The following is a 143,804-nucleotide window of genomic DNA, read 5'->3' as shown; positions in this document are numbered from 1 at the left end:
ATCCTCCGATAACAAAGAGAAAGAAGCTTTCTGAGAAACTTCTTTGTGTTCTGTGAAATCATCTCACAGAGTTACAGCTTTCCCCTCAAGAAGCCTTTCGCTAAGACAGTTCTTGTGGAATTGGCAAAGTGATATTTGGGAGCCCCTAGAGGGCTATGGTGAAAAAGGAAATATCCTCAGATGAAATCTGGAAAGAAGCTTTCTGAGAAACTGCTTAGTGTTCTGTGAATTCATCTCACAGAGTTACATCTGTGTTTCATAGATCTCTTTGCTAGCCTTATTTCTGTGGAATCTGAGAACAGATATTTCGGATCCCTTTGAAGACTATAGGGCCAAAGGAAATATCCTCTGATAACAAAGAGAAAGAAGCTTTCTGAGAAACTTTATTGTGTTCTGTGAAATCATCTCACAGAGTTACAGCTTTCCCCTCAAGAAGCCTTTCGATAAGACAGTTCTTGTGGAATTGGCAAAGTGATATTTGGAAGCCCATAGAGGGCTATGGTGAAAAAGGAAATATCCTCAGATGAAATCTGGAAAGAAGCTTTCTGAGAAACTGCTTAGTGTTCTTTGAATTCATCTCACAGAGTTACATCTGTGTTTCGTAGATCTCTTTGCTAGCCTTATTTCTGTGGAATCTGAGAACAGATATTTCGGATCCCTTTGAAGACTACAGGGCCAAAGGAAATAGCCTCCAATAACAAAGAGAAAGAAGCTTTCTGAGAAACTTCTTTGTGTTCTGTGAAATCATCTCACAGAGTTACAGCTTTCCCCTGAAGAAGCCTTTCGCTAAGACAGTTCTTGTGGAATTGGCAAAGTCATATTTGGAAGCCCATAGAGGGTTATGGTGAAAAAGGAAATATCCTCAGATGAAATCTGGAAAGAAGCTTTCTGAGAAACTTCTTAGTGTTCTGTGAATTCATCTCACAGAGTTACATCTGTGTTTCGTAGATCTCTTTGCTAGCCTTATTTCTGTGGAATCTGAGAACAGATATTTCGGATCCCTTTGAAGACTATAGGGCCAAAGGAAATATCCTCCGATAACAAAGAGAAAGAAGCTTTCTGAGAAACTTCTTTGTGTTCTGTGAAATCATCTCACAGAGTTACAGCTTTCCCCTCAAGAAGCCTTGCGCTAAGACAGTTCTTGTGGAATTGGCAAAGTGATATTTGTAAGCCCATAGAGGGTTATGGTGAAAAAGGAAATATCCTCAGGTGAAATCTGGAAAGAAGCTTTCTGAGAAACTGCTTAGTGTTCTGTGAATTCATCTCACAGAGTTACATCTGTGTTTCGTGGATCTCTTTGCTAGCCTTATTTCTGTGGAATCTGAGAAGAGATATTTCGGATCCCTTTGAAGACTATAGGGCCAAAGGAAATATCCTCCGATAACAAAGAGAAAGAAGCTTTCTGAGAAACTTCTTTGTGTTCTGTGAAATCATCTCACGGAGTTACAGCTTTCCCCTCAAGAAGCCTTTCGCTAAGACAGTTTTGTGGAATTGGCAAAGTGATATTTGGAATCCCATTGAGGTCTATGGTGAAAAAGGAAATATGCTCAGATGAAATCTGGAAAGAAGCTTTCTGAGAAACTTCTTAGTGTTCTGTGAATTCATCTCACAGAGTTACATCTGTATTTCGTGGATCTCTTTGCTAGCCTTCTTTCTGTGGAACCTGAGAATAGATATTTCGGATCCCTTTGAAGACTATAGGGCCAAAGGAAATATCCTCCGATAACAAAGAGAAAGAAGCTTTCTGAGAAACTTCTTTGTGTTCTGTGAAATCATCTCACAGGGTTACAGCTTTCCCCTGAAGAAGTTTCGCTAAGAGTGTTCTTGTGGAATTGGCAAAATGATATTTGGAAGCCCATAGAGGGCTATGGTGAAAAAGGAAATATCCTCAGATGAAATCTGTAAAGAAGCTTTCTGAGAAACTGCTTAGTGTTCTGTAAATTCATCTCACAGAGTTACATCTGTATTTCGTGGATCTCTTTGCTAGCCTTTTTTCTGTGGAATCTGAGAACAGATATTTCGGATCCCTTTGAAGACTATAGGGCCAAAGGAAATATCCTCCGATAACAAAGAGAAAGAAGCTTTCTGAGAAACTTCTTTGTGTTCTGTGAAATCATCTCACAGAGTTACAGCTTTCCCCTCAAGAAGCCTTTCGTAAAGACAGTTCTTGTGGAATTGGCAAAGTGATATTTGGAAGCCCCTAGAGGGCTATGGTGAAAAAGGAAATATCCTCAGATGAAATCTGGAAAGAAGCTTTCTTAGAAACTGCTTAGTGTTCTGTGAATTCATCTCACAGAGTTACATCTGTGTTTCGTAGATCTCTTTGCTAGCCTTATTTCTGTGGAATCTGAGAACAGATATTTCGGATCCCTTTGAAGACTATAGGGCCAAAGGAAATATCCTCCGATAACAAAGAGAAAGAAGCTTTCTGAGAATCCTCTTTGTGTTCTGTGAAATCATCTCACTGAGTTACAGCTTTCCCCTCAAGAAGTCTTTCGCTAAGACAGTTCTTGTGGAATTGGGAAAGTGATATTTGGAAGCCCATAGAGGGCTATGGTGAAAAAGGAAATATCCTCAGATGAAATCTGGAAAGATATTTTCTGAGAAACTGCTCTGTGATGTGTGACTTCCACTCACAGAGTTACATCTGTATTTCGTGGATCTCTTTGCTAGCCTTATTTCTGTGGAATCTGAGAACAGATATTAAGGATCCCTTTGAAGACTATAGGGCCAAAGGAAATATCCTCCGATAACAAAGAGAAAGAAGCTTTCTGAGAAACTTCTTTGTGTTCTGTGAAATCATCTCACAGAGTTACAGCTTTCCCCTGAAGAAGCCTTTCGCTAAGACAGTTCTTGTGGAATTGGCAAAGTGATATTTGGAAGCCCATAGAGGGCTATGGTGAAAAAGGAAATATCCTCAGATGAAATCTGGAAAGAAGATTTCTGAGAAACTGCTTAGTGTTCTGTGAATTCATCTCACAGAGTTACATCTGTGTTTCGTAGATCTCTTTGCTAGCCTTATTTCTGTGGAATCTGAGAACAGATATTTCGGATCCCTTTGAAGACTATAGGGCCAAAGGAAATATCCTCCGATAACAAAGAGAAAGAAGCTTTCTGAGAAACTTCTTTGTGTTCTGTGAAGTCATCTCACAGGGTTGCAGCTTTCCCCTGAAGTAGCCTTTCGCTAAGACAGTTCTTGTGGAATTGGCAAAGTGATATTTGGAAGCCCATAGAGGGCTATTGTGAAAAAGGAAATATCCTCAGATGAAATCTGGAAAGAAGCTTTCTGAGAAACTGCTTAATGTTCTGTGAATTCATCTCACAGAGTTACATCTGTGTTTCGTAGATCTCTTTGCTGGCCTTATTTCTGTGGAATCTGAGAACAGATATTTCGGATCCCTTTGAAGACTATAGGGCCAAAGGAAATATCCTCCGATAACAAAGAGAAAGAAGCTTTCTGAGAAACTTCTTTGTGTTCTGTGAAATCATCTCACAGAGTTACTGCTTCCCCCGCAAGAAGCCTTTCGCTAAGACAGTTCTTGTGGAATTGGCAAAGTGATATTTGGAAGCCCATAGAGGGCTACGGTGAAAAAGGAAATATCCTCAGATGAAATCTGGAAAGAAGCTTTCTGAGAAACTGCTTAGTGTTCTGTAAATTCACCTCACAGAGTTACATCTGTGTTTCGTAGATCTCTTTGCTAGCCTTATTTCTGTGGAATCTGAGAACAGATATTTCCGATCCCTTTGAAGACTATAGGGCCAAAGGAAATATCCTCCGATAACAAAGAGAAAGAAGCTTTCTGAGAAACTTCTTTGTGTTTTGTGAAATCATCTCACAGAGTTACAGCTTTCCCGTCAAGAAGCCTTTCGCTAAGACAGTTCTTGTGGAATTGGCAAAGTGATATTTGGAAGCCCATAGAGGGCTCTGGTGAAAAAGGACATATCCTCAGATGAAATCTGGAGAGAAGCTTTCTGAGAAACTGCTTAGTGTTCTGTTAATTCATCTCACAGAGTTACATCTGTATTTCGTGGATCTCTTTGCTAGCCTTTTTTCTGTGGAATCTGAGAACAGATATTTCGGATCCCTTTGAAGACTATAGGGCCAGAGGAAATATCCTCCGATAAAAAAGAGAAAGAAGCTTTCTGAGAAACTTCTTTGTGTTCTGTGAAATCACCTCACAGAGATACAGCTTTCCCCTCAAGAAGCCTTTCGCTAAGACAGTTCTTGTGGAATAGGCAAAGTGATATTTGGAAGCCCATAGAGGGCTATGGTGAAAAAGGAAATATCCTCAGATGAAATCTGGAAAGAAGCTTTCTGAGAAACTGTTTAGTGTTCTGTGAATTCATCTCACAGAGTTACATCTGTGTTTCGTAGAACTCTTTGCTAGCCTTATTTCTGTGGAATCTGAGAGCAGATATTTCGGATCCCTTTGAAGACTATAGGGCCAAAGGAAATATCCTCCGATAACAAAGAGAAAGAATCTTTCTGAGAAACTTCTTTGTGTTCTGTGAAATCATCTCACAGAGTTACAGCTTTCCCCTCAAGAAGCCTTTCGCTAAGACAGTATTGTGGAATTGGCAAAGTGATATTTGGAAGCCCATTGAGGGCTATGGTGAAAAAGGAAATATGCTCAGATGAAATCTGGAAAGAAGCTTTCTGAGAAACTGCTTAGTGTTCGGTGAATTCATCTCACAGAGTTACATCTGTATTTCGTAGATCTCTTTGCTAGCCTTCTTTCTGTGGAATCTGAGAACAGATATTTCGGATCCCTTTGAAGACTATAGGGCCAAAGGAAATATCCTCCGATAACAAAGAGAAAGAAGCTTTCTGAGAAACTTCTTTGTGTTCTGTGAAATCATCTCACAGAGTTACAGCTTTCCCCTGAAGAAGCCTTTCGCTAAGAGAGTTCTTGTGGAATTGGCAAAATGATATTTGGAAGCCCATAGAGGGCTATGGTGAAAAAGGAAATATCCTCAGATGAAATGTGGAAAGAAGCTTTCTGAGAAACTGCATAGTGTTCTGTGAATTCATCTCACAGTGTTACATGTGTGTTTCCTAGATCTGTTTGCTAGCCGTATTTCTGTGGAATCTGAAAACAGATATTTCGGATCCCTTTGAAGACTATAGGGCCAAAGGAAATATCCTCCGATAACAAAGAGAAAGAAGCTTTCTGAGAAACTTCTTTGTGTTCTGTGAAATCATCTCACAGAGTTACAGCTTTCCCCTGAAGAAGCCTTTCGCTAAGACAGTTCTTGTGGAATTGGCAAAGTGATATTTGGAAGCCCATAGAGGGCTATGGTGAAAAAGGAAATATCCTCAGATGAAATCTGGAAAGAAGCTTTCTGAGAAACTGCTTAGTGTTCTGTGAATTCATCTCACCGAGTTACATCTGTATTTCGTGGATCTCTTTGCTAGCCTTATTTCTGTGGAATCTGAGAACAGATATATCGGATCCCTTTGAAGACTATAGGGCCAAAGGAAATATCCTCCGATAACAAAGAGAAAGAAGCTTTCTGAGAAACTTCTTTGTGTTCTGTGAAATCATCTCACAGAGTTACAGCTTTCCCCTCAAGAAGCCTTTCGCTAAGACAGTTCTTGTGGAATTGGCAAAGTGATATTTGGAAGCCCCTAGAGGGCTATGGTGAAAAAGGAAATATCCTCAGATGAAATCTGGAAAGAAGCTTTCTGAGAAACTGCTTAGTGTTCTCTGAATTCATCTCACAGAGTTACATCTGTGTTTCATAGATCTCTTTGCTAGCCTTATTTCTGTGGAATCTGAGAACAGATATTTCGGATCCCTTTGAAGCCTATAGGGCCAAAGGTAATATCCTCCGATAACAAAGAGAAAGAAGCTTTCTGAGAAACTTCTTTGTGTTCTGTGAAATCATCTCACAGAGTTACAGCTTTCCCCTCAAGAAGCCATTCGCTAAGACAGTTTTTGTGGAATTGGCAAAGTGATATTTGGAAGCCCATAGAGGGCTATGGTGAAAAAGGAAATATCCTCAGATGAAATCTGGAAAGAAGTTTTCTGAGAAACTGCTTAGTGTTCTGTGAATTCATCTCACAGAGTTACATCTGTATTTCGTGGATCTCTTTGCTAGCCTTATTTCTGTGGAATCTGAGAACAGATATTTCGGATCCCTTTGAAGACTAGAGGGCCAAAGGAAATATCCTCCGATAACAAAGAGAAAGAAGCTTTCTGAGAATCTTCTTTGTGTTCTGTGAAATCATCTCACAGAGTTACAGCTTTCCCCTCAAGAAGCCTTTCGCTAAGACAGTTCTTGTGGAATTGGCAAAGTGATATTTGGAAGCCCATAGAGGGCTATGGTGAAAAAGGAAACATCCTCAGATGAAATCTGGAAAGATATTTTCTGAGAAATTGCTCTGTGATGTGTCACTTCCACTCACAGAGTTACATCTGTATTTCGTGGATCTCTTTGCTAGCCTTCTTTCTGTGGAATCTGAGAACAGATATTTCGGATCCCTTTGAAGACTATAGGGCCAAAGGAAATATCCTCCGATAAAAAAGAGAAAGAAGCTTTCTGAGAAACATCTTTGTGTTCTGTGAAATCATCTCACAGAGTTACAGCTTTCCCCTCAAGAAGCCTTTCGCTAAGACAGTTCTCGTGGAATTGGCAAAGTGATATTTGGAAGCCCATAAAGGGCTATGGTGAAAAAGGAAATATCCTCAGATGAAATCTTGAAAGAAGCTTTTTGAGAAACTGCTTAGTGTTCTGTTAATTCTTCTCACAGAGTTACATCTGTATTTCGTGGATCTCTTTGCTAGCCTTCTTTCTGTGGAATCTGAGAACATATATTTCGGATCCCTTTGAAGACTATAGGGCCAAAGGAAATATTCTCCAATAATCAAGAGAAAGAAGCTTTCTGGGAAACTCCTTTGTGTTCTGTGAAATCATTTCACAGAGTTACAGCTTTCTCCTCAATAAGCCTTTCGCTAAGACACTTCTTGTGGAATTGGCAAAGTGATATTTTGAAACAGATAGAGGGCTATGGTGAAAAAGGAAATATCCTCAGATGAAATCTGGAAAGAAGCTTTCTGAGAAACTGCTCTGTGATGTGTCACTTCAACTCACAGAGTTACATCTGTATTTCGTGGATCTCTTTGCTAGCCTTCTTTCTGTGGAATCTGAGAACAGATATTTCGGATCCCTTTGAAGACTATAGGTCCAAAGGAAATATCCTCCGATAACAAAGAGAAAGAAGCTTTCTGAGAAACTTCTTTGTGTTCTGTGAAATCATCTCACAGAGTTACAGCTTTCCCCTCAAGAAGCCTTTCGCTAAGACAGTTCTTGTGGAATTGGCAAAGTGATATTTGGAAGCCCATAGAGGGCTATGGTGAAATGGGAAATATCCTCAGATGAAATCTGGAAAGAAGCTTTCTGAGAAACTGCTTAGTGTTCTGTGAATTCATCTCACAGAGTTATATGTGTGTTTCGTAGATCTCTTTGCTAGCCTTATTTCTGTGGAATCTGAGAACAGATATTTCGGATCCCTTTGAAGACTATAAGGCCAAAGGAAATATCCTCCGATAACAAAGAGAAAGAAGCTTTCTGAGAAACTTCATTGTGTTCTGTGAAATCATCTCTCAGAGTTACAGCTTTGTCCTCAAGAAGTCTTTCCCTAAGACAGTTCTTGTGGAATTGGCAAAGTGATATTTGGAAGCCCAGAGAGGGCTATGGTGAAAAAGGAAATATCCTCAGATGAAATCTGGAAAGAAGCTTTCTGAGAAACTACTTAGTGTTCTGTGAATTCATCTCACAGAGTTGCATCTGTGTTTCGTAGATCTCTTTGCGAGCCTTATTTCTGTGTAATCTGAGAGCAGATATTTTGGATCCCTTTGAAGACTATAGGGCCAAAGGAATTATCCTCCGATAACAAAGAGAAAGAAGCTTTCTGAGAAACTTCTTTTGTTCAGTGAAATCACCTCACAGAGTTACAGCTTTCCCCTCAAGAAGCCTTTCGCTAAGACAGTTCTTGTGGAATTGGCAAAGTGATATTTGGAAATCCATAGAGGGCTATGGTGAAAAAGGAAATGTCCTCAGATGAAATCTGGAAAGAAGCTTTCTGAGAAACTGCTTAGTGTTCTGTGAATTCATCTCATAGAGTTGCATCTGTGTTTCGTACATCTCTTTGCGAGCCTTATTTCTGTGGAATCTGAGAACAGATATTTCGGATCCCTTTGAAGACTATAGGGCCAAAGGAAATATCCTCCGATAACAAAGAGAAAGAAGCTTTCTGAGAAACTTCTTTTGTTCAGTGAAATCATCTCACAGAGTTACAGCTTTCCCCTCAAGAAGCCTTTCGCTAAGACAGTTCTTATGGAATTGGCAAAGTGATATTTGGAAGCCCATAGAGGGCTATGGTGAAAAAGGAAATATCCTCAGATGAAATCTGGAAAGAAGCTTTCTGAGAAACTGCTTATTTTTTTGTGAATTCATCTCACAGAGTTGCACCTTTGTTTCGTAGATCTCTTTGCGAGCCTTCTTTCTGTGGAATCTGAGAACAGATATTTCGGATCCCTTTGAAGACTATAGGGCCAAAGGAAATATCCTCCGATAACAAAGAGAAAGAAGCTTTCTGAGAAACTTCTTTGTGTTCTGTGAAATCATCTCACAAAGTTACAGCTTTCCCCTCAAGAAGCCTGTCGCTAAGACAGTTCTTGTGGAATAGGCAAAGTGATATTTGAAAGCCCATAGAGGGCTATGGTGAAAAAGGAAATATCCTCAGATGAAATCTGGAAAGAAGCTTTCTGAGAAACTTCTTAGTGTTCTGTGAATTCATCTCACAGAGTTATATCTGTATTTCGTGGATCTCTTTGCTAGCCTTCTTTCTGTGGAATCTGAGAACAGATATTTCTGATCCCTTTGAAGACTATAGGGCCAAAGGAAATATCCTCCGATAACAAAGAGAAAGAAGCTTTCTGAGAAATTTCTTTGTGTTCTGTGAAATCATCTCACAGAGTTACAGCTTTCCCCTCAAGAAGCCTTTCGCTAAGACAGTTCTTGTGGAATTGGCAAAGTGATATTTGAAAGCCCATAGAGGGCTATGGTGAAAAAGCAAATATCCTCAGATGAAATCTGGAAAGAAGCTTTCTGAGAAACTGCTTAGTGTTCTGTTAATTCATCTCACAGAGTTACATCTGTGTTTCGTAGATGTCTTTGCTAGCCTTATTTCTGTGGAATCTGAGAACAGATATTTTGGATCCCTTTGAAGACTATAGGGCCAAAGGAAATATCCTCCGATAACAAAGATAAAGAAGCTTTCTGAGAAACTTGTTTGTGTTTTGTGAAATCCTCTCACAGAGTTACAGCTTTCTCCTCAAGAAGCCTTTTGCTAAGACAGTTCTTGTGGAATTGGCAAAGTGATATTTGGAAGCCCATAGAGGGCTATGGTGAAAAAGGAAATATCCTCAGATGAAATCTGGAAAGAAGCTTTCTGAGAACCTGCTTAGTGTTCTGTGAATTCATCTCACAGAGTTACATCTGTATTTCGTGAATCTCTTTGCTAGCCTTATTTCTGTGTAATCTGAGAACAGATATTTCGGATCCCTTTGAAGACTACAGGGCCAAAGGAAATATCCTCCGATAACAAAGAGAAAGAATCTTTCTGAGAATCTTCTTTGTGTTCTGTGAAATCATCTCACCGAGTTATAGCTTTTCCCTGAAGAAGCCTTTCGCTAAGACAGTTCTTGTGGAATTGGCAAAGTAATAATTGGAAGCCCATAGAGGGCTATGGTGAAAAAGGAAATATCCTCAGATGAAATCTGGAAAGAAGCTTTCTGAGAAAATGCTTAGTGTTCTGTTAATTCATCTCACAGAGTTACATCTGTGTTTCGTAGATCTCTTTGCTAGCCTTATTTCTGTGGAATCTGAGAACAGATATTTCGGATCCCTTTGAAGACTATAGGGCCAAAGGAAATATCCTCCGATAACAAAGAGAAGGAAGCTTTCTGAGAAACTTCTTTGTGTTCTGTGAAATCATCTCACAGAGTTACAGATTTCCCCTCAAGAAGCCTTTCGCTAAGACAGTTCTTGTGGAATTGGCAAAGTGATATTTGGAAGCCCATAGAGGGCTATGGTGAAAAAGGAAATATCCTCAGATGAAATCTTGAAAGAAGCGTTCTGAGAAACTGCTTAGTGTTCTGTGAATTCATCTCACAGAGTTATATCTGTGTTTCGTAGATCTCTTTGCTAGCCTTATTTCTGTGGAATCTGAGAACAGATATTTCAGATCCCTTTGAAGACTATAGGGCCAAAGTAAATATCCTCCGATAACAAAGAGAAAGAAGCTTTCTGAGAAACTTCTTTTTGTTCTGTGAAATCATCTCACAGAGTTACAGCTTTCCCCTCAAGAAGCCTTTCGCTAAGACAGTTCTTGTGGAATTGGCAAAGTGATATTTGGAAGCCCTTAGAGGGCTACGGTGAAAAAGGAAATATCCTCAGGTGAAATCTGGAAGGAAGCTTTCTGAGAAACTGCTTAGTGTTCTGTGAATTCATCTCACAGAGTTACATCTTTGTTTCGTAGATCTCTTTGCTAGCCTTCTTTCTGTGGAATCTGAGAACAGATATTTTGGATCCCTTTGAAGACAATAGGGCCAAAGGAAATATCCTCCGTTAACAAAGAGAAAGAAGCTTTCTGAGAAACTTCTTTGTGTTCTGTGAAATCATCTCACAGAGTTACAGCTTTCCCCTCAAGAAGCCTTTCGCTATGACAGTTCTTGTGGAATTGGCAAAGTGATATTTGGAAGCCCATAGAGGGCTATGGTGAAAAAGGAAATATCCTCAGATGAAATCTGGAAAGAAGCTTTCTGAGAAACTGCTTAGTGTTCTGTGAATTCATCTCACAGAGTTACATCTGTGTTTCATAGATCTCTTTGCTAGCCTTATTTCTGTGGAATCTGAGAACAGATATTTTGGATCCCTTTGAAGACTATATGGCCAAAGGAAATATCCTCCGACAACAAAGAGAAAGAAGCTTTCTAAGAAATTTCTTTGTGTTCTGTGAAATCATCTCACAGAGTTACAGCTTTCCCCTCAAGAAGCCTTTCGCTAAGTCAGTTCTTGTGGAATTGGCAAAGTGATATTTGGAAGCCCTTAGAGGGCTATGGTGAAAAAGGAAATATCCTCAGATGAAATCTGGAAAGAAGCTTTCAGAGAACATGCTTAGTGTTCTGTGAATTCATCTCACAGAGTTACATCTGTATTTCGTGGATCTCTTTGCTAGCCTTCTTTCTGTGGAATCTGAGAACAGATATTTCGGATCCCTTTGAAGACTATAGGGCCAAAGTAAATATCCTCCGATAACAAAGAGAAAGAAGCTTTCTGAGAAACTTCTTTGTGTTCTGTGAAATCATCTCACAGAGTTACAGCTTTCCCCTCAAGAAGCCTTTCGCTAAGATAGTTCTTGTGGAATTGGCAAAGTGATATTTGGAAGCCCATAGAGGGCTATGGTGAAAAAGGAAATATCCTCAGATGAAATCTGGAAAGCAGCGTTCTGAGAAACTGCTTAGTGTTCTGTGAATTCATCTCACAGAGTTACATCTGTGTTTGGTGGATCTCTTTGCTAGCCTTATTTCTGTGGAATCTGAGAACAGATATTTCGGATCCCTTTGAAGACTATAGGGCCAAAGGAAATATCCTCCGATAACAAAGAGAAAGAAGCTTTCTGAAAAACTTCTTTGTGTTCTGTGAAATCACCTGACAGAGTTACGGCTTTCCCCTCAAGAAGCCTTTCGCTAAGACAGTTCTTGTGGAATTGGCAAAGTGATATTTGGAAGCCCATAGAGGGCTATGGTGAAAAAGGAAATATCCTCAGATGAAATCTGGAAAGAAGCTTTCTGAGAAACTGCTTAGTGTTCTGTTAATTCATCTCACAGAGTTACATCTGTGTTTCGTTGATCTCTTTGCTAGCCTTCTTTCTCTGGAATCTGAGAACAGATATTTCGGATCCCTTTAAAGACTATAGGGCCAAAGGAAATATCCTCCGGTAAAAAAGAGAAAGAATGTTTCTGGGAAACATCTTTGTGTTCTGTGAAATCATCTCAAAGAGTTACAGCTTTCCCCTCAAGAAGCCTTTCGCTAAGACCGTTCTTGTGGAATTGGAAAAGTGATATTTGGAAGCCCTTAGAGGGCTATGGTGAAAAAGGAAATATCCTCAGATGAAATCTGGAAAGAAGCTTTCTGAGAAACTGCTTAGTGTTCTGTTAATTCATCTCACAGAGTTACATCTGTATTTCGTGGATCTCTTTGCTAGCCTTGTTTCTGTGGAATCTGAGAACAGATATTTCGGATCCCTTTGAAGACTATAGGGCCAAAGGAAATATCCTCCGATAACAAAGAGAAAGAATCTTTCTGATAAGCTTCTTTGTGTTCTGTGAAATCATCTCACAGAGTTACTGCTTTCCCCTAAAGAAGCCTTTCGCTATGACAGTTCTTGTGGAACTGGCAAAGTGATATTTGGAAGCCCATAGAGGACTATGGTGAAAAAGGAAATATTCTCAGATGAAATCTGGAAAGAAGCTTTCTGAGAAACTGCTCTGTGATGTGTGACTTCCACTCTTAGAGTTACATCTGTATTTCGTGGGTCTCTTTGCTAGCCTTATTTCTGTGGAATCTGAGAACAGATATTTCGGATCCCTTTGAAAACTATAGGGCCAAAGGAAATATCCTCCGATAACAAAGAGAAAGAAGCTTTCTGAGAAACTTCTTTGTGTTCTGTGAAATCATCTCACAGAGTTACAGCTTTCCCCTCAAGAAGCCTTTCGCTAAGACAGTTCTCGTGGAATTGGCAAAGGGATATTTGGAAGCCCATAGAGGGCTATGGTGAAAAAAGAAATATCCTCAGATGAAATCTGGAAAGAAGCTTTCTGAGAATCTGATTAGTGTTCTGTTAATTGATCTCAAAGAGTTACATCTGAGTTTCGTGGATCTCTTTGCTAGCCTTCTTTCTGTGGAATCTGAGAACAGATATTTCGGATCCCTTTGAAGACTATAGGGCCAAAGGAAATATCCTCCGATAACAAAGAGAAAGAAGCTTTCGGAGAAACTTCTTTGTGTTCTGTGAAATCATCTCACAGAGTTACAGCTTTCCCCTCAAGAAGCCTTTCGCTAAGACAGTTCTTGTGGAATTGGCAAAGTGATATTTGAAAGCCCATAGAGGGCTATGGTGAAAAAGCAAATATCCTCAGATGAAATCTGGAAAGAAGCCTTCTGAGAAACCGCTTAGTGTTCTGTTAATTCATCTCACAGAGTTACATCTGTGTTTCCTATATCTCTTTGCTAGCCTTATTTCTGTGGAATCTGAAAACAGATATTTTGGATCCCTTTGAAGACTATAGGGCCAAAGGAAATATCCTCCGATAACAAAGAGAAAGAAGCTTTCTGAGAAACTTCTTTGTGTTCTGTGAAATCCTCTCACAGAGTTACAGCTTTCCCCTCAAGAAGCCTTTCACTAAGACAGTTCTTGTGGAATTGGCAAAGTGATATTTGGAAGCCCATAGGGGGCTATGGTGAAAAAGGAAATATCCTCAGATGAAATCTGGAAAGAAGATTTCTGAGAACCTGCTTAGTGTTCTGTGAATTCATCTCACAGAGTTACATCTGTATTTCGTGAATCTCTTTGCTAGCCTTCTTTCTGTGGAATCTGAGAACAGATATTTCGGATCCCTTTGATGACTATAGGGCCAAAGGAAATATCCTCCGATAACAAAGAGAATGAATCTTTCTGAGAAACTACTTTGTGTTCTGTGAAATCATCTCACAGAGTTACAGCTTTTCCCTGAAGAAGCCTTTCGCTAAGACAGTTCTTGTGGAATTGGCAAAGTGATATTTGGAAGCCCATAGAGGGCTATGGTGAAAAAGGAAATATCCTGAGATGAAATCTGGAAAGAAGCTTTCTGAGAAACTGCTTAGTGTTCTGTTAATTCATCTCACAGAGTTACATCTGTATTTCGTGGATCTCTTTGCTAGCCTTGTTTCTGTGGAATCTGAGAACAGATATTTCGGATCCCTTTGAAGAGTATAGGTCCAAAGGAAATATCCTCCGATAACAAAGAGAAAGAATCTTTCTGATAAACTTCTTTGTGTTCTGTGAAATCATCTCACAGAGTTACAGCTTTACCCTGAAGAAGCCTTTCGCTAAGACAGTTCTTGTGGAATTGGCAAAGTGGTATTTGGAAGCCCATAGAGGGCTATGGTGAAAAAGGAAATATCCTCAGATGAAATCTGGAAAGAAGCTTTCTGAGAAACTGCTCAGTGATGTGTGACTTCCACTCTCAGAGTTACATCTGTATTTCGTGGGTCTCTTTGCTAGCCTTATTTCTGTGGAATCTGAGAACAGATATTTCGGATCCCTTTGAAGACTATAGGGCCAAAGGAAATATCCTCAGATAACAAAGAGAAAGAAGATTTCTGAGAAACTTCTTTTTGTTCTGTGAAATCATCTCACAGAGTTACAGCTTTCCCCTCAAGAAGCCTTTCGCTAAGACAGTTCTCGTGGAAATGGCAAAGTGATATTTGGAAGCCCGTAGAGGGCTATGGTGAAAAAATAAATATCCTCAGATGAAATCTGGAAAGAAGCTTTCTGAGAAACTGCTTAGTGTTCGGTTAATTCATCTCACATAGTTACATCTGTATTTCGTGGATCTCTTTGCTAGCCTTCCTTCTGTGGAATCTGAGAACAGATATTTCGGATCCCTATGAAGACTATAGGGCCAAAGGAAATATCCTCCGACAGCAAAGAGAAAGAAGCTTTCTGAGAAACTTCTTTGTGTTCTGTGAAATCATCTGACAGAGTTACAGCTTTCCCCTGAAGAAGCCTTTCGCTAAGACAGTTCTTGTGGAATAGGCAAAGTGATATTTGGAAGCCCATAGAGGGCTATGGTGAAAAAGGAAATATCCTCAGATGAAATCTGGAAAGAAGCTTTCTGAGAAGCTGCTTAGTGTTCTGTGAATTCATCTCACAGAGTTACATCTGTGTTTCATAGATCTCTATGCTAGCCTTATTTCTGTGGAATCTGAGAACAGATATTTCGGATCCCTTTGAAGACTATAAGGCCAAAGGAAATATCCTCCGATAACAAAGAGAAAGAAGCTTTCTAAGAAATTTCTTTGTGTTCTGTGAAATCATCTCACAGAGTTACAGCTTTCCCCTCAAGAAGCCTTTCGCTAAGTCAGTTCTTGTGGAATTGGCAAAGTGATATTTGGAAGCCATTAGAGGGCTATGGTGAAAAAGGAAATATCCTCAGATGAAATCTGGAAAGAAGCTTTCAGAGAACATGCTTAGTGTTCTGTGAATTCATCTCACCGAGTTACATCTGTATTTCGTGGATCTCTTTGCTAGCCTTCTTTCTGTGGAATCTGAGAACAGATATTTCGGATCCCTTTGAAGACTATAGGGCCAAAGGAAATATCCTCCGACAACATAGAGAAAGAAGCTTTCTGAGAAACTTCTTTGTGTTCTGTGAAATCATCTCACAGAGTTACAGCTTTCCCCTCAAGAAGCCTTTCACTAAGACACTTCTTGTGGAATTGGCAAAGTGATATTTGGAAGCCCATAGAGGGCTATGGTGAAAAAGGAAATATCCTCAGATGAAATCTGGAAAGAAGCTTTCTGAGAAACTGCTTAGTGTTCTGTGAATTCATCTCACAGAGTTACATCTGTATTTCGTGGATCTCTTTGCTAGCCTTCTTTCTGTGGAATCTGAGAACAGATATTTCGGATCCCTTTGAAGACTATAGGTCCAAAGGAAATATCCTCCGATAACAAAGAGAAAGAAGCTTTCTGAGAAACTTCTTTGTGTTCTGTGAAATCATCTCACAGAGTTACAGCTTTCCCCTCAAGAAGCCTTTCGCTAAGACAGTTCTTGTGGAATTGGCAAAGTGATATTTGGAAGCCCATAGAGGGCTAGGTGAAATGGGAAATATCCTCAGATGAAATCTGGAAAGAAGCTTTCTGAGAAACTGCTTAGTGTTCTGTGAATTCATCTCACAGAGTTATATGTGTGTTTCGTAGATCTCTTTGCTAGCCTTATTTCTGTGGAATCTGAGAACAGATATTTCGGATCCCTTTGAAGACTATAAGGCCAAAGGAAATATCCTCCGATAACAAAGAGAAAGAAGCTTTCTGAGAAACTTCATTGTGTTCTGTGAAATCATCTCTCAGAGTTACAGCTTTCTCCTCAAGAAGTCTTTCCCTAAGACAGTTCTTGTGGAATTGGCAAAGTGATATTTGGAAGCCCAGAGAGGGCTATGGTGAAAAAGGAAATATCCTCAGATGAAATCTGGAAAGAAGCTTTCTGAGAAACTACTTAGTGTTCTGTGAATTCATCTCACAGAGTTGCATCTGTGTTTCGTAGATCTCTTTGCGAGCCTTATTTCTGTGGAATCTGAGAGCAGATATTTTGGATCCCTTTGAAGACTATAGGGCCAAAGGAAATATCCTCCGATAACAAAGAGAGAGAAGCTTTCTGAGAAACTTCTTTTGTTCAGTGAAATCACCTCACAGAGTTACAGCTTTCCCCTCAAGAAGCCTTTCGCTAAGACAGTTCTTGTGGAATTGGCAAAGTGATATTTGGAAATCCATAGAGGGCTATGGTGAAAAAGGAAATGTCCTCAGATGAAATCTGGAAAGAAGCTTTCTGAGAAACTGCTTAGTGTTCTGTGAATTCATCTCATAGAGTTGCATCTGTGTTTCGTACATCTCTTTGCGAGCCTTATTTCTGTGGAATCTGAGAACAGATATTTCGGATCCCTTTGAAGACTATAGGGCCAAAGGAAATATCCTCCGATAACAAAGAGAAAGAAGCTTTCTGAGAAACTTCTTTTGTTCAGTGAAATCATCTCACAGAGTTACAGCTTTCCCCTCAAGAAGCCTTTCGCTAAGACAGTTCTTATGGAATTGGCAAAGTGATATTTGGAAGCCCATAGAGGGCTATGGTGAAAAAGGAAATATCCTCAGATGAAATCTGGAAAGAAGCTTTCTGAGAAACTGCTTAGTGTTCTGTGAATTCATCTCACAGAGTTGCACCTTTGTTTCGTAGATCTCTTTGCGAGCCTTCTTTCTGTGGAATCTGAGAACAGATATTTCGGATCCCTTTGAAGACTATAGGGCCAAAGGAAATATCCTCCGATAACAAAGAGAAAGAAGCTTTCTGAGAAACTTCTTTGTGTTCTGTGAAATCATCTCACAAAGTTACAGCTTTCCCCTCAAGAAGCCTGTCGCTAAGACAGTTCTTGTGGAATAGGCAAAGTGATATTTGGAAGCCCATAGAGGGCTATGGTGAAAAAGGAAATATCCTCAGATGAAATCTGGAAAGAAGCTTTCTGAGAAACTTCTTAGTGTTCTGTGAATTCATCTCACAGAGTTATATCTGTATTTCGTGGATCTCTTTGCTAGCCTTCTTTCTGTGGAATCTGAGAACAGATATTTCTGATCCCTTTGAAGACTATAGGGCCAAAGGAAATATCCTCCGATAACAAAGAGAAAGAAGCTTTCTGAGAAATTTCTTTGTGTTCTGTGAAATCATCTCACAGAGTTACAGCTTTCCCCTCAAGAAGCCTTTCGCTAAGACAGTTCTTGTGGAATTGGCAAAGTGATATTTGAAAACCCATAGAGGGCTATGGTGAAAAAGCAAATATCCTCAGATGAAATCTGGAAAGAAGCTTTCTGAGAAACTGCTTAGTGTTCTGTTAATTCATCTCACAGAGTTACATCTGTGTTTCGTAGATCTCTTTGCTAGCCTTATTTCTGTGGAATCTGAGAACAGATATTTTGGATCCCTTTGAAGACTATAGGGCCAAAGGAAATATCCTCCGATAACAAAGATAAAGAAGCTTTCTGAGAAACTTGTTTGTGTTTTGTGAAATCCTCTCACAGAGTTACAGCTTTCTCCTCAAGAAGCCTTTTGCTAAGACAGTTCTTGTGGAATTGGCAAAGTGATATTTGGAAGCCCATAGAGGGCTATGGTGAAAAAGGAAATATCCTCAGATGAAATCTGGAAAGAAGCTTTCTGAGAACCTGCTTAGTGTTCTGTGAATTCATCTCACAGAGTTACATCTGTATTTCGTGAATCTCTTTGCTAGCCTTATTTCTGTGTAATCTGAGAACAGATATTTCGGATCCCTTTGAAGACTACAGGGCCAAAGGAAATATCCTCCGATAACAAAGAGAAAGAATCTTTCTGAGAATCTTCTTTGTGTTCTGTGAAATCATCTCACCGAGTTATAGCTTTTCCCTGAAGAAGCCTTTCGCTAAGACAGTTCTTGTGGAATTGGCAAAGTGATATTTGGAAGCCTATAGAGGGCTATGGTGAAAATGGAAATATCCTCAGATGAAATCTGGAAAGAAGCTTTCTGAGAAACTGCTTAGTGTTCTGTGAATTCATCTCACAGAGTTATATCTGTGTTTCGTAGATCTCTTTGCTAGCCTTATTTCTGTGGAATCTGAGAACAGATATTTCAGATCCCTTTGAAGACTATAGGGCCAAAGTAAATATCCTCCGATAACAAAGAGAAAGAAGCTTTCTGAGAAACTTCTTTTTGTTCTGTGAAATCATCTCACAGAGTTACAGCTTTCCCCTCAAGAAGCCTTTCGCTAAGACAGTTCTTGTGGAATTGGCAAAGTGATATTTGGAAGCCCTTAGAGGGCTACGGTGAAAAAGGAAATATCCTCAGGTGAAATCTGGAAGGAAGCTTTCTGAGAAACTGCTTAGTGTTCTGTGAATTCATCTCACAGAGTTACATCTTTGTTTCGTAGATCTCTTTGCTAGCCTTCTTTCTGTGGAATCTGAGAACAGATATTTTGGATCCCTTTGAAGACAATAGGGCCAAAGGAAATATCCTCCGTTAACAAAGAGAAAGAAGCTTTCTGAGAAACTTCTTTGTGTTCTGTGAAATCATCTCACAGAGTTACAGCTTTCCCCTCAAGAAGCCTTTCGCTATGACAGTTCTTGTGAAATTGGCAAAGTGATATTTGGAAGCCCATAGAGGGCTATGGTGAAAAAGGAAATATCCTCAGATGAAATCTGGAAAGAAGCTTTCTGAGAAACTGCTTAGTGTTCTGTGAATTCATCTCACAGAGTTACATCTGTGTTTCATAGATCTCTTTGCTAGCCTTATTTCTGTGGAATCTGAGAACAGATATTTCGGATCCCTTTGAAGACTATATGGCCAAAGGAAATATCCTCCGATAACAAAGAGAAAGAAGCTTTCTAAGAAATTTCTTTGTGTTCTGTGAAATCATCTCACAGAGTTACAGCTTTCCCCTCAAGAAGCCTTTCGCTAAGTCAGTTCTTGTGGAATTGGCAAAGTGATATTTGGAAGCCCTTAGAGGGCTATGGTGAAAAAGGAAATATCCTCAGATGAAATCTGGAAAGAAGCTTTCAGAGAACATGCTTAGTGTTCTGTGAATTCATCTCACAGAGTTCCATCTGTATTTCGTGGATCTCTTTGCTAGCCTTCTTTCTGTGGAATCTGAGAACAGATATTTCGGATCCCTTTGAAGACTATAGGGCCAAAGTAAATATCCTCCGATAACAAAGAGAAAGAAGCTTTCTGAGAAACTTCTTTGTGTTCTGTGAAATCATCTCACAGAGTTACACCTTTCCCCTCAAGAAGCCTTTCGCTAAGACAGTTCTTGTGGAATTGGCAAAGTGATATTTGGAAGCCCATAGAGGGCTATGGTGAAAAAGGAAATATCCTCAGATGAAATCTGGAAAGCAGCGTTCTGAGAAACTGCTTAGTGTTCTGTGAATACATCTCACAGAGTTACATCTGTGTTTGGTGGATCTCTTTGCTAGCCTTATTTCTGTGGAATCTGAGAACAGATATTTCGGATCCCTTTGAAGACTATAGGGCCAAAGGAAATATCCTCCGATAACAAAGAGAAAGAAGCTTTCTGAAAAACTTCTTTGTGTTCTGTGAAATCACCTGACAGAGTTACGGCTTTCCCCTCAAGAAGCCTTTCGCTAAGACAGTTCTTGTGGAATTGGCAAAGTGATATTTGGAAGCCCATAGAGGGCTATGGTGAAAAAGGAAATATCCTCAGAGGAAATCTGGAAAGAAGCTTTCTGAGAAACTGCTTAGTGTTCTGTTAATTCATCTCACAGAGGTTCATCTGTGTTTCCTTGATCTCTTTGCTAGCCTTCTTTCTCTGGAATCTGAGAACAGATATTTCGGATCCCTTTGAAGACTATAGGGCCAAAGGAAATATCCTCCGGTAAAAAAGAGAAAGAATGTTTCTGGGAAACATCTTTGTGTTCTGTGAAATCATCTCACAGAGTTACAGCTTTCCCCTCAAGAAGCCTTTCGCTAAGACCGTTCTTGTGGAATTGGAAAAGTGATATTTGGAAGCCCTTAGAGGGCTATGGTGAAAAAGGAAATATCCTCAGATGAAATCTGGAAAGAAGCTTTCTGAGAAACTGCTTAGTGTTCTGTTAATTCATCTCACAGAGTTACATCTGTATTTCGTGGATCTCTTTGCTAGCCTTGATTCTGTGGAATCTGAGAACAGATATTTCGGATCCCTTTGAAGACTATAGGGCCAAAGGAAATATCCTCCGATAACAAAGAGAAAGAATCTTTCTGATAAGCTTCTTTGTGTTCTGTGAAATCATCTCACAGAGTTACTGCTTTCCCCTAAAGAAGCCTTTCGCTATGACAGTTCTTGTGGAACTGGCAAAGTGATATTTGGAAGCCCATAGAGGACTATGGTGAAAAAGGAAATATCCTCAGATGAAATCTGGAAAGAAGCTTTCTGAGAAACTGCTCTGTGATGTGTGACTTCCACTCTTAGAGTTACATCTGTATTTCGTGGGTCTCTTTGCTAGCCTTATTTCTGTGGAATCTGAGAACAGATATTTCGGATCCCTTTGAAAACAATAGGGCCAAAGGAAATATCCTCCGATAACAAAGAGAAAGAAGCTTTCTGAGAAACTTCTTTGTGTTCTGTGAAATCATCTCACAGAGTTACAGCTTTCCCCTCAAGAAGCCTTTCGCTAAGACAGTTCTCGTGGAATTGGCAAAGTGATATTTGGAAGCCCATAGAGGGCTATGGTGAAAAAAGAAATATCCTCAGATGAAATCTGGAAAGAAGCTTTCTGAGAATCTGATTAGTGTTCTGTTAATTGATTTCAAAGAGTTACATCTGAGTTTCGTGGATCTCTTTGCTAGCCTTCTTTCTGTGGAATCTGAGAACAGATATTTCGGATCCCTTTGAAGACTATAGGGCCAAAGGAAATATCATCCGATAACAAAGCGAAAGAAGCTTTCTAAGAAACTTCTTTGTGTTCTGTGAAATCATCTCACAGAGTTACAGCTTTCCCCTCAAGAAGCCTTTCGCTAAGACAGTTCTTGTGGAATTGGCAAAGTGATAATTGGAAGCCCATAGAGGGCTATGGTGAAAAAGGAAATATCCTCAGATGAAATCTGGAAAGAAGCTTTCTGAGAAAATGCTTAGTGTTCTGTTAATTCATCTCACAGAGTTACATCTGTGTTTCGTAGATCTCTTTGCTAGCCTTATTTCTGTGGAATCTGAGAACAGATATTTCGGATCCCTTTGAAGACTATAGGGCCAAAGGAAATATCCTCCGATAACAAAGAGAAGGAAGCTTTCTGAGAAACTTCTTTGTGTTCTGTGAAATCATCTCACAGAGTTACAGATTTCCCCTCAAGAAGCCTTTCGCTAAGACAGTTCTTGTGGAATTGGCAAAGTGATATTTGGAAGCCCATAGAGGGCTATGGTGAAAAAGGAAATATCCTCAGATGAAATCTTGAAAGAAGCGTTCTGAGAAACTGCTTAGTGTTCTGTGAATTCATCTCACAGAGTTATATCTGTGTTTCGTAGATCTCTTTGCTAGCCTTATTTCTGTGGAATCTGAGAACAGATATTTCAGATCCCTTTGAAGACTATAGGGCCAAAGTAAATATCCTCCGATAACAAAGAGAAAGAAGCTTTCTGAGAAACTTCTTTTTGTTCTGTGAAATCATCTCACAGAGTTACAGCTTTCCCCTCAAGAAGCCTTTCGCTAAGACAGTTCTTGTGGAATTGGCAAAGTGATATTTGGAAGCCCTTAGAGGGCTACGGTGAAAAAGGAAATATCCTCAGGTGAAATCTGGAAGGAAGCTTTCTGAGAAACTGCTTAGTGTTCTGTGAATTCATCTCACAGAGTTACATCTTTGTTTCGTAGATCTCTTTGCTAGCCTTCTTTCTGTGGAATCTGAGAACAGATATTTTGGATCCCTTTGAAGACAATAGGGCCAAAGGAAATATCCTCCGTTAACAAAGAGAAAGAAGCTTTCTGAGAAACTTCTTTGTGTTCTGTGAAATCATCTCACAGAGTTACAGCTTTCCCCTCAAGAAGCCTTTCGCTATGACAGTTCTTGTGGAATTGGCAAAGTGATATTTGGAAGCCCATAGAGGGCTATGGTGAAAAAGGAAATATCCTCAGATTAAATCTGGAAAGAAGCTTTCTGAGAAACTGCTTAGTGTTCTGTGAATTCATCTCACAGAGTTACATCTGTGTTTCATAGATCTCTTTGCTAGCCTTATTTCTGTGGAATCTGAGAACAGATATTTCGGATCCCTTTGAAGACTATATGGCCAAAGGAAATATCCTCCGATAACAAAGAGAAAGAAGATTTCTAAGAAATTTCTTTGTGTTCTGTGAAATCATCTCACAGAGTTACAGATTTCCCCTCAAGAAGCCTTTCGCTAAGTCAGTTCTTGTGGAATTGGCAAAGTGATATTTGGAAGCCCTTAGAGGGCTATGGTGAAAAAGGAAATATCCTCAGATGAAATCTGGAAAGAAGCTTTCAGAGAACATGCTTAGTGTTCTGTGAATTCATCTCACAGAGTTACATCTGTATTTCGTGGATCTCTTTGCTAGCCTTCTTTCTGTGGAATCTGAGAACAGATATTTCGGATCCCTTTGAAGACTATAGGGCCAAAGTAAATATCCTCCGATAACAAAGAGAAAGAAGCTTTCTGAGAAACTTCTTTGTGTTCTGTGAAATCATCTCACAGAGTTACAGCTTTCCCCTCAAGAAGCCTTTCGCTAAGATAGTTCTTGTGGAATTGGCAAAGTGATATTTGGAAGCCCATAGAGGGCTATGGTGAAAAAGGAAATATCCTCAGATGAAATCTGGAAAGCAGCGTTCTGAGAAACTGCTTAGTGTTCTGTGAATTCATCTCACAGAGTTACATCTGTGTTTGGTGGATCTCTTTGCTAGCCTTATTTCTGTGGAATCTGAGAACAGATATTTCGGATCCCTTTGAAGACTATAGGGCCAAAGGAAATATCCTCCGATAACAAAGAGAAAGAAGCTTTCTGAAAAACTTCTTTGTGTTCTGTGAAATCACCTGACAGAGTTACGGCTTTCCCCTCAAGAAGCCTTTCGCTAAGACAGTTCTTGTGGAATTGGCAAAGTGATATTTGGAAGCCCATAGAGGGCTATGGTGAAAAAGGAAATATCCTCAGATGAAATCTGGAAAGAAGCTTTCTGAGAAACTGCTTAGTGTTCTGTTAATTCATCTCACAGAGTTACATCTGTGTTTCGTTGATCTCTTTGCTAGCCTTCTTTCTCTGGAATCTGAGAACAGATATTTCGGATCCCTTTGAAGACTATAGGGCCAAAGGAAATATCCTCCGGTAAAAAAGAGAAAGAATGTTTCTGGGAAACATCTTTGTGTTCTGTGAAATCATCTCACAGAGTTACAGCTTTCCCCTCAAGAAGCCTTTCGCTAAGACCGTTCTTGTGGAATTGGAAAAGTGATATTTGGAAGCCCTTAGAGGGCTATGGTGAAAAAGGAAATATCCTCAGATGAAATCTGGAAAGAAGCTTTCTGAGAAACTGCTTAGTGTTCTGTTAATTCATCTCACAGAGTTACATCTGTATTTCGTGGATCTCTTTGCTAGCCTTGTTTCTGTGGAATCTGAGAACAGATATTTCGGATCCCTTTGAAGACTATAGGGCCAAAGGAAATATCCTCCGATAACAAAGAGAAAGAATCTTTCTGATAAGCTTCTTTGTGTTCTGTGAAATCATCTCACAGAGTTACTGCTTTCCCCTAAAGAAGCCTTTCGCTATGACAGTTCTTGTGGAACTGGCAAAGTGATATTTGGAAGCCCATAGAGGACTATGGTGAAAAAGGAAATATCCTCAGATGAAATCTGGAAAGAAGCTTTCTGAGAAACTGCTCTGTGATGTGTGACTTCCACTCTTAGAGTTACATCTGTATTTCGTGGGTCTCTTTGCTAGCCTTATTTCTGTGGAATCTGAGAACAGATATTTCGGATCCCTTTGAAAACTATAGGGCCAAAGGAAATATCCTCCGATAACAAAGAGAAAGAAGCTTTCTGAGAAACTTCTTTGTGTTCTGTGAAATCATCTCACAGAGTTACAGCTTTCCCCTCAAGAAGCCTTTCGCTAAGACAGTTCTCGTGGAATTGGCAAAGGGATATTTGGAAGCCCATAGAGGGCTATGGTGAAAAAAGAAATATCCTCAGATGAAATCTGGAAAGAAGCTTTCTGAGAATCTGATTAGTGTTCTGTTAATTGATCTCAAAGAGTTACATCTGAGTTTCGTGGATCTCTTTGCTAGCCTTCTTTCTGTGGAATCTGAGAACAGATATTTCGGATCCCTTTGAAGACTATAGGGCCAAAGGAAATATCCTCCGATAACAAAGAGAAAGAAGCTTTCGGAGAAACTTCTTTGTGTTCTGTGAAATCATCTCACAGAGTTACAGCTTTCCCCTCAAGAAGCCTTTCGCTAAGACAGTTCTTGTGGAATTGGCAAAGTGATATTTGAAAGCCCATAGAGGGCTATGGTGAAAAAGCAAATATCCTCAGATGAAATCTGGAAAGAAGCCTTCTGAGAAACTGCTTAGTGTTCTGTTAATTCATCTCACAGAGTTACATCTGTGTTTCCTATATCTCTTTGCTAGCCTTATTTCTGTGGAATCTGAAAACAGATATTTTGGATCCCTTTGAAGACTATAGGGCCAAAGGAAATATCCTCCGATAACAAAGAGAAAGAAGCTTTCTGAGAAACTTCTTTGTGTTCTGTGAAATCCTCTCACAGAGTTACAGCTTTCCCCTCAAGAAGCCTTTCACTAAGACAGTTCTTGTGGAATTGGCAAAGTGATATTTGGAAGCCCATAGGGGGCTATGGTGAAAAAGGAAATATCCTCAGATGAAATCTGGAAAGAAGATTTCTGAGAACCTGCTTAGTGTTCTGTGAATTCATCTCACAGAGTTACATCTGTATTTCGTGAATCTCTTTGCTAGCCTTCTTTCTGTGGAATCTGAGAACAGATATTTCGGATCCCTTTGATGACTATAGGGCCAAAGGAAATATCCTCCGATAACAAAGAGAATGAATCTTTCTGAGAAACTACTTTGTGTTCTGTGAAATCATCTCACAGAGTTACAGCTTTTCCCTGAAGAAGCCTTTCGCTAAGACAGTTCTTGTGGAATTGGCAAAGTGATATTTGGAAGCCCATAGAGGGCTATGGTGAAAAAGGAAATATCCTGAGATGAAATCTGGAAAGAAGCTTTCTGAGAAACTGCTTAGTGTTCTGTTAATTCATCTCACAGAGTTACATCTGTATTTCGTGGATCTCTTTGCTAGCCTTGTTTCTGTGGAATCTGAGAACAGATATTTCGGATCCCTTTGAAGAGTATAGGTCCAAAGGAAATATCCTCCGATAACAAAGAGAAAGAATCTTTCTGATAAACTTCTTTGTGTTCTGTGAAATCATCTCACAGAGTTACAGCTTTACCCTGAAGAAGCCTTTCGCTAAGACAGTTCTTGTGGAATTGGCAAAGTGGTATTTGGAAGCCCATAGAGGGCTATGGTGAAAAAGGAAATATCCTCAGATGAAATCTGGAAAGAAGCTTTCTGAGAAACTGCTCTGTGATGTGTGACTTCCACTCTCAGAGTTACATCTGTATTTCGTGGGTCTCTTTGCTAGCCTTATTTCTGTGGAATCTGAGAACAGATATTTCGGATCCCTTTGAAGACTATAGGGCCAAAGGAAATATCCTCAGATAACAAAGAGAAAGAAGATTTCTGAGAAACTTCTTTTTGTTCTGTGAAATCATCTCACAGAGTTACAGCTTTCCCCTCAAGAAGCCTTTCGCTAAGACAGTTCTCGTGGAAATGGCAAAGTGATATTTGGAAGCCCGTAGAGGGCTATGGTGAAAAAATAAATATCCTCAGATGAAATCTGGAAAGAAGCTTTCTGAGAAACTGCTTAGTGTTCGGTTAATTCATCTCACATAGTTACATCTGTATTTCGTGGATCTCTTTGCTAGCCTTCCTTCTGTGGAATCTGAGAACAGATATTTCGGATCCCTATGAAGACTATAGGGCCAAAGGAAATATCCTCCGACAGCAAAGAGAAAGAAGCTTTCTGAGAAACTTCTTTGTGTTCTGTGAAATCATCTCACAGAGTTACAGCTTTCCCCTCAAGAAGCCTTTCGCTAAGATAGTTCTTGTGGAATTGGCAAAGTGATATTTGGAAGCCCATAGAGGGCTATGGTGAAAAAGGAAATATCCTCAGATGAAATCTGGAAAGCAGCGTTCTGAGAAACTGCTTAGTGTTCTGTGAATTCATCTCACAGAGTTACATCTGTGTTTGGTGGATCTCTTTGCTAGCCTTATTTCTGTGGAATCTGAGAACAGATATTTCGGATCCCTTTGAAGACTATAGGGCCAAAGGAAATATCCTCCGATAACAAAGAGAAAGAAGCTTTCTGAAAAACTTCTTTGTGTTCTGTGAAATCACCTGACAGAGTTACGGCTTTCCCCTCAAGAAGCCTTTCGCTAAGACAGTTCTTGTGGAATTGGCAAAGTGATATTTGGAAGCCCATAGAGGGCTATGGTGAAAAAGGAAATATCCTCAGATGAAATCTGGAAAGAAGCTTTCTGAGAAACTGCTTAGTGTTCTGTTAATTCATCTCACAGAGTTACATCTGTGTTTCGTTGATCTCTTTGCTAGCCTTCTTTCTCTGGAATCTGAGAACAGATATTTCGGATCCCTTTGAAGACTATAGGGCCAAAGGAAATATCCTCCGGTAAAAAAGAGAAAGAATGTTTCTGGGAAACATCTTTGTGTTCTGTGAATACATCTCACAGAGTTACAGCTTTCCCCTCAAGAAGCCTTTCGCTAAGACCGTTCTTGTGGAATTGGAAAAGTGATATTTGGAAGCCCTTAGAGGGCTATGGTGAAAAAGGAAATATCCTCAGATGAAATCTGGAAAGAAGCTTTCTGAGAAACTGCTTAGTGTTCTGTTAATTCATCTCACAGAGTTGCATCTGTATTTCGTGGATCTCTTTGCTAGCCTTGTTTCTGTGGAATCTGAGAACAGATATTTCGGATCCCTTTGAAGACTATAGGGCCAAAGGAAATATCCTCCGATAACAAAGAGAAAGAATCTTTCTGATAAGCTTCTTTGTGTTCTGTGAAATCATCTCACAGAGTTACTGCTTTCCCCTAAAGAAGCCTTTCGCTATGACAGTTCTTGTGGAACTGGCAAAGTGATATTAGGAAGCCCATAGAGGACTATGGTGAAAAAGGAAATATCCTCAGATGAAATCTGGAAAGAAGCTTTCTGAGAAACTGCTCTGTGATGTGTGACTTCCACTCTTAGAGTTACATCTGTATTTCGTGGGTCTCTTTGCTAGCCTTATTTCTGTGGAATCTGAGAACAGATATTTCGGATCCCTTTGAAAACTATAGGGCCAAAGGAAATATCCTCCGATAACAAAGAGAAAGAAGCTTTCTGAGAAACTTCTTTGTGTTCTGTGAAATCATCTCACAGAGTTACAGCTTTCCCCTCAAGAAGCCTTTCGCTAAGACAGTTCTCGTGGAATTGGCAAAGGGATATTTGGAAGCCCATAGAGGGCTATGGTGAAAAAAGAAATATCCTCAGATGAAATCTGGAAAGAAGCTTTCTGAGAATCTGATTAGTGTTCTGTTAATTGATCTCAAAGAGTTACATCTGAGTTTCGTGGATCTCTTTGCTAGCCTTCTTTCTGTGGAATCTGAGAACAGATATTTCGGATCCCTTTGAAGACTATAGGGCCAAAGGAAATATCCTCCGATAACAAAGAGAAAGAAGCTTTCGGAGAAACTTCTTTGTGTTCTGTGAAATCATCTCACAGAGTTACAGCTTTCCCCTCAAGAAGCCTTTCGCTAAGACAGTTCTTGTGGAATTGGCAAAGTGATATTTGAAAGCCCATAGAGGGCTATGGTGAAAAAGCAAATATCCTCAGATGAAATCTGGAAAGAAGCCTTCTGAGAAACTGCTTAGTGTTCTGTTAATTCACCTCACAGAGTTACATCTGTGTTTCCTATATCTCTTTGCTAGCCTTATTTCTGTGGAATCTGAAAACAGATATTTTGGATCCCTTTGAAGACTATAGGGCCAAAGGAAATATCCTCCGATAACAAAGAGAAAGAAGCTTTCTGAGAAACTTCTTTGTGTTCTGTGAAATCCTCTCACAGAGTTACAGCTTTCCCCTCAAGAAGCCTTTCACTAAGACAGTTCTTGTGGAATTGGCAAAGTGATATTTGGAAGCCCATAGGGGGCTATGGTGAAAAAGGAAATATCCTCAGATGAAATCTGGAAAGAAGATTTCTGAGAACCTGCTTAGTGTTCTGTGAATTCATCTCACAGAGTTACATCTGTATTTCGTGAATCTCTTTGCTAGCCTTCTTTCTGTGGAATCTGAGAACAGATATTTCGGATCCCTTTGATGACTATAGGGCCAAAGGAAATATCCTCTGATAACAAAGAGAATGAATCTTTCTGAGAAACTACTTTGTGTTCTGTGAAATCATCTCACAGAGTTACAGCTTTTCCCTGAAGAAGCCTTTCGCTAAGACAGTTCTTGTGGAATTGGCAAAGTGATATTTGGAAGCCCATAGAGGGCTATGGTGAAAAAGGAAATATCCTGAGATGAAATCTGGAAAGAAGCTTTCTGAGAAACTGCTTAGTGTTCTGTTAATTCATCTCACAGAGTTACATCTGTATTTCGTGGATCTCTTTGCTAGCCTTGTTTCTGTGGAATCTGAGAACAGATATTTCGGATCCCTTTGAAGAGTATAGGTCCAAAGGAAATATCCTCCGATAACAAAGAGAAAGAATCTTTCTGATAAACTTCTTTGTGTTCTGTGAAATCATCTCACAGAGTTACAGCTTTACCCTGAAGAAGCCTTTCGCTAAGACAGTTCTTGTGGAATTGGCAAAGTGGTATTTGGAAGCCCATAGAGGGCTATGGTGAAAAAGGAAATATCCTCAGATGAAATCTGGAAAGAAGCTTTCTGAGAAACTGCTCAGTGATGTGTGACTTCCACTCTCAGAGTTACATCTGTATTTCGTGGGTCTCTTTGCTAGCCTTATTTCTGTGGAATCTGAGAACAGATATTTCGGATCCCTTTGAAGACTATAGGGCCAAAGGAAATATCCTCAGATAACAAAGAGAAAGAAGATTTCTGAGAAACTTCTTTTTGTTCTGTGAAATCATCTCACAGAGTTACAGCTTTCCCCTCAAGAAGCCTTTCGCTAAGACAGTTCTCGTGGAAATGGCAAAGTGATATTTGGAAGCCCGTAGAGGGCTATGGTGAAAAAATAAATATCCTCAGATGAAATCTGGAAAGAAGCTTTCTGAGAAACTGCTTAGTGTTCGGTTAATTCATCTCACATAGTTACATCTGTATTTCGTGGATCTCTTTGCTAGCCTTCCTTCTGTGGAATCTGAGAACAGATATTTCGGATCCCTATGAAGACTATAGGGCCAAAGGAAATATCCTCCGACAGCAAAGAGAAAGAAGCTTTCTGAGAAACTTCTTTGTGTTCTGTGAAATCATCTGACAGAGTTACAGCTTTCCCCTGAAGAAGCCTTTCGCTAAGACAGTTCTTGTGGAATAGGCAAAGTGATATTTGGAAGCCCATAGAGGGCTATGGTGAAAAAGGAAATATCCTCAGATGAAATCTGGAAAGAAGCTTTCTGAGAAGCTGCTTAGTGTTCTGTGAATTCATCTCACAGAGTTACATCTGTGTTTCATAGATCTCTATGCTAGCCTTATTTCTGTGGAATCTGAGAACAGATATTTCGGATCCCTTTGAAGACTATAGGGCCAAAGGAAATATCCTCCGATAACAAAGAGAAAGAAGCTTTCTAAGAAATTTCTTTGTGTTCTGTGAAATCATCTCACAGAGTTACAGCTTTCCCCTCAAGAAGCCTTTCGCTAAGTCAGTTCTTGTGGAATTGGCAAAGTGATATTTGGAAGCCATTAGAGGGCTATGGTGAAAAAGGAAATATCCTCAGATGAAATCTGGAAAGAAGCTTTCAGAGAACATGCTTAGTGTTCTGTGAATTCATCTCACAGAGTTACATCTGTGTTTCGTGGATCTCTTTGCTAGCCTTCTTTCTGTGGAATCTGAGAACAGATATTTCGGATCCCTTTGAAGACTATAGGGCCAAAGGAAATATCCTCCGATAACATAGAGAAAGAAGCTTTCTGAGAAACTTCTTTGTGTTCTGTGAAATCATCTCACAGAGTTACAGCTTTCCCCTCAAGAAGCCTTTCACTAAGACACTTCTTGTGGAATTGGCAAAGTGATATTTGGAAGCCCATAGAGGGCTATGGTGAAAAAGGAAATATCCTCAGATGAAATCTGGAAAGAAGCTTTCTGAGAAACTGCTTAGTGTTCTGTGAATTCATCTCACAGAGTTACATCTGTATTTCGTGGATCTCTTTGCTAGCCTTCTTTTTGTGGAATCTGAGAACAGATATTTCGGATCCCTTTGAAGACTATAGGGCCAAAGGAAATATCCTCCGATAACAAAGAGAAAGAAGCTTTCTGAAAAACTTCTTTGTGTTCTGTGAAATCATCTCACAGAGTTACAGCTTTCCCCTCAAGAAGCCTTTCGCTAAGACAGTTCTTGTGGAACTGGCAAAGTGATATTAGGAAGCCCATAGAGGACTATGGTGAAAAAGGAAATATCCTCAGATGAAATCTGGAAAGAAGCTTTCTGAGAAACTGCTCTGTGATGTGTGACTTCCACTCTTAGAGTTACATCTGTATTTCGTGGGTCTCTTTGCTAGCCTTATTTCTGTGGAATCTGAGAACAGATATTTCGGATCCCTTTGAAAACTATAGGGCCAAAGGAAATATCCTCCGATAAAAAAGAGAAAGAAGCTTTCTGAGAAACTTCTTTGTGTTCTGTGAAATCATCTCACAGAGTTACAGCTTTCCCCTCAAGAAGCCTTTCGCTAAGACAGTTCTCGTGGAATTGGCAAAGTGATATTTGGAAGCCCATAGAGGGCTATGGTGAAAAAAGAAATATCCTCAGATGAAATCTGGAAAGAAGCTTTCTGAGAATCTGATTAGTGTTCTGTTAATTGATCTCAAAGAGTTACATCTGAGTTTCGTGGATCTCTTTGCTAGCCTTCTTTCTGTGGAATCTGAGAACAGATATTTCGGATCCCTTTGAAGACTATAGGGCCAAAGGAAATATCCTCCGATAACAAAGCGAAAGAAGCTTTCTAAGAAACTTCTTTGTGTTCTGTGAAATCATCTCACAGAGTTACAGCTTTCCCCTCAAGAAGCCTTTCGCTAAGACAGTTCTTGTGGAATTGGCAAAGTGATAATTGGAAGCCCATAGAGGGCTATGGTGAAAAAGGAAATATCCTCAGATGAAATCTGGACAGAAGCTTTCTGAGAAAATGCTTAGTGTTCTGTTAATTCATCTCACAGAGTTACATCTGTGTTTCGTAGATCTCTTTGCTAGCCTTATTTCTGTGGAATCTGAGAACAGATATTTCGGATCCCTTTGAAGACTATAGGGCCAAAGGAAATATCCTCCGATAACAAAGAGAAGGAAGCTTTCTGAGAAACTTCTTTGTGTTCTGTGAAATCATCTCACAGAGTTACAGATTTCCCCTCAAGAAGCCTTTCGCTAAGACAGTTCTTGTGGAATTGGCAAAGTGATATTTGGAAGCCCATAGAGGGCTATGGTGAAAAAGGAAATATCCTCAGATGAAATCTTGAAAGAAGCGTTCTGAGAAACTGCTTAGTGTTCTGTGAATTCATCTCACAGAGTTATATCTGTGTTTCGTAGATCTCTTTGCTAGCCTTATTTCTGTGGAATCTGAGAACAGATATTTCAGATCCCTTTGAAGACTATAGGGCCAAAGTAAATATCCTCCGATAACAAAGAGAAAGAAGCTTTCTGAGAAACTTCTTTTTGTTCTGTGAAATCATCTCACAGAGTTACAGCTTTCCCCTCAAGAAGCCTTTCGCTAAGACAGTTCTTGTGGAATTGGCAAATTGATATTTGGAAGCCCTTAGAGGGCTACGGTGAAAAAGGAAATATCCTCAGGTGAAATCTGGAAGGAAGCTTTCTGAGAAACTGCTTAGTGTTCTGTGAATTCATCTCACAGAGTTACATCTTTGTTTCGTAGATCTCTTTGCTAGCCTTCTTTCTGTGGAATCTGAGAACAGATATTTTGGATCCCTTTGAAGACAATAGGGCCAAAGGAAATATCCTCCGTTAACAAAGAGAAAGAAGCTTTCTGAGAAACTTCCTTGTGTTCTGTGAAATCATCTCACAGAGTTACAGCTTTCCCCTCAAGAAGCCTTTCGCTATGACAATTCTTGTGGAATTGGCAAAGTGATATTTGGAAGCCCATAGAGGGCTATGGTGAAAAAGGAAATATCCTCAGATGAAATCTGGAAAGAAGCTTTCTGAGAAACTGCTTAGTGTTCTGTGAATTCATCTCACAGAGTTACATCTGTGTTTCATAGATCTCTTTGCTAGCCTTATTTCTGTGGAATCTGAGAACAGATATTTCGGATCCCTTTGAAGACTATATGGCCAAAGGAAATATCCTCCGATAACAAAGAGAAAGAAGCTTTCTAAGAAATTTCTTTGTGTTCTGTGAAATCATCTCACAGAGTTACAGCTTTCCCCTCAAGAAGCCTTTCGCTAAGTCAGTTCTTGTGGAATTGGCAAAGGGATATTTGGAAGCCCTTAGAGGGCTATGGTGAAAAAGGAAATATCCTCAGATGAAATCTGGAAAGAAGCTTTCAGAGAACATGCTTAGTGTTCTGTGAATTCATCTCACAGAGTTACATCTGTATTTCGTGGATCTCTTTGCTAGCCTTCTTTCTGTGGAATCTGAGAACAGATATTTCGGATCCCTTTGAAGACTATAGGGCCAAAGTAAATATCCTCCGATAACAAAGAGAAAGAAGCTTTCTGAGAAACTTCTTTGTGTTCTGTGAAATCATCTCACAGAGTTACAGCTTTCCCCTCAAGAAGCCTTTCGCTAAGACAGTTCTTGTGGAATTGGCAAAGTGATATTTGGAAGCCCATAGAGGGCTATGGTGAAAAAGGAAATATCCTCAGATGAAATCTGGAAAGCAGCGTTCTGAGAAACTGCTTAGTGTTCTGTGAATTCATCTCACAGAGTTACATCTGTGTTTGGTGGATCTCTTTGCTAGCCTTATTTCTGTGGAATCTGAGAACAGATATTTCGGATCCCTTTGAAGACTATAGGGCCAAAGGAAATATCCTCCGATAACAAAGAGAAAGAAGCTTTCTGAAAAACTTCTTTGTGTTCTGTGAAATCACCTGACAGAGTTACGGCTTTCCCCTCAAGAAGCCTTTCGCTAAGACAGTTCTTGTGGAATTGGCAAAGTGATATTTGGAAGCCCATAGAGGGCTATGGTGAAAAAGGAAATATCCTCAGATGAAATCTTGAAAGAAGCGTTCTGAGAAACTGCTTAGTGTTCTGTGAATTCATCTCACAGAGTTATATCTGTGTTTCGTAGATCTCTTTGCTAGCCTTATTTCTGTGGAATCTGAGAACAGATATTTCAGATCCCTTTGAAGACTATAGGGCCAAAGTAAATATCCTCCGATAACAAAGAGAAAGAAGCTTTCTGAGAAACTTCTTTTTGTTCTGTGAAATCATCTCACAGAGTTACAGCTTTCCCCTCAAGAAGCCTTTCGCTAAGACAGTTCTTGTGGAATTGGCAAATTGATATTTGGAAGCCCTTAGAGGGCTACGGTGAAAAAGGAAATATCCTCAGGTGAAATCTGGAAGGAAGCTTTCTGAGAAACTGCTTAGTGTTCTGTGAATTCATCTCACAGAGTTACATCTTTGTTTCGTAGATCTCTTTGCTAGCCTTCTTTCTGTGGAATCTGAGAACAGATATTTTGGATCCCTTTGAAGACAATAGGGCCAAAGGAAATATCCTCCGTTAACAAAGAGAAAGAAGCTTTCTGAGAAACTTCCTTGTGTTCTGTGAAATCATCTCACAGAGTTACAGCTTTCCCCTCAAGAAGCCTTTCGCTATGACAATTCTTGTGGAATTGGCAAAGTGATATTTGGAAGCCCATAGAGGGCTATGGTGAAAAAGGAAATATCCTCAGATGAAATCTGGAAAGAAGCTTTCTGAGAAACTGCTTAGTGTTCTGTGAATTCATCTCACAGAGTTACGTCTGTATTTCGTGGATCTCTTTGCTAGCCTTGTTTCTGTGGAATCTGAGAACAGATATTTCGGATCCCTTTGAAGACTATAGGGCCAAAGGAAATATCCTCCGATAACAAAGAGAAAGAATCTTTCTGATAAGCTTCTTTGTGTTCTGTGAAATCATCTCACAGAGTTACTGCTTTCCCCTAAAGAAGCCTTTCGCTATGACAGTTCTTGTGGAACTGGCAAAGTGATATTTGGAAGCCCATAGAGGACTATGGTGAAAAAGGAAATATCCTCAGATGAAATCTGCAAAGAAGCTTTCTGAGAAACTGCTCTGTGATGTGTGACTTCCACTCTTAGAGTTACATCTGTATTTCGTGGGTCTCTTTGCTAGCCTTATTTCTGTGGAATCTGAGAACAGATATTTCGGATCCCTTTGAAAACTATAGGGCCAAAGGAAATATCCTCCGATAACAAAGAGAAAGAAGCTTTCTGAGAAACTTCTTTGTGTTCTGTGAAATCATCTCACAGAGTTACAGCTTTCCCCTCAAGAAGCCTTTCGCTAAGACAGTTCTCGTGGAATTGGCAAAGTGATATTTGGAAGCCCATAGAGGGCTATGGTGAAAAAAGAAATATCCTCAGATGAAATCTGGAAAGAAGCTTTCTGAGAATCTGATTAGTGTTCTGTTAATTGATCTCAAAGAGTTACATCTGAGTTTCGTGGATCTCTTTGCTAGCCTTCTTTCTGTGGAATCTGAGAACAGATATTTCGGATACCTTTGAAGACTATAGGGCCAAAGGAAATATCCTCCGATAACAAAGAGAAAGAAGCTTTCGGAGAAACTTCTTTGTGTTCTGTGAAATCATCTCACAGAGTTACAGCTTTCCCCTCAAGAAGCCTTTCGCTAAGACAGTTCTTGTGGAATTGGCAAAGTGATATTTGAAAGCCCATAGAGGGCTATGGTGAAAAAGCAAATATCCTCAGATGAAATCTGGAAAGAAGCTTTCTGAGAAACTGCTTAGTGTTCTGTTAATTCATCTCACAGAGTTACATCTGTGTTTCCTATATCTCTTTGCTAGCCTTATTTCTGTGGAATCTGAAAACAGATATTTTGGATCCCTTTGAAGACTATAGGGCCAAAGGAAATATCCTCCGATAACAAAGAGAAAGAAGCTTTCTGAGAAACTTCTTTGTGTTCTGTGAAATCCTCTCACAGAGTTACAGCTTTCCCCTCAAGCAGCCTTTCACTAAGACAGTTCTTGTGGAATTGGCAAAGTGATATTTGGAAGCCCATAGGGGGCTATGTTGAAAAAGGAAATATCCTCAGATGAAATCTGGAAAGAAGATTTCTGAGAACCTGCTTAGTGTTCTGTGAATTCATCTCACAGAGTTACATCTGTATTTCGTGAATCTCTTTGCTAGCCTTCTTTCTGTGGAATCTGAGAACAGATATTTCGGATCCCTTTGAAGACTATAGGGCCAAAGGAAATATCCTCCGATAACAAAGAGAATGAATCTTTATGAGAAACTACTTTGTGTTCTGTGAAATCATCTCACAGAGTTACAGCTTTTCCCTGAAGAAGCCTTTCGCTAAGACAGTTCTTGTGGAATTGGCAAAGTGATATTTGGAAGCCCATAGAGGGCTATGGTGAAAAAGGAAATATCCTGAGATGAAATCTGGAAAGAAGCTTTCTGAGAAACTGCTTAGTGTTCTGTTAATTCATCTCACAGAGTTACATCTGTATTTCGTGGATCTCTTTGCTAGCCTTGTTTCTGTGGAATCTGAGAACAGATATTTCGGATCCCTTTGAAGACTATAGGGCCAAAGGAAATATCCTCCGATAACAAAGAGAAAGAATCTTTCTGATAAACTTCTTTGTGTTCTGTGAAATCATCTCACAGAGTTACAGCTTTACCCTGAAGAAGCCTTTCGCTAAGACAGTTCTTGTGGAATTGGCAAAGTGGTATTTGGAAGCCCATAGAGGGCTATGGTGAAAAAGGAAATATCCTCAGATGAAATCTGGAAAGAAGCTTTCTGAGAAACTGCTCAGTGATGTGTGACTTCCACTCTCTGAGTTACATCTGTATTTCGTGGGTCTCTTTACTAGCCTTATTTCTGTGGAATCTGAGAACAGATATTTCGGATCCCTTTGAAGACTATAGGGCCAAAGGAAATATCCTCAGATAACAAAGAGAAAGAAGATTTCTGAGAAACTTCTTTTTGTTCTGTGAAATCATCTCACAGAGTTACAGCTTTCCCCTCAAGAAGCCTTTCGCTAAGACAGTTCTCGTGGAAATGGCAAAGTGATATTTGGAAGCCCGTAGAGGGCTATGGTGAAAAAATAAATATCCTCAGATGAAATCTGGAAAGAAGCTTTCTGAGAAACTGCTTAGTGTTCGGTTAATTCATCTCACATAGTTACATCTGTATTTCGTGGATCTCTTTGCTAGCCTTCCTTCTGTGGAATCTGAGAACAGATATTTCGGATCCCTATGAAGACTATAGGGCCAAAGGAAATATCCTCCGACAGCAAAGAGAAAGAAGCTTTCTGAGAAACTTCTTTGTGTTCTGTGAAATCATCTGACAGAGTTACAGCTTTCCCCTGAAGAAGCCTTTCGCTAAGACAGTTCTTGTGGAATAGGTAAAGTGATATTTGGAAGCCCATAGAGGGCTATGGTGAAAAAGGAAATATCCTCAGATGAAATCTGTAAAGAAGCTTTCTGAGAAGCTGCTTAGTGTTCTGTGAATTCATCTCACAGAGTTACATCTGTGTTTCATAGATCTCTTTGCTAGCCTTATTTCTGTGGAATCTGAGAACAGATATTTCGGATCCCTTTGAAGACTATAGGGCCAAAGGAAATATCCTCCGATAACAAAGAGAAAGAAGCTTTCTAAGAAATTTCTTTGTGTTCTGTGAAATCATCTCACAGAGTTACAGCTTTCCCCTCAAGAAGCCTTTCGCTAAGTCAGTTCTTGTGGAATTGGCAAAGTGATATTTGGAAGCCATTAGAGGGCTATGGTGAAAAAGGAAATATCCTCAGATGAAATCTGGAAAGAAGCTTTCAGAGAACATGCTTAGTGTTCTGTGAATTCATCTCACAGAGTTACATCTGTATTTCGTGGATCTCTTTGCTAGCCTTCTTTCTGTGGAATCTGAGAACAGATATTTCGGATCCCTTTGAAGACTATAGGGCCAAAGGAAATATCCTCCGATAACATAGAGAAAGAAGCTTTCTGAGAAACTTCTTTGTGTTCTGTGAAATCATCTCACAGAGTTACAGCTTTCCCCTCAAGAAGCCTTTCACTAAGACACTTCTTGTGGAATTGGCAAAGTGATATTTGGAAGCCCATAGAGGGCTATGGTGAAAAAGGAAATATCCTCAGATGAAATCTGGAAAGAAGCTTTCTGAGAAACTGCTTAGTGTTCTGTGAATTCATCTCACAGAGTTACATCTGTATTTCGTGGATCTCTTTGCTAGCCTTCTTTTTGTGGAATCTGAGAACAGATATTTCGGATCCCTTTGAAGACTATAGGGCCAAAGGAAATATCCTCCGATAACAAAGAGAAAGAAGCTATCTGAAAAACTTCTTTGTGTTCTGTGAAATCATCTCACAGAGTTACAGCTTTCCCCTCAAGAAGCCTTTCGCTAAGACAGTTCTTGTGGAATTGGCAAAGTGATATTTGGAAGCCCATAGAGGGCTATGGTGAAAAAGGAAATATCCTCAGATGAAATCTGGAAAGCAGCGTTCTGAGAAACTGCTTAGTGTTCTGTGAATTCATCTCACAGAGTTACATCTGTGTTTGGTGGATCTCTTTGCTAGCCTTATTTCTGTGGAATCTGAGAACAGATATTTCGGATCCCTTTGAAGACTGTAGGGCCAAAGGAAATATCCTCCGATAACAAAGAGAAAGAAGCTTTCTGAAAAACTTCTTTGTGTTCTGTGAAATCACCTGACAGAGTTACGGCTTTCCCCTCAAGAAGCCTTTCGCTAAGACAGTTCTTGTGGAATTGGCAAAGTGATATTTGGAAGCCCATAGAGGGCTATGGTGAAAAAGGAAATATCCTCAGATGAAATCTGGAAAGAAGCTTTCTGAGAAACTGCTTAGTGTTCTGTTAATTCATCTCACAGAGTTACATCTGTGTTTCGTTGATCTCTTTGCTAGCCTTCTTTCTCTGGAATCTGAGAACAGATATTTCGGATCCCTTTGAAGACTATAGGGCCAAAGGAAATATGCTCCGGTAACAAGAGAAAGAATGTTTCTGGGAAACTTCTTTGTGTTCTGTGAAATCATCTCACAGAGTTACAGCTTTCCCCTCAAGAAGCCTTTCTCTAATACCGTTCTTGTGGAATTGGAAAAGTGATATTTGGAAGCCCTTAGAGGGCTATGGTGAAAAAGGAAATATCCTCAGATGAAATCTGGAAAGAAGCTTTCTGAGAAACTGCTTAGTGTTCTGTTAATTCATCTCACAGAGTTACATCTGTATTTCGTGGATCTCTTTGCTAGCCTTGTTTCTGTGGAATCTGAGAACAGATATTTCGGATCCCTTTGAAGACTATAGGGCCAAAGGAAATATCCTCAGATAACAAAGAGAAAGAATCTTTCTGATAAGCTTCTTTGTGTTCTGTGAAATCATCTCACAGAGGTACAGCTTTCCCCTCAAGAAGCCTTTCGCTATGACAGTTCTTGTGGAACTGGCAAAGTGATATTTGGAAGCCCATAGAGGGCTATGGTGAAAAAGGAAATATCCTCAGATGAAATCTGGAAAGAAGCTTTCTGAGAAACTGCTCTGTGATGTGTGACTTCCACTCTTAGAGTTACATCTGTATTTCGTGGGTCTCTTTGCTAGCCTTATTTCTGTGGAATCTGAGAACAGATATTTCGGATCCCTTTGAAGACTATAGGGCCAAAGGAAATATCCTCCGATAACAAAGAGAAAGAAGCTTTCTGAGAAACTTCTTTGTTTTCTGTGAAATCATCTCACAGAGTTACAGCTTTCCTCTCAAGAAGCCTTTCTCTAAGACAGTTCTCGTGGAATTGGCAAAGTGATATTTTGAAGCCCATAGAGGGCTATGGTGAAAAAGGAAATATCCTCAGATGAAATCTGGAAAGAAGCTTTCTGAGAAACCGCTTAGTGTTCTGTTAATTCATCTCACAGAGTTACATCTGTATTTCGTGGATCTCTTTCCTAGCCTTATTTCTGTGGAATCTGAGAACAGATATTTCGGATCCCTTTGAAGACTATAGGGCCAAAGGGTATATCCTCCGATAACAAAGAGAAAGAAGCTTTCTGAGAAACTTCTTTGTGTTCTGTGAAATCATCTCACAGAGTTACAGCTTTCCCCTCAAGAAGCCTTTCGCTAAGACAGTTCTCGTGGAATTGGCAAAGTGATATTTGGAAGCCCATAGAGGGCTATGGTGAAAAAAGAAATATCCTCAGATGAAATCTGGAAAGAAGCTTTCTGAGAATCTGATTAGTGTTCTGTTAATTGATCTCAAAGGGTTACATCTGAGTTTCGTGGATCTCTTTGCTAGCCTTCTTTCTGTGGAATCTGAGAACAGATATTTCGGATCCCTTTGAAGACTATAGGGCCAAAGGAAATATCCTCCGATAACAAAGAGAAAGAAGCTTTCGGAGAAACTTCTTTGTGTTCTGTGAAATCATCTCACAGAGTTACAGCTTTCCCCTAAAGAAGTCTTTCGCTAAGACAGTTCTTGTGGAATTGGCAAAGTGATATTTGAAAGCCCATAGAGGGCTATGGTGAAAAAGCAAATATCCTCAGATGAAATCTGGAAAGAAGCTTTCTGAGAAACTGCTTAGTGTTCTGTTAATTCATCTCACAGAGTTACATCTGTGTTTCCTATATCTCTTTGCTAGCCTTATTTCTGTGGAATCTGAGAACAGATATTTTGGATCCCTTTGAAGACTATAGGGCCAAAGGAAATATGCTCCGATAACAAAGAGAAAGAAGCTTTCTGAGAAACTTCTTTGTGTTCGGTGAAATCCTCTCACAGAGTTACAGCTTTCCCCTCAAGAAGCCTTTCACTAAGACAGTTCTTGTGGAATTGGCAAAGTGATATTTGGAAGCCCATAGGGGGCTATGGTGAAAAAGGAAATATCCTCAGATGAAATCTGGAAAGAAGCTTTCTGAGAACCTGCTTAGTGTTCTGTGAATTCATCTCACAGAGTTACATCTGTATTTCGTGAATCTCTTTGCTAGCCTTCTTTCTGTGGAATCTGAGAACAGATATTTCGGATCCCTTTGAAGACTATAGGGCCAAAGGAAATATCCTCCGATAACAAAGAGAATGAATCTTTCTGAGAAACTACTTTGTGTTCTGTGAAATCATCTCACAGAGTTACAGCTTTTCCCTGAAGAAGCCTTTCGCTAAGACAGTTCTTGTGGAATTGGCAAAGTGATATTTGGAAACCCCTAGAGGGCTATGGTGAAAAAGGAAATATCCTCAGATGAAATCTTGAAAGAAGCGTTCTGAGAAACTGCTTAGTGTTCTGTGAATTCATCTCACAGAGTTATATCTGTGTTTCGTAGATCTCTTTGCTAGCCTTATTTCTGTGGAATCTGAGAAGAGATATTTCGGATCCCTTTGAAGACTATAGGGCCAAAGGAAATATCCTCCGATAACAAAGAGAAAGAAGCTTTCGAGAAACTTCTTTGTGTTCTGTGAAATCATCTCACAGAGTTACAGCTTTCCCCTCAAGAAGCCTTTCGCTAAGACAGTTCTTGTGGAATTGGCAAAGTGATATTTGAAAGCCCATAGAGGGCTATGGTGAAAAAGCAAATATCCTCAGATGAAATCTGGAAAGAAGCTTTCTGAGAAACTGCTTAGTGTTCTGTTAATTCATCTCACGGAGTTACATCTGTGTTTCCTATATCTCTTTGCTAGCCTTATTTCTGTGGAATCTGAGAACAGATATTTTGGATCCCTTTGAAGACTATAGGGCCAAAGGAAATATCCTCCGATAACAAAGAGAAAGAATCTTTCTGAGAAACTACTTTGTGTTCTGTGAAATCATCTCACAGAGTTACAGCTTTTCCCTGAAGAAGCCTTTCGCTAAGACAGTTCTTGTGGAATTGGTAAAGTGATATTTGGAAGCCCATAGAGGGCTATGGTGAAAAAGGAAATATCTTCAGATGAAATCTGGAAAGAAGCTTTCTGAGAAACTGCTTAGTGTTCTGTTAATTCATCTCACAGAGTTACATCTGTATTTCGTGTATCTCTTTGCTAGCCTTGTTTCTGTGGAATCTGAGAACAGATATTTCGGATCCCTTTGAAGACTATAGGGCCAAAGGAAATATCCTCCGATAACAAAGAGAAAGAATCTTTCTGATAAACTTCTTTGTGTTCTGTGAAATCATCTCACAGAGTTACAGCTTTACCCTGAAGAAGCCTTTCGCTAAGACAGTTCTTGTGGAATTGGCAAAGTGGTATTTGGAAGCCCATAGAGGGCTATGGTGAAAAAGGAAATATCCTCAGATGAAATCTGGAAAGAAGCTTTCTGAGAAACTGCTCTGTGATGTGTGACTTCCACTCTCAGAGTTGCATCTGTATTTCGTGGGTCTCTTTGCTAGCCTTATTTCTGTGGAATCTGAGAACAGATATTTCGGATCCCTTTGAAGACTATAGGGCCAAAGGAAATATCCTCCGATAACAAAGAGAAAGAAGCTTTCTGAGAAACTTCTTTTTGTTCTGTGAAATCATCTCACAGAGTTACAGCTTTCCCCTCAAGAAGCCTTTCGCTAAGACAGTTCTCGTGGAAATGGCAAAGTGATATTTGGAAGCCCGTAGAGGGCTATGGTGAAAAAATAAATATCCTCAGATGAAATCTGGAAAGAAGCTTTCTGAGAAACTGCTTAGTGTTCGGTTAATTCTTCTCACATAGTTACATCTGTATTTCGTGGATCTCTTTGCTAGCCTTCCTTCTGTGGAATCTGAGAACAGATATTTCGGATCCCTATGAAGACTATAGGGCCAAAGGAAATATCCTCCGATAGCAAAGAGAAAGAAGCTTTCTGAGAAACTTCTTTGTGTTCTGTGAAATCATCTCACAGAGTTACAGCTTTCCCCTCAAGAAGCCTTTCGCTAAGACAGTTCTTGTGGAAGAGGCAAAGTGATATTTGGAAGCCCATAGAGGGCTATGGTGAAAAAGGAAATATACTCAGATGAAATCTGGAAAGAAGCTTTCTGAGAAACTGCTTAGTGTTCTGTTAATTCATCTCACAGAGTGACATCTGTATTTCGTGGATCTCTTTGCTAGCCTTCTTTCTGTGGAATCTGAGAACAGATATTTCGGTTCCCTTTGAAGACTATAGGGCCAAAGGAAATATCCTCCGATAACAAAGAGAAAGAAGCTTTCTAAGAAAATTCTTTGTCTTCTGTGAAATCATCTAACAGAGTTACAGCTTTCCCCTCAAGAAGCCTTTCGCTAAGACAGTTCTTGTGGAATTGGCAAAGTGATAATTGGAAGCCCATAGAGGGCTATGGTGAAAAAGGAAATATCCTCAGATGAAATCTGGAAAGAAGCTTTCTGAGAACCTGCTTAGTGTTCTGTTAATTCATCTCACAGAGTTACATCTGTATTACGTGGATCTCTTTGCTAGCCTTCTTTCTGTGGATCTGAGAACAGATATTTCGGATCCCTTTGAAGACCATAGGGCCAAAGGAAATATCCTCCGATAACAAAGAGAAAGGAGCTTTCTGAGAAACTTCTTTGTGTTCTGTGAAATCATCTCACAGAGTTACAGCTTCCACTAAAGAAGCCTTTCGCTAAGACAGTTCCTGTGGAATTGGCAAAGTGATATTTGGAAGCCCATAGAGGGCTATGGTGAAAAAGGAAATATCCTCAGATGAATTCTGGAAAGAAGCGTTCTGAGAAACTGCTTAGTGTTCTGTTAATTCATCTCAAAGAGTTACATCTGTGTTTCGTAGATCTCTTTGCTAGCCTTATTTCTGTGTAATCTGAGAACAGATATTTTGGATCCCTTTGAAGACTATAGGGCCAAAGGAAATATCCTCCGATAACAAAGAGAAAGAAGCTTTCTGAGAAACTTCTTTGTGTTCTGTGAAATCATCTCACAGAGTTACAGCTTTCCCCTCAAGAAGCCTTTCGCTAAGACAGTTCTTGTGGAATTGGCAAAGTGATATTTGGAAACCCCTAGAGGGCTATGGTGAAAAAGGAAATATCCTCAGATGAAATCTTGAAAGAAGCGTTCTGAGAAACTGCTTATTGTTCTGTGAATTCATCTCACAGAGTTATATCTGTGTTTCGTAGATCTCTTTGCTAGCCTTATTTCTGTGGAATCTGAGAACAGATATTTCAGATCCCTTTGAAGACTATAGGGCCAAAGTAAATATCCTCCGATAACAAAGAGAAAGAAGCTTTCTGAGAAACTTCTTTGTGTTCTGTGAAATCATCTCACAGAGTTACAACTTTCCCCTCAAGAAGCCTTTCGCTAAGACTGTTCTTGTGGAATTGGCAAAGTGATATTTGGAAGCCCATAGAGGGCTATGGTGAAAAAGGAAATATCCTCAGATGAAATCTGGAAAGAAGCTTTCTGAGAAACTGCTTATTGTTCTGTGAATTCATCTCACAGAGTTAAATCTGTATTTCGTGTATCTCTTTGCTAGCCTTATTTCTGTGGAATCTGAGAACAGATATTTCGGATCCCTTTGAAGACTATAGGGCCAAAGGAAATATCCTCCGATAACAAAGAGAAAGAAGCTTTCTGAGAAACTTCTTTGTGTTCTGTGAAATCATCTCACAGAGTTACAGCTTTCCCCTCAAGAAGCCTTTCGCTAAGACAGTTCTTGTGGAATTGGCAAAGTGATATTTGGAAGCCCTTAGAGGGCTATGGTGAAAAAGGAAATATCCTCAGGTGAAATCTGGAAGGAAGCTTTCTGAGAAACTGCTTAGTGTTCTGCGAATTCATCTCACAGAGTTACATCTGTGTTTCGTAGATCTCTTTGCTAGCCTTATTTCTGTGGAATCTGAGAACAGATATTTTGGATCCCTTTGAAGACAATAGGGCCAAAGGAAATATCCTCCGTTAACAAAGAGAAAGAAGCTTTCTGAGAAACTTCTTTGTGTTCTGTGAAATCATCTCACAGAGTTACAGCTTTCCCCTCAAGAAGCCTTTCGCTATGACAGATCTTGTGGAATTGGCAAAGTGATATTTGGAAGCCCATAGAGGGCTATGGTGAAAAAGAAAATATCCTCAGATGAAATCTGGAAAGAAGCTTTCTGAGAAGCTGCTTAGTGTTCTGTGAATTCATCTCACAGAGTTACATCTGTGTTTCGTAGATCTCTTTGCTAGCCTTATTTCTGTGGAATCTGAGAACAGATATTTTGGATCCCTTTGAAGACTATAGGGCCAAAGGAAATATCCTCCGATAACAAAGAGAAAGAAGCTTTCTGAGAAACTTCTTTGTGTTCTGTGAAATCCTCTCACAGAGTTACAGCTTTCCCCTCAAGAAGCCTTTCGCTAAGACAGTTCTTGTGGAATTGGCAAACTGATATTTGGAAGCCCATAGAGGTCTATGGTGAAAAAGGAAATATCCTCAGATGAAATCTGGAAAGAAGCTTTCTGAGAAGCTGCTTAGTGTTCTGTGAATTCATCTCAGAGAGTTACATCTGTATTTCGTGAATCTCTTTGCTAGCCTTCTTTCTGTGGAATCTGAGAACAGATATTTCGGATCCCTTTGAAGACTATAGGGCCAAAGGAAATATCCTCCGATAACAAAGAGAAAGAAGCTTTCTGAGAAACTTCTTTGTGTTCTGTGAAATCATCTCACAGAGTTACAGCTTTCCCCTCAAGAAGCCTTTCGCTAAGACAGTTCTTGTGGATTTGGCAAAGTGATATTTGGAAGCCCATAGACGGCTATGGTGAAAAAGGAAATATCCTCAGATGAAATCTTGAAAGAAGCGTTCTGAGAAACTGCTTAGTGTTCTGTGAATTCATCTCACAGAGTTATATCTGTGTTTCGCAGATCTCTTTGCTGGCCTTATTTCTGTGGAATCTGAGAACAGATATTTCGGATCCCTTTGAAGACTATAGGGCCAAAGGAAATATCCTCCGATAACAAAGAGAAAGAAGCTTTCTGAGAAACTTCTTTTTGTTCTTTGAAATCATCTCACAGAGTTACAGCTTTCCCCTCAAGAAGCCTTTCGCTAAGACAGTTCTTGTGGAATTGGCAAAGTGATATTTGGAAGCCCTTAGAGGGCTATGGTGAAAAAGGAAATATCCTCAGGTGAAATCTGGAAGGAAGCTTTCTGAGAAACTGCTTAGGGTTCTGTGAATTCATCTCACAGAGTTACATCTGTGTTTCGTAGATCTCTTTGCTAGCCTTATTTCTGTGGAATCTGAGAACAGATATTTTGGATCCCTTTGAAGACAATAGGGCCAAAGGAAATATCCTCCGTTAACAAAGAGAAAGAAGCTTTCTGAGAAACTTCTTTGTGTTCTGTGAAATCATCTCACAGAGTTACAGCTATCCCCTCAAGAAGCCTTTCGCTATGACAGTTCTTGTGGAATTGGCAAAGTGATATTTGGAAGCCCATAGAGGGCTATGGTGAAAAAGGAAATATCCTCAGATGAAATCTGGAAAGAAGCTTTCTGAGAAGCTGCTTAGTGTTCTGTGAATTCATCTCACAGAGTTACATCTCTGTTTCGTAGATCTCTTTGCTAGCCTTATTTCTGTGGAATCTGAGAACAGATATTTCGGATCCCTTTGAAGACTATAGGGCCAAAGGAAATATCCTCCGATAACAAAGAGAAAGAAGCTTTTTGAGAAACTTCTTCGTGTTCTGTGAAATCATCTCACAGAGTTACAGCTTTCCCCTCAAGAAGCCTTTGGCTAAGACAGTTCTTGTGGAATTGGCAAAGTGATATTTTGAAACCCTTAGAGGGCTATGGTGAAAAAGAAAATATCCTCAGATGAAATCTGGAAAGAAGCTTTCTGAGAAACTGCTTAGTGTTCTGTGAATTCATCTCACAGAGTTACATCTGTGTTTCGTAGATCTCTTTGCTAGCCTTATTCCTGTGGAATCTGAGAACAGATGTTTCGGATCCCTTTTTAGACTATAGGGCTAAAGGAAATATCCTCCGATAACAAAGAGAAAGAAGCTTTCTGAGAAACTTCTTTTGTTCAGTGAAATCATCTCACAGAGTTACAGCTTTCCCCTCAAGAAGCCGTTCGCTAAGACAGTTCTTTTGGAATTGGCAAAGTGATATTGCTAAGCCCATAGAGGGCTATGGTGAAAAAGGAAATATCCTGAGATGAAATCTGGAAAGAAGCTTTCTGAGAAACTGCTTAGTGTTCTGTGAATTCATCTCACAGAGTTATATGTGTGTTTCGTAGATCTCTTTGCTAGCCTTATTTCTGTGGAATCTGAGAACAGATATTTCGGATCCCTTTGAAGACTACAGGGCCAAAGGAAATATCCTCCGATAACAAAGAGAAGGAAGCTTTCTGAGAAACTTCTTTGTGTTCTGTGAAATCATCTCACTGAGTTACAGCTTTCCCCTCAAGAAGCCTTTCGCTAAGACAGTTCTTGTGGAATTGGCAAAGTGATATTTGGAAGCCCATAGAGGGCTATGGTGAAAAAGGAAATATCCTCAGATGAAATCTGGAAAGAAGCTTTCTGAGAAACTGCTTAGTGTTCTGTGAATTCATCTCACAGAGTTACATCTGTGTTTCGTAGATCTCTTTGCTAGCCTTATTTCTGTGGAATCTGAGAACAGATATTTCGGATCCCTTTGAAGACTATAGGGCCAAAGGAAATATCCTCCGATAACAAAGAGAAAGAAGCTTTCTGAGAAACTTCTTTGTGTTCTGTGAAATCATCTCACAGAGTTACAGCTTTCCCCTCAAGAAGCCTTTCGCTAAGACAGTTCTTGTGGAATTGGCAAAGTGATATTTGGAAGCCCATAGAGGGCTATGGTGAAAAAGGATATATCCTCAGGTGAAATCTGGAAAGAAGCTTTCTGAGAAACTGCTTAGTGTTCTGTGAATTCATCTCACAGAGTTACATCTGTGTTTCGTAGATGTCTTTGCTAGCCTTATTTCTGTGGAATGTGAGAACAGATATTTTGGATCCCCTTGAAGACAATAGGTCCAAAGGAAATATCCTCCGTTAACAAAGAGAAAGAAGCTTTCTGGGAAACTTCTTTGTGTTCTGTGAAATCATCTCACAGAGTTACAGCTTTCCCCTCAAGAAGCCTTTCGCTAAGACAGTTCTTGTAGAATTGGCAAAGTGATATTTGGAAGCCCATAAAGGGCTATGGTGAAAAAGGAAATATCCTCAGATGAAATCTGAAAAAGAAGCTTTCTGAGAAACTGCTTAGTGTTCTGTGAATTCATCTCACAGAGTTACATCTGTGTTTCGTAGATCTCTTTGCTAGCCTTTTTTTTGTGGAATCTGAGAACAGATATTTCGGATCCCTTTGAAGACTATAGGGCCAAAGGAAATATCCTCCGATAACAAAGAGAAAAAAGCTTTCTGAGAAACTTCTTTGTGTTCTGTGAAATCATCTCACAGAGTTACAGCTTTCCCCTCAAGAAGCCTTTCGCTAAGACAGTTCTTGTGGAATTGGCAAAGTGATATTTGGAAGCCCATAGAGGGCTATGGTGAAAAAGGAAATATCCTCAGATGAAATCTGGAAAGAAGCTTTCTGAGAAACTGCTTAGTGTTCTGTGAATTCATCTCACAGAGTTACATCTGTATTTCGTGGATCTCTTTGCTAGCCTTCTTTCTGTGGAATCTGAGAACAGATATTTCGGATTCCTTTGAAGACCATAGGACCAAAGGAAATATCCTCCGATAACAAAGAGAAAGAAGCTTTCTGAGAAACTACTTTGTGTTCTGTGAAATCATCTCACAGAGATACAGCTTTCCCCTCAAGAAGCCTCTCGCTAAGACAGTTCTTGTGGAATTGGCAAATTGATATTTGGAAGCCCTTAGAGGGCTATGGTGAAAAAGGAAATATCCTCAGATGAAATCTGGAAAGAAGCTTTCTGAGAAACTGCTTAGTGTTCTGTGAATTCATCTCACAGAGTTATATGTGGTTTTCGTATTTATCTTTGCTAGCCTTATTTCTGTGGAATCTGAGAACAGATATTTCAGATCCCTTTGAAGACTATAGGGCCAAAGTAAATATCCTCCGATAACAAAGAGAAAGAAGCTTTCTGAGAAACTTCTTTTTGTTCTTTGAAATCATCTCACAGAGTTACAGCTTTCCCCTCAAGAAGCCTTTCGCTAAGACAGTTCTTGTGGAATTGGCAAAGTGATATTTGGAAGCCCTTAGAGGGCTATGGTGAAAAAGGAAATATCCTCAGGTGAAATCTGGAAGGAAGCTTTCTGAGAAACTGCTTAGTGTTCTGTGAATTCATCTCACAGAGTTACATCTGTGTTTCGTAGATCTCTTTGCTAGCCTTATTTCTGTGGAATCTGAGAACAGATATTTTGGATCCCTTTGAAGACAATAGGGCCAAAGGAAATATCCTCCTTTAACAAAGAGAAAGAAGCTTTCTGAGAAACTTCTTTGTGTTCTGTGAAATCATCTCACAGAGTTACAGCTATCCCCTCAAGAAGCCTTTCGCTATGACAGTTCTTGTGGAATTGGCAAAGTGATATTTGGAAGCCCATAGAGGGCTATGGTGAAAAAGGAAATATCCTCAGATGAAATCTGGAAAGAAGCTTTCTGAGAAGCTGCTTAGTGTTCTGTGAATTCATCTCACAGAGTTACATCTCTGTTTCGTAGATCTCTTTGCTAGCCTTATTTCTGTGGAATCTGAGAACAGATATTTCGGATCCCTTTGAAGACTATAGGGCCAAAGGAAATATACTCCGATAACAAAGAGAAAGAAGCTTTTTGAGAAACTTCTTCGTGTTCTGTGAAATCATCTCACAGAGTTACAGCTTTCCCCTCAAGAAGCCTTTGGCTAAGACAGTTCTTGTGGAATTGGCAAAGTGATATTTTGAAACCCTTAGAGGGCTATGGTGAAAAAGAAAATATCCTCAGATGAAATCTGGAAAGAAGCTTTCTGAGAAACTGCTTAGTGTTCTGTGAATTCATCTCACAGAGTTACATCTGTGTTTCGTAGATCTCTTTGCTAGCCTTATTCCTGTGGAATCTGAGAACAGATGTTTCGGATCCCTTTTTAGACTATAGGGCTAAAGGAAATATCCTCCGATAACAAAGAGAAAGAAGCTTTCTGAGAAACTTCTTTTGTTCAGTGAAATCATCTCACAGAATTACAGCTTTCCCCTCAAGAAGCCGTTCGCTAAGACAGTTCTTTTGGAATTGGCAAAGTGATATTGCTAAGCCCATAGAGGGCTATGGTGAAAAAGGAAATATCCTGAGATGAAATCTGGAAAGAAGCTTTCTGAGAAACTGCTTAGTGTTCTGTGAATTCATCTCACAGAGTTATATGTGTGTTTCGTAGATCTCTTTGCTAGCCTTATTTCTGTGGAATCTGAGAACAGATATTTCGGATCCCTTTGAAGACTACAGGGCCAAAGGAAATATCCTCCGATAACAAAGAGAAGGAAGCTTTCTGAGAAACTTCTCTGTGTTCTGTGAAATCATCTCACTGAGTTACAGCTTTCCCCTCAAGAAGCCTTTCGCTAAGACAGTTCTTGTGGAATTGGCAAAGTGATATTTGGAAGCCCATAGAGGGCTATGGTGAAAAAGGAAATATCCTCAGATGAAATCTGGAAAGAAGCTTTCTGAGAAACTGCTTAGTGTTCTGTGAATTCATCTCACAGAGTTACATCTGTGTTTCGTAGATCTCTTTGCTAGCCTTATTTCTGTGGAATCTGAGAACAGATTTTTCGGATCCCTTTGAAGACTATAGGGCCAAAGGAAATATCCTCCGATAACAAAGAGAAAGAAGCTTTCTGAGAAACTTCTTTGTGTTCTGTGAAATCATCTCACAGAGTTACAGCTTTCCCCTCAAGAAGCCTTTCGCTAAGACAGTTCTTGTGGAATTGGCAAAGTGATATTTGGAAGCCCATAGAGGGCTATGGTGAAAAAGGATATATCCTCAGGTGAAATCTGGAAAGAAGCTTTCTGAGAAACTGCTTAGTGTTCTGTGAATTCATCTCACAGAGTTACATCTGTGTTTCGTAGATGTCTTTGCTAGCCTTATTTCTGTGGAATGTGAGAACAGATATTTTGGATCCCTTTGAAGACAATAGGTCCGAAGGAAATATCCTCCGTTAACAAAGAGAAAGAAGCTTTCTGAGAAACTTCTTTGTGTTCTGTGAAATCATCTCACAGAGTTACAGCTTTCACTTCAAGAAGCCTTTCGCTAAGACAGTTCTTGTAGAATTGTCAAAGTGATATTTGGAAGCCCATAGAGGGCTATGGTGAAAAAGGAAATATCCTCAGATGAAATCTGAAAAAGAAGCTTTCTGAGAAACTGCTTAGTGTTCTGTGAATTCATCTCACAGAGTTACATCTGTGTTTCGTACATCTCTTTGCTAGCCTTTTTTCTGTGGAATCTGAGAACAGATATTTCGGATCCCTTTGAAGACTATAGGGCCAAAGGAAATATCCTCCGATAACAAAGAGAAAGAAGCTTTCTGAGAAACTTCTTTGTGTTCTGTGAAATCATCTCACAGAGTTACAGCTTTCCCCTCAAGAAGCCTTTCGCTAAGACAGTTCTTGTGGAATTGGCAAAGTGATATTTGGAAGCCCATAGAGGGCTATGGTGAAAAAGGAAATATCCTCAGATGAAATCTGGAAAGAAGCTTTCTGAGAAACTGCTTAGTGTTCTGTTAATTCATCTCACAGAGTTACATCTGTGTTTCGTAGATCTCTTTGCTAGCCTTCTTTCTGTGGAATCTGAGAACAGATATTTCGGATCCCTTTGAAGACTATAGGGCCAAAGGAAATATCCTCCGATAACAAAGAGAAAGAAGCTTTCTGAGAAACTTCTTTGTGTTCTGTGAAATCATCTCACAGAGTTACAGCTATCCCCTCAAGAAGCCTTTCGCTATGACAGTTCTTGTGGAATTGGCAAAGTGATATTTGGAAGCCCATAGAGGGCTATGTTGAAAAAGGATATATCCTCAGGTGAAATCTGGAAAGAAGCTTTGTGAGAAACTGCTTAGTGTTCTGTGAATTCATCTCACAGAGTTACATCTGTGTTTCGTAAATGTCTTTGCTAGCCTTATTTATGTGGAATGTGAGAACAGATATTTTGGATCCCTTTGAAGACAATAGGGCCAAAGGAAATATCCTCCGTTAACAAAGAGAAAGAAGCTTTCTGAGAAACTTCTTTGTGTTCTGTGAAATCATCTCACAGAGTTACAGCTTTCCCCTCAAGAAGCCTTTCGCTAAGACAGTTCTTGTGGAATTGGCAAAGTGATATTTGGAAGCCCATAGAGGGCTATGGTGAAAAAGGAAATATCCTCAGATGAAATCTGAAAAAGAAGCTTTCTGAGAAACTGCTTAGTGTTCTGTGAATTCATCTCACAGAGTTACATCTGTGTTTCGTAGATCTCTTTGCTAACCTTTTTTCTGTGGAATCTGAGAACAGATATTTCGGAACCCTTTGAAGACTATAGGGCCAAAGGAAATATCCTCCGATAACAAAGAGAAAAAAGCTTTCTGAGAAACTTCTTTGTGTTCTGTGAAATCATCTCTACAGAGTTACAGCTTTCCCCTCAAGAAGCCTTTCGCTAAGACAGTTCTTGTGGAATTGGCAAAGTGATATTTGGAAGCCCTTAGAGGGCTATGGTGAAAAAAGAAATATCCTCAGATGAAATCTGGAAAGAAGCTTTCTGAGAAACTGCTTAGTGTTCTGTGAATTCATCTCACAGAGTTACATCTGTATTTCGTGGATCTCTTTGCTAGCCTTCTTTCTGTGGAATCTGAGAACAGATATTTCGGATCCCTTTGAAGACTACAGGGCCAAAGGAAATATCCTCCGATAACCAAGAGAAAGAAGCTTTCTGAGAAACTTCTTTGTGTTCTGTGAAATCATCTCACAGAGTTACAGCTTTCCCCTCAAGAAACCTTTCGCTAAGACAGTTCTTGTGGAATTGGCAAAGTGATATTTGGAAGCCCATAGAGCGCTATTGTGAAAAAGGAAATATCCTCAGATGAAATCTGGAAAGAAGCTTTCTGAGAAACTGCTTAGTGTTCTGTTAATTCATCTCACAGAGTTACATCTGTATTTCGTGGATCTTTTTGCTAGCCTTCTTTCTGTGGAATCTGAGAACAGATATTTCGGATTCCTGTGAAGACCATAGGGCCAAAGGAAATATCCTCCGATAACAAAGAGAAAGAAGCTTTCTGAGAAACTTCTTTGTGTTCTGTGAAATCATATCACAGAGATACAGCTTTCCCCTCAAGAAGCCTCTCGCTAAGACAGTTCTTGTGTAATTGCCAAATTGATATTTGGAAGCCCATAGAGGGCTACGGTGAAAAAGGAAATATCCTCAGATGAAATCTGGAAAGAAGCTTTCTGAGAAACTGCTTAGTGTTCTGTGAATTCATCTCACAGAGTTATATGTGGTTTTCGTATTTATCTGTGCTAGCCTTATTTCTGTGGAATCTGAGAACAGATATTTCGGATCCCTTTGAAGACTATAGGGCCAAAGGAAATATCCTCCTATAACAAAGAGAAAGATGCTCTCTGAGAAACTTCTTTGTGTTCTGTGAAATCATCTCACAGAGTTACAGCTTTCCCCTCAAGAAGCCTTTCGCTAAGACAGTTGTTGTGGAATTGGCAATGTGATATTTGGAAGCCCATAGAGGGCTATGGTGAAAAAGGAAATATCCTCAGATGAAATCTGGAAAAGAAGCTTTCTGAGAAACTGCTTAGTGTTCTGTGAATTCATCTCACAGAGTTACATCTGTGTTTCGTAGATCTCTTTGCTAGCCTTATTTCTGTGGAATCTGAGTACAGATATTTCGGATCCTTTTGAAGACTATATGGCCAAAGGAAATATCCTCCAATAACAAAGAGAAAGAAGCTTTCTGAGAAACTTTTTGTGTTCTGTGAAATCATCTCACAGAGTTACAGCTTTCCCCTCAAGAAGCCTTTCGCTAAGACAGTTCTTGTGGAATTGGCAAAGTGATATTTGAAAGCCCGTAGAGGGCTATGGTGAAAAAGGAAATATCCTCAGATGAAATCTGGAAAGAAGCTTTCTGAGAAACTGCTTAGTGTTCTGTGAATTCATCTCACAGAGTTATATGTGTGTTTTGTAGATCTCTTTGCTAGCCCTATTTCTCTGGAATCTGAGAACAGATATTTCGGATCCCTTTGAAGACTACAGGGCCAAAGGAAATATCCTCCGATAACAAAGAGAAAGAAGCTTTCTGAGAAACTTCTTTGTGTTCTGTGAAATCATCTCACAGAGATGCAGCTTTCCCATCAAGAAGCCTTTCGCTAAGACAGTTCTTGTGTAATTGGCAAATTGATATTTGGAAGCCCATAGAGGGCTATGGTGAAAAAGGAAATATCCTCAGAAAAAATCTGGAAAGAAGCTTTCTGAGAAACTGCTTAGTGTTCTGTGAATTCATCTCACAGAGTTATATGTGTGTTTCGTATTTATCTTTGCTAGCCTTATTTCTGTGGAATCTGAGAACAGATAATTCGGATCCCTTTGAAGACTATAGGGCCAAAGGAAATATCCTGCGATAACAAAGAGAAAGATGCTTTCTGAGAAACTTCTTTGTGTTCTGTGAAATCATCTCACAGAGTTACAGCTTTCCCCTCAAGAAGCCTTTCGCTAAGACAGTTCTTGTGGAATTGGCAAAGTGATATTTGGAAGCCCATGGAGGGCTATGGTGAAAAAGGAAATATCCTCAATTGAAATCAGAAAAAGAAGCTTTCTGAGAAACTGCTTAGTGTTCTGTGAATTCATCTCACAGAGTTACATCTGTGTTTCGTAGATCTCTTTGCTAGCCTTATTTCTGTGGAATATGAGAACAGATATTTCGGATCCCTTTGAAGACTATAGGGCCAAAGGAAATATCCTCCGATAACAAAGAGAAAGAAGCTTTCTGAGAAACTTCTTTGTGTTCTGTGAAATCATCTCACAGAGTTACAGCTTTCCCCTGAAGAAGCCTTTCGCTAAAACAGTTCTTGTGGAATTGGCAAAATGATATTTGGAAGCCCATAGTGGGCTATGGTGAAAAAGGAAATATCCTCAGATGAAATCTGGAAAGAAGCTTTCTGAGAAACTGCTTAGTGTTCTGTGAATTCATCTCACAGAGTTACATCTGTGTTTCGTAGATGTCTTTGCTAGCCTTATTTATGTGGAATGTGAGAACAGATATTTTGGATCCCTTTGAAGACAATAGGGCCAAAGGAAATATCCTCCGTTAACAAAGAGAAAGAAGCTTTCTGAGAAACTTCTTTGTGTTCTGTGAAATCATCTCACAGAGTTACAGCTTTCCCCTCAAGAAGCCTTTCGCTAAGACAGTTCTTGTGGAATTGGCAAAGTGATATTTGGAAGCCCATAGAGGGCTATGGTGAAAAAGGAAATATCCTCAGATGAAATCTGGAAAGAAGCTTTCTGAGAAACTGCTTAGTGTTCTGTGAATTCATCTCACAGAGTTACATCTGTGTTTCGTAGATCTCTTTGCTAGCCTTATTTCTGTGGAATCTGAGAACAGATTTTTCGGATCCCTTTGAAGACTATAGGGCCAAAGGAAATATCCTCCGATAACAAAGAGAAAGAAGCTTTCTGAGAAACTTCTTTGTGTTCTGTGAAATCATCTCACAGAGTTACAGCTTTCCCCTCAAGAAGCCTTTCGCTAAGACAGTTCTTGTGGAATTGGCAAAGTGATATTTGGAAGCCCATAGAGGGCTATGGTGAAAAAGGATATATCCTCAGGTGAAATCTGGAAAGAAGCTTTCTGAGAAACTGCTTAGTGTTCTGTGAATTCATCTCACAGAGTTACATCTGTGTTTCGTAGATGTCTTTGCTAGCCTTATTTCTGTGGAATGTGAGAACAGATATTTTGGATCCCTTGGAAGACAATAGGTCCGAAGGAAATATCCTCCGTTAACAAAGAGAAAGAAGCTTTCTGAGAAACTTCTTTGTGTTCTGTGAAATCATCTCACAGAGTTACAGCTTTCACCTCAAGAAGCCTTTCGCTAAGACAGTTCTTGTAGAATTGTCAAAGTGATATTTGGAAGCCCATAGAGGGCTATGGTGAAAAAGGTAATATCCTCAGATGAAATCTGAAAAAGAAGCTTTCTGAGAAACTGCTTAGTGTTCTGTGAATTCATCTCACAGAGTTACATCTGTGTTTCGTACATCTCTTTGCTAGCCTTTTTTCTGTGGAATCTGAGAACAGATATTTCGGATCCCTTTGAAGACTATAGGGCCAAAGGAAATATCCTCCGATAACAAAGAGAAAGAAGCTTTCTGAGAAACTTCTTTGTGTTCTGTGAAATCATCTCACAGAGTTACAGCTTTCCCCTCAAGAAGCCTTTCGCTAAGACAGTTCTTGTGGAATTGGCAAAGTGATATTTGGAAGCCCATAGAGGGCTATGGTGAAAAAGGAAATATCCTCAGATGAAATCTGGAAAGAAGCTTTCTGAGAAACTGCTTAGTGTTCTGTTAATTCATCTCACAGAGTTACATCTGTGTTTCGTAGATCTCTTTGCTAGCCTTCTTTCTGTGGAATCTGAGAACAGATATTTCGGATCCCTTTGAAGACTATAGGGCCAAAGGAAATATCCTCCGATAACAAAGAGAAAGAAGCTTTCTGAGAAACTTCTTTGTGTTCTGTGAAATCATCTCACAGAGTTACAGCTATCCCCTCAAGAAGCCTTTCGCTATGACAGTTCTTGTGGAATTGGCAAAGTGATATTTGGAAGCCCATAGAGGGCTATGTTGAAAAAGGATATATCCTCTGGTGAAATCTGGAAAGAAGCTTTCTGAGAAACTGCTTAGTGTTCTGTGAATTCATCTCACAGAGTTACATCTGTGTTTCGTAGATGTCTTTGCTAGCCTTATTTATGTGGAATGTGAGAACAGATATTTTGGATCCCTTTGAAGACAATAGGGCCAAAGGAAATATCCTCCGTTAACAAAGAGAAAGAAGCTTTCTGAGAAACTTCTTTGTGTTCTGTGAAATCATCTCACAGAGTTACAGCTTTCCCCTCAAGAAGCCTTTCGCTAAGACAGTTCTTGTGGAATTGGCAAAGTGATATTTGGAAGCCCATAGAGGGCTATGGTGAAAAAGGAAATATCCTCAGATGAAATCTGAAAAAGAAGCTTTCTGAGAAACTGCTTAGTGTTCTGTGAATTCATCTCACAGAGTTACATCTGTGTTTCGTAGATCTCTTTGCTAACCTTTTTTCTGTGGAATCTGAGAACAGATATTTCGGAACCCTTTGAAGACTATAGGGCCAAAGGAAATATCCTCCGATAACAAAGAGAAAAAAGCTTTCTGAGAAACTTCTTTGTGTTCTGTGAAATCATCTCTACAGAGTTACAGCTTTCCCCTCAAGAAGCCTTTCGCTAAGACAGTTCTTGTGGAATTGGCAAAGTGATATTTGGAAGCCCTTAGAGGGCTATGGTGAAAAAAGAAATATCCTCAGATGAAATCTGGAAAGAAGCTTTCTGAGAAACTGCTTAGCGTTCTGTGAATTCATCTCACAGAGTTACTTCTGTATTTCGTGGATCTCTTTGCTAGCCTTCTTTCTGTGGAATCTGAGAACAGATATTTCGGATCCCTTTGAAGACTACAGGGCCAAAGGAAATATCCTCCGATAACCAAGAGAAAGAAGCTTTCTGAGAAACTTCTTTGTGTTCTGTGAAATCATCTCACAGAGTTACAGCTTTCCCCTCAAGAAACCTTTCGCTAAGACAGTTCTTGTGGAATTGGCAAAGTGATATTTGGAAGCCCATAGAGCGCTATTGTGAAAAAGGAAATATCCTCAGATGAAATCTGGAAAGAAGCTTTCTGAGAAACTGCTTAGTGTTCTGTTAATTCATCTCACAGAGTTACATCTGTATTTCGTGGATCTTTTTGCTAGCCTTCTTTCTGTGGAATCTGAGAACAGATATTTCGGATTCCTGTGAAGACCATAGGGCCAAAGGAAATATCCTCCGATAACAAAGAGAAAGAAGCTTTCTGAGAAACTTCTTTGTGTTCTGTGAAATCATATCACAGAGATACAGCTTTCCCCTCAAGAAGTCTCTCGCTAAGACAGTTCTTGTGTAATTGCCAAATTGATATTTGGAAGCCCATAGAGGGCTACGGTGAAAAAGGAAATATCCTCAGATGAAATCTGGAAAGAAGCTTTCTGAGAAACTGCTTAGTGTTCTGTGAATTCATCTCACAGAGTTATATGTGGTTTTCGTATTTATCTGTGCTAGCCTTATTTCTGTGGAATCTGAGAACAGATATTTCGGATCCCTTTGAAGACTATAGGGCCAAAGGAAATATCCTCCTATAACAAAGAGAAAGATGCTCTCTGAGAAACTTCTTTGTGTTCTGTGAAATCATCTCACAGAGTTACAGCTTTCCCCTCAAGAAGCCTTTCGCTAAGACAGTTGTTGTGGAATTGGCAATGTGATATTTGGAAGCCCATAGAGGGCTATGGTGAAAAAGGAAATATCCTCAGATGAAATCTGGAAAAGAAGCTTTCTGAGAAACTGCTTAGTGTTCTGTGAATTCATCTCACAGAGTTACATCTGTGTTTCGTAGATCTCTTTGCTAGCCTTATTTCTGTGGAATCTGAGTACAGATATTTCGGATCCTTTTGAAGACTATATGGCCAAAGGAAATATCCTCCGATAACAAAGAGAAAGAAGCTTTCTGAGAAACTTTTTGTGTTCTGTGAAATCATCTCACAGAGTTACAGCTTTCCCCTCAAGAAGCCTTTCGCTAAGACAGTTCTTGTGGAATTGGCAAAGTGATATTTGAAAGCCCATAGAGGGCTATGGTGAAAAAGGAAATATCCTCAGATGAAATCTGGAAAGAAGCTTTCTGAGAAACTGCTTAGTGTTCTGTTAATTCATCTCACAGAGTTATATGTGTGTTTTGTAGATCTCTTTGCTAGCCCTATTTCTCTGGAATCTGAGAACAGATATTTCGGATCCCTTTGAAGACTACAGGGCCAAAGGAAATATCCTCCGAAAACAAAGAGAAAGAAGCTTTCTGAGAAACTTCTTTGTGTTCTGTGAAATCATCTCACAGAGATGCAGCTTTCCCATCAAGAAGCCTTTCGCTAAGACAGTTCTTGTGTAATTGGCAAATTGATATTTGGAAGCCCATAGAGGGCTATGGTGAAAAAGGAAATATCCTCAGAAAAAATCTGGAAAGAAGCTTTCTGAGAAACTGCTTAGTGTTCTGTGAATTCATCTCACAGAGTTATATGTGTGTTTCGTATTTATCTTTGCTAGCCTTATTTCTGTGGAATCTGAGAACAGATAATTCGGATCCCTTTGAAGACTATAGGGCCAAAGGAAATATCCTGCGATAACAAAGAGAAAGATGCTTTCTGAGAAACTTCTTTGTGTTCTGTGAAATCATCTCACAGAGTTACAGCTTTCCCCTCAAGAAGCCTTTCGCTAAGACAGTTCTTGTGGAATTGGCAAAGTGATATTTGGAAGCCCATAGAGGGCTATGGTGAAAAAGGAAATATCCTCAATTGAAATCAGAAAAAGAAGCTTTCTGAGAAACTGCTTAGTGTTCTGTGAATTCATCTCACAGAGTTACATCTGTGTTTCGTAGATCTCTTTGCTAGCCTTATTTCTGTGGAATCTGAGAACAGATATTTCGGATCCCTTTGAAGACTATAGGGCCAAAGGAAATATCCTCCGATAACAAAGAGAAAGAAGCTTTCTGAGAAACTTCTTTGTGTTCTGTGAAATCATCTCACAGAGTTACAGCTTTCCCCTGAAGAAGCCTTTCGCTAAGACAGTTCTTGTGGAATTGGCAAAATGATATTTGGAAGCCCATAGTGGGCTATGGTGAAAAAGGAAATATCCTCAGATGAAATCTGGAAAGAAGCTTTCTGAGAAACTGCTTAGTGTTCTGTGAATTCATCTCACAGAGTTACATCTGTGTTTCGTAGATGTCTTTGCTAGCCTTATTTATGTGGAATGTGAGAACAGATATTTTGGATCCCTTTGAAGACAATAGGGCCAAAGGAAATATCCTCCGTTAACAAAGAGAAAGAAGCTTTCTGAGAAACTTCTTTGTGTTCTGTGAAATCATCTCACAGAGTTACAGCTTTCCCCTCAAGAAGCCTTTCGCTAAGACAGTTCTTGTGGAATTGGCAAAGTGATATTTGGAAGCCCATAGAGGGCTATGGTGAAAAAGGAAATATCCTCAGATGAAATCTGAAAAAGAAGCTTTCTGAGAAACTGCTTAGTGTTCTGTGAATTCATCTCACAGAGTTACATCTGTGTTTCGTAGATCTCTTTGCTAACCTTTTTTCTGTGGAATCTGAGAACAGATATTTCGGAACCCTTTGAAGACTATAGGGCCAAAGGAAATATCCTCCGATAACAAAGAGAAAAAAGCTTTCTGAGAAACTTCTTTGTGTTCTGTGAAATCATCTCTACAGAGTTACAGCTTTCCCCTCAAGAAGCCTTTCGCTAAGACAGTTCTTGTCGAATTGGCAAAGTGATATTTGGAAGCCCTTAGAGGGCTATGGTGAAAAAAGAAATATCCTCAGATGAAATCTGGAAAGAAGCTTTCTGAGAAACTGCTTAGTGTTCTGTGAATTCATCTCACAGAGTTACATCTGTATTTCGTGGATCTCTTTTCTAGCCTTCTTTCTGTGGAATCTGAGAACAGATATTTCGGATCCCTTTGAAGACTACAGGGCCAAAGGAAATATCCTCCGATAACCAAGAGAAAGAAGCTTTCTGAGAAACTTCTTCGTGTTCTGTGAAATCATCTCACAGAGTTACAGCTTTCCCCTCAAGAAACCTTTCGCTAAGACAGTTCTTGTGGAATTGGCAAAGTGATATTTGGAAGCCCATAGAGCGCTATTGTGAAAAAGGAAATATCCTCAGATGAAATCTGGAAAGAAGCTTTCTGAGAAACTGCTTAGTGTTCTGTTAATTCATCTCACAGAGTTACATCTGTATTTCGTGGATCTTTTTGCTAGCCTTCTTTCTGTGGAATCTGAGAACAGATATTTCGGATTCCTGTGAAGACCATAGGGCCAAAGTAAATATCCTCCGATAACAAAGAGAAAGAAGCTTTCTGAGAAACTTCTTTGTGTTCTGTGAAATCATATCACAGAGATACAGCTTTCCCCTCAAGAAGCCTCTCGCTAAGACAGTTCTTGTGTAATTGCAAAATTGATATTTGGAAGCCCATAGAGGGCTACGGTGAAAAAGGAAATATCCTCAGATGAAATCTGGAAAGAAGCTTTCTGAGAAACTGCTTAGTGTTCTGTGAATTCATCTCACAGAGTTATATGTGGTTTTCGTATTTATCTTTGCTAGCCTTATTTCTGTGGAATCTGAGAACAGATATTTCGGATCCCTTTGAAGACTATAGGGCCAAAGGAAATATCCTCCCATAACAAAGAGAAAGATGCTCTCTGAGAAACTTCTTTGTGTTCTGTGAAATCATCTCACAGAGTTACAGCTTTCCCCTCAAGAAGCCTTTCGCTAAGACAGTTGTTGTGGAATTGGCAATGTGATATTTGGAAGCCCATAGAGGGCTATGGTGAAAAAGGAAATATCCTCAGATGAAATCTGGAAAAGAAGCTTTCTGAGAAACTGCTTAGTGTTCTGTGAATTCATCTCACAGAGTTACATCTGTGTTTCGTAGATCTCTTTGCTAGCCTTATTTCTGTGGAATCTGAGTACAGATATTTCGGATCCTTTTGAAGACTATATGGCCAAAGGAAATATCCTCCGATAACAAAGAGAAAGAAGCTTTCTGAGAAACTTTTTGTGTTCTGTGAAATCATCTCACAGAGTTACAGCTTTCCCCTCAAGAAGCCTTTCGCTAAGACAGTTCTTGTGGAATTGGCAAAGTGATATTTGAAAGCCCATAGAGGGCTATGGTGAAAAAGGAAATATCCTCAGATGAAATCTGGAAAGAAGCTTTCTGAGAAACTGCTTAGTGTTCTGTTAATTCATCTCACAGAGTTATATGTGTGTTTTGTGGATCTCTTTGCTAGCCCTATTTCTCTGGAATCTGAGAACAGATATTTCGGATCCCTTTGAAGACTACAGGGCCAAAGGAAATATCCTCCGATAACAAAGAGAAAGAAGCTTTCTGAGAAACTTCTTTGTGTTCTGTGAAATCATCTCACAGAGATGCACCTTTCCCATCAAGAAGCCTTTCGCTAAGACAGTTCTTGTGTAATTGGCAAATTGATATTTGGAAGCCCATAGAGGGCTATGGTGAAAAAGGAAATATCCTCAGAAAAAATCTGGAAAGAAGCTTTCTGAGAAACTGCTTAGTGTTCTGTGAATTCATCTCACAGAGTTATATGTGTGTTTCGTATTTATCTTTGCTAGCCTTATTTCTGTGGAATCTGAGAACAGATAATTCGGATCCCTTTGAAGACTATAGGGCCAAAGGAAATATCCTGCGATAACAAAGAGAAAGATGCTTTCTGAGAAACTTCTTTGTGTTCTGTGAAATCATCTCACAGAGTTACAGCTTTCCCCTCAAGAAGCCTTTCGCTAAGACAGTTCTTGTGGAATTGGCAAAGTGATATTTGGAAGCCCATAGAGGGCTATGGTGAAAAAGGAAATATCCTCAATTGAAATCAGAAAAAGAAGCTTTCTGAGAAACTGCTTAGTGTTCTGTGAATTCATCTCACAGAGTTACATCTGTGTTTCGTAGATCTCTTTGCTAGCCTTATTTCTGTGGAATCTGAGAACAGATATTTCGGATCCCTTTGAAGACTATAGGGCCAAAGGAAATATCCTCCGATAACAAAGAGAAAGAAGCTTTCTGAGAAACTTCTTTGTGTTCTGTGAAATCATCTCACAGAGTTACAGCTTTCCCCTGAAGAAGCCTTTCGCTAAGACAGTTCTTGTGGAATTGGCAAAATGATATTTGGAAGCCCATAGTGGGCTATGGTGAAAAAGGAAATATCCTCAGATGAAATCTGGAAAGAAGCTTTCAGAGAAACTGCTTAGTGTTCTGTAAATTCATCTCACAGAGTTACATCTGTGTTTCGTAGATGTCTTTGCTAGCCTTATTTCTGTGGAATCTGACAACAGATATTTCGGATCCCTTTGAAGACTATAGGGCCAAAGGAAATATCCTCCGATAACAAAGAGAAAGAAGATTTCTGAGAAACTTCTTTGTGTTCTCTGAAATCATCTCACAGAGTTACAGCTTTCCCCTGAAGAAGCCTTTCGCTAAGACAGTTCTTGTGGAATTGGCAAAGTGATATTTGGAAGCCCATAGAGGGCTATGGTGAAAAAGGAAATATCCTCAGATGAAATCTGGAAAGAAGCTTTCTGAGAAACTGCTTAGTGTTCTGTGAATTCATCTCACAGAGTTATATGTGTGTTTTGTAGATCTCTTTGCTAGCCTTATTTCTGTGGAATCTGAGAACAGATATTACGGATCCCTTTGAAGACTATAGGGCCAAAGAAAGTATCCTCCGATAACAAAGAGAAAGAAGCTTTCTGAGAAACTTCTTTGTGTTCTGTGAAATCATCTCACAGAGTTACAGCTTTCCCCTCAAGAAGCATTTCGCTAAGACAGTTCTTGTGGAATTGGCAAAGTGATATTTGGAAGCCCATAGAGGGCTATGGTGAAAAAGGAAATATCCTCAGATGAAATCAGGAATGAAGCTTTCTGAGAAACTGCTTAGTGTTCTGTGAATTCATCTCACAGAGTTACATCTGTATTTCGTGGATCTCTTTTCTACCCTTCTTTCTGTGGATTCTGAGAACAGATATTTCGGATCCCTTTGAAGACTATAGGGCCAAAGTAAATATCCTCCGATAACAAAGAGAAAGAAGCTTTCTGAGAAATTTCTTTGTGTTCTGTGAAATCATCTCACAGAGTTACAGCTTTCCCCTGAAGAAGCCTTTCGCTAAGACAGTTCTTGTGGAATTGGCAAAGTGATATTTGGAAGCCCGTAGAGGGCTATGGTGAAAAGGGAAATATCCTTAGGTGAAATCTGGAAAGAAGCTTTCTGAGAAACTGCTTAGTGTTCTATGAATTCATCTCACAGATTTACATCTGTGTTTCGTAGATCTCTTTGCGAGCCTTATTTCTGTGGAATCTGAGAACAGATATTTCGGATCCCTTTGAAGACTATAGGGCCAAATAAAATATCCTCCGATAACAAAGAGAAAGAAGCTTTCTGAGAAATTTCTTTGTGTTCTGTGAAATCATCTCACAGAATCACAACTTTCCCCTCAAGAAGCCTTTCGCTAAGTCAGTTCTTCTGGAATTGGCAAAGTGATATTTGGAAGCCCATAGAGGGCTATGGTGAAAAAGGAAATATCCTCAGATGAAATCTGTAAAGAAGCTTTCTGAGAAACTGCTTAGTGTTCTGTGAATTCATCTCACAGAGTTACATCTGTGTTTCGTAGATCTCTTTGCTAGCCTTCTTTCTGTGGAATCTGAGAACAGATATTTCGGATCCCTTTGAAGACTATAGCGCCAAAGGAAATATCCTCTGATAACAAAGAGAAAGAAGCTTTCTGAGAAACTTCTTTGTGTTCTGTGAAATCATCTCACAGAGTTACAGCTTGCCCTTCAAGAAGCCTTTCGCTAAGACAGTTCTTGTGGAATTGGCAAAGTGATATTTGGAAGCCCTTAGAGGGCTATGGTGAAAAAGGAAATATCCTCAGATGAAATCTGGAAAGAAGCTTTCTGAGAAACTGCTTAGTGTTCTGTGAATTCATCTCACAGAGTTACATCTGTGTTTCGGAGATCTCTTTGCTAGCCTTATTTCTGTGGAATCTGAGAACAGATATTTCGGATCCCTTTGAAGACCATAGGTCCCAAGGAAATATCCTCCGATAACAAAGAGAAAGAAGCTTTCTGAGAAACTTCTTTGTGTTCTGTGAAATCATCTCACAGAGTTACAGCTTTCCCCTCAAGAAGCCTTTCGCAAAGACAGTTCTTGTGGAATTGGCAAAGTGATATTTGGAAGCCCATAGAGGGCTAGGGTGAAAAAGGAAATATCCTCAGATGAAATCTGGAAAGAAGATTTCTGAGAAACTGCTTAGTGTTCTGTGAATTCATCTCACAGAGTTACTTCTGTATTTCGTGTATCTCTCTGCTAGCCTTCTTTCTGTGGAATCTGAGAACAGATATTTCGGATCCCTTTGAAGACCATAGGGCCAAAGGAAATATCCTCCGTAAACAAAGAGAAAGAAGATTTCTGAGAAACTTCTTTGTGTTCTGTGAAATCATCTCACAGAATTACAGCTTTCCCCTCAAGAAACCTTTCGCTAAGACAATTCTTGTGGAATTGGCAAAGTGATATTTGGAAGCCCATAGAGGGCTATGGTGAAAAAGGAAATATCCTCAGATGAAATCTGGAAAGAAGCTTTCTGAGAAACTGCTTAGTGTTCTGTGAATTCATCTCACAGAGTTACTTCTGTATTTCGTGGATCTCTTTGCTAGCCTTCTTTCTGTGGAATCTGAGAACAGATATTTCGGATCCCTTTGAAGACCATAGGGCCAAAGGAAATATCCTCCGATAACAAAGAGAAAGAAGCTTTCTGAGAAACTTCTTTGTGTTCTGTTAAATCATCTCACAGAGATACAGCTTTCCCATCAAGAAGCCTTTCGCTAAGACAGTTCTTGTGTAATTGGCAAATTGATATTTGGAAGCCCATAGAGGGCTATGGTGAAAAAGGAAATATCCTCAGATGAAATCTGGAAAGAAGCTTTCTGAGAAACTGCTTAGTGTTCTGTTAATTCATCTCACAGAGTTATATGTGTGTTTCGTATTTATCTTTGCTAGCCTTATTTCTGTGGAATCTGAGAACAGATAATTCGGATCCCTTTAAAGACTATAGGGCCAAAGGAAATATCCTCCGATAACAAAGAGAAAGATGCTTTCTGAGAAACTTCTTTGTGTTCTGTGAAATCATCTCACAGAGTTACAGCTTTCCCCTCAAGAAGCCTTTCGCTAAGACAGTTCTTGTGGAATTGGCAAAGTGATATTTGGAAGCCCATAGAGGGCTATGGTGAAAAAGGAAATATCCTCAATTGAAATCAGAAAAAGAAGCTTTCTGAGAAACTGCTTAGTGTTCTGTGAATTCATCTCACAGAGTTACATCTGTGTTTCGTAGATCTCTTTGCTAGCCTTATTTCTTTGGAATCTGAGAACAGATATTTCGGATCCCTTTGAAGACTATAGGGCCAAAGGAAATATCCTCCGATAACAAAGAGAAAGAAGCTTTCTGAGAAACTTCTTTGTGTTCTGTGAAATCATCTCACAGAGTTACAGCTTTCCCCTGAAGAAGCCTTTCGCTAAGACAGTTCTTGTGGAATTGGCAAAATGATATTTGGAAGCCCATAGAGGGCTATGGTGAAAAAGGAAATATCCTCAGATGAAATCTGGAAAGAAGCTTTCTGAGAAACTGCTTAGTGTTCTGTAAATTCATCTCACAGAGTTACATCTGTGTTTCGTAGATGTCTTTGCTAGCCTTATTTCTGTGGAATCTGACAACAGATATTTCGGATCCCTTTGAAGACTTTAGGGCCAAAGGAAATATCCTCCGATAACAAAGAGAAAGAAGCTTTCTGAGAAACTTCTTGGTGTTCTCTGAAATCATCTCACAGAGTTACAGCTTTCCCCTGAAGAAGCCTTTCGCTAAGACAGTTCTTGAGGAATTGGCAAAGTGATATTTGGAAGCCCATAGACGGCTATGGTGAAAAAGGAAATATCCTCAGATGAAATCTGGAAAGAAGCTTTCTGAGAAACTGCTTAGTGTTCTGTGAATTCATCTCACAGAGTTATATGTGTGTTTTGTAGATCTCTTTGCTAGCCTTATTTCTGTGGAATCTGAGAACAGATATTACGGATCCCTTTGAAGACTATAGGGCCAAAGACAATATCCTCCGAGAACAAAGAGAAAGAAGCTTTCTGAGAAACTTCTTTGTGTTCTGTGAAATCATCTCACAGAGTTACAGCTTTCCCCTCAAGAAGCATTTCGCTAAGACAGTTCTTGTGGAATTGGCAAAGTGATATTTGGAATCCCATAGAGGGCTATGGTGAAAAAGGAAATATCCTCAGATGAAATCAGCAATGAAGCTTTCAGAGAAACTGCTTAGTGTTCTGTGAATTCATCTCACAGAGTTACATCTGTATTTCGTGGATCTCTTTTCTACCCTTCTTTGTGGATTCTGAGAACAGATATTTCGGATCCCTTTGAAGACTATAGGGCCAAAGTAAATATCCTGCGATAACAAAGAGAAAGAAACTTTTGAGGAACTTCTTTGTGTTCTGTGAAATCATCTCACAGAGTTACAGCTTTCCCCTGAAGAAGCCTTTCGCTAAGACAGTTCTTGTGGAATTGGCAAAGAGATATTTGGAAGCCCGTAGAGGGCTATGGTGAAAAGGGAAATATCCTTAGGTGAAATCTGGAAAGAAGCTTTCTGAGAAACTGCTTAGTGTTCTATGAATTCATCTCACAGAGTTACATCTGTGTTTCGTAGATCTCTTTGCGAGCCTTATTTCTGTGGAATCTGACAACAGATATTTCGGATCCCTTTGAAGACTATAGGGCCAAATGAAATATCCTCCGATAACAAAGAGAAAGAAGCTTTCTGAGAAATTTCTTTGTGTTCTGTGAAATCATCTCACAGAATTACAGCTTTCCCCTCAAGAAGCCTTTCGCTAAGTCAGTTCTTCTGGAATTGGCAAAGTGATATTTGGAAGCCCATAGAGGGCTATGGTGAAAAAGGAAATATCCTCAGATGAAATCTGGAAAAAAGCTTTCTGAGAAACTGCTTAGTGTTCTGTTAATTCATCTCACAGAGTTACATCTGTGTTTCGTAGATCTCTTTGCTAGCCTTCTTTCTGTGGAATCTGAGAACAGATATTTCGGATCCCTTTGAAGACTATAGGGCCAAAGGAAATATCCTCTGATAACAAAGAGAAAGAAGCTTTCTGAGAAACTTCTTTGTGTTCTGTGAAATCATCTCACAGAGTAACAGCTTTCCCTTCAAGAAGCCTTTCGCTAAGACAGTTCTTGTGGAATTGGCAAAGTGATATTTGGAAGCCCATAGAGGGCTGTGGTGAAAAAGGAAATATCCTCAGATGAAATCTGGAAAGAAGCTTTGTGAGAAACTGCTTAGTGTTCTGTGAATCATCTCACAGAGTTACATCTGTGTTTCGTTGATCTCTTTGCTAGCCTTATTTCTGTGGAATCTGAGAACAGATAATTCGGATCCCTTTGAAGACCATAGGGCCCAAGGAAATATCCTCCGATAACAAAGAGAAAGAAGATTTCTGAGAAGCTTCTTTGTGTTCTGTGAAATCATCTCACAGAGTTACAGCTTTCCCCTCAAGAAGCCTTTCGCTAAGACATTTCTTGTGGAATTGGCAAAGTGATATTTGGAAGCCCATAGAGGGCTATGGTGAAAAAGGAAATATCCTCAGATGAAATTTGGAAAGAAGCTTTCTGAGAAACTGCTTAGTGTTCTGTTAATTCATCTCACAGAGTTACATCTGTATTTCGTGGATCTCTTTGCTAGCCTTCTTTCTGTGGAATCTGAGAACAGATATTTCGGATCCCTTTGAAGACTATAGGGCCAAAGGAAATATCCTCCGAAAACAAAGAGAAAGAAGCTTTCTGAGAAACTTCTTTGTGTTCTGTGAAATCATCTCACAGAGTTACAGCTTTCCCCTCAAGAAGCCTTTCGCTAAGACACTTCTTGTGGAATTGGCAAAGTGATATTTGGAAGCCCATAGAGGGCTATGGTGAAAAAGGAAATATCCTCAGATGAAATCTGGAAAGAAGCTTTCTGAGAAACTGCTTAGTGTTCTGTGAATTCATCTCACAGAGTTACATCTGTATTTCGTGGATCTATTTGCTAGCCTTCTTTTTGTGGAATCTGAGAACAGATATTTCGGATCCCTTTGAAGACTATAGGGCCAAAGGAAATATCCTCCGATAACAAAGAGAAAGAAGCTTTCTGAGAAACTTCTTTGTGTTCTGTGAAATCATCTCACAGAGTTACAGCTTTCCCCTCAAGAAGCCTTTCGCTAAGACAGTTGTTGTGGAATTGGCAAAGTGATATTTGGAAGCCCATAGAGGGCTATGGTGAAAAAGGAAATATCCTCAGATGAAATCTGGAAAGCAGCGTTCTGAGAAACTGCTTAGTGTTCTGTGAATTCATCTCACAGAGTTACATCTGTGTTTGGTGGATCTCTTTGCTAGCCTTATTTCTGTGGAATCTGAGAACAGATATTTCGGATCCCTTTGAAGACTATAGGGCCAAAGGAAATATCCTCCGATAAAAAGAGAAAGAAGCTTTCTGAAAAACTTCTTTGTGTTCTGTGAAATCACCTCACAGAGTTACGGCTTTCCCCTCAAGAATCCTTTCGCTAAGACAGTTCTTGTGGAATTGGCAAAGTGATATTTGGAAGCCCATAGAGGGCTATGGTGAAAAAGGAAATATCCTCAGATGAAATCTGGAAAGAAGCTTTCTGAGAAACTGCTTAGTGTTCTGTTAATTCATCTCACAGAGTTACATCTGTGTTTCCTATATCTCTTTGCTAGCCTTATTTCTGTGGAATCTGAGAACAGATATTTTGGATCCCTTTGAAGACTATAGGGCCAAAGGAAATATCCTCCGATAACAAAGAGAAAGAAGCTTTCTGAGAAACTTCTTTGTGTTCTGTGAAATCCTCTCACAGAGTTACAGCTTTCCCCTCAAGAAGCCTTTCACTAAGACAGTTCTTGTGGAATTGGCAAAGTGATATTTGGAAGCCCATAGGGGGCTATGGTGAAAAAGGAAATATCCTCAGATGTAATCTGGAAAGAAGCTTTCTGAGAACCTGCTTAGTGTTCTGTGAATTCATCTCACAGAGTTACATCTGTATTTCGTGAATCTCTTTGCTAGCCTTCTTTCTGTGGAATCTGAGAACAGATATTTCGGATCCCTTTGAAGACTATAGGGCCAAAGGAAATATCCTCCGATAACAAAGAGAAAGAATCTTTCTGAGAAACTTCTTTGTGTTCTGTGAAATCATCTCACAGAGTTACAGCTTTTCCCTGAAGAAGCCTTTCGCTAAGACAGTTCTTGTGGAATTGGCAAAGTGATATTTGGAAGCCCATAGAGGGCTATGGTGAAAAAGGAAATATCCTCAGATGAAATCTGGAAAAGAAGCTTTCTGAGAAACTGCTTAGTGTTCTGTGAATTCATCTCACAGAGTTACATCTGTGTTTCGTAGATCTCTTTGTTAGCCTTATTTCTGTGGAATCTGAGTACAGATATTTCGGATCCTTTTGAAGACTATAGGGCCAAAGGAAATATCCTCCGATAACAAAGAGAAAGAAGCTTTCTGAGAAACTTTTTGTGTTCTGTGAAATCATCTCACAGAGTTACAGCTTTCCCCTCAAGAAGCCTTTCGCTAAGACAGTTCTTGTGGAATTGGCAAAGTGATATTTGAAAGCCCATAGAGGGCTATGGTGAAAAAGGAAATATCCTCAGATGAAATCTGGAAAGAAGCTTTCTGAGAAACTGCTTAGTGTTCTGTTAATTCATCTCACAGAGTTATATGTGTGTTTTGTAGATCTCTTTGCTAGCCCTATTTCTCTGGAATCTGAGAACAGATATTTCGGATCCCTTTGAAGACTACAGGGCCAAAGGAAATATCCTCCGATAACAAAGAGAAAGAAGCTTTCTGAGAAACTTCTTTGTGTTCTGTGAAATCATCTCAGAGAGATGCAGCTTTCCCATCAAGAAGCCTTTCGCTAAGACAGTTCTTGTGTAATTGGCAAATTGATATTTGGAAGCCCATAGAGGGCTATGGTGAAAAAGGAAATATCCTCAGATGAAATCTGGAGAGAAGCTTTCTGTGAAACTGCTTAGTGTTCTGTGAATTCATCTCACAGAGTTATATGTGTGTTTCGTATTTATCTTTGCTAGCCTTATTTCTGTGGAATCTGAGAACAGATATTTCGGATCCCTTTGAAGACTACAGGGCCAAAGGAAATATCCTCCGATAACAAAGAGAAAGAAGCTTTCTGAGAAACTTCTTTGTGTTCTGTGAAATCATCTCACAGAGATGCAGCTTTCCCATCAAGAAGCCTTTCGCTAAGACAGTTCTTGTGGAATTGGCAAAGTGATATTTGGAAGCCCATAGAGGGCTATGGTGAAAAAGGAAATATCCTCAATTGAAATCAGAAAAAGAAGCTTTCTGAGAAACTGCTTAGTGTTCTGTGAATTCATCTCACAGAGTTACATCTGTGTTTCGTAGATCTCTTTGCTAGCCTTATTTCTGTGGAATCTGAGAACAGATATTTCGGATCCCTTTGAAGACTATAGGGCCAAAGGAAATATCCTCCGATAACAAAGAGAAAGAAGCTTTCTGAGAAACTTCTTTGTGTTCTGTGAAATCATCTCACAGAGTTACAGCTTTCCCCTGAAGAAGCCTTTCGCTAAGACAGTTCTTGTGGAATTGGCAAAATGATATTTGGAAGCCCATAGTGGGCTATGGTGAAAAAGGAAATATCCTCAGATGAAATCTGGAAAGAAGCTTTCTGAGAAACTGCTTAGTGTTCTGTAAATTCATCTCACAGAGTTACATCTGTGTTTCGTAGATGTCTTTGCTAGCCTTATTTCTGTGGAATCTGACAACAGATATTTCGGATCCCTTTGAAGACTATAGGGCCAAAGGAAATATCCTCCGATAACAAAGAGAAAGAAGATTTCTGAGAAACTTCTTTGTGTTCTGTGAAATCATCTCACAGAGTTACAGCTTTCCCCTGAAGAAGCCTTTCGCTAAGACAGTTCTTGTGGAATTGGCAAAGTGATATTTGGAAGCCCATAGAGGGCTATGGTGAAGAAGGAAATATCCTCAGATGAAATCTGGAAAGAAGCTTTCTGAGAAACTGCTTAGTGTTCTGTGAATTCATCTCACAGAGTTATATGTGTGTTTTGTAGATCTCTTTGCTAGCCTTATTTCTGTGGAATCTGAGAACAGATATTACGGATCCCTTTGAAGACTATAGGGCCAAAGAAAGTATCCTCCGATAACAAAGAGAAAGAAGCTTTCTGAGAAACTTCTTTGTGTTCTGTGAAATCATCTCACAGAGTTACAGCTTTCCCCTCAAGAAGCATTTCGCTAAGACAGTTCTTGTGGAATTGGCAAAGTGATATTTGGAAGCCCGTAGAGGGCTATGGTGAAAAAGGAAATATCCTCAGATGAAATCAGGAATGAAGCTTTCTGAGAAACTGCTTAGTGTTCTGTGAATTCATCTCACAGAGTTACATCTGTATTTCGTGGATCTCTTTTCTACCCTTCTTTCTGTGGATTCTGAGAACAGATATTTCGGATCCCTTTGAAGACTATAGGGCCAAATAAAATATCCTCCGATAACAAAGAGAAAGAAGCTTTCTGAGAAATTTCTTTGTGTTCTGTGAAATCATCTCACAGAATTACAGCTTTCCCCTCAAGAAGCCTTTCGCTAAGTCAGTTCTTCTGGAATTGGCAAAGTGATATTTGGAAGCCCATAGAGGGCAATGGTGAAAAAGGAAATATCCTCAGATGAAATCTGGAAAGAAGCTTTCTGAGAAACTGCTTAGTGTTCTGTTAATTCATCTCACAGAGTTACATCTGTGTTTCGTAGATCTCTTTGCTAGCCTTCTTTCTGTGGAATCTGAGAACAGATATTTCGGATCCCTTTGAAGACTATAGCGCCAAAGGAAATATCCTCTGATAACAAAGAGAAAGAAGCTTTCTGAGAAACTTCTTTGTGTTCTGTGAAATCATCTCACAGAGTTACAGCTTTCCCTTCAAGAAGCCTTTCGCTACGACAGTTCTTGTGGAATTGGCAAAGTGATATTTGGAAGCCCTTAGAGGGCTATGGTGAAAAAGGAAATATCCTCAGATGAAATCTGGAAAGAAGCTTTCTGAGAAACTGCTTAGTGTTCTGTGAATTCATCTCACAGAGTTACATCTGTGTTTCGTAGATCTCTTTGCTAGCCTTATTTCTGTGGAATCTGAGAACAGATATTTCGGATCCCTTTGAAGACCATAGGTCCCAAGGAAATATCCTCCGATAACAAAGAGAAAGAAGCTTTCTGAGAAACTTCTTTGTGTTCTGTGAAATCATCTCACAGAGTTACAGCTTTCCCCTCAAGAAGCCTTTCGCAAAGACAGTTCTTGTGGAATTGGCAAAGTGATATTTGGAAGCCCATAGAGGGCTATGGTGAAAAAGGAAATATCCTCAGATGAAATCTGGAAAGAAGATTTCTGAGAAACTGCTTAGTGTTCTGTGAATTCATCTCACAGAGTTACTTCTGTATTTCCTGTATCTCTCTGCTAGCCTTCTTTCTGTGGAATCTGAGAACAGATATTTCGGATCCCTTTGAAGACCATAGGGCCAAAGGAAATATCCTCCGTAAACAAAGAGAAAGAAGATTTCTGAGAAACTTCTTTGTGTTCTGTGAAATCATCTCACAGAGTTACAGCTTTCCCCTCAAGAAACCTTTCGCTAAGACAGTTCTTGTGTAATTGGCAAAGTGATATTTGGAAGCCCATAGAGGGCTATGGTGAAAAAGGAAATATCCTCAGATGAAATCTGGAAAGAAGTTTTCTGAGAAACTGCTTAGTGTTCTGTGAATTCATCTCACAGAGTTACTTCTGTATTTCGTGGATCTCTTTGCTAGCCTTCTTTCTGTGGAATCTGAGAACAGATATTTCGGATCCCTTTGAAGACCATAGGGCCAAAGGAAATATCCTCCGATAACAAAGAGAAAGAAGCTTTCTGAGAAACTTCTTTGTGTTCTGTTAAATCATCTCACAGAGATACAGCTTTCCCATCAAGAAGCCTTTCGCTAAGACAGTTCTTTTGTAATTGGCAAATTGATATTTGGAAGCCCATAGAGGGCTATGGTGAAAAAGGAAATATCCTCAGATGAAATCTGGAAAGAAGCTTTCTGAGAAACTGCTTAGTGTTCTGTTAATTCATCTCACAGAGTTATATGTGTGTTTCGTATTTATCTTTGCTAGCCTTATTTCTGTGGAATTTGAGAACAGATAATTCGGATCCCTTTGAAGACTATAGGGCCAAAGGAAATATCCTCCGATAACAAAGAGAAAGATGCTTTCTGAGAAACTTCTTTGTGTTCTGTGAAATCATCTCACAGAGTTACAGCTTTCCCCTCAAGAAGCCTTTCGCTAAGACAGTTCTTGTGGAATTGGCAAAGTGATATTTGGAAGCCCATAGAGGGCTATGGTGAAAAAGGAAATATCCTCAATTGAAATCAGAAAAAGAAGCTTTCTGAGAAACTGCTTAGTGTTCTGTGAATTCATCTCACAGAGTTACATCTGTGTTTCGTAGATCTCTTTGCTAGCCTTATTTCTTTGGAATCTGAGAACAGATATTTCGGATCCCTTTGAAGACTATAGGGCCAAAGGAAATATCCTCCGATAACAAAGAGAAAGAAGCTTTCTGAGAAACTTCTTTGTGTTCTGTGAAATCATCTCACAGAGTTACAGCTTTCCCCTGAAGAAGCCTTTCGCTAAGACAGTTCTTGTGGAATTGGCAAAATGATATTTGGAAGCCCATAGAGGGCTATGGTGAAAAAGGAAATATCCTCAGATGAAATCTGGAAAGAAGCTTTCTGAGAAACTGCTTAGTGTTCTGTAAATTCATCTCACAGAGTTACATCTGTGTTTCGTAGATGTCTTTGCTAGCCTTATTTCTGTGGAATCTGACAACAGATATTTCGGATCCCTTTGAAGACTTTAGGGCCAAAGGAAATATCCTCTGATAACAAAGAGAAAGAAGCTTTCTGAGAAACTTCTTGGTGTTCTCTGAAATCATCTCACAGAGTTACAGCTTTCCCCTGAAGAAGCCTTTCGCTAAGACAGTTCTTGAGGAATTGGCAAAGTGATATTTGGAAGCCCATAGAGGGCTATGGTGAAAAAGGAAATATCCTCAGATGAAATCTGGAAAGAAGCTTTCTGAGAAACTGCTTAGTGTTCTGTGAATTCATCTCACAGAGTTATATGTGTGTTTTGTAGATCTCTTTGCTAGCCTTATTTCTGTGGAATCTGAGAACAGATATTACGGATCCCTTTGAAGACTATAGGGCCAAAGACAATATCCTCCGATAACAAAGAGAAAGAAGCTTTCTGAGAAACTTCTTTGTGTTCTGTGAAATCATCTCACAGAGTTACAGCTTTCCCCTCAAGAAGCATTTCGCTAAGGCAGTTCTTGTGGAATTGGCAAAGTGATATTCGGAAGCCCATAGAGGGCTATGGTGAAAAAGGAAATATCCTCAGATGAAATCAGGAATGAAGCTTTCTGAGAAACTGCTTAGTGTTCTGTGAATTCATCTCACAGAGTTACATCTGTATTTCGTGGATCTCTTTTCTACCCTTCTTTGTGGATTCTGAGAACAGATATTTCGGATCTCTTTGAAGACTATAGGGCCAAAGTAAATATCCTGCGATAACAAAGAGAAAGAAACTTTTGAGGAACTTCTTTGTGTTCTGTGAAATCATCTCACAGAGTTACAGCTTTCCCCTGAAGAAGCCTTTCGCTAAGACAGTTCTTGTGGAATTGGCAAAGTGATATTTGGAAGCCCGTAGAGGGCTATGGTGAAAAGGGAAATATCCTTAGGTGAAATCTGGAAAGAAGCTTTCTGAGAAACTGCTTAGTGTTCTATGAATTCATCTCACAGAGTTACATCTGTGTTTCGTAGATCTCTTTGCGAGCCTTATTTCTGTGGAATCTGACAACAGATATTTCGGATCCCTTTGAAGACTATAGGGCCAAATAAAATATCCTCCGATAACAAAGAGAAAGAAGCTTTCTGAGAAATTTCTTTGTGTTCTGTGAAATCATCTCACAGAATTACAGCTTTCCCCTCAAGAAGCCTTTCGCTAAGTCAGTTCTTCTGGAATTGGCAAAGTGATATTCGGAAGCCCATAGAGGGCTATGGTGAAAAAGGAAATATCCTCAGATGAAATCTGGAAAGAAGCTTTCTGAGAAACTGCTTAGTGTTCTGTTAATTCATCTCACAGAGTTACATCTGTGTTTCGTAGATCTCTTTGCTAGCCTTCTTTCTGTGGAATCTGAGAACAGATATTTCGGATCCCTTTGAAGACTATAGGGCCAAAGGAAATATCCTCTGATAACAAAGAGAAAGAAGCTTTCTGAGAAACTTCTTTGTGTTCTGTGAAATCATCTCACAGAGTAACAGCTTTCCCTTCAAGAAGCCTTTCGCTAAGACAGTTCTTGTGGAATTGGCAAAGTGATATTTGGAAGCCCATAGAGGGCTGTGGTGAAAAAGGAAATATCCTCAGATGAAATCTGGAAAGAAGCTTTGTGAGAAACTGCTTAGTGTTCTGTGAATCATCTCACAGAGTTACATCTGTGTTTCGTAGATCTCTTTGCTAGCCTTATTTCTGTGGAATCTGAGAACAGATAATTCGGATCCCTTTGAAGACCATAGGGCCCAAGGAAATATCCTCCGATAACAAAGAGAAAGAAGATTTCTGAGAAGCTTCTTTGTGTTCTGTGAAATCATCTCACAGAGTTACAGCTTTCCCCTCAAGAAGCCTTTCGCTAAGACAGTTCTTGTGGAATTGGCAAAGTGATATTTGGAAGCCCATAGAGGGCTATGGTGAAAAAGGAAATATCCTCAACTGAAATCAGAAAAAGAAGCTTTCTGAGAAACTGCTTAGTGTTCTGTGAATTCATCTCACAGAGTTACATCTGTGTTTCGTAGATCTCTTTGCTAGCCTTATTTCTGTGGAATCTGAGAACAGCTATTTCGGATACCTTTGAAGACTATAGGGCCAAAGGAAATATCCTCCGATAACAAAGAGAAAGAAGCTTTCTGAGAAACTTCTTTGTGTTCTGTGAAATCATCTCACAGAGTTACAGCTTTCCCCTGAGAAGCCTTTCGCTAAGACAGTTCTTGTGGAATTGGCAAAATGATATTTGGAAGCCCATAGTGGGCTATGGTGAAAAAGGAAATATCCTCAGATGAAATCTGGAAAGAAGCTTTCTGAGAAACTGCTTAGTGTTCTGTAAATTCATCTCACAGAGTTACATCTGTGTTTCGTAGATGTCTTTGCTAGCCTTATTTCTGTGGAATCTGACAACAGATATTTCGGATCCCTTTGAAGACTATAGGGCCAAAGGAAATATCCTCCGATAACAAAGAGAAAGAAGATTTCTGAGAAACTTCTTTGTGTTCTCTGAAATCATCTCACAGAGTTACAGCTTTCCCCTGAAGAAGCCTTTCGCTAAGACAGTTCTTGTGGAATTGGCAAAGTGATATTTGGAAGCCCATAGAGGGCTATGGTGAAAAAGGAAATATCCTCAGATGAAATCTGGAAAGAAGCTTTCTGAGAAACTGCTCTGTGATGTGTGACTTCCAATCTCAGAGTTACATCTGTATTTCGTGGGTCTCTTTGCTAGCCTTATTTCTGTGGAATCTGAGAACAGATATTTCAGATCCCTTTGAAGACTATAGGGCCAAAGGAAATATCCTCCGATAACAAAGAGAAAGAAGCTTTCTGAGAAACTTCTTTGTGTTCTGTGAAATCATCTCACAGAGTTACAGCTTTCCCCTCAAGAAGCCTTTCGCTAAGACAGTTCTTGTGGAATTGGCAAAGTGATATTTGGAAGCCCATAGAGGGCTATGGTGAAAAAGGAAATATCCTCAGATGAAATCTGGAAAGAAGCTTTCTGAGAAACTGCTTAGTGTTCTGTTAATTCATCTCACAGAGTTACATCTGTGTTTCGTAGATCTCTTTGCTAGCCTTATTTCTGTGGAATCTGGGAACAGATATTTCGGATCCCTTTGAAGACCATAGGGCCAAAGGAAATATCCTCCGTAAACAAAGAGAAAGAAGATTTCTGAGAAACTTCTTTGTGTTCTGTGAAATCATCACACAGAGTTACAGCTTTCCCCTCAAGAAACCTTTCGCTAAGACAGTTCTTGTGGAATTGGCAAAGTGATATTTGGAAGCCCATAGAGGGCTATGGTGAAAAAGGAAATATCCTCAGATGAAATCTGGAAAGAAGCTTTCTGAGAAACTGCTTAGTGTTCTGTGAATTCATCTCACAGAATTACATCTCTGTTTCGTAGATCTGTTTGCTAGCCTTATTTCTGTGGAATCTGAGAACAGATATTTCGGATTCCTTTGAAGACTATAGGGCCAAAGGAAATATCCTCCGATAACAAAGAGAAAGAAGCTTTTTGAGAAACTTCTTCGTGTTCTGTGAAATCATCTCACAGAGTTACAGCTTTCCCCTCAAGAAGCCTTTCGCTAAGACAGTTCTTGTGGAATTGGCAAAGTGATATTTTGAAACCCATAGAGGGCTATGGTGAAAAAGAAAATATCCTCAGATGAAATCTGGAAAGAAGCTTTCTGAGAAACTGCTTAGTGTTCTGTGAATTCATCTCACAGAGTTACATCTGTGTTTCGTAGATCTCTTTGCTAGCCTTATTTCTGTGGAATCTGAGAACAGATGTTTTGGATCCCTTTTTAGACTATAGGGCTAAAGGAAATATTCTCCGATAACAAAGAGAAAAAAGCTTTCTGAGAAACTTCTTTTGTTCAGTGAAATCATCTCACAGAGTTACAGCTTTCCCCTCAAGAAGCCGTTCGCTAAGACAGTTCTTTTGGAATTGGCAAAGTGATATTTCTAAGCCCATAGAGGGCTATGGTGAAAAAGGAAATATCCTGAGATGAAATCTGGAAAGAAGCTTTCTGAGAAACTGCTTAGTGTTCTGTGAATTCATCTCACAGAGTTATATGTGTGTTTCGTAGATCTCTTTGCTAGCCTTATTTCTGTGGAATCTGAGAACAGATATTTCGGATCCCTTTGAAGACTACAGGGCCAAAGGAAATATCCTTCGATAACAAAGAGAAAGAAGCTTTCTGAGAAACTTCTTTGTGTTCTGTGAAATCATCTCACTGAGTTACAGCTTTCCCCTCAAGAAGCCTTTCGCTAAGACAGTTCTTGTGGAATTGGCAAAGTGATATTTGGAAGCCCTTAGAGGGCTATGGTGAAAAAGGAAATATCCTCAGATGAAATCTGGAAAGAAGCTTTCTGAGAAACTGCTTAGTGTTCTGTGAATTCATCTCACAGAGTTACATCTGTGTTTCGTAGATCTCTTTGCTAGCCTTCTTTCTGTGGAATCTGAGAACAGATATTTCGGATTCCTTTGAAGACTATAGGGCCAAAGGAAATATCCTCCGATAACAAAGAGAAAGAAGCTTTCTGAGAAACTTCTTTGTGTTCTGTGAAATCATCTCACAGTGTTACAGCTTTCCCCTCAAGAAGCCTTTCGCTATGACAGTTCTTGTGGAATTGGCAAAGTGATATTTGGAAGCCCATAGAGGGCTATGGTGAAAGAGGATATATCCTCAGGTGAAATCTGGAAAGAAGCTTTCTGAGAAACTGCTTAGTGTTCTGTGAATTCATCTCACAGAGTTACATCTGTGTTTCGTAGATGTCTTTGCTAGCCTTATTTATGTGGAATGTGAGAACAGATATTTTGTATCCCTTTGAAGACAATAGGGCCAAAGGAAATATCCTCCAAAACAAAGAGAAAGAAGCTTTCTGAGAAACTTCTTTGTGTTCTGTGAAATCATCTCACAGAGTTACAGCTTTCCCCTCAAGAAGCCTTTCGCTAAGACAGTTCTTGTGGAATTGGCAAAGTGATATTTGGAAGCCCATAGAGGGCTATGGTGAAAAAGGAAATATCCTCAGATGAAATCTGAAAAAGAAGCTTTCTGAGAAACTGCTTAGTGTTCTGTGAATTCATCTCACAGAGTTACATCTGTGTTTCGTAGATCTCTTTGCTAGCCTTTTTTCTGTGGAATCTGAGAACAGATATTTCGGATCCCTTTGAAGACTATAGGGCCAAAGGAAATATCCTCCGATAACAAAGAGAAAAAAGCTTTCTGAGAAACTTCTTTGTGTTCTGTGAAATCATCTCACAGAGTTACAGCTTTCCCCTCAAGAAGCCTTTCGCTAAGACAGTTCTTGTGCAATTGGCAAAGTGATATTTGGAAGCCCATAGAGGGCTATGGTGAAAAAAGAAATATCCTGAGATGAAATCTGGAAAGAAGCTTTCTGAGAAACTGCTTAGTGTTCTGTGAATTCATCTCACAGAGTTACATCTGTATTTCGTGGATCTCTTTGCTAGCCTTCTTTCTGTGGAATCTGAGAACAGATATTTCGGATCCCTTTGAAGACTACAGGGCCAAAGGAAATATCCTCCGATAACCAAGAGAAAGAAGCTTTCTGAGAAACTTCTTTGTGTTCTGTGAAATCATCTCACATAGTTACAGCTTTCCCCTCAAGAAACCTTTCGCTAAGACAGTTCTTGTGGAATTGGCAAAGTGATATTTGGAAGCCCATAGAGCGCTATTGTGAAAAAGGAAATATCCTCAGATGAAATCTGGAAAGAAGCTTTCTGAGAAACTGCTTAGTGTTCTGTTAATTCATCTCACAGAGTTACATCTGTATTTCGTGGATCTCTTTGCTAGCCTTCTTTCTGTGGAATCTGAGAAGAGATATTTCGGATTCCTGTGAAGACCATAGGGCCAAAGGAAATATCCTCCGAAAGCAAAAAGAAAGAAGCTTTCTGAGAAACTACTTTGTGTTCTGTGAAATCATCTCACAGAGATACAGCTTTCCCCTCAAGAAGCCTCTCGCTAAGACAGTTCTTGTGGAATTGCCAAATTGATATTTGGAAGCCCATAGAGGGCTATGGTGAAAAAGGAAATATCCTCAGATGAAATCTGGAAAGAAGCTTTCTGAGAAACTGCTTAGTGTTCTGTGAATTCATCTCACAGAGTTATATGTGGTTTTCGTATTTATCTTTGCTAGCCTTATTTCTGTGGAATCTGAGAACAGATATTTCGGATCCCTTTGAAGACTATAGGGCCAAAGGAAATATCCTCCTATAACAAAGAGAAAGATGCTCTCTGAGAAACTTCTTTGTGTTCTGTGAAATCATCTCACAGAGTTACAGCTTTCCCCTCAAGAAGCCTTTCGCTAAGACAGTTCTTGTGGAATTGGCAAAGTGATATTTGGAAGCCCATAGAGGGCTATGGTGAAAAAGGAAATATCCTCAGATGAAATCTGGAAAGAAGCTTTCTGAGAAACTGCTCTGTGATGTGTGACTTCCAATCTCAGAGTTACATCTGTATTTCGTGGGTCTCTTTGCTAGCCTTATTTCTGTGGAATCTGAGAACAGATATTTCAGATCCCTTTGAAGACTATAGGGCCAAAGGAAATATCCTCCGATAACAAAGAGAAAGAAGCTTTCTGAGAAACTTCTTTGTGTTCTGTGAAATCATCTCACAGAGTTACAGCTTTCCCCTCAAGAAGCCTTTCGCTAAGACAGTTCTTGTGGAATTGGCAAAGTGATATTTGGAAGCCCATAGAGGGCTATGGTGAAAAAGGAAATATCCTCAGATGAAATCTGGAAAGAAGCTTTCTGAGAAACTGCTTAGTGTTCTGTTAATTCATCTCACAGAGTTACATCTGTGTTTCGTAGATCTCTTTGCTAGCCTTATTTCTGTGGAATCTGGGAACAGATATTTCGGATCCCTTTGAAGACCATAGGGCCAAAGGAAATATCCTCCGTAAACAAAGAGAAAGAAGATTTCTGAGAAACTTCTTTGTGTTCTGTGAAATCATCACACAGAGTTACAGCTTTCCCCTCAAGAAACCTTTCGCTAAGACAGTTCTTGTGGAATTGGCAAAGTGATATTTGGAAGCCCGTAGAGGGCTATGGTGAAAAGGGAAATATCCTTAGGTGAAATCTGGAAAGAAGCTTTCTGAGAAACTGCTTAGTGTTCTATGAATTCATCTCACAGATTTACATCTGTGTTTCGTAGATCTCTTTGCGAGCCTTATTTCTGTGGAATCTGAGAACAGATATTTCGGATCCCTTTGAAGACTATAGGGCCAAATAAAATATCCTCCGATAACAAAGAGAAAGAAGCTTTCTGAGAAATTTCTTTGTGTTCTGTGAAATCATCTCACAGAATCACAGCTTTCCCCTCAAGAAGCCTTTCGCTAAGTCAGTTCTTCTGGAATTGGCAAAGTGATATTTGGAAGCCCATAGAGGGCTATGGTGAAAAAGGAAATATCCTCAGATGAAATCTGTAAAGAAGCTTTCTGAGAAACTGCTTAGTGTTCTGTGAATTCATCTCACAGAGTTACATCTGTGTTTCGTAGATCTCTTTGCTAGCCTTCTTTCTGTGGAATCTGAGAACAGATATTTCGGATCCCTTTGAAGACTATAGCGCCAAAGGAAATATCCTCTGATAACAAAGAGAAAGAAGCTTTCTGAGAAACTTCTTTGTGTTCTGTGAAATCATCTCACAGAGTTACAGCTTGCCCTTCAAGAAGCCTTTCGCTAAGACAGTTCTTGTGGAATTGGCAAAGTGATATTTGGAAGCCCTTAGAGGGCTATGGTGAAAAAGGAAATATCCTCAGATGAAATCTGGAAAGAAGCTTTCTGAGAAACTGCTTAGTGTTCTGTGAATTCATCTCACAGAGTTACATCTGTGTTTCGGAGATCTCTTTGCTAGCCTTATTTCTGTGGAATCTGAGAACAGATATTTCGGATCCCTTTGAAGACCATAGGTCCCAAGGAAATATCCTCCGATAACAAAGAGAAAGAAGCTTTCTGAGAAACTTCTTTGTGTTCTGTGAAATCATCTCACAGAGTTACAGCTTTCCCCTCAAGAAGCCTTTCGCAAAGACAGTTCTTGTGGAATTGGCAAAGTGATATTTGGAAGCCCATAGAGGGCTAGGGTGAAAAAGGAAATATCCTCAGATGAAATCTGGAAAGAAGATTTCTGAGAAACTGCTTAGTGTTCTGTGAATTCATCTCACAGAGTTACTTCTGTATTTCGTGTATCTCTCTGCTAGCCTTCTTTCTGTGGAATCTGAGAACAGATATTTCGGATCCCTTTGAAGACCATAGGGCCAAAGGAAATATCCTCCGTAAACAAAGAGAAAGAAGATTTCTGAGAAACTTCTTTGTGTTCTGTGAAATCATCTCACAGAATTACAGCTTTCCCCTCAAGAAACCTTTCGCTAAGACAATTCTTGTGGAATTGGCAAAGTGATATTTGGAAGCCCATAGAGGGCTATGGTGAAAAAGGAAATATCCTCAGATGAAATCTGGAAAGAAGCTTTCTGAGAAACTGCTTAGTGTTCTGTGAATTCATCTCACAGAGTTACTTCTGTATTTCGTGGATCTCTTTGCTAGCCTTCTTTCTGTGGAATCTGAGAACAGATATTTCGGATCCCTTTGAAGACCATAGGGCCAAAGGAAATATCCTCCGATAACAAAGAGAAAGAAGCTTTCTGAGAAACTTCTTTGTGTTCTGTTAAATCATCTCACAGAGATACAGCTTTCCCATCAAGAAGCCTTTCGCTAAGACAGTTCTTGTGTAATTGGCAAATTGATATTTGGAAGCCCATAGAGGGCTATGGTGAAAAAGGAAATATCCTCAGATGAAATCTGGAAAGAAGCTTTCTGAGAAACTGCTTAGTGTTCTGTTAATTTATCTCACAGAGTTATATGTGTGTTTCGTATTTATCTTTGCTAGCCTTATTTCTGTGGAATCTGAGAACAGATAATTCGGATCCCTTTAAAGACTATAGGGCCAAAGGAAATATCCTCCGATAACAAAGAGAAAGATGCTTTCTGAGAAACTTCTTTGTGTTCTGTGAAATCATCTCACAGAGTTACAGCTTTCCCCTCAAGAAGCCTTTCGCTAAGACAGTTCTTGTGGAATTGGCAAAGTGATATTTGGAAGCCCATAGAGGGCTATGGTGAAAAAGGAAATATCCTCAATTGAAATCAGAAAAAGAAGCTTTCTGAGAAACTGCTTAGTGTTCTGTGAATTCATCTCACAGAGTTACATCTGTGTTTCGTAGATCTCTTTGCTAGCCTTATTTCTTTGGAATCTGAGAACAGATATTTCGGATCCCTTTGAAGACTATAGGGCCAAAGGAAATATCCTCCGATAACAAAGAGAAAGAAGCTTTCTGAGAAACTTCTTTGTGTTCTGTGAAATCATCTCACAGAGTTACAGCTTTCCCCTGAAGAAGCCTTTCGCTAAGACAGTTCTTGTGGAATTGGCAAAATGATATTTGGAAGCCCATAGAGGGCTATGGTGAAAAAGGAAATATCCTCAGATGAAATCTGGAAAGAAGCTTTCTGAGAAACTGCTTAGTGTTCTGTAAATTCATCTCACAGAGTTACATCTGTGTTTCGTAGATGTCTTTGCTAGCCTTATTTCTGTGGAATCTGACAACAGATATTTCGGATCCCTTTGAAGACTTTAGGGCCAAAGGAAATATCCTCCGATAACAAAGAGAAAGAAGCTTTCTGAGAAACTTCTTGGTGTTCTCTGAAATCATCTCACAGAGTTACAGCTTTCCCCTGAAGAAGCCTTTCGCTAAGACAGTTCTTGAGGAATTGGCAAAGTGATATTTGGAAGCCCATAGACGGCTATGGTGAAAAAGGAAATATCCTCAGATGAAATCTGGAAAGAAGCTTTCTGAGAAACTGCTTAGTGTTCTGTGAATTCATCTCACAGAGTTATATGTGTGTTTTGTAGATCTCTTTGCTAGCCTTATTTCTGTGGAATCTGAGAACAGATATTACGGATCCCTTTGAAGACTATAGGGCCAAAGACAATATCCTCCGAGAACAAAGAGAAAGAAGCTTTCTGAGAAACTTCTTTGTGTTCTGTGAAATCATCTCACAGAGTTACAGCTTTCCCCTCAAGAAGCATTTCGCTAAGACAGTTCTTGTGGAATTGGCAAAGTGATATTTGGAATCCCATAGAGGGCTATGGTGAAAAAGGAAATATCCTCAGATGAAATCAGCAATGAAGCTTTCAGAGAAACTGCTTAGTGTTCTGTGAATTCATCTCACAGAGTTACATCTGTATTTCGTGGATCTCTTTTCTACCCTTCTTTGTGGATTCTGAGAACAGATATTTCGGATCCCTTTGAAGACTATAGGGCCAAAGTAAATATCCTGCGATAACAAAGAGAAAGAAACTTTTGAGGAACTTCTTTGTGTTCTGTGAAATCATCTCACAGAGTTACAGCTTTCCCCTGAAGAAGCCTTTCGCTAAGACAGTTCTTGTGGAATTGGCAAAGAGATATTTGGAAGCCCGTAGAGGGCTATGGTGAAAAGGGAAATATCCTTAGGTGAAATCTGGAAAGAAGCTTTCTGAGAAACTGCTTAGTGTTCTATGAATTCATCTCACAGAGTTACATCTGTGTTTCGTAGATCTCTTTGCGAGCCTTATTTCTGTGGAATCTGACAACAGATATTTCGGATCCCTTTGAAGACTATAGGGCCAAATGAAATATCCTCCGATAACAAAGAGAAAGAAGCTTTCTGAGAAATTTCTTTGTGTTCTGTGAAATCATCTCACAGAATTACAGCTTTCCCCTCAAGAAGCCTTTCGCTAAGTCAGTTCTTCTGGAATTGGCAAAGTGATATTTGGAAGCCCATAGAGGGCTATGGTGAAAAAGGAAATATCCTCAGATGAAATCTGGAAAAAAGCTTTCTGAGAAACTGCTTAGTGTTCTGTTAATTCATCTCACAGAGTTACATCTGTGTTTCGTAGATCTCTTTGCTAGCCTTCTTTCTGTGGAATCTGAGAACAGATATTTCGGATCCCTTTGAAGACTATAGGGCCAAAGGAAATATCCTCTGATAACAAAGAGAAAGAAGCTTTCTGAGAAACTTCTTTGTGTTCTGTGAAATCATCTCACAGAGTAACAGCTTTCCCTTCAAGAAGCCTTTCGCTAAGACAGTTCTTGTGGAATTGGCAAAGTGATATTTGGAAGCCCATAGAGGGCTGTGGTGAAAAAGGAAATATCCTCAGATGAAATCTGGAAAGAAGCTTTGTGAGAAACTGCTTAGTGTTCTGTGAATCATCTCACAGAGTTACATCTGTGTTTCGTTGATCTCTTTGCTAGCCTTATTTCTGTGGAATCTGAGAACAGATAATTCGGATCCCTTTGAAGACCATAGGGCCCAAGGAAATATCCTCCGATAACAAAGAGAAAGAAGATTTCTGAGAAGCTTCTTTGTGTTCTGTGAAATCATCTCACAGAGTTACAGCTTTCCCCTCAAGAAGCCTTTCGCTAAGACATTTCTTGTGGAATTGGCAAAGTGATATTTGGAAGCCCATAGAGGGCTATGGTGAAAAAGGAAATATCCTCAGATGAAATTTGGAAAGAAGCTTTCTGAGAAACTGCTTAGTGTTCTGTTAATTCATCTCACAGAGTTACATCTGTATTTCGTGGATCTCTTTGCTAGCCTTCTTTCTGTGGAATCTGAGAACAGATATTTCGGATCCCTTTGAAGACTATAGGGCCAAAGGAAATATCCTCCGAAAACAAAGAGAAAGAAGCTTTCTGAGAAACTTCTTTGTGTTCTGTGAAATCATCTCACAGAGTTACAGCTTTCCCCTCAAGAAGCCTTTCGCTAAGACACTTCTTGTGGAATTGGCAAAGTGATATTTGGAAGCCCATAGAGGGCTATGGTGAAAAAGGAAATATCCTCAGATGAAATCTGGAAAGAAGCTTTCTGAGAAACTGCTTAGTGTTCTGTGAATTCATCTCACAGAGTTACATCTGTATTTCGTGGATCTATTTGCTAGCCTTCTTTTTGTGGAATCTGAGAACAGATATTTCGGATCCCTTTGAAGACTATAGGGCCAAAGGAAATATCCTCCGATAACAAAGAGAAAGAAGCTTTCTGAGAAACTTCTTTGTGTTCTGTGAAATCATCTCACAGAGTTACAGCTTTCCCCTCAAGAAGCCTTTCGCTAAGACAGTTGTTGTGGAATTGGCAAAGTGATATTTGGAAGCCCATAGAGGGCTATGGTGAAAAAGGAAATATCCTCAGATGAAATCTGGAAAGCAGCGTTCTGAGAAACTGCTTAGTGTTCTGTGAATTCATCTCACAGAGTTACATCTGTGTTTGGTGGATCTCTTTGCTAGCCTTATTTCTGTGGAATCTGAGAACAGATATTTCGGATCCCTTTGAAGACTATAGGGCCAAAGGAAATATCCTCCGATAAAAAGAGAAAGAAGCTTTCTGAAAAACTTCTTTGTGTTCTGTGAAATCACCTCACAGAGTTACGGCTTTCCCCTCAAGAATCCTTTCGCTAAGACAGTTCTTGTGGAATTGGCAAAGTGATATTTGGAAGCCCATAGAGGGCTATGGTGAAAAAGGAAATATCCTCAGATGAAATCTGGAAAGAAGCTTTCTGAGAAACTGCTTAGTGTTCTGTTAATTCATCTCACAGAGTTACATCTGTGTTTCCTATATCTCTTTGCTAGCCTTATTTCTGTGGAATCTGAGAACAGATATTTTGGATCCCTTTGAAGACTATAGGGCCAAAGGAAATATCCTCCGATAACAAAGAGAAAGAAGCTTTCTGAGAAACTTCTTTGTGTTCTGTGAAATCCTCTCACAGAGTTACAGCTTTCCCCTCAAGAAGCCTTTCACTAAGACAGTTCTTGTGGAATTGGCAAAGTGATATTTGGAAGCCCATAGGGGGCTATGGTGAAAAAGGAAATATCCTCAGATGTAATCTGGAAAGAAGCTTTCTGAGAACCTGCTTAGTGTTCTGTGAATTCATCTCACAGAGTTACATCTGTATTTCGTGAATCTCTTTGCTAGCCTTCTTTCTGTGGAATCTGAGAACAGATATTTCGGATCCCTTTGAAGACTATAGGGCCAAAGGAAATATCCTCCGATAACAAAGAGAAAGAATCTTTCTGAGAAACTTCTTTGTGTTCTGTGAAATCATCTCACAGAGTTACAGCTTTTCCCTGAAGAAGCCTTTCGCTAAGACAGTTCTTGTGGAATTGGCAAAGTGATATTTGGAAGCCCATAGAGGGCTATGGTGAAAAAGGAAATATCCTCAGATGAAATCTGGAAAAGAAGCTTTCTGAGAAACTGCTTAGTGTTCTGTGAATTCATCTCACAGAGTTACATCTGTGTTTCGTAGATCTCTTTGTTAGCCTTATTTCTGTGGAATCTGAGTACAGATATTTCGGATCCTTTTGAAGACTATAGGGCCAAAGGAAATATCCTCCGATAACAAAGAGAAAGAAGCTTTCTGAGAAACTTTTTGTGTTCTGTGAAATCATCTCACAGAGTTACAGCTTTCCCCTCAAGAAGCCTTTCGCTAAGACAGTTCTTGTGGAATTGGCAAAGTGATATTTGAAAGCCCATAGAGGGCTATGGTGAAAAAGGAAATATCCTCAGATGAAATCTGGAAAGAAGCTTTCTGAGAAACTGCTTAGTGTTCTGTTAATTCATCTCACAGAGTTATATGTGTGTTTTGTAGATCTCTTTGCTAGCCCTATTTCTCTGGAATCTGAGAACAGATATTTCGGATCCCTTTGAAGACTACAGGGCCAAAGGAAATATCCTCCGATAACAAAGAGAAAGAAGCTTTCTGAGAAACTTCTTTGTGTTCTGTGAAATCATCTCAGAGAGATGCAGCTTTCCCATCAAGAAGCCTTTCGCTAAGACAGTTCTTGTGTAATTGGCAAATTGATATTTGGAAGCCCATAGAGGGCTATGGTGAAAAAGGAAATATCCTCAGATGAAATCTGGAGAGAAGCTTTCTGTGAAACTGCTTAGTGTTCTGTGAATTCATCTCACAGAGTTATATGTGTGTTTCGTATTTATCTTTGCTAGCCTTATTTCTGTGGAATCTGAGAACAGATATTTCGGATCCCTTTGAAGACTACAGGGCCAAAGGAAATATCCTCCGATAACAAAGAGAAAGAAGCTTTCTGAGAAACTTCTTTGTGTTCTGTGAAATCATCTCACAGAGATGCAGCTTTCCCATCAAGAAGCCTTTCGCTAAGACAGTTCTTGTGGAATTGGCAAAGTGATATTTGGAAGCCCATAGAGGGCTATGGTGAAAAAGGAAATATCCTCAATTGAAATCAGAAAAAGAAGCTTTCTGAGAAACTGCTTAGTGTTCTGTGAATTCATCTCACAGAGTTACATCTGTGTTTCGTAGATCTCTTTGCTAGCCTTATTTCTGTGGAATCTGAGAACAGATATTTCGGATCCCTTTGAAGACTATAGGGCCAAAGGAAATATCCTCCGATAACAAAGAGAAAGAAGCTTTCTGAGAAACTTCTTTGTGTTCTGTGAAATCATCTCACAGAGTTACAGCTTTCCCCTGAAGAAGCCTTTCGCTAAGACAGTTCTTGTGGAATTGGCAAAATGATATTTGGAAGCCCATAGTGGGCTATGGTGAAAAAGGAAATATCCTCAGATGAAATCTGGAAAGAAGCTTTCTGAGAAACTGCTTAGTGTTCTGTAAATTCATCTCACAGAGTTACATCTGTGTTTCGTAGATGTCTTTGCTAGCCTTATTTCTGTGGAATCTGACAACAGATATTTCGGATCCCTTTGAAGACTATAGGGCCAAAGGAAATATCCTCCGATAACAAAGAGAAAGAAGATTTCTGAGAAACTTCTTTGTGTTCTGTGAAATCATCTCACAGAGTTACAGCTTTCCCCTGAAGAAGCCTTTCGCTAAGACAGTTCTTGTGGAATTGGCAAAGTGATATTTGGAAGCCCATAGAGGGCTATGGTGAAGAAGGAAATATCCTCAGATGAAATCTGGAAAGAAGCTTTCTGAGAAACTGCTTAGTGTTCTGTGAATTCATCTCACAGAGTTATATGTGTGTTTTGTAGATCTCTTTGCTAGCCTTATTTCTGTGGAATCTGAGAACAGATATTACGGATCCCTTTGAAGACTATAGGGCCAAAGAAAGTATCCTCCGATAACAAAGAGAAAGAAGCTTTCTGAGAAACTTCTTTGTGTTCTGTGAAATCATCTCACAGAGTTACAGCTTTCCCCTCAAGAAGCATTTCGCTAAGACAGTTCTTGTGGAATTGGCAAAGTGATATTTGGAAGCCCGTAGAGGGCTATGGTGAAAAAGGAAATATCCTCAGATGAAATCAGGAATGAAGCTTTCTGAGAAACTGCTTAGTGTTCTGTGAATTCATCTCACAGAGTTACATCTGTATTTCGTGGATCTCTTTTCTACCCTTCTTTCTGTGGATTCTGAGAACAGATATTTCGGATCCCTTTGAAGACTATAGGGCCAAATAAAATATCCTCCGATAACAAAGAGAAAGAAGCTTTCTGAGAAATTTCTTTGTGTTCTGTGAAATCATCTCACAGAATTACAGCTTTCCCCTCAAGAAGCCTTTCGCTAAGTCAGTTCTTCTGGAATTGGCAAAGTGATATTTGGAAGCCCATAGAGGGCAATGGTGAAAAAGGAAATATCCTCAGATGAAATCTGGAAAGAAGCTTTCTGAGAAACTGCTTAGTGTTCTGTTAATTCATCTCACAGAGTTACATCTGTGTTTCGTAGATCTCTTTGCTAGCCTTCTTTCTGTGGAATCTGAGAACAGATATTTCGGATCCCTTTGAAGACTATAGCGCCAAAGGAAATATCCTCTGATAACAAAGAGAAAGAAGCTTTCTGAGAAACTTCTTTGTGTTCTGTGAAATCATCTCACAGAGTTACAGCTTTCCCTTCAAGAAGCCTTTCGCTACGACAGTTCTTGTGGAATTGGCAAAGTGATATTTGGAAGCCCTTAGAGGGCTATGGTGAAAAAGGAAATATCCTCAGATGAAATCTGGAAAGAAGCTTTCTGAGAAACTGCTTAGTGTTCTGTGAATTCATCTCACAGAGTTACATCTGTGTTTCGTAGATCTCTTTGCTAGCCTTATTTCTGTGGAATCTGAGAACAGATATTTCGGATCCCTTTGAAGACCATAGGTCCCAACGAAATATCCTCCGATAACAAAGAGAAAGAAGCTTTCTGAGAAACTTCTTTGTGTTCTGTGAAATCATCTCACAGAGTTACAGCTTTCCCCTCAAGAAGCCTTTCGCAAAGACAGTTCTTGTGGAATTGGCAAAGTGATATTTGGAAGCCCATAGAGGGCTATGGTGAAAAAGGAAATATCCTCAGATGAAATCTGGAAAGAAGATTTCTGAGAAACTGCTTAGTGTTCTGTGAATTCATCTCACAGAGTTACTTCTGTATTTCCTGTATCTCTCTGCTAGCCTTCTTTCTGTGGAATCTGAGAACAGATATTTCGGATCCCTTTGAAGACCATAGGGCCAAAGGAAATATCCTCCGTAAACAAAGAGAAAGAAGATTTCTGAGAAACTTCTTTGTGTTCTGTGAAATCATCTCACAGAGTTACAGCTTTCCCCTCAAGAAACCTTTCGCTAAGACAGTTCTTGTGTAATTGGCAAAGTGATATTTGGAAGCCCATAGAGGGCTATGGTGAAAAAGGAAATATCCTCAGATGAAATCTGGAAAGAAGTTTTCTGAGAAACTGCTTAGTGTTCTGTGAATTCATCTCACAGAGTTACTTCTGTATTTCGTGGATCTCTTTGCTAGCCTTCTTTCTGTGGAATCTGAGAACAGATATTTCGGATCCCTTTGAAGACCATAGGGCCAAAGGAAATATCCTCCGATAACAAAGAGAAAGAAGCTTTCTGAGAAACTTCTTTGTGTTCTGTTAAATCATCTCACAGAGATACAGCTTTCCCATCAAGAAGCCTTTCGCTAAGACAGTTCTTTTGTAATTGGCAAATTGATATTTGGAAGCCCATAGAGGGCTATGGTGAAAAAGGAAATATCCTCAGATGAAATCTGGAAAGAAGCTTTCTGAGAAACTGCTTAGTGTTCTGTTAATTCATCTCACAGAGTTATATGTGTGTTTCGTATTTATCTTTGCTAGCCTTATTTCTGTGGAATTTGAGAACAGATAATTCGGATCCCTTTGAAGACTATAGGGCCAAAGGAAATATCCTCCGATAACAAAGAGAAAGATGCTTTCTGAGAAACTTCTTTGTGTTCTGTGAAATCATCTCACAGAGTTACAGCTTTCCCCTCAAGAAGCCTTTCGCTAAGACAGTTCTTGTGGAATTGGCAAAGTGATATTTGGAAGCCCATAGAGGGCTATGGTGAAAAAGGAAATATCCTCAATTGAAATCAGAAAAAGAAGCTTTCTGAGAAACTGCTTAGTGTTCTGTGAATTCATCTCACAGAGTTACATCTGTGTTTCGTAGATCTCTTTGCTAGCCTTATTTCTTTGGAATCTGAGAACAGATATTTCGGATCCCTTTGAAGACTATAGGGCCAAAGGAAATATCCTCCGATAACAAAGAGAAAGAAGCTTTCTGAGAAACTTCTTTGTGTTCTGTGAAATCATCTCACAGAGTTACAGCTTTCCCCTCAAGAAGCCTTTCGCTAAGACAGTTCTTGTGGAATTGGCAAAATGATATTTGGAAGCCCATAGAGGGCTATGGTGAAAAAGGAAATATCCTCAGATGAAATCTGGAAAGAAGCTTTCTGAGAAACTGCTTAGTGTTCTGTAAATTCATCTCACAGAGTTACATCTGTGTTTCGTAGATGTCTTTGCTAGCCTTATTTCTGTGGAATCTGACAACAGATATTTCGGATCCCTTTGAAGACTTTAGGGCCAAAGGAAATATCCTCTGATAACAAAGAGAAAGAAGCTTTCTGAGAAACTTCTTGGTGTTCTCTGAAATCATCTCACAGAGTTACAGCTTTCCCCTGAAGAAGCCTTTCGCTAAGACAGTTCTTGAGGAATTGGCAAAGTGATATTTGGAAGCCCATAGAGGGCTATGGTGAAAAAGGAAATATCCTCAGATGAAATCTGGAAAGAAGCTTTCTGAGAAACTGCTTAGTGTTCTGTGAATTCATCTCACAGAGTTATATGTGTGTTTTGTAGATCTCTTTGCTAGCCTTATTTCTGTGGAATCTGAGAACAGATATTACGGATCCCTTTGAAGAGTATAGGGCCAAAGACAATATCCTCCGATAACAAAGAGAAAGAAGCTTTCTGAGAAACTTCTTTGTGTTCTGTGAAATCATCTCACAGAGTTACAGCTTTCCCCTCAAGAAGCATTTCGCTAAGGCAGTTCTTGTGGAATTGGCAAAGTGATATTCGGAAGCCCATAGAGGGCTATGGTGAAAAAGGAAATATCCTCAGATGAAATCAGGAATGAAGCTTTCTGAGAAACTGCTTAGTGTTCTGTGAATTCATCTCACAGAGTTACATCTGTATTTCGTGGATCTCTTTTCTACCCTTCTTTGTGGATTCTGAGAACAGATATTTCGGATCCCTTTGAAGACTATAGGGCCAAAGTAAATATCCTGCGATAACAAAGAGAAAGAAACTTTTGAGGAACTTCTTTGTGTTCTGTGAAATCATCTCACAGAGTTACAGCTTTCCCCTGAAGAAGCCTTTCGCTAAGACAGTTCTTGTGGAATTGGCAAAGTGATATTTGGAAGCCCGTAGAGGGCTATGGTGAAAAGGGAAATATCCTTAGGTGAAATCTGGAAAGAAGCTTTCTGAGAAACTGCTTAGTGTTCTATGAATTCATCTCACAGAGTTACATCTGTGTTTCGTAGATCTCTTTGCGAGCCTTATTTCTGTGGAATCTGACAACAGATATTTCGGATCCCTTTGAAGACTATAGGGCCAAATAAAATATCCTCCGATAACAAAGAGAAAGAAGCTTTCTGAGAAATTTCTTTGTGTTCTGTGAAATCATCTCACAGAATTACAGCTTTCCCCTCAAGAAGCCTTTCGCTAAGTCAGTTCTTCTGGAATTGGCAAAGTGATATTTGGAAGCCCATAGAGGGCTATGGTGAAAAAGGAAATATCCTCAGATGAAATCTGGAAAGAAGCTTTCTGAGAAACTGCTTAGTGTTCTGTTAATTCATCTCACAGAGTTACATCTGTGTTTCGTAGATCTCTTTGCTAGCCTTCTTTCTGTGGAATCTGAGAACAGATATTTCGGATCCCTTTGAAGACTATAGGGCCAAAGGAAATATCCTCTGATAACAAAGAGAAAGAAGCTTTCTGAGAAACTTCTTTGTGTTCTGTGAAATCATCTCACAGAGTAACAGCTTTCCCTTCAAGAAGCCTTTCGCTAAGACAGTTCTTGTGGAATTGGCAAAGTGATATTTGGAAGCCCATAGTGGGCTGTGGTGAAAAAGGAAATATCCTCAGATGAAATCTGGAAAGAAGCTTTGTGAGAAACTGCTTAGTGTTCTGTGAATCATCTCACAGAGTTACATCTGTGTTTCGTAGATCTCTTTGCTAGCCTTATTTCTGTGGAATCTGAGAACAGATAATTCGGATCCCTTTGAAGACCATAGGGCCCAAGGAAATATCCTCCGATAACAAAGAGAAAGAAGCTTTCTGAGAAGCTTCTTTGTGTTCTGTGAAATCATCTCACAGAGTTACAGCTTTCCCCTCAAGAAGCCTTTCGCTAAGACAGTTCTTGTGGAATTGGCAAAGTGATATTTGGAAGCCCATAGAGGGCTATGGTGAAAAAGGAAATATCCTCAACTGAAATCAGAAAAAGAAGCTTTCTGAGAAACTGCTTAGTGTTCTGTGAATTCATCTCACAAAGTTACATTTGTGTTTCGTAGATCTCTTTGCTAGCCTTATTTCTGTGGAATCTGAGAACAGATATTTCGGATCCCTTTGAAGACTATAGGGCCAAAGGAAATATCCTCCGATAACAAAGAGAAAGAAGCTTTCTGAGAAACTTCTTTGTGTTCTGTGAAATCATCTCACAGAGTTACAGCTTTCCCCTGAAGAAGCCTTTCGCTAAGACAGTTCTTGTGGAATTGGCAAAATGATATTTGGAAGCCCATAGTGGGCTATGGTGAAAAAGGAAATATCCTCAGATGAAATCTGGAAAGAAGCTTTCTGAGAAACTGCTTAGTGTTCTGTAAATTCATCTCACAGAGTTACATCTGTGTTTCGTAGATGTCTTTGCTAGCCTTATTTCTGTGGAATCTGACAACAGATATTTCGGATCCCTTTGAAGACTATAGGGCCAAAGGAAATATCCTCCGATAACAAAGAGAAAGAAGATTTCTGAGAAACTTCTTTGTGTTCTCTGAAATCATCTCACAGAGTTACAGCTTTCCCCTGAAGAAGCCTTTCGCTAAGACAGTTCTTGTGGAATTGGCAAAGTGATATTTGGAAGCCCATAGAGGGCTATGGTGAAAAAGGAAATATCCTCAGATGAAATCTGGAAAGAAGCTTTCTGAGAAACTGCTCTGTGATGTGTGACTTCCAATCTCAGAGTTACATCTGTATTTCGTGGGTCTCTTTGCTAGCCTTATTTCTGTGGAATCTGAGAACAGATATTTCAGATCCCTTTGAAGACTATAGGGCCAAAGGAAATATCCTCCGATAACAAAGAGAAAGAAGCTTTCTGAGAAACTTCTTTGTGTTCTGTGAAATCATCTCACAGAGTTACAGCTTTCCCCTCAAGAAGCCTTTCGCTAAGACAGTTCTTGTGGAATTGGCAAAGTGATATTTGGAAGCCCATAGAGGGCTATGGTGAAAAAGGAAATATCCTCAGATGAAATCTGGAAAGAAGCTTTCTGAGAAACTGCTTAGTGTTCTGTTAATTCATCTCACAGAGTTACATCTGTGTTTCGTAGATCTCTTTGCTAGCCTTATTTCTGTGGAATCTGGGAACAGATATTTCGGATCCCTTTGAAGACCATAGGGCCAAAGGAAATATCCTCCGTAAACAAAGAGAAAGAAGATTTCTGAGAAACTTCTTTGTGTTCTGTGAAATCATCACACAGAGTTACAGCTTTCCCCTCAAGAAACCTTTCGCTAAGACAGTTCTTGTGGAATTGGCAAAGTGATATTTGGAAGCCCATAGAGGGCTATGGTGAAAAAGGAAATATCCTCAGATGAAATCTGGAAAGAAGCTTTCTGAGAAACTGCTTAGTGTTCTGTGAATTCATCTCACAGAATTACATCTCTGTTTCGTAGATCTGTTTGCTAGCCTTATTTCTGTGGAATCTGAGAACAGATATTTCGGATTCCTTTGAAGACTATAGGGCCAAAGGAAATATCCTCCGATAACAAAGAGAAAGAAGCTTTTTGAGAAACTTCTTCGTGTTCTGTGAAATCATCTCACAGAGTTACAGCTTTCCCCTCAAGAAGCCTTTCGCTAAGACAGTTCTTGTGGAATTGGCAAAGTGATATTTTGAAACCCATAGAGGGCTATGGTGAAAAAGAAAATATCCTCAGATGAAATCTGGAAAGAAGCTTTCTGAGAAACTGCTTAGTGTTCTGTGAATTCATCTCACAGAGTTACATCTGTGTTTCGTAGATCTCTTTGCTAGCCTTATTTCTGTGGAATCTGAGAACAGATGTTTCGGATCCCTTTTTAGACTATAGGGCTAAAGGAAATATTCTCCGATAACAAAGAGAAAAAAGCTTTCTGAGAAACTTCTTTTGTTCAGTGAAATCATCTCACAGAGTTACAGCTTTCCCCTCAAGAAGCCGTTCGCTAAGACAGTTCTTTTGGAATTGGCAAAGTGATATTTCTAAGCCCATAGAGGGCTATGGTGAAAAAGGAAATATCCTGAGATGAAATCTGGAAAGAAGCTTTCTGAGAAACTGCTTAGTGTTCTGTGAATTCATCTCACAGAGTTATATGTGTGTTTCGTAGATCTCTTTGCTAGCCTTATTTCTGTGGAATCTGAGAACAGATATTTCGGATCCCTTTGAAGACTACAGGGCCAAAGGAAATATCCTTCGATAACAAAGAGAAAGAAGCTTTCTGAGAAACTTCTTTGTGTTCTGTGAAATCATCTCACTGAGTTACAGCTTTCCCCTCAAGAAGCCTTTCGCTAAGACAGTTCTTGTGGAATTGGCAAAGTGATATTTGGAAGCCCTTAGAGGGCTATGGTGAAAAAGGAAATATCCTCAGATGAAATCTGGAAAGAAGCTTTCTGAGAAACTGCTTAGTGTTCTGTGAATTCATCTCACAGAGTTACATCTGTGTTTCGTAGATCTCTTTGCTAGCCTTCTTTCTGTGGAATCTGAGAACAGATATTTCGGATTCCTTTGAAGACTATAGGGCCAAAGGAAATATCCTCCGATAACAAAGAGAAAGAAGCTTTCTGAGAAACTTCTTTGTGTTCTGTGAAATCATCTCACAGTGTTACAGCTTTCCCCTCAAGAAGCCTTTCGCTATGACAGTTCTTGTGGAATTGGCAAAGTGATATTTGGAAGCCCATAGAGGGCTATGGTGAAAGAGGATATATCCTCAGGTGAAATCTGGAAAGAAGCTTTCTGAGAAACTGCTTAGTGTTCTGTGAATTCATCTCACAGAGTTACATCTGTGTTTCGTAGATGTCTTTGCTAGCCTTATTTATGTGGAATGTGAGAACAGATATTTTGTATCCCTTTGAAGACAATAGGGCCAAAGGAAATATCCTCCAAAACAAAGAGAAAGAAGCTTTCTGAGAAACTTCTTTGTGTTCTGTGAAATCATCTCACAGAGTTACAGCTTTCCCCTCAAGAAGCCTTTCGCTAAGACAGTTCTTGTGGAATTGGCAAAGTGATATTTGGAAGCCCATAGAGGGCTATGGTGAAAAAGGAAATATCCTCAGATGAAATCTGAAAAAGAAGCTTTCTGAGAAACTGCTTAGTGTTCTGTGAATTCATCTCACAGAGTTACATCTGTGTTTCGTAGATCTCTTTGCTAGCCTTTTTTCTGTGGAATCTGAGAACAGATATTTCGGATCCCTTTGAAGACTATAGGGCCAAAGGAAATATCCTCCGATAACAAAGAGAAAAAAGCTTTCTGAGAAACTTCTTTGTGTTCTGTGAAATCATCTCACAGAGTTACAGCTTTCCCCTCAAGAAGCCTTTCGCTAAGACAGTTCTTGTGCAATTGGCAAAGTGATATTTGGAAGCCCATAGAGGGCTATGGTGAAAAAAGAAATATCCTGAGATGAAATCTGGAAAGAAGCTTTCTGAGAAACTGCTTAGTGTTCTGTGAATTCATCTCACAGAGTTACATCTGTATTTCGTGGATCTCTTTGCTAGCCTTCTTTCTGTGGAATCTGAGAACAGATATTTCGGATCCCTTTGAAGACTACAGGGCCAAAGGAAATATCCTCCGATAACCAAGAGAAAGAAGCTTTCTGAGAAACTTCTTTGTGTTCTGTGAAATCATCTCACATAGTTACAGCTTTCCCCTCAAGAAACCTTTCGCTAAGACAGTTCTTGTGGAATTGGCAAAGTGATATTTGGAAGCCCATAGAGCGCTATTGTGAAAAAGGAAATATCCTCAGATGAAATCTGGAAAGAAGCTTTCTGAGAAACTGCTTAGTGTTCTGTTAATTCATCTCACAGAGTTACATCTGTATTTCGTGGATCTCTTTGCTAGCCTTCTTTCTGTGGAATCTGAGAAGAGATATTTCGGATTCCTGTGAAGACCATAGGGCCAAAGGAAATATCCTCCGAAAACAAAAAGAAAGAAGCTTTCTGAGAAACTACTTTGTGTTCTGTGAAATCATCTCACAGAGATACAGCTTTCCCCTCAAGAAGCCTCTCGCTAAGACAGTTCTTGTGGAATTGCCAAATTGATATTTGGAAGCCCATAGAGGGCTATGGTGAAAAAGGAAATATCCTCAGATGAAATCTGGAAAGAAGCTTTCTGAGAAACTGCTTAGTGTTCTGTGAATTCATCTCACAGAGTTATATGTGGTTTTCGTATTTATCTTTGCTAGCCTTATTTCTGTGGAATCTGAGAACAGATATTTCGGATCCCTTTGAAGACTATAGGGCCAAAGGAAATATCCTCCTATAACAAAGAGAAAGATGCTCTCTGAGAAACTTCTTTGTGTTCTGTGAAATCATCTCACAGAGTTACAGCTTTCCCCTCAAGAAGCCTTTCGCTAAGACAGTTCTTGTGGAATTGGCAAAGTGATATTTGGAAGCCCATAGAGGGCTATGGTGAAAAAGGAAATATCCTCAGATGAAATCTGGAAAGAAGCTTTCTGAGAAACTGCTCTGTGATGTGTGACTTCCAATCTCAGAGTTACATCTGTATTTCGTGGGTCTCTTTGCTAGCCTTATTTCTGTGGAATCTGAGAACAGATATTTCAGATCCCTTTGAAGACTATAGGGCCAAAGGAAATATCCTCCGATAACAAAGAGAAAGAAGCTTTCTGAGAAACTTCTTTGTGTTCTGTGAAATCATCTCACAGAGTTACAGCTTTCCCCTCAAGAAGCCTTTCGCTAAGACAGTTCTTGTGGAATTGGCAAAGTGATATTTGGAAGCCCATAGAGGGCTATGGTGAAAAAGGAAATATCCTCAGATGAAATCTGGAAAGAAGCTTTCTGAGAAACTGCTTAGTGTTCTGTTAATTCATCTCACAGAGTTACATCTGTGTTTCGTAGATCTCTTTGCTAGCCTTATTTCTGTGGAATCTGGGAACAGATATTTCGGATCCCTTTGAAGACCATAGGGCCAAAGGAAATATCCTCCGTAAACAAAGAGAAAGAAGATTTCTGAGAAACTTCTTTGTGTTCTGTGAAATCATCACACAGAGTTACAGCTTTCCCCTCAAGAAACCTTTCGCTAAGACAGTTCTTGTGGAATTGGCAAAGTGATATTTGGAAGCCCATAGAGGGCTATGGTGAAAAAGGAAATATCCTCAGATGAAATCTGGAAAGAAGCTTTCTGAGAAACTGCTTAGTGTTCTGTGAATTCATCTCACAGAATTACATCTCTGTTTCGTAGATCTGTTTGCTAGCCTTATTTCTGTGGAATCTGAGAACAGATATTTCGGATTCCTTTGAAGACTATAGGGCCAAAGGAAATATCCTCCGATAACAAAGAGAAAGAAGCTTTTTGAGAAACTTCTTCGTGTTCTGTGAAATCATCTCACAGAGTTACAGCTTTCCCCTCAAGAAGCCTTTCGCTAAGACAGTTCTTGTGGAATTGGCAAAGTGATATTTTGAAACCCATAGAGGGCTATGGTGAAAAAGAAAATATCCTCAGATGAAATCTGGAAAGAAGCTTTCTGAGAAACTGCTTAGTGTTCTGTGAATTCATCTCACAGAGTTACATCTGTGTTTCGTAGATCTCTTTGCTAGCCTTATTTCTGTGGAATCTGAGAACAGATGTTTCGGATCCCTTTTTAGACTATAGGGCTAAAGGAAATATCCTCCGATAACAAAGAGAAAAAAGCTTTCTGAGAAACTTCTTTTGTTCAGTGAAATCATCTCACAGAGTTACAGCTTTCCCCTCAAGAAGCCGTTCGCTAAGACAGTTCTTTTGGAATTGGCAAAGTGATATTTCTAAGCCCATAGAGGGCTATGGTGAAAAAGGAAATATCCTGAGATGAAATCTGGAAAGAAGCTTTCTGAGAAACTGCTTAGTGTTCTGTGAATTCATCTCACAGAGTTATATGTGTGTTTCGTAGATCTCTTTGCTAGCCTTATTTCTGTGGAATCTGAGAACAGATATTTCGGATCCCTTTGAAGACTACAGGGCCAAAGGAAATATCCTTCGATAACAAAGAGAAAGAAGCTTTCTGAGAAACTTCTTTGTGTTCTGTGAAATCATCTCACTGAGTTACAGCTTTCCCCTCAAGAAGCCTTTCGCTAAGACAGTTCTTGTGGAATTGGCAAAGTGATATTTGGAAGCCCTTAGAGGGCTATGGTGAAAAAGGAAATATCCTCAGATGAAATCTGGAAAGAAGCTTTCTGAGAAACTGCTTAGTGTTCTGTGAATTCATCTCACAGAGTTACATCTGTGTTTCGTAGATCTCTTTGCTAGCCTTCTTTCTGTGGAATCTGAGAACAGATATTTCGGATTCCTTTGAAGACTATAGGGCCAAAGGAAATATCCTCCGATAACAAAGAGAAAGAAGCTTTCTGAGAAACTTCTTTGTGTTCTGTGAAATCATCTCACAGTGTTACAGCTTTCCCCTCAAGAAGCCTTTCGCTATGACAGTTCTTGTGGAATTGGCAAAGTGATATTTGGAAGCCCATAGAGGGCTATGGTGAAAGAGGATATATCCTCTGGTGAAATCTGGAAAGAAGCTTTCTGAGAAACTGCTTAGTGTTCTGTGAATTCATCTCACAGAGTTACATCTGTGTTTCGTAGATGTCTTTGCTAGCCTTATTTATGTGGAATGTGAGAACAGATATTTTGTATCCCTTTGAAGACAATAGGGCCAAAGGAAATATCCTCCAAAACAAAGAGAAAGAAGCTTTCTGAGAAACTTCTTTGTGTTCTGTGAAATCATCTCACAGAGTTACAGCTTTCCCCTCAAGAAGCCTTTCGCTAAGACAGTTCTTGTGGAATTGGCAAAGTGATATTTGGAAGCCCATAGAGGGCTATGGTGAAAAAGGAAATATCCTCAGATGAAATCTGAAAAAGAAGCTTTCTGAGAAACTGCTTAGTGTTCTGTGAATTCATCTCACAGAGTTACATCTGTGTTTCGTAGATCTCTTTGCTAGCCTTTTTTCTGTGGAATCTGAGAACAGATATTTCGGATCCCTTTGAAGACTATAGGGCCAAAGGAAATATCCTCCGATAACAAAGAGAAAAAAGCTTTCTGAGAAACTTCTTTGTGTTCTGTGAAATCATCTCACAGAGTTACAGCTTTCCCCTCAAGAAGCCTTTCGCTAAGACAGTTCTTGTGCAATTGGCAAAGTGATATTTGGAAGCCCATAGAGGGCTATGGTGAAAAAAGAAATATCCTGAGATGAAATCTGGAAAGAAGCTTTCTGAGAAACTGCTTAGTGTTCTGTGAATTCATCTCACAGAGTTACATCTGTATTTCGTGGATCTCTTTGCTAGCCTTCTTTCTGTGGAATCTGAGAACAGATATTTCGGATCCCTTTGAAGACTACAGGGCCAAAGGAAATATCCTCCGATAACCAAGAGAAAGAAGCTTTCTGAGAAACTTCTTTGTGTTCTGTGAAATCATCTCACATAGTTACAGCTTTCCCCTCAAGAAACCTTTCGCTAAGACAGTTCTTGTGGAATTGGCAAAGTGATATTTGGAAGCCCATAGAGCGCTATTGTGAAAAAGGAAATATCCTCAGATGAAATCTGGAAAGAAGCTTTCTGAGAAACTGCTTAGTGTTCTGTTAATTCATCTCACAGAGTTACATCTGTATTTCGTGGATCTCTTTGCTAGCCTTCTTTCTGTGGAATCTGAGAAGAGATATTTCGGATTCCTGTGAAGACCATAGGGCCAAAGGAAATATCCTCCGAAAACAAAGAGAAAGAAGCTTTCTGAGAAACTACTTTGTGTTCTGTGAAATCATCTCACAGAGATACAGCTTTCCCCTCAAGAAGCCTCTCGCTAAGACAGTTCTTGTGGAATTGCCAAATTGATATTTGGAAGCCCATAGAGGGCTATGGTGAAAAAGGAAATATCCTCAGATGAAATCTGGAAAGAAGCTTTCTGAGAAACTGCTTAGTGTTCTGTGAATTCATCTCACAGAGTTATATGTGGTTTTCGTATTTATCTTTGCTAGCCTTATTTCTGTGGAATCTGAGAACAGATATTTCGGATCCCTTTGAAGACTATAGGGCCAAAGGAAATATCCTCCTATAACAAAGAGAAAGATGCTCTCTGAGAAACTTCTTTGTGTTCTGTGAAATCATCTCACAGAGTTACAGCTTTCCCCTCAAGAAGCCTTTCGCTAAGACAGTTGTTGTGGAATTGGCAATGTGATATTTGGAAGCCCATAGAGGGCTATGTTGAAAAAGGAAATATCCTCAGATGAAATCTGGAAAAGAAGCTTTCTGAGAAACTGCTTAGTGTTCTGTGAATTCATCTCACAGAGTTACATCTGTGTTTCGTAGATCTCTTTGCTAGCCTTATTTCTGTGGAATCTGAGAACAGATATTTCGGATCCCTTTGAAGACTACAGGGCCAAAGGAAATATCCTTCGATAACAATGAGAAAGAAGCTTTCTGAGAAACTTCTTTGTGTTCTGTGAAATCATCTCACTGAGTTACACCTTTCCCCTGAAGAAGCCTTTCGCTAAGACAGTTCTTGTGGAATTGGCAAAGTGATATTTGGAAGCCCTTAGAGGGCTATGGTGAAAAAGGAAATATCCTCAGATGAAATCTGGAAAGAAGCTTTCTGAGAAACTGCTTAGTGTTCTGTGAATTCATCTCACAGAGTTACATCTGTGTTTCGTAGATCTCTTTGCTAGCCTTCTTTCTGTGGAATCTGAGAACGGATATTTCGGATTCCTTTGAAGACTATAGGGCCAAAGGAAATATCCTCCGATAACAAAGAGAAAGAAGCTTTCTGAGAAACTTCTTTGTGTTCTGTGAAATCATCTCACAGAGTTACAGCTTTCCCCTCAAGAAGCCCATCGCTATGACAGTTCTTGTGGAATTGGCAAAGTGATATTTGGAAGCCCATAGAGGGCTATGGTGAAAAAGGATATATCCTCAGGTGAAATCTGGAAAGAAGCTTTCTGAGAAACTGCTTAGTGTTCTGTGAATTCATCTCACAGAGTTACATCTGTGTTTCGTAGATGTCTTTGCTAGCCTTATTTATGTGGAATGTGAGAACAGATATTTTGGATCCCTTTGAAGACAGTAGGGCCAAAGGAAATATCCTCCGTTAACAAAGAGAAAGAAGATTTCTGAGAAACTTCTTTGTGTTCTGTGAAATCATCTCACAGAGTTACAGCTTTCCCCTCAAGAAGACTTTCGCTAAGACAGTTCTTGTGGAATTGGCAAAGTGATATTTGGAAGCCCATAGAGGGCTATGGTGAAAAAGGAAATATCCTCAGATGAAATCTGAAAAAGAAGCTTTCTGGGAAACTGCTTAGTGTTCTGTGAATTCATCTCACAGAGTTACATCTGTGTTTCGTAGATCTCTTTGCTAGCCTTTTTTCTGTGGAATCTGAGAACAGATATTTCGGATCCCTTTGAAGACTATAGGGCCAAAGGAAATATCCTCCGATAACAAAGAGAAAAAAGCTTTCTGAGAAACTTCTTTGTGTTCTGTGAAATCATCTCACACAGTTACAGCTTTCCCCTCAAGAAGCCTTTCGCTAAGACAGTTCTTGTGGAATTGGCAAAGTGATATTTGGAAGCCCATAGAGGGCTATGGTGAAAAAAGAAATATCCTCAGATGAAATCTGGAAAGAAGCTTTCTGAGAAACTGCTTAGTGTTCTGTGAATTCATCTCACAGAGTTACATCTGTATTTCGTGGATCTCTTTGCTAGCCTTCTTTCTGTCGAATCTGAGAACAGATATTTCGGATCCCTTTGAAGACTTCAGGGCCAAAGGAAATATCCTCTGATAACCAAGAGAAAGAAGCTTTCTGAGAAACTTCTTTGTGTTCTGTGAAATCATCTCACATAGTTACAGCTTTCCCCTCAAGAAACCTTTCACTAAGACAGTTCTTGTGGAATTGGCAAAGTGATATTTGGAAGCCCATAGAGCGCTATTGTGAAAAAGGAAATATCCTCAGATGAAATCTGGAAAGAAGCTTTCTGAGAAACTGCTTAGTGTTCTGTTAATTCATCTCACAGAGTTACCTCTGTATTTCGTGGATCTCTTTGCTAGCCTTCTTTCTGTGGAATCTGAGAAGAGATATTTCGGATTCCTGTGAAGACCATAGGGCCAAAGGAAATATCCTCCGAAAACAAAGAGAAAGAAGCTTTCTGAGAAACTTCTTTGTGTTCTGTGAAATCATCTCACAGAGATACAGCTTTCCCCTCAAGAAGCCTCTCGCTAAGACAGTTCTTGTGGAATTGCCAAATTGATATTTGGAAGCCCATAGAGGGCTATGGTGAAAAAGGAAATATCCTCAGATGAAATCTGGAAAGAAGCTTTCTGAGAAACTGCTTAGTGTTCTGTGAATTCATCTCACAGAGTTATATGTGTGTTTTGTAGATCTCTTTGCTAGCCTTATTTCTGTGGAATCTGAGAACAGATATTACGGATCCCTTTGAAGACTATAGGGCCAAAGACAATATCCTCCGATAACAAAGAGAAAGAAGCTTTCTGAGAAACTTCTTTGTGTTCTGTGAAATCATCTCACAGAGTTACAGCTTTCCCCTCAAGAAGCATTTCGCTAAGAGAGTTCTTGTGGAATTGGCAAAGTGATATTTGGAAGCCCATAGAGGGCTATGGTGAAAAAGGAAATATCCTCAGATGAAATCAGGAATGAAGCTTTCTGAGAAACTGCTTAGTGTTCTGTTAATTCATCTCACAGAGTTACATCTGTATTTCGTGGATCTCTTTTCTACCCTTCTTTCTGTGGATTCTGAGAACAGATATTTCGGATCCCTTTGAAGACTATAGGGCCAAAGTAAATATCCTCCGATAACAAAGAGAAAGAAGCTTTCTGAGAAACTTCTTTGTGTTCTGTGAAATCATCTCACAGAGTTACAGCTTTCCCCTGAAGAAGCCTTTCGCTAAGACAGTTCTTGTGGAATTGGCAAAGTGATATTTGGAAGCCCGTAGAGGGCTATGGTGAAAAGGGAAATATCCTTAGGTGAAATCTGGAAAGAAGCTTTCTGAGAAACTGCTTAGTGTTCTGTGAATTCATCTCACAGAGTTACATCTGTGTTTCGTAGATCTCTTTGCGAGCCTTATTTCTGTGGAATCTGAGAACAGATATTTCGGATCCCTTTGAAGACTATAGGGTCAAATAAAATATCCTCCGATAACAAAGAGAAAGAAGCTTTCTGAGAAATTTCTTTGTGTTCTGTGAAATCATCTCACAGAATTAGAGCTTTCCCCTCAAGAAGCCTTTCGCTAAGTCAGTTCTTCTGGAATTGGCAAAGTGATATTTGGAAGCCCATAGAGGGCTATGGTGAAAAAGGAAATATCCTCTGATGAAATCTGGAAAGAAGCTTTCTGAGAAACTGCTTAGTGTTCTGTTAATTCATCTCACAGAGTTACATCTGTGTTTCGTAGATCTCTTTGCTAGCCTTATTTCTGTGGAATCTGAGAACAGATATTTCGGATCCCTTTGAAGACTATAGGGCCAAAGGAAATATCCTCTGATAACAAAGAGAAAGAAGCTTTCTGAGAAACTTCTTTGTGTTCTGTGAAATCATCTCACAGAGTTACAGCTTTCCCTTCAAGAAGCCTTTCGCTAAGACAGTTCTTGTGGAATTGGCAAAGTGATATTTGGAAGCCCATAGAGGGCTGTGGTGAAAAAGGAAATATCCTCAGATGAAATCTGGAAGGAAGCTTTCTGAGAAACTGCTTAGTGTTCTGTGAATCATCTCACAGAGTTACATCTGTGTTTCGTAGATCTCTTTGCTAGCCTTATTTCTGTGGAATCTGAGAACAGATAATTCGGATCCCTTTGAAGACCATAGGGCCCAAGGAAATATCCTCCGATAACAAAGAGAAAGAAGCTTTCTGAGAAGCTTCTTTGTGTTCTGTGAAATCATCTCACAGAGTTACAGCTTTCCCCTCAAGAAGCCTTTCGCTAAGACAGTTCTTGTGGAATTGGCAAAGTGATATTTGGAAGCCCATAGAGGGCTATGGTGAAAAAGGAAATATCCTCAGATGAAATTTGGAAAGAAGCTTTCTGAGAAACTGCTTACTGTTCTGTTAATTCATCTCACAGAGTTACATCTGTATTTCGTGGATCTCTTTGCTAGCCTTCTTTCTGTGGAATCTGAGAACAGATATTTCGGATCCCTTTGAAGACTATAGGGCCAAAGGAAATATCCTCCGATAACAAAGAGAAAGAAGCTTTCTGAGAAACTTCTTTGTGTTCTGTGAAATCATCTCACAGAGTTACAGCTTTCCCCTCAAGAAGCCTTTCGCTAAGACACTTCTTGTGGAATTGGCAAAGTGATATTTGGAAGCCCATAGAGGGCTATGGTGAAAAAGGAAATATCCTCAGATGAAATCTGGAAAGAAGCTTTCTGAGAAACTGCTTAGTGTTCTGTGAATTCATCTCACAGAGTTATATGTGTGTTTTGTAGATCTCTTTGCTAGCCTTATTTCTGTGGAATCTGAGAACAGATATTACGGATCCCTTTGAAGAGTATAGGGCCAAAGACAATATCCTCCGATAACAAAGAGAAAGAAGCTTTCTGAGAAACTTCTTTGTGTTCTGTGAAATCATCTCACAGAGTTACAGCTTTCCCCTCAAGAAGCATTTCGCTAAGGCAGTTCTTGTGGAATTGGCAAAGTGATATTCGGAAGCCCATAGAGGGCTATGGTGAAAAAGGAAATATCCTCAGATGAAATCAGGAATGAAGCTTTCTGAGAAACTGCTTAGTGTTCTGTGAATTCATCTCACAGAGTTACATCTGTATTTCGTGGATCTCTTTTCTACCCTTCTTTGTGGATTCTGAGAACAGATATTTCGGATCCCTTTGAAGACTATAGGGCCAAAGTAAATATCCTGCGATAACAAAGAGAAAGAAACTTTTGAGGAACTTCTTTGTGTTCTGTGAAATCATCTCACAGAGTTACAGCTTTCCCCTGAAGAAGCCTTTCGCTAAGACAGTTCTTGTGGAATTGGCAAAGTGATATTTGGAAGCCCGTAGAGGGCTATGGTGAAAAGGGAAATATCCTTAGGTGAAATCTGGAAAGAAGCTTTCTGAGAAACTGCTTAGTGTTCTATGAATTCATCTCACAGAGTTACATCTGTGTTTCGTAGATCTCTTTGCGAGCCTTATTTCTGTGGAATCTGACAACAGATATTTCGGATCCCTTTGAAGACTATAGGGCCAAATAAAATATCCTCCGATAACAAAGAGAAAGAAGCTTTCTGAGAAATTTCTTTGTGTTCTGTGAAATCATCTCACAGAATTACAGCTTTCCCCTCAAGAAGCCTTTCGCTAAGTCAGTTCTTCTGGAATTGGCAAAGTGATATTTGGAAGCCCATAGAGGGCTATGGTGAAAAAGGAAATATCCTCAGATGAAATCTGGAAAGAAGCTTTCTGAGAAACTGCTTAGTGTTCTGTTAATTCATCTCACAGAGTTACATCTGTGTTTCGTAGATCTCTTTGCTAGCCTTCTTTCTGTGGAATCTGAGAACAGATATTTCGGATCCCTTTGAAGACTATAGGGCCAAAGGAAATATCCTCTGATAACAAAGAGAAAGAAGCTTTCTGAGAAACTTCTTTGTGTTCTGTGAAATCATCTCACAGAGTAACAGCTTTCCCTTCAAGAAGCCTTTCGCTAAGACAGTTCTTGTGGAATTGGCAAAGTGATATTTGGAAGCCCATAGTGGGCTGTGGTGAAAAAGGAAATATCCTCAGATGAAATCTGGAAAGAAGCTTTGTGAGAAACTGCTTAGTGTTCTGTGAATCATCTCACAGAGTTACATCTGTGTTTCGTAGATCTCTTTGCTAGCCTTATTTCTGTGGAATCTGAGAACAGATAATTCGGATCCCTTTGAAGACCATAGGGCCCAAGGAAATATCCTCCGATAACAAAGAGAAAGAAGATTTCTGAGAAGCTTCTTTGTGTTCTGTGAAATCATCTCACAGAGTTACAGCTTTCCCCTCAAGAAGCCTTTCGCTAAGACAGTTCTTGTGGAATTGGCAAAGTGATATTTGGAAGCCCATAGAGGGCTATGGTGAAAAAGGAAATATCCTCAACTGAAATCAGAAAAAGAAGCTTTCTGAGAAACTGCTTAGTGTTCTGTGAATTCATCTCACAGAGTTACATTTGTGTTTCGTAGATCTCTTTGCTAGCCTTATTTCTGTGGAATCTGAGAACAGATATTTCGGATCCCTTTGAAGACTATAGGGCCAAAGGAAATATCCTCCGATAACAAAGAGAAAGAAGCTTTCTGAGAAACTTCTTTGTGTTCTGTGAAATCATCTCACAGAGTTACAGCTTTCCCCTGAAGAAGCCTTTCGCTAAGACAGTTCTTGTGGAATTGGCAAAATGATATTTGGAAGCCCATAGTGGGCTATGGTGAAAAAGGAAATATCCTCAGATGAAATCTGGAAAGAAGCTTTCTGAGAAACTGCTTAGTGTTCTGTAAATTCATCTCACAGAGTTACATCTGTGTTTCGTAGATGTCTTTGCTAGCCTTATTTCTGTGGAATCTGACAACAGATATTTCGGATCCCTTTGAAGACTATAGGGCCAAAGGAAATATCCTCCGATAACAAAGAGAAAGAAGATTTCTGAGAAACTTCTTTGTGTTCTCTGAAATCATCTCACAGAGTTACAGCTTTCCCCTGAAGAAGCCTTTCGCTAAGACAGTTCTTGTGGAATTGGCAAAGTGATATTTGGAAGCCCATAGAGGGCTATGGTGAAAAAGGAAATATCCTCAGATGAAATCTGGAAAGAAGCTTTCTGAGAAACTGCTCTGTGATGTGTGACTTCCAATATCAGAGTTACATCTGTATTTCGTGGGTCTCTTTGCTAGCCTTATTTCTGTGGAATCTGAGAACAGATATTTCAGATCCCTTTGAAGACTATAGGGCCAAAGGAAATATCCTCCGATAACAAAGAGAAAGAAGCTTTCTGAGAAACTTCTTTGTGTTCTGTGAAATCATCTCACAGAGTTACAGCTTTCCCCTCAAGAAGCCTTTCGCTAAGACAGTTCTTGTGGAATTGGCAAAGTGATATTTGGAAGCCCATAGAGGGCTATGGTGAAAAAGGAAATATCCTCAGATGAAATCTGGAAAGAAGCTTTCTGAGAAACTGCTTAGTGTTCTGTTAATTCATCTCACAGAGTTACATCTGTGTTTCGTAGATCTCTTTGCTAGCCTTATTTCTGTGGAATCTGGGAACAGATATTTCGGATCCCTTTGAAGACCATAGGGCCAAAGGAAATATCCTCCGTAAACAAAGAGAAAGAAGATTTCTGAGAAACTTCTTTGTGTTCTGTGAAATCATCACACAGAGTTACAGCTTTCCCCTCAAGAAACCTTTCGCTAAGACAGTTCTTGTGGAATTGGCAAAGTGATATTTGGAAGCCCATAGAGGGCTATGGTGAAAAAGGAAATATCCTCAGATGAAATCTGGAAAGAAGCTTTCTGAGAAACTGCTTAGTGTTCTGTGAATTCATCTCACAGAATTACATCTCTGTTTCGTAGATCTGTTTGCTAGCCTTATTTCTGTGGAATCTGAGAACAGATATTTCGGATTCCTTTGAAGACTATAGGGCCAAAGGAAATATCCTCCGATAACAAAGAGAAAGAAGCTTTTTGAGAAACTTCTTCGTGTTCTGTGAAATCATCTCACAGAGTTACAGCTTTCCCCTCAAGAAGCCTTTCGCTAAGACAGTTCTTGTGGAATTGGCAAAGTGATATTTTGAAACCCATAGAGGGCTATGGTGAAAAAGAAAATATCCTCAGATGAAATCTGGAAAGAAGCTTTCTGAGAAACTGCTTAGTGTTCTGTGAATTCATCTCACAGAGTTACATCTGTGTTTCGTAGATCTCTTTGCTAGCCTTATTTCTGTGGAATCTGAGAACAGATGTTTCGGATCCCTTTTTAGACTATAGGGCTAAAGGAAATATTCTCCGATAACAAAGAGAAAAAAGCTTTCTGAGAAACTTCTTTTGTTCAGTGAAATCATCTCACAGAGTTACAGCTTTCCCCTCAAGAAGCCGTTCGCTAAGACAGTTCTTTTGGAATTGGCAAAGTGATATTTCTAAGCCCATAGAGGGCTATGGTGAAAAAGGAAATATCCTGAGATGAAATCTGGAAAGAAGCTTTCTGAGAAACTGCTTAGTGTTCTGTGAATTCATCTCACAGAGTTATATGTGTGTTTCGTAGATCTCTTTGCTAGCCTTATTTCTGTGGAATCTGAGAACAGATATTTCGGATCCCTTTGAAGACTACAGGGCCAAAGGAAATATCCTTCGATAACAAAGAGAAAGAAGCTTTCTGAGAAACTTCTTTGTGTTCTGTGAAATCATCTCACTGAGTTACAGCTTTCCCCTCAAGAAGCCTTTCGCTAAGACAGTTCTTGTGGAATTGGCAAAGTGATATTTGGAAGCCCTTAGAGGGCTATGGTGAAAAAGGAAATATCCTCAGATGAAATCTGGAAAGAAGCTTTCTGAGAAACTGCTTAGTGTTCTGTGAATTCATCTCACAGAGTTACATCTGTGTTTCGTAGATCTCTTTGCTAGCCTTCTTTCTGTGGAATCTGAGAACAGATATTTCGGATTCCTTTGAAGACTATAGGGCCAAAGGAAATATCCTCCGATAACAAAGAGAAAGAAGCTTTCTGAGAAACTTCTTTGTGTTCTGTGAAATCATCTCACAGTGTTACAGCTTTCCCCTCAAGAAGCCTTTCGCTATGACAGTTCTTGTGGAATTGGCAAAGTGATATTTGGAAGCCCATAGAGGGCTATGGTGAAAGAGGATATATCCTCTGGTGAAATCTGGAAAGAAGCTTTCTGAGAAACTGCTTAGTGTTCTGTGAATTCATCTCACAGAGTTACATCTGTGTTTCGTAGATGTCTTTGCTAGCCTTATTTATGTGGAATGTGAGAACAGATATTTTGTATCCCTTTGAAGACAATAGGGCCAAAGGAAATATCCTCCAAAACAAAGAGAAAGAAGCTTTCTGAGAAACTTCTTTGTGTTCTGTGAAATCATCTCACAGAGTTACAGCTTTCCCCTCAAGAAGCCTTTCGCTAAGACAGTTCTTGTGGAATTGGCAAAGTGATATTTGGAAGCCCATAGAGGGCTATGGTGAAAAAGGAAATATCCTCAGATGAAATCTGAAAAAGAAGCTTTCTGAGAAACTGCTTAGTGTTCTGTGAATTCATCTCACAGAGTTACATCTGTGTTTCGTAGATCTCTTTGCTAGCCTTTTTTCTGTGGAATCTGAGAACAGATATTTCGGATCCCTTTGAAGACTATAGGGCCAAAGGAAATATCCTCCGATAACAAAGAGAAAAAAGCTTTCTGAGAAACTTCTTTGTGTTCTGTGAAATCATCTCACAGAGTTACAGCTTTCCCCTCAAGAAGCCTTTCGCTAAGACAGTTCTTGTGCAATTGGCAAAGTGATATTTGGAAGCCCATAGAGGGCTATGGTGAAAAAAGAAATATCCTCAGATGAAATCTGGAAAGAAGCTTTCTGAGAAACTGCTTAGTGTTCTGTGAATTCATCTCACAGAGTTACATCTGTATTTCGTGGATCTCTTTGCTAGCCTTCTTTCTGTGGAATCTGAGAACAGATATTTCGGATCCCTTTGAAGACTACAGGGCCAAAGGAAATATCCTCCGATAACCAAGAGAAAGAAGCTTTCTGAGAAACTTCTTTGTGTTCTGTGAAATCATCTCACATAGTTACAGCTTTCCCCTCAAGAAACCTTTCGCTAAGACAGTTCTTGTGGAATTGGCAAAGTGATATTTGGAAGCCCATAGAGCGCTATTGTGAAAAAGGAAATATCCTCAGATGAAATCTGGAAAGAAGCTTTCTGAGAAACTGCTTAGTGTTCTGTTAATTCATCTCACAGAGTTACATCTGTATTTCGTGGATCTCTTTGCTAGCCTTCTTTCTGTGGAATCTGAGAAGAGATATTTCGGATTCCTGTGAAGACCATAGGGCCAAAGGAAATATCCTCCGAAAACAAAAAGAAAGAAGCTTTCTGAGAAACTACTTTGTGTTCTGTGAAATCATCTCACAGAGATACAGCTTTCCCCTCAAGAAGCCTCTCGCTAAGACAGTTCTTGTGGAATTGCCAAATTGATATTTGGAAGCCCATAGAGGGCTATGGTGAAAAAGGAAATATCCTCAGATGAAATCTGGAAAGAAGCTTTCTGAGAAACTGCTTAGTGTTCTGTGAATTCATCTCACAGAGTTATATGTGGTTTTCGTATTTATCTTTGCTAGCCTTATTTCTGTGGAATCTGAGAACAGATATTTCGGATCCCTTTGAAGACTATAGGGCCAAAGGAAATATCCTCCTATAACAAAGAGAAAGATGCTCTCTGAGAAACTTCTTTGTGTTCTGTGAAATCATCTCACAGAGTTACAGCTTTCCCCTCAAGAAGCCTTTCGCTAAGACAGTTCTTGTGGAATTGGCAAAGTGATATTTGGAAGCCCATAGAGGGCTATGGTGAAAAAGGAAATATCCTCAGATGAAATCTGGAAAGAAGCTTTCTGAGAAACTGCTCTGTGATGTGTGACTTCCAATCTCAGAGTTACATCTGTATTTCGTGGGTCTCTTTGCTAGCCTTATTTCTGTGGAATCTGAGAACAGATATTTCAGATCCCTTTGAAGACTATAGGGCCAAAGGAAATATCCTCCGATAACAAAGAGAAAGAAGCTTTCTGAGAAACTTCTTTGTGTTCTGTGAAATCATCTCACAGAGTTACAGCTTTCCCCTCAAGAAGCCTTTCGCTAAGACAGTTCTTGTGGAATTGGCAAAGTGATATTTGGAAGCCCATAGAGGGCTATGGTGAAAAAGGAAATATCCTCAGATGAAATCTGGAAAGAAGCTTTCTGAGAAACTGCTTAGTGTTCTGTTAATTCATCTCACAGAGTTACATCTGTGTTTCGTAGATCTCTTTGCTAGCCTTATTTCTGTGGAATCTGGGAACAGATATTTCGGATCCCTTTGAAGACCATAGGGCCAAAGGAAATATCCTCCGTAAACAAAGAGAAAGAAGATTTCTGAGAAACTTCTTTGTGTTCTGTGAAATCATCACACAGAGTTACAGCTTTCCCCTCAAGAAACCTTTCGCTAAGACAGTTCTTGTGGAATTGGCAAAGTGATATTTGGAAGCCCATAGAGGGCTATGGTGAAAAAGGAAATATCCTCAGATGAAATCTGGAAAGAAGCTTTCTGAGAAACTGCTTAGTGTTCTGTGAATTCATCTAACAGAATTACATCTCTGTTTCGTAGATCTGTTTGCTAGCCTTATTTCTGTGGAATCTGAGAACAGATATTTCGGATTCCTTTGAAGACTATAGGGCCAAAGGAAATATCCTCCGATAACAAAGAGAAAGAAGCTTTTTGAGAAACTTCTTCGTGTTCTGTGAAATCATCTCACAGAGTTACAGCTTTCCCCTCAAGAAGCCTTTCGCTAAGACAGTTCTTGTGGAATTGGCAAAGTGATATTTTGAAACCCATAGAGGGCTATGGTGAAAAAGAAAATATCCTCAGATGAAATCTGGAAAGAAGCTTTCTGAGAAACTGCTTAGTGTTCTGTGAATTCATCTCACAGAGTTACATCTGTGTTTCGTAGATCTCTTTGCTAGCCTTATTTCTGTGGAATCTGAGAACAGATGTTTCGGATCCCTTTTTAGACTATAGGGCTAAAGGAAATATCCTCCGATAACAAAGAGAAAAAAGCTTTCTGAGAAACTTCTTTTGTTCAGTGAAATCATCTCACAGAGTTACAGCTTTCCCCTCAAGAAGCCGTTCGCTAAGACAGTTCTTTTGGAATTGGCAAAGTGATATTTCTAAGCCCATAGAGGGCTATGGTGAAAAAGGAAATATCCTGAGATGAAATCTGGAAAGAAGCTTTCTGAGAAACTGCTTAGTGTTCTGTGAATTCATCTCACAGAGTTATATGTGTGTTTCGTAGATCTCTTTGCTAGCCTTATTTCTGTGGAATCTGAGAACAGATATTTCGGATCCCTTTGAAGACTACAGGGCCAAAGGAAATATCCTTTGATAACAAAGAGAAAGAAGCTTTCTGAGAAACTTCTTTGTGTTCTGTGAAATCATCTCACTGAGTTACAGCTTTCCCCTCAAGAAGCCTTTCGCTAAGACAGTTCTTGTGGAATTGGCAAAGTGATATTTGGAAGCCCTTAGAGGGCTATGGTGAAAAAGGAAATATCCTCAGATGAAATCTGGAAAGAAGCTTTCTGAGAAACTGCTTAGTGTTCTGTGAATTCATCTCACAGAGTTACATCTGTGTTTCGTAGATCTCTTTGCTAGCCTTCTTTCTGTGGAATCTGAGAACAGATATTTCGGATTCCTTTGAAGACTATAGGGCCAAAGGAAATATCCTCCGATAACAAAGAGAAAGAAGCTTTCTGAGAAACTTCTTTGTGTTCTGTGAAATCATCTCACAGTGTTACAGCTTTCCCCTCAAGAAGCCTTTCGCTATGACAGTTCTTGTGGAATTGGCAAAGTGATATTTGGAAGCCCATAGAGGGCTATGGTGAAAGAGGATATATCCTCAGGTGAAATCTGGAAAGAAGCTTTCTGAGAAACTGCTTAGTGTTCTGTGAATTCATCTCACAGAGTTACATCTGTGTTTCGTAGATGTCTTTGCTAGCCTTATTTATGTGGAATGTGAGAACAGATATTTTGTATCCCTTTGAAGACAATAGGGCCAAAGGAAATATCCTCCAAAACAAAGAGAAAGAAGCTTTCTGAGAAACTTCTTTGTGTTCTGTGAAATCATCTCACAGAGTTACAGCTTTCCCCTCAAGAAGCCTTTCGCTAAGACAGTTCTTGTGGAATTGGCAAAGTGATATTTGGAAGCCCATAGAGGGCTATGGTGAAAAAGGAAATATCCTCAGATGAAATCTGAAAAAGAAGCTTTCTGAGAAACTGCTTAGTGTTCTGTGAATTCATCTCACAGAGTTACATCTGTGTTTCGTAGATCTCTTTGCTAGCCTTTTTTCTGTGGAATCTGAGAACAGATATTTCGGATCCCTTTGAAGACTATAGGGCCAAAGGAAATATCCTCCGATAACAAAGAGAAAAAAGCTTTCTGAGAAACTTCTTTGTGTTCTGTGAAATCATCTCACAGAGTTACAGCTTTCCCCTCAAGAAGCCTTTCGCTAAGACAGTTCTTGTGCAATTGGCAAAGTGATATTTGGAAGCCCATAGAGGGCTATGGTGAAAAAAGAAATATCCTGAGATGAAATCTGGAAAGAAGCTTTCTGAGAAACTGCTTAGTGTTCTGTGAATTCATCTCACAGAGTTACATCTGTATTTCGTGGATCTCTTTGCTAGCCTTCTTTCTGTGGAATCTGAGAACAGATATTTCGGATCCCTTTGAAGACTACAGGGCCAAAGGAAATATCCTCCGATAACCAAGAGAAAGAAGCTTTCTGAGAAACTTCTTTGTGTTCTGTGAAATCATCTCACATAGTTACAGCTTTCCCCTCAAGAAACCTTTCGCTAAGACAGTTCTTGTGGAATTGGCAAAGTGATATTTGGAAGCCCATAGAGCGCTATTGTGAAAAAGGAAATATCCTCAGATGAAATCTGGAAAGAAGCTTTCTGAGAAACTGCTTAGTGTTCTGTTAATTCATCTCACAGAGTTACATCTGTATTTCGTGGATCTCTTTGCTAGCCTTCTTTCTGTGGAATCTGAGAAGAGATATTTCGGATTCCTGTGAAGACCATAGGGCCAAAGGAAATATCCTCCGAAAACAAAGAGAAAGAAGCTTTCTGAGAAACTACTTTGTGTTCTGTGAAATCATCTCACAGAGATACAGCTTTCCCCTCAAGAAGCCTCTCGCTAAGACAGTTCTTGTGGAATTGCCAAATTGATATTTGGAAGCCCATAGAGGGCTATGGTGAAAAAGGAAATATCCTCAGATGAAATCTGGAAAGAAGCTTTCTGAGAAACTGCTTAGTGTTCTGTGAATTCATCTCACAGAGTTATATGTGGTTTTCGTATTTATCTTTGCTAGCCTTATTTCTGTGGAATCTGAGAACAGATATTTCGGATCCCTTTGAAGACTATAGGGCCAAAGGAAATATCCTCCTATAACAAAGAGAAAGATGCTCTCTGAGAAACTTCTTTGTGTTCTGTGAAATCATCTCACAGAGTTACAGCTTTCCCCTCAAGAAGCCTTTCGCTAAGACAGTTGTTGTGGAATTGGCAATGTGATATTTGGAAGCCCATAGAGGGCTATGGTGAAAAAGGAAATATCCTCAGATGAAATCTGGAAAAGAAGCTTTCTGAGAAACTGCTTAGTGTTCTGTGAATTCATCTCACAGAGTTACATCTGTGTTTCGTAGATCTCTTTGCTAGCCTTATTTCTGTGGAATCTGAGTACAGATATTTCGGATCCTTTTGAAGACTATAGGGCCAAAGGAAATATCCTCCGATAACAAAGAGAAAGAAGCTTTCTGAGAAACTTTTTGTGTTCTGTGAAATCATCTCACAGAGTTACAGCTTTCCCCTCAAGAAGCCTTTCGCTAAGACAGTTCTTGTGGAATTGGCAAAGTGATATTTGGAAGCCCATAGAGGGCTATGGTGAAAAAGGAAATATCCTCAGATGAAATCTGGAAAGAAGCTTTCTGAGAAACTGCTTAGTGTTCTGTGAATTCATCTCACAGAATTACATCTCTGTTTCGTAGATCTGTTTGCTAGCCTTATTTCTGTGGAATCTGAGAACAGATATTTCGGATTCCTTTGAAGACTATAGGGCCAAAGGAAATATCCTCCGATAACAAAGAGAAAGAAGCTTTTTGAGAAACTTCTTCGTGTTCTGTGAAATCATCTCAAGGAGTTACAGCTTTCCCCTCAAGAAGCCTTTCGCTAAGACAGTTCTTGTGGAATTGGCAAAGTGATATTTTGAAACCCATAGAGGGCTATGGTGAAAAAGAAAATATCCTCAGATGAAATCTGGAAAGAAGCTTTCTGAGAAACTGCTTAGTGTTCTGTGAATTCATCTCACAGAGTTACATCTGTGTTTCGTAGATCTCTTTGCTAGCCTTATTTCTGTGGAATTTGAGAACAGATGTTTCGGTTCCTTTTTAGACTATAGGGCTAAAGGAAATATCCTCCGATAACAAAGAGAAAGAAGCTTTCTGAGAAACTTCTTTTGTTCAGTGAAATCATCTCACAGAGTTACAGCTTTCCCCTCAAGAAGCCGTTCCCTAAGACAGTTCTTTTGGAATTGGCAAAGTGATATTTCTAAGCCCATAGAGGGCTATGGTGAAAAAGGAAATATCCTGAGATGAAATCTGGAAAGAAGCTTTCTGAGAAACTGCTTAGTGTTCTGTGAATTCATCTCACAGAGTTATATGTGTGTTTCGTAGATCTCTTTGCTAGCCTTATTTCTGTGGAATCTGAGAACAGATATTTCGGATCCCTTTGAAGACTACAGGGCCAAAGGAAATATCCTTCGATAACAATGAGAAAGAAGCTTTCTGAGAAACTTCTTTGTGTTCTGTGAAATCATCTCACTGAGTTACAGCTTTCCCCTGAAGAAGCCTTTCGCTAAGACAGTTCTTGTGGAATTGGCAAAGTGATATTTGGAAGCCCTTAGAGGGCTATGGTGAAAAAGGAAATATCCTCAGATGAAATCTGGAAAGAAGCTTTCTGAGAAACTGCTTAGTGTTCTGTGAATTCATCTCACAGAGTTACATCTGTGTTTCGTAGATCTCTTTGCTAGCCTTCTTTCTGTGGAATCTGAGAACGGATATTTCGGATTCCTTTGAAGACTATAGGGCCAAAGGAAATATCCTCCGATAACAAAGAGAAAGAAGCTTTCTGAGAAACTTCTTTGTGTTCTGTGAAATCATCTCACAGAGTTACAGCTTTCCCCTCAAGAAGCCTTTCGCTATGACAGTTCTTGTGGAATTGGCAAAGTGATATTTGGAAGCCCATAGAGGGCTATGGTGAAAAAGGATATATCCTCAGGTGAAATCTGGAAAGAAGCTTTCTGAGAAACTGCTTAGTGTTCTGTGAATTCATCTCACAGAGTTACATCTGTGTTTCGTAGATGTCTTTGCTAGCCTTATTTATGTGGAATGTGAGAACAGATATTTTGGATCCCTTTGAAGACAGTAGGGCCAAAGGAAATATCCTCCGTTAACAAAGAGAAAGAAGATTTCTGAGAAACTTCTTTGTGTTCTGTGAAATCATCTCACAGAGTTACAGCTTTCCCCTCAAGAAGACTTTCGCTAAGACAGTTCTTGTGGAATTGGCAAAGTGATATTTGGAAGCCCATAGAGGGCTATGGTGAAAAAGGAAATATCCTCAGATGAAATCAGGAATGAAGCTTTCTGAGAAACTGCTTAGTGTTCTGTTAATTCATCTCACAGAGTTACATCTGTATTTCGTGGATCTCTTTTCTACCCTTCTTTCTGTGGATTCTGAGAACAGATATTTCGGATCCCTTTGAAGACTATAGGGCCAAAGTAAATATCCTCCGATAACAAAGAGAAAGAAGCTTTCTGAGAAACTTCTTTGTGTTCTGTGAAATCATCTCACAGAGTTACAGCTTTCCCCTGAAGAAGCCTTTCGCTAAGACAGTTCTTGTGGAATTGGCAAAGTGATATTTGGAAGCCCGTAGAGGGCTATGGTGAAAAGGGAAATATCCTTAGGTGAAATCTGGAAAGAAGCTTTCTGAGAAACTGCTTAGTGTTCTGTGAATTCATCTCACAGAGTTACATCTGTGTTTCGTAGATCTCTTTGCGAGCCTTATTTCTGTGGAATCTGAGAACAGATATTTCGGATCCCTTTGAAGACTATAGGGTCAAATAAAATATCCTCCGATAACAAAGAGAAAGAAGCTTTCTGAGAAATTTCTTTGTGTTCTGTGAAATCATCTCACAGAATTAGAGCTTTCCCCTCAAGAAGCCTTTCGCTAAGTCAGTTCTTCTGGAATTGGCAAAGTGATATTTGGAAGCCCATAGAGGGCTATGGTGAAAAAGGAAATATCCTCAGATGAAATCTGGAAGGAAGCTTTCTGAGAAACTGCTTAGTGTTCTGTGAATCATCTCACAGAGTTACATCTGTGTTTCGTAGATCTCTTTGCTAGCCTTATTTCTGTGGAATCTGAGAACAGATAATTCGGATCCCTTTGAAGACCATAGGGCCCAAGGAAATATCCTCCGATAACAAAGAGAAAGAAGCTTTCTGAGAAGCTTCTTTGTGTTCTGTGAAATCATCTCACAGAGTTACAGCTTTCCCCTCAAGAAGCCTTTCGCTAAGACAGTTCTTGTGGAATTGGCAAAGTGATATTTGGAAGCCCATAGAGGGCTATGGTGAAAAAGGAAATATCCTCAGATGAAATTTGGAAAGAAGCTTTCTGAGAAACTGCTTAGTGTTCTGTTAATTCATCTCACAGAGTTACATCTGTATTTCGTGGATCTCTTTGCTAGCCTTCTTTCTGTGGAATCTGAGAACAGATATTTCGGATCCCTTTGAAGACTATAGGGCCAAAGGAAATATCCTCCGATAACAAAGAGAAAGAAGCTTTCTGAGAAACTTCTTTGTGTTCTGTGAAATCATCTCACAGAGTTACAGCTTTCCCCTCAAGAAGCCTTTCGCTAAGACACTTCTTGTGGAATTGGCAAAGTGATATTTGGAAGCCCATAGAGGGCTATGGTGAAAAAGGAAATATCCTCAGATGAAATCTGGAAAGAAGCTTTCTGAGAAACTGCTTAGTGTTCTGTGAATTCATCTCACAGAGTTACATCTGTATTTCGTGGATCTCTTTGCTAGCCTTCTTTTTGTGGAATCTGAGAACAGATATTTCGGATCCCTTTGAAGACTATAGGGCCAAAGGAAATATCCTCCGATAACAAAGAGAAAGAAGCTTTCTGAAAAACTTCTTTGTGTTCTGTGAAATCACCTCACAGAGTTACGGCTTTCCCCTCAAGAAGCCTTTCGCTAAGACAGTTCTTGTGGAATTGGCAAAGTGATATTTGGAAGCCCATAGAGGGCTATGGTGAAAAAGGAAATATCCTCAGATGAAATGTGGAAAGAAGATTTCTGAGAAACTGCTTAGTGTTCTGTTAATTCATCTCACAGAGTTACATCTGTGTTTCCTATATCTCTTTGCTAGCCTTATTTCTGTGGAATCTGAGAACAGATATTTTGGATCCCTTTGAAGACTATAGGGCCAAAGGAAATATCCTCCGATAACAAAGAGAAAGAAGCTTTCTGAGAAACTTCTTTGTGTTCTGTGAAATCCTCTCACAGAGTTACAGCTTTCCCCTCAAGAAGCCTTTCACTAAGACAGTTCTTGTGGAATTGGCAAAGTGATATTTGGAAGCCCATAGTGGGCTATGGTGAAAAAGGAAATATCCTCAGATGAAATCTGGAAAGAAGCTTTCTGAGAACCTGCTTAGTGTTCTGTGAATTCATCTCACAGAGTTACATCTGTATTTCGTGAATCTCTTTGCTAGCCTTCTTTCTGTGGAATCTGAGAACAGATATTTCGGATCCCGTTGAATTCTATAGGGCCAAAGGAAATATCCTCCGATAACAAAGAGAAAGAATCTTTCTGAGAAACTTGTTTGTGTTCCGTGAAATCATCTCACAGAGTTACAGCTTTTCCCTGAAGAAGCCTTTCGCTAAGACAGTTCTTGTGGAATTGGCAAAGTGATATTTGGAAGCCCATAGAGGGCTATGGTGAAAAAGGAAATATCCTCAGATGAAATCTGGAAAGAAGCTTTCTGAGAAACTGCTTAGTGTTCTGTTAATTCATCTCACAGAGTTACATCTGTATTTCGTGGATCTCTTTGCTAGCCTTGTTTCTGTGGAATCTGAGAACAGATATTTCGGATCCCTTTGAAGACTATAGGGCCAAAGGAAATATCCTCCGATAACAAAGAGAAAGAATCTTTCTGATAAACTTCTTTGTGTTCTGTGAAATCATCTCACAGAGTTACAGCTTTACCCTGAAGAAGCCTTTCGCTAAGACAGTTCTTGTGGAATTGGAAAAGTGGTATTTGGAAGCCCATAGAGGGCTATGATGAAAAAGGAAATATCCTCAGATGAAATCTGGAAAGAAGCTTTCTGAGAAACTGCTCTGTGATGTGTGACTTCCAATCTCAGAGTTACATCTGTATTTCGTGGGTCTCTTTGCTAGCCTTATTTCTGTGGAATCTGAGAACAGATATTTCAGATCCCTTTGAAGACTATAGGGCCAAAGGAAATATCCTCCGATAACAAAGAGAAAGAAGCTTTCTGAGAAACTCCTTTGTGTTCTGTGAAATCATCTCACAGAGTTACAGCTTTCCCCTCAAGAAGCCTTTCGCTAAGACAGTTCTTGTGGAATTGGCAAAGTGATATTTGGAAGCCCATAGAGGGCTATGGTGAAAAAGGAAATATCCTCAGATGAAATCTGGAAAGAAGCTTTCTGAGAAACTGCTTAGTGTTCTGTTAATTCATCTCACAGAGTTACATCTGTGTTTCGTAGATCTCTTTGCTAGCCTTATTTCTGTGGAATCTGGGAACAGATATTTCGGATCCCTTTGAAGACCATAGGGCCAAAGGAAATATCCTCCGTAAACAAAGAGAAAGAAGATTTCTGAGAAACTTCTTTGTGTTCTGTGAAATCATCACACAGAGTTACAGCTTTCCCCTCAAGAAACCTTTCGCTAAGACAGTTCTTGTGGAATTGGCAAAGTGATATTTGGAAGCCCATAGAGGGCTATGGTGAAAAAGGAAATATCCTCAGATGAAATCTGGAAAGAAGCTTTCTGAGAAACTGCTTAGTGTTCTGTGAATTCATCTCACAGAATTACATCTCTGTTTCGTAGATCTGTTTGCTAGCCTTATTTCTGTGGAATCTGAGAACAGATATTTCGGATTCCTTTGAAGACTATAGGGCCAAAGGAAATATCCTCCGATAACAAAGAGAAAGAAGCTTTTTGAGAAACTTCTTCGTGTTCTGTGAAATCATCTCACAGAGTTACAGCTTTCCCCTCAAGAAGCCTTTCGCTAAGACAGTTCTTGGGGAATTGGCAAAGTGATATTTTGAAACCCATAGAGGGCTATGGTGAAAAAGAAAATATCCTCAGATGAAATCTGGAAAGAAGCTTTCTGAAAAACTGCTTAGTGTTCTGTGAATTCATCTCACAGAGTTACATCTGTGTTTCGTAGATCTCTTTGCTAGCCTTATTTCTGTGGAATCTGAGAACAGATGTTTCGGATCCCTTTTTAGACTATAGGGCTAAAGGAAATATCCTCCGATAACAAAGAGAAAGAAGCTTTCTGAGAAACTTCTTTTGTTCAGTGAAATCATCTCACAGAGTTACAGCTTTCCCCTCAAGAAGCCGTTCGCTAAGACAGTTCTTTTGGAATTGGCAAAGTGATATTTCTAAGCCCATAGAGGGCTATGGTGAAAAAGGAAATATCCTGAGATGAAATCTGGAAAGAAGCTTTCTGAGAAACTGCTTAGTGTTCTGTGAATTCATCTCACAGAGTTATATGTGTGTTTCGTAGATCTCTTTGCTAGCCTTATTTCTGTGGAATCTGAGAACAGATATTTCGGATCCCTTTGAAGACTACAGGGCCAAAGGAAATATCCTTCGATAACAAAGAGAAAGAAGCTTTCTGAGAAACTTCTTTGAGTTCTGTGAAATCATCTCACTGAGTTACAGCTTTCCCCTCAAGAAGCCTTTCGCTAAGACAGTTCTTGTGGAATTGGCAAAGTGATATTTGGAAGCCCTTAGAGGGCTATGGTGAAAAAGGAAATATCCTCAGATGAAATCTGGAAAGAAGCTTTCTGAGAAACTGCTTAGTGTTCTGTGAATTCATCTCACAGAGTTACATCTGTGTTTCGTAGATCTCTTTGCTAGCCTTCTTTCTGTGGAATCTGAGAACAGATATTTCGGATTCCTTTGAAGACTATAGGGCCAAAGGAAATATCCTCCGATAACAAAGAGAAAGAAGCTTTCTGAGAAACTTCTTTGTGTTCTGTGAAATCATCTCACAGTGTTACAGCATTCCCCTCAAGAAGCCTTTCGCTATGACAGTTCTTGTGGAATTGGCAAAGTGATATTTGGAAGCCCATAGAGGGCTATGGTGAAAAAGGATATATCCTCAGGTGAAATCTGGAAAGAAGCTTTCTGAGAAACTGCTTAGTGTTCTGTGAATTCATCTCACAGAGTTACATCTGTGTTTCGTAGATGTCTTTGCTAGCCTTATTTATGTGGAATGTGAGAACAGATATTTTGGATCCCTTTGAAGACAATAGGGCCAAAGGAAATATCCTCCAAAACAAAGAGAAAGAAGCTTTCTGAGAAACTTCTTTGTGTTCTGTGAAATCATCTCACAGAGTTACAGCTTTCCCCTCAAGAAGCCTTTCGCTAAGACAGTTCTTGTGGAATTGGCAAAGTGATATTTGGAAGCCCATAGAGGGCTATGGTGAAAAAGGAAATATCCTCAGATGAAATCTGAAAAAGAAGCTTTCTGAGAAACTGCTTAGTGTTCTGTGAATTCATCTCACAGAGTTACATCTGTGTTTCGTAGATCTCTTTGCTAGCCTTTTTTCTGTGGAATCTGAGAACAGATATTTCGGATCCCTTTGAAGACTATAGGGCCAAAGGAAATATCCTCCGATAACAAAGAGAAAAAAGCTTTCTGAGAAACTTCTTTGTGTTCTGTGAAATCATCTCACAGAGTTACAGCTTTCCCCTCAAGAAGTCTTTCGCTAAGACAGTTCTTGTGCAATTGGCAAAGTGATATTTGGAAGCCCATAGAGGGCTATGGTGAAAAAAGAAATATCCTCAGATGAAATCTGGAAAGAAGCTTTCTGAGAATCTGCTTAGTGTTCTGTGAATTCATCTCACAGAGTTACATCTGTATTTCGTGGATCTCTTTGCTAGCCTTCTTTCTGTGGAATCTGAGAACAGATATTTCGGATCCCTTTGAAGACTACAGGGCCAAAGGAAATATCCTCCGATAACCAAGAGAAAGAAGCTTTCTGAGAAACTTCTTTGTGTTCTGTGAAATCATCTCACATAGTTACAGCTTTCCCCTCAAGAAACCTTTCGCTAAGACAGTTCTTGTGGAATTGGCAAAGTGATATTTGGAAGCCCATAGAGCGCTATTGTGAAAAAGGAAATATCCTCAGATGAAATCTGGAAAGAAGCTTTCTGAGAAACTGCTTAGTGTTCTGTTAATTCATCTCACAGAGTTACATCTGTATTTCGTGGATCTCTTTGCTAGCCTTCTTTCTGTGGAATCTGAGAAGAGATATTTCGGATTCCTATGAAGACCATAGGGCCAAAGGAAATATCCTCCGAAAACAAAGAGAAAGAAGCTTTCTGAGAAACTACTTTGTGTTCTGTGAAATCATCTCACAGAGATACAGCTTTCCCCTCAAGAAGCCTCTCGCTAAGACAGTTCTTGTGGAATTGCCAAATTGATATTTGGAAGCCCATAGAGGGCTATGGTGAAAAAGGAATTATCCTCAGATGAAATCTGGAAAGAAGCTTTCTGAGAAACTGCTTAGTGTTCTGTGAATTCATCTCACAGAGTTATATGTGGTTTTCGTATTTATCTTTGCTAGCCTTATTTCTGTGGAATCTGAGAACAGATATTTCGGATCCCTTTGAAGACTATAGGGCCAAAGGAAATATCCTCCTATAACAAAGAGAAAGATGCTCTCTGAGAAACTTCTTTGTGTTCTGTGAAATCATCTCACAGAGTTACAGCTTTCCCCTCAAGAAGCCTTTCGCTAAGACAGTTGTTGTGGAATTGGCAATGTGATATTTGGAAGCCCATAGAGGGCTATGGTGAAAAAGGAAATATCCTCAGATGAAATCTGGAAAAGAAGCTTTCTGAGAAACTGCTTAGTGTTCTGTGAATTCATCTCACAGAGTTACATCTGTGTTTCGTAGATCTCTTTGCTAGCCTTATTTCTGTGGAATCTGAGTACAGATATTTCGGATCCTTTTGAAGACTATAGGGCCAAAGGAAATATCCTCCGATAACAAAGAGAAAGAAGCTTTCTGAGAAACTTTTTGTGTTCTGTGAAATCATCTCACAGAGTTACAGCTTTCCCCTCAAGAAGCCTTTCGCTAAGACAGTTCTTCTGGAATTGGCAAAGTGATATTTGGAAGCCCATAGAGGGCTATGGTGAAAAAGGAAATATCCTCAGATGAAATCTGGAAAGAAGCTTTCTGAGAAACTGCTTAGTGTTCTGTGAATTCATCTCACAGAATTACATCTCTGTTTCGTAGATCTGTTTGCTAGCCTTATTTCTGTGGAATCTGAGAACAGATATTTCGGATTCCTTTGAAGACTATAGGGCCAAAGGAAATATCCTCCGATAACAAAGAGAAAGAAGCTTTTTGAGAAACTTCTTCGTGTTCTGTGAAATCATCTCACAGAGTTACAGCTTTCCCCGCAAGAAGCCTTTCGCTAAGACAGTTCTTGCGGAATTGGCAAAGTGATATTTTGAAACCCATAGAGGGCTATGGTGAAAAAGAAAATATCCTCAGATGAAATCTGGAAAGAAGCTTTCTGAGAAACTGCTTAGTGTTCTGTGAATTCATCTCACAGAGTTACATCTGTGTTTCGTAGATCTCTTTGCTAGCCTTATTTCTGTGGAATCTGAGAACAGATGTTTCGGTACCTTTTTAGACTATAGGGCTAAAGGAAATATCCTCCGATAACAAAGAGAAAGAAGCTTTCTGAGAAACTTCTTTTGTTCAGTGAAATCATCTCACAGAGTTACAGCTTTCCCCTCAAGAAGCCGTTCGCTAAGACAGTTCTTTTGGAATTGGCAAAGTGATATTTCTAAGCCCATAGAGGGCTATGGTGAAAAAGGAAATATCCTGAGATGAAATCGGGAAAGAAGCTTTCTGAGAAACTGCTTAGTGTTCTGTGAATTCATCTCACAGAGTTATATGTGTGTTTCGTAGATCTCTTTGCTAGCCTTATTTCTGTGGAATCTGAGAACAGATATTTCGGATCCCTTTGAAGACTACAGGGCCAAAGGAAATATCCTTCGATAACAAAGAGAAAGAAGCTTTCTGAGAAACTTCTTTGTGTTCTGTGAAATCATCTCACTGAGTTACAGCTTTTCCCTCAAGAAGCCTTTCGCTAAGACAGTTCTTGTGGAATTGGCAAAGTGATATTTGGAAGCCCTTAGAGGGCTATGGTGAAAAAGGAAATATCCTCAGATGAAATCTGGAAAGAAGCTTTCTGAGAAACTGCTTAGAGTTCTGTGAATTCATCTCACAGAGTTACATCTGTGTTTCGTAGATCTCTTTGCTAGCCTTCTTTCTGTGGAATCTGAGAACGGATATTTCGGATTCCTTTGAAGACTATAGGGCCAAAGGAAATATCCTCCGATAACAAAGAGAAAGAAGCTTTCTGAGAAACTTCTTTGTGTTCTGTGAAATCATCTCACAGAGTTACAGCTTTCCCCTCAAGAAGCCTTTCGCTATGACAGTTCTTGTGGAATTGGCAAAGTGATATTTGGAAGCCCATAGAGGGCTATGGTGAAAAAGGATATATCCTCAGGTGAAATCTGGAAAGAAGCTTTCTGAGAAACTGCTTAGTGTTCTGTGAATTCATCTCACAGAGTTACATCTGTGTTTCGTAGATGTCTTTGCCAGCCTTATTTATGTGGAATGTGAGAACAGATATTTTGGATCCCTTTGAAGACAATAGGGCCAAAGGAAATATCCTCCGTTAACAAAGAGAAAGAAGATTTCTGAGAAACTTCTTTGTGTTCTGTGAAATCATCTCACAGAGTTACAGCTTTCCCCTCAAGAAGACTTTCGCTAAGACAGTTCTTGTGGAATTGGCAAAGTGATATTTGGAAGCCCATAGAGGGCTATGGTGAAAAAAGAAATATCCTCAGATGAAATCTGAAAAAGAAGCTTTCTGAGAAACTGCTTAGTGTTCTGTGAATTCATCTCACAGAGTTACATCTGTGTTTCGTAGATCTCTTTGCTAGCCTTTTTTCTGTGGAATCTGAGAACAGATATTTCGGATCCCTTTGAAGACTATAGGGCCAAAGGAAATATCCTCCGATAAAAAAGAGAAAAAAGCTTTCTGAGAAACTTCTTTGTGTTCTGTGAAATCATCTCACAGAGTTACAGCTTTCCCCTCAAGAAGCCTTTCGCTAAGACAGTTCTTGTGGAATTGGCAAAGTGATATTTGGAAGCCCATAGAGGGCTATGGTGAAAAAAGAAATATCCTCAGATGAAATCTGGAAAGAAGCTTTCTGAGAAACTGCTTAGTGTTCTGTGAATTCATCTCACAGAGTTACATCTGTATTTCGTGGATCTCTTTGCTAGCCTTCTTTCTGTGGAATCTGAGAACAGATATTTCGGATCCCTTTGAAGACTACAGGGCCAAAGGAAATATCCTCCGATAACCAAGAGAAAGAAGCTTTCTGAGAAACTTCTTTGTGTTCTGTGAAATCATCTCACATAGTTACAGCTTTCCCCTCAAGAAACCTTTCGCTAAGACAGTTCTTGTGGAATTGGCAAAGTGATATTTTGAAACCCATAGAGCGCTATTGTGAAAAAGGAAATATCCTCAGATGAAATCTGGAAAGAAGCTTTCTGAGAAACTGCTTAGTGTTCTGTTAATTCATCTCACAGAGTTACATCTGTATTTCGTGGATCTCTTTGCTAGCCTTCTTTCTGTGGAATCTGAGAAGAGATATTTCGGATTCCTGTGAACACCATAGGGCCAAAGGAAATATCCTCCGAAAACAAAGAGAAAGAAGCTTTCTGAGAAACTTCTTTGTGTTCTGTGAAATCATCTCACAGAGATACAGCTTTCCCCTCAAGAAGCCTCTCGCTAAGACAGTTCTTGTGGAATTGCCAAATTGATATTTGGAAGCCCATAGAGGGCTATGGTGAAAAAGGAAATATCCTCAGATGAAATCTGGAAAGAAGCTTTCTGAGAAACTGCTTAGTGTTCTGTGAATTCATCTCACAGAGTTATATGTGGTTTTCGTATTTATCTTTGCTAGCCTTATTTCTGTGGAATCTGAGAACAGATATTTCGGATCCCTTTGAAGACTATAGGGCCAAAGGAAATATCCTCCTATAACAAAGAGAAAGATGCTCTCTGAGAAACTTCTTTGTGTTCTGTGAAATCATCTCACAGAGTTACAGCTTTCCCCTCAAGAAGCCTTTCGCTAAGACAGTTGTTGTGGAATTGGCAATGTGATATTTGGAAGCCCATAGAGGGCTATGGTGAAAAAGGAAATATCCTCAGATGAAATCTGGAAAAGAAGCTTTCTGAGAAACTGCTTAGTGTTCTGTGAATTCATCTCACAGAGTTACATCTGTGTTTCGTAGATCTCTTTGCTAGCCTTATTTCTGTGGAATCTGAGTACAGATATTTCGGATCCTTTTGAAGACTATAGGGCCAAAGGAAATATCCTCCGATAACAAAGAGAAAGAAGCTTTCTGAGAAACTTTTTGTGTTCTGTGAAATCATCTCACAGAGTTACAGCTTTCCCCTCAAGAAGCCTTTCGCTAAGACAGTTCTTGTGGAATTGGCAAAGTGATATTTGGAAGCCCATAGAGGGCTATGGTGAAAAAGGAAATATCCTCAGATGAAATCTGGAAAGAAGCTTTCTGAGAAACTGCTTAGTGTTCTGTGAATTCATCTCACAGAGTTATATGTGTGTTTTGTAGATCTCTTTGCTAGCCCTATTTCTCTGGAATCTGAGAACAGATATTTCGGATCCCTTTGAAGACTACAGGGCCAAAGGAAATATCCTCCGATAACAAAGAGAAAGAAGCTTTCTGAGAAACTTCTTTTGTTCAGTGAAATCATCTCACAGAGTTACAGCTTTCCCCTCAAGAAGCCGTTCGCTAAGACAGTTCTTTTGGAATTGGCAAAGTGATATTTCTAAGCCCATAGAGGTCTATGGTGAAAAAGGAAATATCCTGAGATGAAATCTGGAAAGAAGCTTTCTGAGAAACTGCTTAGTGTTCTGTGAATTCATCTCACAGAGTTATATGTGTGTTTCGTAGATCTCTTTGCTAGCCTTATTTCTGTGGAATCTGAGAACAGATATTTCGGATCCCTTTGAAGACTACAGGGCCAAAGGAAATATCCTTCGATAACAAAGAGAAAGAAGCTTTCTGAGAAACTTCTTTGTGTTCTGTGAAATCATCTCACTGAGTTACAGCTTTCCCCTCAAGAAGCCTTTCGCTAAGACAGTTCTTGTGGAATTGGCAAAGTGATATTTGGAAGCCCTTAGAGGGCTATGGTGAAAAAGGAAATATCCTCAGATGAAATCTGGAAAGAAGCTTTCTGAGAAACTGCTTAGTGTTCTGTGAATTCATCTCACAGAGTTACATCTGTGTTTCGTAGATCTCTTTGCTAGCCTTCTTTCTGTGGAATCTGAGAACGGATATTTCGGATTCCTTTGAAGACTATAGGGCCAAAGGAAATATCCTCCGATAACAAAGAGAAAGAAGCTTTCTGAGAAACTTCTTTGTGTTCTGTGAAATCATCTCACAGAGTTACAGCTTTTCCCTCAAGAAGCCTTTCGCTATGACAGTTCTTGTGGAATTGGCAAAGTGATATTTGGAAGCCCATAGAGGGCTATGGTGAAAAAGGATATATCCTCAGGTGAAATCTGGAAAGAAGCTTTCTGAGAAACTGCTTAGTGTTCTGTGAATTCATCTCACAGAGTTACATCTGTGTTTCGTAGATGTCTTTGCTAGCCTTATTTATGTGGAATGTGAGAACAGATATTTTGGATCCCTTTGAAGACAATAGGGCCAAAGGAAATATCCTCCGTTAACAAAGAGAAAGAAGATTTCTGAGAAACTTCTTTGTGTTCTGTGAAATCATCTCACAGAGTTACAGCTTTCCCCTCAAGAAGACTTTCGCTAAGACAGTTCTTGTGGAATTGGCAAAGTGATATTTGGAAGCCCATAGAGGGCTATGGTGAAAAAAGAAATATCCTCAGATGAAATCTGAAAAAGAAGCTTTCTGAGAAACTGCTTAGTGTTCTGTGAATTCATCTCACAGAGTTACATCTGTGTTTCGTAGATCTCTTTGCTAGCCTTTTTTCTGTGGAATCTGAGAACAGATATTTCGGATCCCTTTGAAGACTATAGGGCCAAAGGAAATATCCTCCGATAACAAAGAGAAAAAAGCTTTCTGAGAAACTTCTTTGTGTTCTGTGAAATCATCTCACAGAGTTACAGCTTTCCCCTCAAGAAGCCTTTCGCTAAGACAGTTCTTGTGGAATTGGCAAAGTGATATTTGGAAGCCCATAGAGGGCTATGGTGAAAAAAGAAATATCCTCAGATGAAATCTGGAAAGAAGCTTTCTGAGAAACTGCTTAGTGTTCTGTGAATTCATCTCACAGAGTTACATCTGTATTTCGTGGATCTCTTTGCTAGCCTTCTTTCTGTGGAATCTGAGAACGGATATTTCGGATTCCTTTGAAGACTATAGGGCCAAAGGAAATATCCTCCGATAACAAAGAGAAAGAAGCTTTCTGAGAAACTTCTTTGTGTTCTGTGAAATCATCTCACAGAGTTACAGCTTTCCCCTCAAGAAGCCTTTCGCTATGACAGTTCTTGTGGAATTGGCAAAGTGATATTTGGAAGCCCATAGAGGGCTATGGTGAAAAAGGATATATCCTCAGGTGAAATCTGGAAAGAAGCTTTCTGAGAAACTGCTTAGTGTTCTGTGAATTCATCTCACAGAGTTACATCTGTGTTTCGTAGATGTCTTTGCTAGCCTTATTTATGTGGAATGTGAGAACAGATATTTTGGATCCCTTTGAAGACAATAGGGCCAAAGGAAATATCCTCCGTTAACAAAGAGAAAGAAGATTTCTGAGAAACTTCTTTGTGTTCTGTGAAATCATCTCACAGAGTTACAGCTTTCCCCTCAAGAAGACTTTCGCTAAGACAGTTCTTGTGGAATTGGCAAAGTGATATTTGGAAGCCCATAGAGGGCTATGGTGAAAAAAGAAATATCCTCAGATGAAATCTGAAAAAGAAGCTTTCTGAGAAACTGCTTAGTGTTCTGTGAATTCATCTCACAGAGTTACATCTGTGTTTCGTAGATCTCTTTGCTAGCCTTTTTTCTGTGGAATCTGAGAACAGATATTTCGGATCCCTTTGAAGACTATAGGGCCAAAGGAAATATCCTCCGATAACAAAGAGAAAAAAGCTTTCTGAGAAACTTCTTTGTGTTCTGTGAAATCATCTCACAGAGTTACAGCTTTCCCCTCAAGAAGCCTTTCGCTAAGACAGTTCTTGTGGAATTGGCAAAGTGATATTTGGAAGCCCATAGAGGGCTATGGTGAAAAAAGAAATATCCTCAGATGAAATCTGGAAAGAAGCTTTCTGAGAAACTGCTTAGTGTTCTGTGAATTCATCTCACAGAGTTACATCTGTATTTCGTGGATCTCTTTGCTAGCCTTCTTTCTGTGGAATCTGAGAACGGATATTTCGGATTCCTTTGAAGACTATAGGGCCAAAGGAAATATCCTCCGATAACAAAGAGAAAGAAGCTTTCTGAGAAACTTCTTTGTGTTCTGTGAAATCATCTCACAGAGTTACAGCTTTCCCCTCAAGAAGCCTTTCGCTATGACAGTTCTTGTGGAATTGGCAAAGTGATATTTGGAAGCCCATAGAGGGCTATGGTGAAAAAGGATATATCCTCAGGTGAAATCTGGAAAGAAGCTTTCTGAGAAACTGCTTAGTGTTCTGTGAATTCATCTCACAGAGTTATATGTGGTTTTCGTATTTATCTTTGCTAGCCTTATTTCTGTGGAATCTGAGAACAGATATTTCGGATCCCTTTGAAGACTATAGGGCCAAAGGAAATATCCTCCTATAACAAAGAGAAAGATGCTCTCTGAGAAACTTCTTTGTGTTCTGTGAAATCATCTCACAGAGTTACAGCTTTCCCCTCAAGAAGCCTTTCGCTAAGACAGTTGCTGTGGAATTGGCAATGTGATATTTGGAAGCCCATAGAGGGCTATGGTGAAAAAGGAAATATCCTCAGATGAAATCTGGAAAAGAAGCTTTCTGAGAAACTGCTTAGTGTTCTGTGAATTCATCTCACAGAGTTACATCTGTGTTTCGTAGATCTCTTTGCTAGCCTTATTTCTGTGGAATCTGAGTACAGATATTTCGGATCCTTTTGAAGACTATAGGGCCAAAGGAAATATCCTCCGATAACAAAGAGAAAGAAGCTTTCTGAGAAACTTTTTGTGTTCTGTGAAATCATCTCACAGAGTTACAGCTTTACCCTCAAGAAGCCTTTCGCTAAGACAGTTCTTGTGGAATTGGCAAAGTGATATTTGGAAGCCCATAGAGGGCTATGGTGAAAAAGGAAATATCCCCAGATGAAATCTGGAAAGAAGCTTTCTGAGAAACTGCTTAGTGTTCTGTGAATTCATCTCACAGAGTTATATGTGTGTTTTGTAGATCTCTTTGCTAGCCCTATTTCTCTGGAATCTGAGAACAGATATTTCGGATCCCTTTGAAGACTACAGGGCCAAAGGAAATATCCTCCGATAACAAAGAGAAAGAAGCTTTCTGAGAAACTTCTTTGTGTTCTGTGAAATCATCTCACAGAGTTACAGCTTTCCCCTCAAGAAGCCTTTCGCTAAGACAGTTCTTGTGGAATTGGCAAAGTGATATTTGGAAGCCCATAGAGGGCTATGGTGAAAAAGGAAATATCCTCAGATGAAATCTGGAAAGAAGCTTTCTGCGAAACTGCTTAGTGTTCTGTGAATTCATCTCACAGAGTTACATCTGTATTTCGTGGATCTCTTTGCTAGCCTTCTTTCTGTGGAATCTGAGAACAGATATTTCGGATCCCTTTGAAGACCATAGGGCCAAAGGAAATATCCTCCGATAACAAAGAGAAAGAAGCTTTCTGAGAAACTTCTTTGTGTTCTGTTAAATCATCTCACAGAGATACAGCTTTCCCATCAAGAAGCCTTTCGCTAAGACAGTTCTTGTGTAATTGTCAAATTGATATTTGGAAGCCCATAGAGGGCTATGGTGAAAAAGGAAATATCCTCAGATGAAATCTGGAAAGAAGCTTTCTGAGAAACTGCTTAGTGTTCTGTGAATTCATCTCACAGAGTTATATGTGTGTTTCGTATTTATCTTTGCTAGCCTTATTTCTGTGGAATCTGAGAACAGATAATTCGGATCCCTTTGAAGACTATAGGGCCAAAGGAAATATCCTCCGATAACAAAGAGAAAGATGCTTTCTGAGAAACTTCTTTGTGTTCTGTGAAATCATCTCACAGAGTTACAGCTTTCCCCTCAAGAAGCCTTTCGCTAAGACAGTTCTTGTGGAATTGGCAAAGTGATATTTGGAAACCCATAGAGGGCTATGGTGAAAAAGGAAATATCCTCAATTGAAATCAGAAAAAGAAGCTTTCTGAGAAACTGCTTAGTGTTCTGTGAATTCATCTCACAGAGTTACATCTGTGTTTCGTAGATGTCTTTGCTAGCCTTATTTCTGTGGCATCTGACAACAGATATTTCGGATCCCTTTGAAGACTATAGGGCCAAAGGAAATATCCTCCGATAACAAAGAGAAAGAAGCCTTCTGAGAAACTTCTTTGTGTTCTGTGAAATCATCTCACAGAGTTACAGCTTTCCCCTCAAGAAGCCTTTCGCTAAGACAGTTGCTGTGGAATTGGCAATGTGATATTTGGAAGCCCATAGAGGGCTATGGTGAAAAAGGAAATATCCTCAGATGAAATCTGGAAAAGAAGCTTTCTGAGAAACTGCTTAGTGTTCTGTGAATTCATCTCACAGAGTTACATCTGTGTTTCGTAGATCTCTTTGCTAGCCTTATTTCTGTGGAATCTGAGTACAGATATTTCGGATCCTTTTGAAGACTATAGGGCCAAAGGAAATATCCTCCGATAACAAAGAGAAAGAAGCTTTCTGAGAAACTTTTTGTGTTCTGTGAAATCATCTCACAGAGTTACAGCTTTCCCCTCAAGAAGCCTTTCGCTAAGACAGTTCTTGTGGAATTGGCAAAGTGATATTTGGAAGCCCATAGAGGGCTATGGTGAAAAAGGAAATATCCCCAGATGAAATCTGGAAAGAAGCTTTCTGAGAAACTGCTTAGTGTTCTGTGAATTCATCTCACAGAGTTATATGTGTGTTTTGTAGATCTCTTTGCTAGCCCTATTTCTCTGGAATCTGAGAACAGATATTTCGGATCCCTTTGAAGACCATAGGGCCAAAGGAAATATCCTCCGTAAACAAAGAGAAAGAAGATTTCTGAGAAACTTCTTTGTGTTCTGTGAAATCATCTCACAGAGTTACAGCTTTCCCCTCAAGAAACCTTTCGCTAAGACAGTTCTTGTGGAATTGGCAAAGTGATATTTGGAAGCCCATAGAGGGCTATGGTGAAAAAGGAAATATCCTCAGATGAAATCTGGAAAGAAGCTTTCTGAGAAACTGCTTAGTGTTCTGTGAATTCATCTCACAGAGTTACATCTGTATTTCGTGGATCTCTTTGCTAGCCTTCTTTCTGTGGAATCTGAGAACAGATATTTCGGATCCCTTTGAAGATCATAGGGCCAAAGGAAATATCCTCCGATAACAAAGAGAAAGAAGCTTTCTGAGAAACTTCTTTGTGTTCTGTTAAATCATCTCACAGAGATACAGCTTTCCCATCAAGAAGCCTTTCGCTAAAACAGTTCTTGTGTAATTGTCAAATTGATATTTGGAAGCCCATAGAGGGCTATGGTGAAAAAGGAAATATCCTCAGATGAAATCTGGAAAGAAGCTTTCTGAGAAACTGCTTAGTGTTCTGTGAATTCATCTCACAGAGTTATATGTGTGTTTCGTATTTATCTTTGCTAGCCTTATTTCTGTGGAATCTGAGAACAGATAATTCGGATCCCTTTGAAGACTATAGGGCCAAAGGAAATATCCTCCGATAACAAAGAGAAAGATGCTTTCTGAGAAACTTCTTTGTGTTCTGTGAAATCATCTCACAGAGTTACAGCTTTCCCCTCAAGAAGCCTTTCGCTAAGACAGTTCTTGTGGAATTGGCAAAGTGATATTTGGAAACCCATAGAGGGCTATGGTGAAAAAGGAAATATCCTCAATTGAAATCAGAAAAAGAAGCTTTCTGAGAAACTGCTTAGTGTTCTGTGAATTCATCTCACAGAGTTACATCTGTGTTTCGTAGATGTCTTTGCTAGCCTTATTTCTGTGGCATCTGACAACAGATATTTCGGATCCCTTTGAAGACTATAGGGCCAAAGGAAATATCCTCCGATAACAAAGAGAAAGAAGATTTCTGAGAAACTTCTTTGTGTTCTGTGAAATCATCTCACAGAGTTACAGCTTTCCCCTGAAGAAGCCTTTCGCTAAGACAGTTCTTGTGGAATTGGCAAAATGATATCTGGAAGCCCATAGAGGGCTATGGTGAAAAAGGAAATATCCTCAGATGAAATCTGGAAAGAAGCTTTCTGAGAAACTGCTTAGTGTTCTGTTAATTCATCTCACAGAGTTACATCTGTGTTTCGTAGATGTCTTTGCTAGCCTTATTTCTGTGGAATCTGACAACAGATATTTCGGATCCCTTTGAAGACTATAGGGCCAAAGGAAATATCCTCCGATAAGAAAGAGAAAGAAGCTTTCTGAGAAACTTCTTTGTGTTCTGTGAAATCATCTCACAGAGTTACAGCTTTCTCCTCAAGAAGCATTTCGCTAAGACAGTTCTTGTGGAATTGGCAAAGTGATATTTGGAAGCCCATAGAGGGCTATGGTGAAAAAGGAAATATCCTCAGATGAAATCAGGAATGAAGCTTTCTGAGAAACTGCTTAGTGTTCTGTTAATTCATCTCACAGAGTTACATCTGTATTTCGTGGATCTCTTTTCTACCCTTCTTTCTGTGGATTCTGAGAACAGATATTTCGGATCCCTTTGAAGACTATAGGGCCAAAGTAAATATCCTCCGATAACAAAGAGAAAGAAGCTTTCTGAGAAACTTCTTTGTGTTCTGTGAAATCATCTCACAGAGTTACAGCTTTCCCCTGAAGAAGCCTTTCGCTAAGACAGTTCTTGTGGAATTGGCAAAGTGATATTTGGAAGCCCGTAGAGGGCTAAGGTGAAAAGGGAAATATCCTTAGGTGAAATCTGGAAAGAAGCTTTCTGAGAAACTGCTTCGTGTTCTATGAATTCATCTCACAGAGTTACATCTGTGTTTCGTAGATCTCTTTGCGAGCCTTATTTCTGTGGAATCTGAGAACAGATATTTCGGATCCCTTTGAAGACTATAGGGCCAAATAAAATATCCTCCGATAACAAAGAGAAAGAAGCTTTCTGAGAAATTTCTTTGTGTTCTGTGAAATCATCTCACAGAATTACAGGTTTCCCTTCAAGAAGCCTTTCGCTAAGTCAGTTCTTCTGGAATTGGCAAAGTGATATTTGGAAGCCCATAGAGGGCTATGGTGAAAAAGGAAATATCCTCAGATGAAATCTGGAAAGAAGCTTTCTGAGAAACTGCTTAGTGTTCTGTTAATTCATCTCACAGAGTTACATCTGTGTTTCGTAGATCTCTTTGCTAGCCTTCTTTCTGTGGAATCTGAGAACAGATATTTCGGATCCCTTTGAAGACTATAGGCCAAAGGAAATATCCTCTGATAACAAAGAGAAAGAAGCTTTCTGAGAAAGTTCTTTGTGTTCTGTGAAATCTTCTCACAGAGTTACAGCTTTCCCTTCAAGAAGCCTTTCGCTAAGACAGTTCTTGTGGAATTGGCAAAGTGATATTTGGAAGCCCATAGAGGGCTGTGGTGAAAAAGGAAATATCCTCAGATGAAATCTGGAAGGAAGCTTTCTGAGAAACTGCTTAGTGTTCTGTGAATCATCTCACAGAGTTACATCTGTGTTTCGTAGATCTCTTTGCTAGCCTTATTTCTGTGGAATCTGAGAACAGATAATTCGGATCCCTTTGAAGACCATAGGGCCCAAGGAAATATCCTCCGATAACAAAGAGAAAGAAGCTTTCTGAGAAGCTTCTTTGTGTTCTGTGAAATCATCTCACAGAGTTACAGCTTTCCCCTCAAGAAGCCTTTCGCTAAGACAGTTCTTGTGGAATTGGCAAAGTGATATTTGGAAGCCCATAGAGGGCTATGGTGAAAAAGGAAATATCCTCAGATGAAATTTGGAAAGAAGCTTTCTGAGAAACTGCTTAGTGTTCTGTTAATTCATCTCACAGAGTTACATCTGTATTTCGTGGATCTCTTTGCTAGCCTTCTTTCTGTGGAATCTGAGAACAGATATTTCGGATCCCTTTGAAGACTATAGGGCCAAAGGAAATATCCTCCGATAACAAAGAGAAAGAAGCTTTCTGAGAAACTTCTTTGTGTTCTGTGAAATCATCTCACAGAGTTACAGCTTTCCCCTCAAGAAGCCTTTCGCTAAGACACTTCTTGTGGAATTGGCAAAGTGATATTTGGAAGCCCATAGAGGGCTATGGTGAATAAGGAAATATCCTCAGATGAAATCTGGAAAGAAGCTTTCTGAGAAACTGCTTAGTGTTCTGTGAATTCATCTCACAGAGTTACATCTGTATTTCGTGGATCTCTTTGCTAGCCTTCTTTTTGTGGAATCTGAGAACAGATATTTCGGATCCCTTTGAAGACTATAGGGCCAAAGGAAATATCCTCCGATAACAAAGAGAAAGAAGCTTTCTGAAAAACTTCTTTGTGTTCTGTGAAATCATCACACAGAGTTACACCTTTCCCCTCAAGAAGCCTTTCGCTAACACAGTTCTTGTGGAATTGGCAAAGTGATATTTGGAAGCCCATAGAGGGCTATGGTGAAAAAGGAAATATCCTCAGATGAAATCTGGAAAGCAGCGTTCTGAGAAACTGCTTAGTGTTCTGTGAATTCATCTCACAGAGTTACATCTGTGTTTGGTGGATCTCTTTGCTAGCCTTATTTCTGTGGAATCTGAGAACAGATATTTCGGATCCCTTTGAAGACTATAGGGCCAAAGGAAATATCCTCCGATAACAAAGAGAAAGAAGCTTTCTGAAAAACTTCTTTGTGTTCTGTGAAATCACCTCACAGAGTTACGGCTTTCCCCTCAAGAAGCCTTTCGCTAAGACAGTTCTTGTGGAATTGGCAAAGTGATATTTGGAAGCCCATAGAGGGCTATGGTGAAAAAGGAAATATCCTCAGATGAAATGTGGAAAGAAGATTTCTGAGAAACTGCTTAGTGTTCTGTTAATTCATCTCACAGAGTTACATCTGTGTTTCCTATATCTCTTTGCTAGCCTTATTTCTGTCGAATCTGAGAACAGATATTTTGGATCCCTTTGAAGACTATAGGGCCAAAGGAAATATCCTCCGATAACAAAGAGAAAGAAGCTTTCTGAGAAACTTCTTTGTGTTCTGTGAAATCCTCTCACAGAGTTACAGCTTTCCCCTCAAGAAGCCTTTCACTAAGACAGTTCTTGTGGAATTGGCAAAGTGATATTTGGAAGCCCATAGTGGGCTATGGTGAAAAAGGAAATATCCTCAGATGAAATCTGGAAAGAAGCTTTCTGAGAACCTGCTTAGTGTTCTGTGAATTCATCTCACAGAGTTACATCTGTATTTCGTGAATCTCTTTGCTAGCCTTCTTTCTGTGGAATCTGAGAACAGATATTTCGGATCCCGTTGAATTCTATAGGGCCAAAGGAAATATCCTCCGATAACAAAGAGAAAGAATCTTTCTGAGAAACTTGTTTGTGTTCCGTGAAATCATCTCACAGAGTTACAGCTTTTCCCTGAAGAAGCCTTTCGCTAAGACAGTTCTTGTGGAATTGGCAAAGTGATATTTGGAAGCCCATAGAGGGCTATGGTGAAAAAGGAAATATCCTCAGATGAAATCTGGAAAGAAGCTTTCTGAGAAACTGCTTAGTGTTCTGTTAATTCATCTCACAGAGTTACATCTGTATTTCGTGGATCTCTTTGCTAGCCTTGTTTCTGTGGAATCTGAGAACAGATATTTCGGATCCCTTTGAAGACTATAGGGCCAAAGGAAATATCCTCCGATAACAAAGAGAAAGAATCTTTCTGAAAAACTTCTTTGTGTTCTGTGAAATCATCTCACAGAGTTACAGCTTTACCCTGAAGAAGCCTTTCGCTAAGACAGTTCTTGTGGAATTGGCAAAGTGGTATTTGGAAGCCCATAGAGGGCTATGATGAAAAAGGAAATATCCTCAGATGAAATCTGGAAAGAAGCTTTCTGAGAAACTGCTCTGTGATGTGTGACTTCCAATCTCAGAGTTACATCTGTATTTCGTGGGTCTCTTTGCTAGCCTTATTTCTGTGGAATCTGAGAACAGATATTTCAGATCCCTTTGAAGACTATAGGGCCAAAGGAAATATCCTCCGATAACAAAGAGAAAGAAGCTTTCTGAGAAACTCCTTTGTGTTCTGTGAAATCATCTCACAGAGTTACAGCTTTCCCCTCAAGAAGCCTTTCGCTAAGACAGTTCTTGTGGAATTGGCAAAGTGATATTTGGAAGCCCATAGAGGGCTATGGTGAAAAAGGAAATATCCTCAGATGAAATCTGGAAAGAAGCTTTCTGAGAAACTGCTTAGTGTTCTGTTAATTCATCTCACAGAGTTACATCTGTGTTTCGTAGATCTCTTTGCTAGCCTTATTTCTGTGGAATCTGGGAACAGATATTTCGGATCCCTTTGAAGACCATAGGGCCAAAGGAAATATCCTCCGTAAACAAAGAGAAAGAAGATTTCTGAGAAACTTCTTTGTGTTCTGTGAAATCATCACACAGAGTTACAGCTTTCCCCTCAAGAAACCTTTCGCTAGACAGTTCTTGTGGAATTGGCAAAGTGATATTTGGAAGCCCATAGAGGGCTATGGTGAAAAAGGAAATATCCTCAGATGAAATCTGGAAAGAAGCTTTCTGAGAAACTGCTTAGTGTTCTGTGAATTCATCTCACAGAATTACATCTCTGTTTCGTAGATCTGTTTGCTAGCCTTATTTCTGTGGAATCTGAGAACAGATATTTCGGATCCCTTTGAAGACTATAGGGCCAAAGGAAATATCCTCCGATAAAAAAGAGAAAAAAGCTTTCTGAGAAACTTCTTTGTGTTCTGTGAAATCATCTCACAGAGTTACAGCTTTCCCCTCAAGAAGCCTTTCGCTAAGACAGTTCTTGTGGAATTGGCAAAGTGATATTTGGAAGCCCATAGAGGGCTATGGTGAAAAAAGAAATATCCTCAGATGAAATCTGGAAAGAAGCTTTCTGAGAAACTGCTTAGTGTTCTGTGAATTCATCTCACAGAGTTACATCTGTATTTCGTGGATCTCTTTGCTAGCCTTCTTTCTGTGGAATCTGAGAACAGATATTTCGGATCCCTTTGAAGACTACAGGGCCAAAGGAAATATCCTCCGATAACCAAGAGAAAGAAGCTTTCTGAGAAACTTCTTTGTGTTCTGTGAAATCATCTCACATAGTTACAGCTTTCCCCTCAAGAAACCTTTCGCTAAGACAGTTCTTGTGGAATTGGCAAAGTGATATTTGGAAACCCATAGAGCGCTATTGTGAAAAAGGAAATATCCTCAGATGAAATCTGGAAAGAAGCTTTCTGAGAAACTGCTTAGTGTTCTGTTAATTCATCTCACAGAGTTACATCTGTATTTCGTGGATCTCTTTGCTAGCCTTCTTTCTGTGGAATCTGAGAAGAGATATTTCGGATTCCTGTGAAGACCATAGGGCCAAAGGAAATATCCTCCGAAAACAAAGAGAAAGAAGCTTTCTGAGAAACTACTTTGTGTTCTGTGAAATCATCTCACAGAGATACAGCTTTCCCCTCAAGAAGCCTCTCGCTAAGACAGTTCTTGTGGAATTGCCAAATTGATATTTGGAAGCCCATAGAGGGCTATGGTGAAAAAGGAAATATCCTCAGATGAAATCTGGAAAGAAGCTTTCTGAGAAACTGCTTAGTGTTCTGTGAATTCATCTCACAGAGTTATATGTGGTTTTCGTATTTATCTTTGCTAGCCTTATTTCTGTGGAATCTGAGAACAGATATTTCGGATCCCTTTGAAGACTATAGGGCCAAAGGAAATATCCTCCTATAACAAAGAGAAAGATGCTCTCTGAGAAACTTCTTTGTGTTCTGTGAAATCATCTCACAGAGTTACAGCTTTCCCCTCAAGAAGCCTTTCGCTAAGACAGTTGTTGTGGAATTGGCAATGTGATATTTGGAAGCCCATAGAGGGCTATGGTGAAAAAGGAAATATCCTCAGATGAAATCTGGAAAAGAAGTTTTCTGAGAAACTGCTTAGTGTTCTGTGAATTCATCTCACAGAGTTACATCTGTGTTTCGTAGATCTCTTTGCTAGCCTTATTTCTGTGGAATCTGAGTACAGATATTTCGGATCCTTTTGAAGACTATAGAGCCAAAGGAAATATCCTCCGATAACAAAGAGAAAGAAGCTTTCTGAGAAACTTTTTGTGTTCTGTGAAATCATCTCACAGAGTTACAGCTTTCCCCTCAAGAAGCCTTTCGCTAAGACAGTTCATGTGGAATTGGCAAAGTGATATTTGGAAGCCCATAGAGGGCTATGGTGAAAAAGGAAATATCCTCAGATGAAATCTGGAAAGAAGCTTTCTGAGAAACTGCTTAGTGTTCTGTGAATTCATCTCACAGAGTTATATGTGTGTTTTGTAGATCTCTTTGCTAGCCCTATTTCTCTGGAATCTGAGAACAGATATTTCGGATCCCTTTGAAGACTACAGGGCCAAAGGAAATATCCTCCGATAACAAAGAGAAAGAAGCTTTCTGAGAAACTTCTTTTGTTCAGTGAAATCATCTCACAGAGTTACAGCTTTCCCCTCAAGAAGCCGTTCGCTAAGACAGTTCTTTTGGAATTGGCAAAGTGATATTTCTAAGCCCATAGAGGGCTATGGTGAAAAAGGAAATATCCTGAGATGAAATCTGGAAAGAAGCTTTCTGAGAAACTGCTTAGTGTTCTGTGAATTCATCTCACAGAGTTATATGTGTGTTTCGTAGATCTCTTTGCTAGCCTTATTTCTGTGGAATCTGAGAACAGATATTTCGGATCCCTTTGAAGACTACAGGGCCAAAGGAAATATCCTTCGATAACAAAGAGAAAGAAGCTTTCTGAGAAACTTCTTTGTGTTCTGTGAAATCATCTCACTGAGTTACAGCTTTCCCCTCAAGAAGCCTTTCGCTAAGACAGTTCTTGTGGAATTGGCAAAGTGATATTTGGAAGCCCTTAGAGGGCTATGGTGAAAAAGGAAATATCCTCAGATGAAATCTGGAAAGAAGCTTTCTGAGAAACTGCTTAGTGTTCTGTGAATTCATCTCACAGAGTTACATCTGTGTTTCGTAGATCTCTTTGCTAGCCTTCTTTCTGTGGAATCTGAGAACGGATATTTCGGATTCCTTTGAAGACTATAGGGTCAAAGGAAATATCCTCCGATAACAAAGAGAAAGAAGCTTTCTGAGAAACTTCTTTGTGTTCTGTGAAATCATCTCACAGAGTTACAGCTTTCCCCTCAAGAAGCCTTTCGCTATGACAGTTCTTGTGGAATTGGCAAAGTGATATTTGGAAGCCCATAGAGGGCTATGGTGAAAAAGGATATATCCTCAGGTGAAATCTGGAAAGAAGCTTTCTGAGAAACTGCTTAGTGTTCTGTGAATTCATCTCACAGAGTTACATCTGTGTTTCGTAGATGTCTTTGCTAGCCTTATTTATGTGGAATGTGAGAACAGATATTTTGGATAACTTTGAAGACAATAGGGCCAAAGGAAATATCCTCCGTTAACAAAGAGAAAGAAGATTTCTGAGAAACTTCTTTGTGTTCTGTGAAATCATCTCACAGAGTTACAGCTTTCCCCTCAAGAAGACTTTCGCTAAGACAGTTCTTGTGGAATTGGCAAAGTGATATTTGGAAGCCCATAGAGGGCTATGGTGAAAAAAGAAATATCCTCAGATGAAATCTGAAAAAGAAGCTTTCTGAGAAACTGCTTAGTGTTCTGTGAATTCATCTCACAGAGTTACATCTGTGTTTCGTAGATCTCTTTGCTAGCCTTTTTTCTGTGGAATCTGAGAACAGATATTTCGGATCCCTTTGAAGACTATAGGGCCAAAGGAAATATCCTCCGATAACAAAGAGAAAAAAGCTTTCTGAGAAACTTCTTTGTGTTCTGTGAAATCATCTCACAGAGTTACAGCTTTCCCCTCAAGAAACCTTTCGCTAAGACAGTTCTTGTGGAATTGGCAAAGTGATATTTGGAAGCCCATAGAGGGCTATGGTGAAAAAAGAAATATCCTCAGATGAAATCTGGAAAGAAGCTTTCTGAGAAACTGCTTAGTGTTCTGTGAATTCATCTCACAGAGTTACATCTGTATTTCGTGGATCTCTTTGCTAGCCTTCTTTCTGTGGAATCTGAGAACGGATATTTCGGATTCCTTTGAAGACTATAGGGCCAAAGGAAATATCCTCCGATAACAAAGAGAAAGAAGCTTTCTGAGAAACTTCTTTGTGTTCTGTGAAATCATCTCACAGAGTTACAGCTTTCCCCTCAAGAAGCCTTTCGCTATGACAGTTCT

This window comes from Macaca nemestrina, chromosome 10 (assembly GCF_043159975.1).
Source record: "Macaca nemestrina isolate mMacNem1 chromosome 10, mMacNem.hap1, whole genome shotgun sequence".
Lineage (NCBI taxonomy): Eukaryota > Metazoa > Chordata > Mammalia > Primates > Cercopithecidae > Macaca > Macaca nemestrina.
The sequence above is the reverse complement of the archived record's forward strand: the minus strand, read 5'-3'. Positions refer to the sequence as shown.